The 122,561-nt window shown below is 47.8% G+C and overlaps 2 protein-coding genes across 4 annotated transcripts; both read right to left on the bottom strand.

Moving 5' to 3' along the window:
• Positions 1-5,621: 5,621 nt before the first annotated feature.
• On the bottom strand, positions 5,622-16,978 carry LOC113983488 (5-hydroxytryptamine receptor 7-like). The gene is made up of 3 exons (XM_027712643.2): positions 16,796-16,978; positions 15,293-15,822; positions 5,622-7,385 (listed from the first exon to the last, which is right to left on the bottom strand). The coding sequence occupies exons 2-3, from the start codon at positions 15,793-15,795 to the stop codon at positions 6,614-6,616; spliced, it is 1,275 nt and encodes a 424-aa protein (XP_027568444.1). The 5' UTR covers positions 15,796-15,822; positions 16,796-16,978; the 3' UTR covers positions 5,622-6,613.
• Positions 16,979-28,614: 11,636 nt separating this feature from the next.
• Positions 28,615-121,448, bottom strand: SLC4A11 (solute carrier family 4 member 11). Of its 3 annotated transcripts, XM_039388339.1 has the most exons (21): positions 120,946-121,448; positions 109,974-110,024; positions 98,893-99,045; positions 87,962-88,008; positions 82,911-83,142; positions 82,209-82,271; positions 81,579-81,660; positions 72,063-72,186; positions 68,525-68,731; positions 63,630-63,714; positions 55,767-55,892; positions 54,896-55,009; positions 53,749-53,881; positions 53,370-53,443; positions 47,698-47,947; positions 46,898-47,004; positions 45,644-45,812; positions 42,171-42,344; positions 37,357-37,552; positions 35,662-35,831; positions 28,615-32,249 (listed from the first exon to the last, which is right to left on the bottom strand). In XM_039388339.1, exons 2-21 carry the CDS (start codon positions 110,005-110,007, stop codon positions 32,186-32,188), a joined length of 2,604 nt encoding a protein of 867 aa, XP_039244273.1. In that variant the 5' UTR covers positions 110,008-110,024; positions 120,946-121,448; the 3' UTR covers positions 28,615-32,185. The 3 variants fall into 3 exon arrangements, with proteins under 3 accessions (XP_039244273.1, XP_027568488.1, XP_027568489.1); XM_027712687.2 differs by lacking the exons at positions 109,974-110,024; positions 120,946-121,448 and having other exon boundaries at positions 98,893-99,281; XM_027712688.2 differs by lacking the exons at positions 82,209-82,271; positions 109,974-110,024; positions 120,946-121,448 and having other exon boundaries at positions 98,893-99,278.
• Positions 121,449-122,561: the final 1,113 nt, after the last annotated feature.

Genomic DNA, 122,561 nt, shown 5'->3' on the forward strand with positions numbered 1-122,561 from the left:
CCTGGTGATGTTTTTCTCCGGCAGTCAGAGGACATGGAGCTCAGCTGTGTTTATGTTGTCCTCCCTTGGGTTGGATGTCAGACCCTGTCTTGGTTTAGGCTGCAGAGAGAGCTCCTCTCCCACCCAGACTGGGACACCAAGCCATGGTGCACCTCCACCTTATAGAATCACACACTGGTTTGGGTTGGAAAGGGGCCTTAAATATCATCCACTTCCAACCCCTGCCATGGGCAGGGACACCTTCCATTAGTCCATGTTGTTCCAAGCCCCGTCCAACGTGGTCTTGACCTTCTCCACATCCCCCGCCCAGGGACCCCATTCATGTCCATCATCAGCAAATCCTGCCCTGGTCCAGCTGCCACCACCTGTGAGCTTCTCCTTCCACCCCAGGGTCAACCTCTTGGGTTCACACATTCCATCACAGAGCCATAAAACCCTTCCTGGGGTTATTTTACCACAGGAGGTGCTGCCTTTCCCCCATTTTTTTTTTCAGGGAGCTGTGATACTCTTGCCACAGAAGGGCAGATATCTCAAATAAACATGTGGAAACAACCCAGATGAGAGTTTTTGTGTGTTGTAAACAGGTGCCCACCCAGACGACCAAGGGACCAAGTGCAAGGCTCACCCAGGGAGAATTATTGATGCAGCCAAAGAGAGGTAGAGAAAATTGAGTGTTTGCAAGAGAGATTCGGTTCTTCTCAGATAAAGGCATTTGTGCAACATCATCTTTCTACTCCAGCTTTCTTCTTGATTTTGTTTTGTCTGAGATTGTAGGTTCTGCATGGAAGATTCTGTCATTAAAAAAAAGTGGAATCACCAGAGCAGAGAAGTCTCCTTTCTCCCCTGTGTGCCAGTGCTGAGAAAGGCTGGAAATGGCTGGAAAAACTCCTTGAAAGTGTTCAAGGCCAGGTTGGACTGGGCTTGGAGCAACCTGGTCTGGGGGAAAGTGTCCCTGCCATGGCAGGGGGTTGAACTGGATGATCTTTAAGGTCCCTTCCAACCTAAACCATTCTGGTTTTTTATGAAATACCCACTTTTTGCCTTGACTATGGCTTAAAAATGACTTTTGAGCAGTGACCTGCCCGTTCATTTGGTGTTGTTGGGGTTTTGCTTAAGTTCTGTCCCAGAGTGATGCACGAGAGGGAGAAAAGGGATAGAAGCAGGCAACTAAAGATCCTGCACTGTGAATATGAAACGTATGCAGATTAAAATGGCAATAAAACAAACAAAGAAAACCAGTTTCTTACATAAGAACACAGGTGGAAAGTGTCGTGGGGCTGACTCTCAGTTTTATTGACATGTGACTCAGAAGGCTCAAAACAGAAAAAGCTTTTCCACATGGTAGGTAGGAGATCTGTAGATTGTCTTGCCAAAAAAAATATGGAAATAAATATTTACATATGTTTGAGTGGGAAACTACACAAATCATCCAAATCATAAAATACTGAAGTTGGAAGGGAAACCTGGAGGCTTCTGAATCTGTGTCATGCTCAGAGCAAAGACACCTCCAGGATTAGGTCAGGTTGGTCAAGGTCTGACCCAGCTGAGGTTTGAATATGGCCAAAGAAAGTGATTCCCCCACCTTTCTGCATCCATCTTCCCCAAAATTCCCCTCAGGGCACTGGTTGGCCACCATTAGCCTTCTCCTTGCCAAGCTCAGCAGTGCCCTGGGTGTCAGGTCCTGCCCCAGCCTGGGCTGTTATGTGGGGTTGCCCAATCCCAGATGGAAGATTTGGCATTTTCCCATGGGAAAACAGGGGGTTACACCGAGCCTTGCACAGAAACCATGTCTAAACAGGGAATTTCCTGAACTGAACAAGGTTGGATGCTTTGAGTGTAGTGGAGGGTGGGAAGGCAGGTGATCCAGACTGTCCTTGTCCTAATAATTTTCCCAAGGCCTATCCTACTGTTGGAAAAGGAATTGTGGGTTGAATAGATCCCTTTAATTTCAAAAGGAAGAATATGGCAAAGGTCTGCAAAATCCCAGCTGGCCTGCAGAGGGTGAATAGGGATAATCACTCCTTCTCCTTCCTAATGCAAGGATTAGCCAGGGCCTAAAGAGCTCAGCAGATGGCAGGTTTACAAGAGTGAAGGGAGACACTTCTTTACCTAAAAAATAATGAAATCCTGGAGCTTGGGGTGGCAGAGGGGGAAAAACTTAAATAGAGTGGAAGGAGAGCACCAGTTGGAGGTTATTAAACACTCCAAGGCCACTTTGGGTCTCTGAACCTTTAATTGGTGGGACAAGGAAGGATCCCACAACAGGTTTGTTGGCCTGTCTGTGTAGGAATCCACCACTGCTCTGTGTTCCAGGCAGGATCCCGGGCTGGATCATCTCCCAGTCTGACGTGGTCGATGTGACATTGAGGAGGTGGAAGAGGTGGCAGGACTCCCGTGGGCACGAAGAACACGGTGGGTTTGCTGAGCTGCCCCTGCAAATCCCCAGCACTTACCCATCAGCCAAACCTATCTGAGAAGTGCTGAGCTCAGGCAGTGGGGGGATTGAGGCTTTTTTGGGGGGAGACACCCAGGCTTCAACCCCCTTGAGCTTCTTGTTACATCTCTGCCTGAGCCCGCCTGGCTTTGCTCAACGTCGGTATCAAAAACCTACAGACCCCAGCTGGGGGGGTTTGTCAAAACTGCCTCTTCTCCCCAGATCACTCTGCCCAAATTCCTGGACGAATTTCCCTTGCACAGGGAGCGGAATAAAAAGCTGATTTGTGACCTACTCATTTTCTGCCTGAATTAGTTCAATTTTCTCCGCCCGAGGCTCCTCATTCTTCTCCACTGTGTTGCTGTTGCCCTGCTGGGACTCCCTCATTGTCCAAGAAAACTTCCTCTTCTCCTCCTAAATTGATGATTTTCTCCCTGGGCTCACATTTTTGCCTAAACAGGGACTCTTTTAGAGCTAATTTCTCTTCAACCTCACACAGTTTTGTTAGCACACGTGTACGTGCTAAAATCGGTTTCAAAATGGCTCAGATTTATTTTAAGCCAGGTTTGTTGGTTTTTTTTGTTTGTTTTTGCAGATGCCAAATGCATTGATTCCTGTCTGACTAAAATAATAAAAAAACAAACCCTACAGAGTATTTTCAGCATGATTTAGTGGCTCATCTACAAGGATCTTGACTGGCTTAACTAAATGGTTGGTGCTCACTCGTGCATGGAAAAGGCCTTGGTGTCTTTGAATGCACATTATTTTATCCAGCCTAAACACAATTTAATCTTGGGGAGATAAAAAGCAAGAGTTTAGGCTGATGTTCAAAGTTTGAGTCAATAACTACTGGGAAAAATCCTGCAAGCCATCTCATTATTTTTTGAGCAAAATGTTTGGTTTCAGTGAAGCTGTTGTGTTTAAATACTCCTGGGTGCAAACTCTTGGAATGGTTTCTTGGAAGAAAGCTTTTCTTTTAAATGTTTCTACAGCTAAAAATGAAAATATAAGGGAAAAAATTGTCAGATGAGCCCTGAGTGCAAGAAAACATTCAATTCCAAGTCAAAGAAAACATTGGGAGTTTTTAAGACAAATAAATCATTTTGCTCGATTCCTTGCTTAGAAGAATTTTGGGTTTGGAATCATCCAGAGTCATATTTTTTTCCCTTACTGTTTTTATTCTGGAAGAACCATCAAACCAGAAAAAACAGTATTTGCCTGATTTAATTTAAAAAGCTCGAACACTGTTTCATGGCTCTTTTGCAGAACAGTTTTAAGCAGCGCTAGAAATACCATCAGCATAGGGATGTTAAGTGGAATTAAACAAGATTATAATTGTTGAAGGCACTTTTAGAATTCCTAATACAGAAAATAAGTAAAATGGTGCCCCTCTGACCTCAGGCATATAAATAAATACACTGCAGCAGGACAACCAGCCTGGATGTGAAATGGGCTGGCCTGGGGCTCTCATATCCCGAGGAGACAGTTGGAATTAGCAGCTGGTTAGTTCTAATCCAGACAGCTCTGTCAAAAGGGCACTGAGGGCTCCGTGGCAGGGAAGGAGCTGCAGGAGCCGAGGGAGGAAATCGGACCCTGCGGGAGCTTCGTGTCCCTGTGGCAGGAACAGAACCAGCAACAGCAACAGCTGCTGCCAAGATGCTGTGTCAGAGGGGATGATGGCCCGCAGCGCTCTGGGGGAGGAAAGGGGTTGTTTGTGTTGAGCAGGCCCTTTGAGATGGGCAGTCAGACCATTCCCTGGAGATGGGGAGTGTGGGGGCTCGGAAGCAGAAGCGTCAGGAGAAGTTGCAACCGTGGTGAGCAGCAAGTGCACTGAGGGGAACACACAGCGCCGAGGGAAAGCAGAGAGGTGGTGCAGAACAAGCTCATGTGGAACCAGGAGGGTGTGTCGTGCCTTCTCCCATCTCGTTGTGTCTGTGGGGTCTGTGGTTTGGGGGGTGCAGGACCACAGGACATCCCAGGGGCACCACTCGGGTTTGGCTGGGCAACAACAACCGTCTTGGGCAGAGTGGTAGAGGACAGGTCCTTGCTGCTGGTGTGACTGGATGTTGTGCTGCTCCTGGACAGGGACAGCAGTCTCTGAGCAGCAGGGAAAAGGGACTGAACGTGGCTGCTGTGCCTTCAGCAAACAGCCTGGTCCAGGAAAACCCAACACTGACACATAACGATAGGTAACAAACCATGGGAGAAAGATGGGTAGAAAGCTGTGAAAAGCCTTAGCAAAATCACTCACTCTTCTTCAAAGAGCTCCTGCCTGGAATAGCAGGTGAAGCAGGGCTCCAGCTACACCCCTAGGATCACTCCTGATTATGTGCTCCTTCAAATCTCTTTGCTGTCTGGTCTTTAAGTATCTCCTGTTGGAGACCCACACAACAGCTACAACCTCCCCTGCTCCTCCCACGTGCAATTCTGACTCTCTGTGTGAGGACAGGAGTCTGGAGAATATCTGGACACATTGCAGTCCCTGTGTCCAACCTCCCTGCTGTGAATTACCAGTCTAAACTGGAGATCTTTCTAGAAAAAGCAAGTGTAAAATCAGACAGGATGGAAATGGCTGGTGAAAAGAGGAGAAGTGAGAGCACAGAAGTTAAACCAGCACTCAGCCAAGACATCCAACACTCATCTTAGATATGGATTAAGGCATCACACTTGTATTTTTGCCAGAGATAGGACTCCCACCACTCACACACTCCTGCTTGATAAAGAAAATCTGGAGGGAGGGGAGGTCTAGAAACAACTTTCCCTCAGCCTCTGAACAGTCTGGCTTTGACAAGAAAACCCAGAACAGGAGACATTCAGCAACTGGAGCACAAATCATCTCCCCTGGAAGTGTCCAAGGCCAGGTTGGACGGGGCTTGGAGCAACCTGGGATAATAGAAGGTGTCCCTGCCCATGGCAGGAGGTGGAACGAGATGGTCTTTAAGGTCCCTCCCAACCCAAACCATTCCATGATTCTACGATTCAATGATCATCTACAAACAGGCAGAGGTTTGTGGGGCTGTCAGGTTGACACAACAAGGTTGGCCATGAGCAAAGAGGATCTGCAGGAAGACAAGTCCCACCACCACATAAAAATAAAGAGGCGCTTTAAAGTCAAAGAGACCAAAGGGTCTACACCAAAATAAGGAAACCAGACTTTTTCTTTTTTTTTTTTTTTTTTTTTTTTTTTTTTAAGAAAAAGATACATCATCCAGTGTGTTTTTTTCAAGCTTGCTGGACATCATACTGAAGCACTGTAAAGCTGTCAGAGAAATTATATGGTTTTGTCTGTTGTCAACCAAAGCGTGCTTTTACGGAGTCAATTAGCCACAAATGATGAGCACACATCACTTGGCTGAGAATGAATTACAGTCCAACCCAATAAACACGAGTGTCTTTGCTCACCGGTCACTGCCCTGACGAGGAGGCCGCCGGACTTTCCTGTCCAACCATAAAGGAAACTCCGTGTCCGTTGGCGTTGGATTCTGCAGGAGTGTCTCCTTCAAATGCTGCAGTGCTACAGTGTGAGGGGAAACGGGGTCATTGGTGTTACTGCTCTGACGTGCAAACCTGGGCATGAGCTCAGAGTGTGAAATGCAATTACATCCGTGGGGAGAGTCCGTATAAGCTGGGATGGCATGAGAGCTTGGATCCACAACGGAGCTGCTGTCGTATTCCATAGAGAAGTGCAGCCAATGGCATCTTTACATAGAGTAATGTGTGCCCTCCACAGACCTTAGAGCCCTTTGTGAAGGTGGAGAGCCACAGTCTTATCAAGTTTTTAAGGTGTTTTTTATGTTTGGTTGGTTGGGAGGGTTTCTTTTCCTCGTTTTTTTTTAAATAAGAGATGGGGAAACTGAGGCACAGAGAGGTGGTTTGAGTTGCCCACAGTTGGTAGACCTTGAACCCCCCCCCGAGTCTTGCTCACAGCTTTTCAGCCCCCACCTTGGACACGGTGAGAAGGAAGGGTTGTTTCCAACGGGAGTTCCCTCCACTTGTTCCCGAGGTGAGGAGAGCCACGGCTCCTCACAGGGAGAGGGGAAGGGGTGCAGTGATGTCTGGCAGGGGGGGAACAACGGCACAAATGGTTTCTGCCAGCCCCAGGAGGGTGGGAGAAGCAAGGAAACCTGAAATGGAGAGGCAGGAGCCGGTCGGTCAGGCACTGGGAGAGAGGACGTGGCTCTACAGGATGCACTCGTGCCTCTCTGTGGCTTTCAGGGCCTCGTGCATGCTGGCGGCCGAGAGCCTCCTGTTGATGTTCCTGTACCTGCACCTCAGGAGGTTCCAGAAAGTAGTCCTCAAGTCCCTGTTGAAGAAGGCGTAGATGAGGGGGTTGATGAGGGAGTTGGTGTACCCCAGCCAGAGCAGAGTCCTCTCCAGCCGCAGCGGGATGCAGCTGCAGCGCACGCCGCAGATGAACGGCCGGGCCGTGGACATCAGGAAGAAGGGCAGCCAGCAGAACGTGAAGGCCCCCACGATAATCCCGAGGGTCCTGGCCGCCTTCTGCTCCCGCTTGAAGATGGAGATGTTCTTCCTGTCCTGCCGGAGCAGCTTGGAGAGCGTGGCGCACTCCTCCGCCGCCTTGGTCCGCCGGGAGCTGTGGTGGCCCCGGCTGGAGGCCTCCAGGCAGTAGACTCCCTCCTCCTCGTAGTGCTTGGGGAAGTTCATGAAGCGGTGCTTCTCGGCGCTCACCTTGGCCGCCTTGTAGATGCGGCTGTACATGACGAGCATCACAGCCATGGGGATGTAGAAGGCCACCCCCGTGGAGTACACGGTGTAGCCGAAGTCCTGGCTGATGAGACACACCCTCTCCACCGTGACGTTCTGGGCCCAGCCGAAGAGGGGAGGGAGGGTGATGGAGGCAGACAGCAGCCAAACGATGAAGACCATCTTGGCCATGAGCTTCCCGTTCTGCCTCACCGGGTACGTCAGCGGGCGAGTGATGCCCAGGTACCTGGACAGGAGAGGAGTTGCAAAGTGTTAGGAGGGATGCAAGGTGTGTGTGCAGTTGGGTGGTTTCATTCCTAATCAGCTGTTAATCATGGAATCAACCAGGCTGGAAAAGACCTCTGAGATCAGCGAGTCCAACCTGTGACCCAACCCCACCTTGTCACCCAGACCACGGCACTGGTGCCACGCCCAGTCTCTTCTTAAACACCTCTGGGGACGGTGACTCCACCACCTCCCTGGGCAGCCCATCCCAATGCCCAATCACTTTCTCTGTAAAGAACTTCTTCCTAATGTCTGATGAGAATTTTGGCCCTCGGAGTGTACGAGAAATTGATTCACCAAATGAAAATGTTCACTTGCCTAAACACCCCAAATGAACTGTTCCCCACCACTTCCTTGCAGCCACACCATGAGCGGAATCACGGAATCACAGGATGGTTTGGGTTGGAAGGGATGTTAAAGCCCATCCAGTTCCACCCCCTGCCATGGGCAGGGCCACCTTCCACTAGCCCAGGTTGCTCCAAGCCCCATCCAACCTGGCCTTGAGCACTTCCAGGGATGTGGAATCCATGACACGAGGTGTCATTAAACTGCTGAGCGCAGTTCAAACTCCACGTGGTTTCCTGGGGAATGTAATGCTTAAAAAAGCTTAGTTTGGGGGAATAAAAATGCTTTAAAAAGCGTATTTTCCCACCAGAACTGTTCTGTACAGAGAATATTCAACAACTTCTGGCCGTGGCATGTAACTCACTCCAAACTGGTGCCCTTCCCAGGGGCAACATCACCCACTCCAGGACTGGGGTGGGTAACGCACCAGGATAAAAACAGGAGTGACTCCAGATGAAATGAGTAGACTCATAGCAATGTTTAGTGGGAAGTGGGAAGGACAACAGCATGCTTTTGTATCTCCAGACAACTCAGGAACTCCAGAAAGAAATACAACCTGCAGCTGAGATGGCCATGAAGAGATCAAGGAGTGATCTCGCCTTTGGGAAGACTCGAGGATGTGCCTGGATGAGCACTGCAAGCAAAGCTAGAGATGGGGTGATGGACTGTTCTGGGGTCAGTTTTGGGGATCTCACAACAAGACATTGAGGGGTTGGAGCGTGACCAGGGAAGGGAACAGAGCTGGGGAAGGGTCTGGAGCACCAGGAGCAGCTGAGGGAGCTGGGGGGGCTCAGCCTGGGGAAAAGGAGCTCCTGGTTAAGCTACAGGATGTAAATTTGAACCATCCCCACTCTTGATTGAGGGGGTTTGTGTGACTGAGAAATTGTGTCCACTGTTGGTTGGTAAATTCCAGTTGTTGTCCAATAAATCAGTAGGGAGTTGGCCTCTGTCAGCCAGTGCTCCCCCTGGAAAATTATCTCCCTGCTACGAAGTTCCAATCAGTCCAGCAAAAACCTTGAGCTGGTCACATGGATTTCTTTCATGTCACAGCCTTTTTGATTTAAATCTCCTGCTGTCAGGCATTTGTAGGTATTTTTAGGCAGGGTCACATCACCTCTTAATTGTTCTTGGATAAGCAGTGTCAGTCCAGAGGGGCAGTGGGAACAGCAGCTCTATGGACACTTTTTGCTGAGAGCTGTTCAAGGGACAGAACAGGCTTTTCTCCCAAAAAAAAGAACATTTCTGTAGGGAATTTTATCTCTGTTGTATCATTTTTTTTCTGACAGTCAGTCTCATTGTAGGTGTTAGGAGATTTTCTCTTCTCTCATTATTTCCCTTTTCCAGATCCTCCCCCAAGATTAGAGGATGGAAATAAAATATATAAAAAAAAAAATCTAATTTCTCCTCCCTTCCTGACTGCTAAATCAATTCAGAACCCAAAGTATTCTCCTCTGACTCCCTGATAAAATGAATTTGAATTCATTCACTGACTGAATTATTCTTTTCCTGGTTTCCTCTGCATATTTTGGAGCCAATCTTAGTTACAAAAACCAACCAAAACTCTCCATGACCATCTGTGTTCACGGAATCACAGAATGGTTTGGGTTGGAAGGGGCCTTAAAGACCATCTCATGGAATTTGGCATCCCAAAAGCCAGGGGCAGGGACACCTTCCACTAGCCCAGGTTGCTCCAACCTGGCCTTGAACAATTCCAGGGATGGGGCAGCCACAGCTTCCCTGTGCAACCTGTTCCCTCCTGATCCGTGGAGAGGAGACTTGGATGTTCCCTAGGCTGGGAGAAAACCCTGCCCTGCTGCTGCAGTTCCAAAATCACCACCCCAAACCCACTCCTCTGAACATCCAAGCCGAGAACTTTGCAGACCGATAAGCGCTGTGCTGCGCGACATCCTTCGTTATGCTATTGCCGGGTTTCTTTGGAAGCCGATCCGCCCGGGATTTGCTGGAACTTCAAGGAATTTACACTCCAGCCGAGCAAAACGAGCGGTGACAGGATTTAAAGAGCAGGCAAAGCTGACACGTTTCATCTGCGGGCGCCTCGTGCCGGCGCTGCCGGAGGAAACGGGGCCGTTCTGAGGGCTTTGCTTTTAATTTCGATGAGAGCAGGAAAAAACCGCAAAATAGGCCGGCGTTTGCGGCAGGGAGGGAGCCGAGGTGGCTCTGACACGCAGCGAAATTCAAACTGAACTCGCTCCCTTTGAATTTCCTTCTTTTTTTTTTGGGGGGGGGGGGAGGGTAGTGTGTGTCGTGCTGCCGATCAAGTTTAGCGGTGATCGGGTAACAAAAGCCAATTCCCAGAGCAGCGATTTAGGGGATTTGCAGGAATTCCACCCCACTCTTCCCCCCCCACCCCCCCTCCTGCCGTGCTGAGCTGATTGTGCAGCCACTCACTCCGTGGGCAATAAACTTCTTCCACATCCTCGTTCCTTGGGATGCCCGGGCAGTCCGAGCCCTGGGTGTGGGGTGGGAGTTCTGCCCCCTCCTGGGCTCCACCAGCGGCTCCGTGGATGAGCCAGTTCTGTGAGTGTATTCTATGCTCAACGGGAATCATGGAATGGTTTGGGTTGGGAGGGACCTTAAAGATCATCTGATTCCATCCCCCTGCCATGGGCAGGGACACCTTCCACTAGCCCAGGTTGCTCCAAGCCCCGTCCAACCTGACCTGGGACACTTCCAGGGATCCAGGGGCAGCCACAGCTTCTCTGGGCAACCTGTGCTAGTGTATCACCACCCTCACAACCAGGAATTCCTTCCCAATATCCCATCCAACCCTGCCCTCTGGCAGTGGGAAGCCACGGTACCCCTTTCTCCAACCTGCAGCTGGTGAACTGGGAAAGGATGAGCCTCCACTCACACGGGTTGAGTGAGGACAAATGAGCCCAGAATTAGGGTTCCCTTGGCCACACTGTTTTACCACAATTCCGTAGGTCCCCTGCAGCCAAATTTAAGCTCCTTCCCTGATTTCCAGGCTGATGCCATCCCTGCCCCATCCTGCTGAAGGAGAGGAGGATGCAAACGGCAGCTGGAGGCAGCAGCTCCCTGTGGCTTCATCTGCCCCTGCCCTAAGTCAGGGTTGGTGGGAGCATCCCAGGGATCCATTCCAGACCCAGTGCAGGGATTTACTCAGCCTGGGACACATTCAGATGGAGGACATGGGAAAGGCAATCCAGCAAAACGCTGTGCAGGCTTCATCCCACTGACTTTCGGGAGGCATCCTTTATCTGAGGATGATCCCAATTTGGAGTATATAATCTGATTTTGGGTGGAAAATACTTGCCAGGGAGATGGGAGAGCCCCAGCAGGGCTGCCTGGGAAATGGATGGAGGCTCTTTTCTCCACCAGGAAAACCAGAAGTGATATGTGGGGTCTGAGGAGCTCCTTTTGTCAGCTGCTTGGCATTTTTATGGAGAGTTTTATCAAAAGCTGAGCAGCCAAAAGAGGGTGGTTTTTTGTTGTTGTTGTTTTGTTTTTGGTTTGTGACATTAAAGAATCTGTAACACTGGCAGGCTTTTACATAAGAAAAATGTAAGGGAAAGATGGATGTTTCCAGCATTTTTCTTTTTTGATTTCAAAGGAAATCAATCAAATCTCTCTCCAGACAAGATTGGTTCTCCCAGTTTCAATGAAAAGGCTTTTAGGAAGAGCTCTGCATTAATAATCAATAATAGCAGCCTACATTTTAATAGTACTCATCATCTTGGGCAAACCAAGTCTCTTTTCTCTCTAAGCTAAGCAAAATATGAGGACACTTCAGCCATCAATAAAAACACAACCTCCTCTTTGGCAGGAGCTGCCTGACAGTGCTGACCAAGTTGGCTTTCAGGGCGGAACTGGGGGAAATATTTGTATTTCCCAGAAGCACCAGTGTTCTTCTTCCTTGCAGGGAGGGAGGGACAGGGGGAGATTTAGATTAATTGAGGTAACAACCATTTAACCTTCCTTGGGTTTTCAGGGTCTCTGCAAGCTCAGCTGTCCTGGTGCTGCAGCTTTGTGGTTGTACCAGCATAGAAACAGAGATGGGTTTTTGGGGATGTTTCCACCAAGAGTTAAACCAAAAATCCTGCCCATCCCCAGTTCAGGAGAAGGTGGAGATCCAGGAATTATCCTGGATCCTCAACCCACCTCCATCCACTGCCTGTGGAAGCAGTGAGGATGTCGGGTTGATGTGGAGCAACAGGGTGTTCGAGACACTGCCTTGGGATAATTCCCACAGCTCACAGCCCATTCCTGGGGATCCTTGAGGCAGGAAGCAGCAGGACAGTGCCCCAGTCACCTCCTCCTCTTATGTGCATCAAAGCACATCCCAGTCATTCCCATTCCCTCCTGCACTTGCAGCATCCCCTTCCTCCCACGCAGGGCCGGGGTGGGCACAGCTGGGAGGACTGTCCACCCCTTCCCTCTGCCCAAATCACAATCCTTGCTGGGTTTCTCTTTCCCCAGCTGGAAATACATCTTGGATAACTGCCTTCTAACCTCTCAACTGCCCCATCAGGGGAGGATCAGGCTCTGGGAGCAAACAGGGGTGCTGTTCCTGGGCCAACACACCTGAAGTTCAAGCCTGAGCCAGAATTTTCAGGCTCTGGAGCAGCCTCTTGCGACCCAGATTTTTCCTCCCTCACCCTGCTGAGGGGTCTGAAGCCACTTGGTGCTTCCATCCTTTCCTTTGCTGCAGCTCCCTCTTCCTCTCTGACATCCCAAAAGGACTTTTCCCTTTTGGGAAAGGGAAAGGTTGGGGTGGGGTTTGCCTGGCAGAGGTGCAGCAGAGAGGAGGAGGTGTTTGAGAGCCCTGTGAGGTGGGAACAGGATCTTGTCTCCCAGTTTACAGGGATCTTCCCTGGCTGTACAGCCTGGGAGTGCAGCTTAGAGCAGTCACAGGGCTGCTCCCATTTAATCCAGGGGTTTCCTCTATGCAATTCCTGCCCATCCTACACGGAGCAGTTTCCTCCCTGCTGCCTTTCTCCAGGGCCCTCAGCACCCCCTGGGAATCGGCCTTGGCACGAGTGGTGTCCACACTCCCCAGAAACTTCCTGGCCAGTCCCAGTTTAATGGGAAGAGCCAAACTGACATCAATCCCAGGCATGGTGTCCTTGGATAGGGATCTGCTCACAGGAACAGTGACACTGGGAAGGAGAGATGTGATGGATGAGTGGAATCAACTGCGATGATTTTGGAGAAAGATCTTGGAAGAGTCTTTCTCCAAGGGATGAGGTGAGATTGGATGGGATTGGTTGGTTGGGAGAGGAGGGGAAGGGAAGGGGAAGAGGAAGGAAACGGGAAGGAAAGGAGGAGGAAAGGGAAAGGAAAGAGAAAGGAAAGGGAAGGGAAAGGGATAGGAAAGAAAGGAAAGGGAATATATGTAGTGGGATAAACCAGGGGTTTTGAGGACTTCAAATGGAATGGAGGGAGTTGTTGACATGGTTAGGCAAGGGAAAGAGGGAGGGGAAAAGGGAAAAGGAGAGAGGGGAAAAAGAAAGGGGGAAAGATGGGAAAAAGGGGAGAGGAGGAGAGAAAAAGGAAGGGAAGGTTTGGGAAGGGAAGGTTTGGGAAAGAAAGGGAAAGGGAAAGGGAAAGGGAAAGGGAAAGGGAAAGGGAAAGGGAAAGGGAAAGGGAAAGGGAAAGGGAAAGGGAAAGGGAAAGGGAAAGGGGAAGGGGAAGGGGAAGGGAAAGGGAAGGGGAAAGGAAAGGGGAAAGGAAAGGGGAAAGGGAAAGGGGAAAGGGGGAAAGGAAAGGGGAAAGGGAAAGGGAAAGGGAAAGAAAGGGGAAAGGGAAGGGAAAGGGAAAGGGAAAGGGAAAGGGAAAGGGAAAGGGAAAAGGGAAAAGGAAAGGAAAGGAAAGGAAAGGAAAGGAAAGGAAAGGAAAGGAAAGGAAAGGAAAGGAAAGGAAAGGAAAGGAAAGGAAAGGAAAGGAAAGGAAAGGAAAGGTCAAAGGAAATTTTTAAAGCAAAGCCAATGTGATGAGTGTGTAGCTGCTTCCCTGTTCCTCACCCATCAGGAGGAAGCATTAACATATTTCATTCCTGCATTTAATCCCTTCTCTCCAACACAGTCAGGCTTCTGTCAGCTCAGAATGCACCTGCTTTTTTTCCAAAAGGCCTTTTTATTAAAATAAAGCAAGTTCAGCAGTAGAGCTGGACCTTGCTGTGGCCTGGGAGGGGTTTTGCTCTGGACCAGCAGCTTGGAGCTGCTCAGAGCCGTGAGGCAGAGGGCAGCTCCCAGGGGAGCAGTGCCTGGTGTCAGGGAGGGCTCCACAGCAGGACTTGCTGTGGCCTTGCCAGGGGTGACACCGAGCAGAGCAAGCAGGGCTTGCTCTGTCCTTTCTGCTTTGTCACCCTTCCTCACACCTCGGAGGTGACCGGGGAGGTGGCACAGCTGGAGGGACATCTCGTGGCATGTGGCCCTTCCCTGAGCCGCTGTCACAAGCCAGCCCAACTCAGCAGTGCCAGATAAACCCGGGCTGACCCCCTGACAAAGCCAGCCCACGTCAGCCCCGGCCCCCCGGCAGCACCGTGTCCCTCATGACGCAGGCTGGGCTGCTAAAATTAGACCCACAAGGTGCTGACTTGCCCAAGCCTTGCCAGTTTGCCAGGCAGGCTTAGCCTTTCCCTCCCAGCCCACAGGTGTGGGAGTTGGAGACAGAAAACCCTCACGAATGCACTCACTGGGCTAAACCCAGTTTGGGATGGGGTGGGGGGAGTCGCTGACATCCTCAGCCAAGGCACGAGTCCAGGGAGCAGCAGAGCATCCCACAGAACTGGCTCCAGCAGCCCTGGAACCTGGATTTTCAAAGAGCATCTGGGGTTGGGTGTTTTTTTTTTTTGCTTTCCTGAATAGTTTTATGGTCCACAGAGAAGGTCAGGTGGGTTTATCCTACAGGTGCTGTTCCTTAAGCCAAGAAAGAACAACATGAAGCAGCTGCCTAAAGGGGGAAGACAAGGAAGTAACTTAACGAAGTTACTTAAAAAAGCACCCTGAGCCAGCTCTTCCAGAGGGACTGAGACACCAAATTCCTACAGAAAGTCACCTATGAACCCAACTCTTCCAGAGGGACTGAGGCACTGAACTCCTATAGAAAGGCATCTGGGAGCCCAGCTCTTCCAAAGAGATTGAGGCACTGAATTCCTATGGAAAGGCACCTGGGAGCCCAGCTCTTCCAGAAGGACTTAAGCACCAAATTCCCATAGAAAGGCACCTCTGAACCCAGGTCTTCCAGGAGGACTGAGGCACGGAATTCCTACAGAAACCCACCTGTGAGCCCAGCTCTTCCAAAGGGACTGAGGCACTGAATTCCTACAGAAACCCACCTGTGAGCCCAGCTCTTCCAAAGGGACTGAGGCACTGAACTCCTATGGAAAGGCATCTGTGAGCCTCAGAGGGACTGAGGCACCGAATCCCTATAGAAAACCACTTGGAAAACACATATGGAAACACCAATCCACCCAGGAACACGATCCCAGTGGCCCTCAACCTCCAGCAACCCCCTTATTTTGGAGCCCAGTGCCCCCCTTACCTGTCCACGCTGATGATGCACAGGGTCATGATGGAGGCCGTGCAGCACATGACGTCCATGGCGATGAAGACGTTGCAAAACACCTTCCCAAAGAGCCACTCTCCCCCCACCAGGTCCGTGATGGTGACGAAGGGCATGACGGCGAAGGCCACCGACAGGTCTGCGGCCGCCAGGGACACCACCAGGTAGTTGGAGGGCTGGCGGAGCTTCTTGACGATGCACACGGAGATGATGACGAGCCCGTTGCCGGCGATGGTCATGAGGATGATGATGGAGAGCACGGCCCCGATGACGACCTTCTCGGTGTCCCCATAGAGCAGGATCTCCTCGCCGCAGTCCGTGGCGTTGGTCAGGTTGGAGGGCGGCAGGTCCGGCTCGGCTGGGGGTTCCTCAGTCATGAATGGATTCGGGAGCGATTCCCGAGCCGGGGGCTGCCGCTCTGCGCTCTCCACGAAGAGAAGGTGTTGCTCCAGGAACCTCCTGGGGGTGGCCCTCAGCAGCATGCTCTGAACTCGCCCCGGCAGTGACACCTCCGGCAAGGACAAACCAGAGCATTTTGTCACAAGCGCGCTGAGAAAATAAAATATTCTCTCCCCCCCCTCCTCCTCGCCTCTCCCTCCCCTTCCACCTCCCCGGCTGCTGCCTCCCGAAGCTGCGGCTGGATCTCACGTGCTCAGCAAGGAGCCGCTTCCCAAGTCTCCTTAAAGACGCGCAGTTTCCCGGGGGAGGCTTGGAGAAAGCTCCTCTCCACTTTTAAAGGAGCACAAGCCGCCTGCAGCGTCTCCCTGGTCATCCCTGTGCTTTTCCCGAAGAGAAAAGCTGCCCGCGGATTGTGTGCCACTGCCGGGCTGTGCTGCTGGGCTTGCACTTCTCCTCTGCATCCATACATTTAATCCCAGGCAGCCACATCCACGGTCTCCTACGCGGATATCGGGGGGAATGCGACAGCACAAGTCACAGCCACGAATGTGGGCGCACACACAACCCCCCCTCCCCAACACACACCCCGCCGGCTGCATCTCCCGCGAGTGTCACACACAAACTTCAAAGCCGGGACTGCAAATCCACGCACATGGCATGGAATGGCCACACGGAACCATCCACAGGCGCGGGGGCACCGTGTGGAGCTGCGGATCGCGGCGGCAGCGGATCCATCACACGCAGCACCCCCGGGGTACCACGCACAGTCCCCATCCACGGCTCATTCCCGGAGCCAGAGCATCGCCACCACGCACAGCAGGGATACACGGAGAGCAGCTACCGCCCGGGAATCCACCCCTGGAAGTATTTTCCAGCCATCCACAAGGAAACTTTGGGGCAGGGCTCACCCCCGTGCAGGGCTGCGAGCATCGCGCACGACCTGCATCCTCGTTTTTGTTTGGTTGGTTTTGCTTCAAACCCCGTTTTCCCCCTGAAGTTTTGCTTCAATCGAAGCCGGATTGCAACCCCCTCCTCCCCTTTGCATCCCACTCCGGGCTGGGGTGATGGGGGTCCCAGAGTTACCTGTGCCGAGGGGGTGAGACATCCTCCAGGCGAGCCCCTGCGAGCTCCGGGCAGGCGAGGAAGCAAAAAGCCACCCCCGGAGCATCCTTGTCCCCTCCCCGCCTCGCCGGTCCCTCCTACCGCCCTCCCCTCTCTCTCCCGGGCAGGGACCCAGATGGTCCCTGGCTCCCTCTGAGCCCCAGGGAGGAGCAAAGAGAGGGAAGGGGGGGTCCGGGCTGGATCCCGCGGCGATGGGAGGGAGAGGGAAGGGAACGAATGAGGATCTGGAGGGAAAGGCTGGAAGTTGAGGAGATGCCTTTGAAGGCGGGAGGCAGGAGGAGCAGCCTGGATCCCAGCAAGCGGGGGGACGGGGAAAGGCTATTTCCCGAGCACCCTTCCCCAGGATTTTTTATTATTATTTTGCAGGAGAGGGTTCCTTTCCCCATTCCACGTGTCTTCCCACCCCTCCTGAGTGTAGCAGGTCCCGCATTCATTCAGCTCCTCACTGGAGAGCAGCAAACAGCCAGGGAGAGGCAGATCCCTAAAGATGAGCCTTTCCCTTATCCTAGGAACGTGGAAACAAGGACTATAAAGAAACCAGGCAACAACACGCAAAGATCCACTTCCACCTCCCTCTCCACCAAACGCTTCATGGACACTTTGGAGCAGGGATCACTCCGGTGCTTCAACCCAGGGCACCAGACAAGGCGCTGTTTGCTCCTCCCGGGGTGGAAGATGCGGAGCAGAGACACCTCCTGCACCGGCTGCTCCTAAGGGCAGTTCCCTCGGGAATATCCCGGGCGGATGGGCAGTGTGGTGCTTCTCGCCTTGCCCCACCCCGCGCCCCTCGGGATGCTGGAATTCGGACAGGGGAGGTGCAGGCAGGCGGCTTTGGAGCTGTTTGCAGGCTCGGGAAGCGATTCCCGCTGCCCTGCCCCGTGCCAAGCACTTCAGGAGCAAGACGGGAATCTCATCCCCGGTACCAGCAGCTCCCTCGCCCGTCCCATGACCCCGGCACCCTCCAGCCCTCCCGGGGACAGCGCGGAGGGCTGATGATGGGGAAAACACCTTTAAATCTCGGCGGTGCCAAGCCCCGCATCACCTCCGGTCAGAGCCGGCGCCACCCCCGAGGGATTTTTGGGGCAGATGTTCCCGGAAAAAGGTCCATGTGCGAGGAGAGCGCCGGGCAGCTAAAACGGGGCTCTTCAGGCTGCGCTAAACGCCGGGGTTTCTCCTTCGCTGCTCGAGCTTCGCAGCGTGTGTGGGAGGCTGGCGAGAACAGCTTCCTCACCAGGGCAGGACGTGCTGGAGCTCCCGGTTTTTTTTTTCTTTTTTTTTTTTTTCCTTTTTTTCTTTTTTTTTCCTTTTTCCATTACAGGTGTTTTTTTTTCCCCCAGCCCCTCAAGAGCAGTGACGTGCCAAGGTGGGATGGGACCGATGCAAACCTGCAAAACCCGGTCCCCGCACGGTCTGGGGACCGGGAGCTGCCTCCGTGGCCGGTCTGAAATCACTGATGTTTGCCAGAAAAATACATCCCGTATTTCCAAGGAGAAAAAGGGGATCTGCAGAATTCCCTGCTGCAGGAATGAAGGGTTCTGCGGTCTCAAAACCCCGACAAACTCACCCAAGAAGAAAAGCACCCCCCCAAGGACCAGCTTAGGTGGCCTGTGGCCAGATGCCTGGAGAATTTCAGGGAAACGATCTTTGCCTGAACTTCAGACTCCTGCCCTGCTTCCACCCCTGGGAGAGGGGTTGGCAGGAAGAATATGAGGTGGGAGATGGGCAGGAGGGGCTTCTCCAGCTTCCTGGAGGTTGCCTTTGGGAGAACAACACCCCAGGCAGCTCCTGTGCATTAGTAAGGAGAGACAGGGAGGGATTTTTTCCTCTCAAGGCACTGCTGGGAAGCATCTGGATTATGCACAGCAGTCGAGTCCTGGCAGGGAGGAAGGAGAGAAGGTGCTTATGGAGGTGATGAACTTCATGGGCCCTTTGCTCTGGTCTTCCAGGACCTCGTGGTAGAGCCTCAAAATCCTGCAGGAGCTTCAGGGGGGCAGCATTAACCCCCTTAGTTCTCATCCCAGCCCCACTTCTGTAGGATACAACCCACACAGCTTCTCCCTTTCAAACCTCCTGTGGGTCTGGGGACTCCAGAGGAGGGTTTTTTTCCCACCTTTCCAGGGGAACGAGTTGCTCTCATAACTCGGGGAGCAACAGAATTTCTGCAAAAACAGGCAGAAAGCCACTGCCAGCTCATGGGACTGTGCACTGAGGGCACATTCTCTGCATGGGCTGATTTTCGGGAGGACAGGAGGGAAAGTGCCGATTTTTGTGTGAAGAAAGAATTAAAATAATGGTTATTTTTCTGGCTGAAGCCCTTGGTGCAGCATTTCTCCAGCCACAGGCCATGGTGACCTTGCTAAGACACTTATTCCTGGGGCACTGGGAAGCACTAATTGCATTTAATGGCAATTAGGGGAGGAAATGGCCAGTGTGCCTCAGCTCAGCCACTAACTGGAGCTTTCTTCCTTTGGCTGAGGAGACTGGAGCACGGAATTGAGGAGCAGGGATGTTGCTGAAGCCAGAGCGACGAACCCCAAGGAAAATTGTCCTCCAAAATAAAGCTGAGGAGCAGAGGGAACAAAAAAACCCCCAAAGCTTCCCCCTCCATCTGCAGCGGGGGAGAAGTGAACAAAGTCCTCCCGCTGTTTTCCACCAGGTACATTATTCCATTTCCGTGTACAAATGACCATAAAGTGGCTATTTTATTAACAAATAATTGTTAATATTACGCCCTATTAAGCCCAACGGGCGAGGTAACAGGCACAGTTATTAATATGCAAATTTTGAGAGATCTCATTAGCTCCGAGGCCCCTCCGCCTCTCCGTGTTTTCGGGAGCAGCATCCCAAAGCAAACCCTCCCTGCACCACGGGGGTGGATCCCAAAGCAAACCCTCCCTGCACCACGGGGGTGGATCCCAAAGCAAACCCTCCCTGCACCACGGGCGTGGACATTTCCCCCTCGGAAAGGCAGAGCCTGCCCAGATGGATACAATTAATTCACTGGAGACCCACCAGCTTTCAAGGAGCATCTCTGAGGATGAGAGAAGTTTGGGATGAACTGGTTCTGGGGTATCCCAACCCCCTCAGATTTGGAAAATGGGGAAGCTTAACCCACTCCCTCACAGGAGTGTGGCCAATAACCCAAAGCTGTGGGGATACCATGGGGCTTCTCCCAGGGTTGGGATCAGGAATAAGGATGAATGAGGTGTTTCAACGACCCAAATTGCTCAAATCATCACCTTCTCTCCACGGGCACCTCCTGCTTTCCCTCTGAGGCTCCCCTGCTCCCGTCTCCTCCTGACGAGCCTCAGGGAACACCTCCCCAGGGGTCTTCACCCAGCAAACACCAGCTCAGGGAGGTGGGAATGTGGCACCCAAGACCTCGTTGGGTCTCCCAGACATCGATGCCTTGACTTGGGGTCCAGCCCACGGCGGGGGCCAGTCTCATTCCCTTGGGATGTGGGCTGGGGAATGGGGCTGGCAGAGCTCTGTGGTGACTGAATGGGAGCTTGGGGGGGGGCGGGGAACTGAGGCACTTGGAAGGCCCAGGAAAGCAGCAAAGCTCTGCCTTTCTGCTTTTCAAACCACATGTCTGTCCCTCAAAAGTCAACTTACAATTTTTAAAAGGACAAAAGGCGTTTCAAGAAGAGACCCCAAATAAGAAATTATGGCATTTAAGTGGAACGGTTTTGGCTGGACCAGAACAAGATCTCATGGAATCATTGAATGGGTTGGGTTGGAAGTGATTTTAAAGATCCTCTTGTTCCCCTGCCATGGGCAGGGACACCTTTCACTAGACCAGGCTGCTCCAAGGCCAAGCCAACCTGCCCTTGGACACTTCCCTGTCCCTATTCCCTGGTGTGAAGTCCTCAGCCCAGTTAACCATTCCTGCATCCTCCCATCCCTTTGGCTTCCCACTCCACAGTGGTGACATCAGTAGCCAAAGGATTTCAGCCAGGGGATCCAACCAGCAAAGGGCTTTCTGCCTAAAATCCCGTTTCCATGAAGGGAAAAGCCGAGCCAGAATGAATGAGTTAAAGATTTACCTGTGACTTAAAGCTCTGAGTCGGGTTTTTGGTTTTTCCGATTTTACTGCACCTCCCTAAAAATAGAAAAATAAAAATTATAAAATTAAACTTTTCAGTTATTTATAAAGGCTCCCCATACGTTTTGCCGTTTGAGCAGATGGGGAGCAATTGGAAATGTCACCGGAAAACGCCATCCAAAGGAGGCATCCTGACAGTTCATCTCCAAACGGAGGATTTGCTGACGAGCAGTGGGTTTTAACGCCGTTCCAGGCAGCCACGCTCCCTCTGCTGGAGTCTGCACAGACAACAGGCAGCTTTTGGTGCTGAAATCACAATTTTTGGTTACATGGGAGGGCTCTCAAGGAGTTTTCTCTGTGCCCCATCGCAGATAAATCCAGGGCAAGGCGTGCTGGCAGCTTCATCCCGATGTCCTGCACGGGTGGGGTGGTGCCAGGGGAGGGTGGGGATAAGCAGGAAGGACCTTTGGGGATGAGGTGGAGGGAGAGAGGCCCCTGACAGGAGACTTTTAACCTGCAGCTCCTCCCGTGGTGCCAAAAGGATTTCCAAGGGGGATGAAGAAGTCAGAGAAAAACCAAAAACCTGAAATAGGAGAGGAAAGGGTGAGGAATGAGTGATTTAGCTGAAGTTTCCCACACAAACCCTTGGGCCCTGCAGCTCTGGCTCACACCTGTAGTCACCCATCTGCCAGAGCTTTATTAATGAGCTGGTCTCATTAGTGCTCATTGTTTATTCAAAGCCAGGGATGTGCAGCATTCCCACCTCCTGCTCTCCCATCCACCTGTTCCAAGGGCTTGGGCAGAGCCTGATTTTAGGTGTAATCCAGGGACGGAGCTGCTGGTTTAGGTTTTGGGGCTCAGGTGGAGTCATGCAGTGTGGAACCAGCCCCCCCTTGGTGGCAGGGGAAAGGTTTGGAGAAAAGGAGGCTCAGGGGGGACCTTCTGGCTCTGCAACTCCCTGACAGGAGGGGGGAGCCAGGAGGAGTCGGGTTCTGCTCCCAGGGAACAAGGGACAGGAGGAGAGGGAAAGGCCTCCAGCTGTGCCAGGGGAGGTTTAGGATGGATATTGGGGCAAATTTTTTCCTGGAAAGGTTTGTCCATCCCTGGCACAGCTGCCCAGGGCAGTGGTGGAGTCCCCATCCCTGGAGGGATTTCAAAGCCCTGTGGATGTGGCCCTTGGGGACATGGGTCAGTGGTGGCCTTGGCAGAGCTGGGGAATGGTTGGACTGATGATCTCAGAGGGCTTTTCCAACCTTCATGGCTCTGTGGTTCTCTGCTTGTCCTGTTACACCTTTGGACCATCCAAATTGTTGAGGGAGACAAGTGGGTGATGCAGAGCAAGTACTTCTGGCCAAGTTTAAAAGCCAGCAGGATACATCCCTCTGCAGAGCAGCAGGACAAGGGAAGGTTCCTGCAGGACATCATGGCCAGCCTAAAGCTGGAAACATGACCTGTGCCTGCAGAGACTGAGCTCACAGTGCTCCATCCCACTTGTGATTGCAGAGCAAACCACTAGAGAAAAGCCTTCTCTGAGGATTCCTCTGGCCCTTGGCTTTGGACACAAGTGCTGCATGAAGGCAATGCCTTGGAAGTGTCCAAGGCCAGGTTGGACGGGGCTTGGAGCAACCTGGGCTAGTGGAAGGTGTCCCTGCCCATGGCAGGGGGTGGGACTGGATGGGCTTTGATGTTGTTTCCAACCCAAACCATTCCATGATTTGTGTTTCTGCTCAGGATTTGGGGCTGGCTGAGCTTGAATCGAGCCATGCACCCACTAACTCCCCATTTCGAGCCCGGGGTTCTCTGTGCTCGGTGCCAAAGCACCTGGAAGTGCAGGTGGGCCGGTGTGGTGGAGCCAACGTTGCAGGTTTGGAAGTGAAATCCCTCCTTGTCTTCTGTTGTCTGTCCCCTAGATGGCACCTGCTCTCAGCAGATTAAATCCCTGCTGAAAAAACAGCGGGTTTCGGCGCCTGGGAGGGCTCGGGGCTGCAAAGTGCTGCCCAAAAACCGAACACAAACCCCCACCCCAAACAAAAATAAATAAATAAATAATATTCAATTTTGTTATTATTTTTTTTGGCTCTGACACTAAAAACTTCAGGTATCTGACCCACTCTTGGCTGCAACATTTCTCCTGCCTTCTCTTCTGGTCCATCTCTGGGCTCCTGATCCCCCTAAAATGCAGGGCACAGGGGTTAATGGGTTCCTTCTCACCAGCTCTGCTGCAGTGGCACATCCTGGGGCTGTGACAGACCCTGTCAGACCTGGAACACTCCAGGGACGTATTCCAGTCCTATTTAGGGCTGGGAAGTGCAGGGAGGAATATCCCAAACCCCCTTTTCAGTTTAAACCAAAGCAAGATGTTGAGAAGGGAAACCTACTGACAGAGTCAGAGCAGTTTGAAGAGGCAGCCACCCTAAATAATCCCTTTTTCCATGCCTTCCACACCAAGCCACGGTACAGGGCAAACCCCCAGCTCACACCCCTGGGGCCTGGCTCCTCTTTGAACAGTTTATCCATGTAATTTTTGGCCAATGCAGGTTTCAATCCTCCTGCAAAGCTCCTGGCAGAGCTTCACATTTGTGTCCTGGTGGGGAAGGAAGGACATGGTGGGGGGAAACACATCCCCATCTGACCCTTTCCTTCTCCAGCTCCAATCTGCAGCAAATGCCACTGCCATTTAGACCAGCTATTATTAGAAATCTGCTTTGAAAGGGGGCACTTGGCACCTTGCAGGGTTATGGCCCTGCCAGGCAGATGCTCATCCACTAAAATTCCATGCAGTGACATCCAGAAGGTGACAAACACGCTCTTCCCACCTCCTTCCTGCTCCTCAGCATCCATCCTGAGGGGTTTGCTGAATTCCTGCATATTCACAGTCCTGGTGTAGCCCTGAGTCCCAGAGGTGCTGCACAGCATTCCCAGCTTTCCAAGGCTATTCCTGGGCTCCAAGCAGGGACCTGAGGGAGGGACCCTCCTGGACTGGAGGAAGGGAGATCCCACAGGGGCACCATGGACCTCCAGGTGACCCCACATCTCCCAGGAGGCTCTGTCTGATGGGGGCACAACCACTTCTTACCAACTCTTCCATCCTGGGCTCGGGGTCTCCAGCGTGTCCAGGAGGGAATAGCCTTGGATAGGACACACTTAAAGCTCTCCAGTCATCCTGAAAGAACAACAGAGAGCTGCAAAAAACAGCTCCTGAGCCTCCCCTGACCCCATTTCTTCTCTCTTCCCAATGGGATGGTACAAGGTTGGTGCAGCAAACACGGTCTGAGCACCCCTGCCCTGCACATCCCAACAATCCCCATGGCAGAGTGTGGAGCACCTCACATCCCAGAAATCTGAGGCTGCCCACGTGCCCTGCAGCCCTCCAAAGTCAGCACCACACAAACTGCCTCCCCCTTGGCCTGCTATTTCCCACATCTAGTTTATTTTATCTACATGCATTTATACGAGGGTCACCAACATTGCTCCTCCTGGTGGAGACCAGACCTGGGAGAGGAATCCCAGAGGACCTGGGGAGATGCAGTGGCTGGAGACCAGGAACAGGGCTGCAGGCTCTGGCTCTTCCCAGATGATGCTTTGAGACCCTCCCCAGCCATTCTCAGCCTTGCTCTCACCTCAACCTCAGCTTGTGTTCACACTCAAAATCTCCTCTTCCAGCAAAGGGAGCTCCTCCAGGATCCCTGAGGGAGCTGGAGGGCAACTATCCAAGCCTGGATCCTGTGGTAGGTAACTAGAGAATTTACTCCTTGCAGGAGTGGGTCATTCCCAGTCCCACATGACAATATTCACCAGGTTTGGGGCTCATCTCTGGTTTGGATGATGCCAAGGAAGTCAGAGCCAGGTCCAGATGCTCTCAGGGCACCACATCAGGTAAAAGGTGCAATTATTTCTTATCCTTCCCCAATTAAATGATGAAATAATCCAATTTTTGGCTCCCCAGCCTCCCACAAATAAGATGTGTGTTCTTACACCCACAACTGAGATGCTCAAATGCCCCAAGTGTTGGGGATGACACAAATATCACCAGAGAAATACAAACTCTGCACTAGGGGGAAAATCCAAGCCACACTGGGAGCTTTGGTTTAAATAAAAGACACTGATTAAGCACAAAGTAGGAATATATAAACAGCATATTTCTTTTTATTTTGGTTTTAAGCACAGAACTTCCTTCTACAATAAAGGAATTACCTCTCCCTCACCCCTGGCCCCAGGCAACTCTTATCCAAAGAAATCATTCCCTGGAAAATCAGCACTAGGCAGAGACATGCACTGGGAGAGGAGAATTAGGAAGTGCAGTATCCACAGGCCAGGTCTCCCTGAACAGGAACAGGGGCTTTCCCTCACCTAAAATATTCCCAGCAACCTTCTGGTCACCCAACACAGAAAGATTTATCCAGGGAAAACCCTTGGGAGACGCTGGAAAATAAACCCAACTCTGTAGAGAAAGGGGATGAAGGATTTGAGCTGAGCTCAGGAAGGTTTCTCCTCTTCAACAGAGCTCATCCTGCATTTACACTCCCTCCAAGGAAAGCAGGAGGAGAAAGTGAGGGAGTATTTAAGAAGCAGCCCCTTTCTCAGGTGGGAGCAAAGGGTTGGTTTGCATTAATACTAAATTAAACTTCGGATAAAGTTTGGGGTTTTTTTTTAGCAGCTGAACTGCTGCACTTCTGAGTAAGAGAATTTCTGTTTTCTGGGGTAACATCCCATAGAACCACTGAATGTCCTGAGGTGGAAGGGATACAGAAGGATCATCGAGTTCAACCCCTTCCTGAGTGAGAACAAGGTGTAAATTCCTATCAACAAAGAGGACTGGGAGAACTGGGGGGCCTGAACACCCTCAAAAATAACAGAGCACTGAGCCACTGTCCTTATTCAATCAGGGTGGCTCCACCAGACACCAGATCCTCCCAGGGGTCAGCAGCACAACGAGCCTCTCACTTCCCAGGGGCTGCTGTGCCTTGCAGCTGAATCCTGCTTCATCCCATGGGAAGGGATCCATTGAAACCTGCTGGGCAGTTCACAGCCCAGCTTCAGGTTGGACACGGCCAACACACATCCCAGCGGACACAGCTCCGGATTTGGGCACTTAATGCCAGGATCAGAAGTCCTGGAGATGGGAGGGAGCTGCTAATCCCTGGGGAGGCAAAGGAATCTCTGCAATGAAGGGCATGGAGTGAGGGAACAAGGGGGAGTGGCTTCAAATCAAAAGAGAGTAGGTTTAGATGGGAGATTGGGAAGGAATTCCTGGTGGGGAGGCCCTGGCAGAGGTTGCCCAGAGAAGCTGTGGCTGCCCCATCCCTGGAAGTGTCCAAGGTCAGGTTGGACAGGGCTTGAAGCAACCTGGGATAGTGGAATGTGCCCCTGGAGTGGAACTGGATAATCCTGAAGGTCCCTTCCAACCCCAACCACTCTGGGATTCTGTGATGATGTGAATGACTTAAAATCCTGTTTATGTAGGCTGGGACTTACCTGGGGCTGCAGTTTGAAATCAGTGCCATTGGTCCCAAATTTGAGAAACACGTGATGCTTCACTTAACAGAAAGGTGACCAACATAACTCCCAAAGAGGAGGGAGGGGACACGGCCTGAGCTCACTTGTGTCACTCAGATGTCCATGAGCCACCTCCTGAAAAGGGATCACCGGCAGCACTGGAGGGTTCCAGCCCAGCAGGGCCCTGTTCCCCTGCTATCACTCACAGCAATGCTGCAGAAACCACCCAAGCCATCCAATCGTGTCAAACTTACCTAAAAAAAAAAGCACATTAAGACACCAGTTGTTGCTGATGGGCAGAGGGAGAACTGCTCCCAGCCCTTCCACAAGCCTCCTGAGCACTGACACCGACCCCCCACCTGTTGAATTCAATGTGAGGATTTTCTGCAACCTTCACATCACATAAATACTTCACTGCCAGAGAGCTCCTTTTTCTTTTTTTCTTTACATGCTAAGAAATGCCAGCACAGCTCAGCTCAGCTCAAGAAGGAGAAAATTTAATTGCAAGCTGTTTTTCCAGCTCCTTGCATTTTGTTCCTCTTTTTGGGTTCCCACCTGTGGGCACAGAAGGGGCCCTGCTGGCTTTTGCAGCGGCAAGGATTTGTCCCAGGGATGAGGTGCAGCCTCCAGCCCTCCAAAGCAGCAGCTCTTTGCAGCAGGGATGCAGATGGGAAGCAGAAGGCAGCACCTCCCCCAGGACAGGCTCTTAAATATTTAATGTGACAGCAGAACAGAGCCAAGTGATTCCAAGTTCATGCAGCATTTTGTACGAGGGGAGGAAAGACAGAACCAGGGATTGTCTTGGTGTGAAAGGAAAACACACAAAAGCTGTAAGAGGAAAAGTGCTAATTTGTGTTTCTATGTGCTCCAGCAACTCCCTCCTCTGTCTGCTCTTCCACAACAATGATAGTTTGCTCTCTGCAGCCAGTCCTGCACTGGCCAGGGTTTGGCACTTAAATGCCTTCATCAGATATGAAAACAATTAGAGGAGACTATTCTCACATCCACAGGCCTCAACACAGAGAGAAAAATGGGGCAAACCCATCCCATTATGTCCATTGGAGTTGTTTTGGAAGCCTGAAAAACAGAAGCAGGACAGCCCAACTGGAACACTGGGCCACGACAGCTGAAGAGAAGCAGAGGACAGTGCAACTGTTGGAGAGTTATGAGTCCTTCAGAATTCCTTATGATGGCAAAGCAAGCCCCAAGGAGCAGCCACTGCCACACTGTTGCTCAAGTTCTCCAGAGAAAAATTCCCACTTGGCACTTTGGCAGAATTTCCACAGTGGAGATTCCAGAGCCAGCTTCCAGAGGAGGGCTGGGGAAGTGAAGAGCGGGGTCAGGAGATGACAGAAAATGGTTTTGTGCTGAGGTTTAGGGGGAACAGACACAAGAGATGAGCTTGAGCCAAGCCTGGTTCTGCCCTTTAAACTTCCAGGCAGGCAAAACACCCCAAAGGGCACGTTCAGAATGCAACAAACAATAAAAAAAAACTTTATCAAGGAGGAACACGAATGTGTGCCAGTGATGGTGTAGATGGTTGGTAGGACACAGACTGGGAAACAGGAGGTGCTTTTGGTGACACAACAGGTCTCAGACCCATTTTTGTTGCCAACCCTTTCCCTCCCACCCCGAGTGTTCTTCAGCTCTCTCCAGCTTTGGCCAACTTCATGTTTCTCCAAGGAGTGTCCACAGAACACAGCCCAGGTTCTAAAGCAGCCAGACACCACAGGCAAAAGTTGACAGAGTTTCAGTCTTTGGGTACAGCTGATGTGGATCTTTTGGGGAGAACTCTGTGAACCCCAGTACCACCCCAGAGTGACCATCTTCCAGATCTCGATTCAGAGCATCCCAGTTCTCACAGGTCATTGGGAAGAGGGGTCACGTCCCACAGTCTTTGGGGCTCACCTTGGAGCATTTCAGCAGCTCTGGAGGAAACCAGCTGAATTCCTTCACTCCATCCCCATCCTTTCACAGCAAGGCACTGATGCACATCCAAGCAGAGCCTGACATTTATTAACAGCTTCACATGTTGACTCCTGGGAGTCTGGGGGTTGTTGCTGGTGGAGTTGTCAGATTCGCTTCCTAAGCAATCCCGAAAGTGCTGCCCTGCTTGTTCAGCACTCCCTGTTTTCACCAACTTCCCTTAATTTACATGGAGAAACACATCCATTTCCATACAAAGCATGTCAAGATTATTTTTGAAGGCAACAAAATAAGTCTCAGACCAAGGAAACTATTCAGGTATAAATCCAACTTTTAATTGTCAAGCTCATTCTCGCTCCTACATTCAATGCAAGGATCAAAAACCACACGTTTGAGAGCAGAAATTTATTCTCTCCCCAGTTTCTGATCGTTTTGGCAGCTGTCAAAAAGTAACTTCCACAAATCCACTCGTTCCAGCAGCTTTTCCCTACCTTGTGGTCCCAGGTGAACACCGTGGACTCTCCCAGTAGCTCATCTCACAAACCCAGTTCTTTGGCAACAGTTACACAGAGCATTGTGCGTATATAAAGAGCTTATAATAAATCTTCTTTTACATTCTAATTGTCTCAACCTTCACAGAAGTATTAAAGTGTTCAATCAACTCTGAACAAACCCTCCTTCCCTGGTCAGCCCACTTCCTGGAAACGCCTGCACTTGAGTCAGCAAAACCAGAAGCAAACGAGAAGAGAAAAGGCATGAAAAATAAAAATAATCCTCTGCAGGATCATGACAAACCCTCAGGAGACAAGAGGCCTCCATACATCTCCCTTCTACCCATATATTGGAGAAATGGGTCCAAATATTCAACCAGTCTAAGCCAGCACAACTTTTTCTCCCCCAAATTGTGCTGATTTCCCATCAGTTGATTTTTTTTCTTTTTTTTCTCTTTGGGCCCCTGTAGAATGAAAACCCTGCAAAACAGAATCCTACTGATGCTACAAAGAAAACACAAACACTGAAGTCACACTGGTAAAGCAAAATAAAGGATATAAACAAGAGTTGTGATGGATATTTAACCCTCCCTGCTACCTGCACTTTACATTATCTCGGCAACATCTGACCCCATCTGAAATTGGTGCTTTCAAAGAGGCTTTAATGGGGGTGGTTTTGGTCCTTTAAGTGAGGAGTGGAGGGTACATCTCAAAACCATTTCCTCTGGCAAGACCTGCAGGCCAGTTCACCCCACTGTGGCTCTGTGCTGGTGGAAATCCCGCCCAGAGCCTCTGCTCTTCCTCAAAGAGGACCAAAGCCACATTCCCTTGGGCACATCCCCTCCTTCCTCCAGCTCCAGCATCCAAAACAGGATTTAAGCCACCCCACAAAGGTGACTTTTCCCTGTGGAGAGCAGAGACACCACAAATTCACCCCCAGGGCACGTGTGTTTTACAGCTTTACTCCACCACAGGATGACACTTCTGATTGCAGCTTTGGTTAAATCTTTTGACATCTGTGGGAAAAACATTTTATTTCAGCCTCATCAGGCCTTTGCACTCCCTGTCTCACAACAGGTCCTGAGCTGTTGGCTGTCACCTGCCCTCCCTTCTGCTGACTGGAGATCAGACACACTCTCACCACCTCCACAGTCCTGTTCCTACACACAGGCCTTGGTAACAGCTACCTGTGATCTCAGCCCAGAAGTGACTCAAAAGCCAGGAAATACCGAGAAAAGCGGTCAGAAACCACACACAGGTTTATTCCTGCTGTCCTGGCCCTGCTCAGACACAGCCTGAGCTCCCCCTGCTCCCTTTGAGGGGGACTGAAAGCCAAACAACCTGCTTTGATGCGCTGGGGTGGCCACCCTGACCCTGGGACTCCTCAGCAGCCCCACGAGATTAGACTGGTGCCACATGAAGGTCATGGTTTTAGGATCACACAGTGTTGTTTTGCTTGCTGAGCTCAGGGCCTTCCCCTGGGATTCCTCAGGGATACATAAACCATGGCCATGCTCTTAGGAACACTCCCAACACTGCCCTCCTCCATCAAGGATCAATACAAAAGATGAAGGGTTCGGTAAGGAAACCAAAAAATTGGTTTTTAACACACGTGCTTGAGTGCTACAAAAAGGTTAAACACCCCCTGAATTAAGTGCAAACACACCAAATCTTCAGTGGTTTGAGCCTGGCTTAGTTTCAGCACAGCTTTACACCCTCCCTCATTACAGGGCTGGTCTCCCTCATCGTGCAGAGGGTGGGGTGGGAGGACCCCCCACTGATAAAAACTCTGCACCATTTACTGGGCAAGCAACTGGTAAGAAAACACTTCTCTGTGCTGACATATTTGCATTTTGTTTTCTGTTGCTCTCCCTCCCTCATTTCTACTGCTTTGAAAGGTCATTATCAGGGCCCACCACTTTCTGAACGCTCCACCTGTGACCTCTGATGTGCAGCAAGGGGCAAAGCTCTGAACCAAAGGGCAGCTTGTTTCACAGTACTCCAAAAAAAAAAAAATAAAACCCAAACCTGACCATAGTACGAGCAAAATTAAATAAACTGAACTTATAAAAGACAGCAGAAGTTCAATTCATCCAGAAATATAATATAACACCTGGGAGTGAGGGGGGGGAAACTGGAGATCAGCTACAAAACAGAAACAGTGAAATGACCAACAAATATTGATTAGGCGAGAGAGGAAAACTTTTCATTGCATTCTGTACATGGAAATTAAAGGCAAAATTCACATGTTGGAGCATCAGGACAGAATGATGAAGGTCTCAAGCCACAGGACGAAGGAAGCAAAGGAACACCTTGAATAAAGCAACACATGAACAAAACCAGTAACTGAGCAGCTTCCAAAGGGGAAAAAAAAAAGTGACCATATCTCAAAATGAGAAAAAGCAGCACTGAAGCAGAGAACAAGTGCAATCATGGGAAACACTGACTGCACAAAACACTTTGGATATTTGGAAAGAATCAGGCCTATCTGTATATCTATGCAAAATATATACACAAATCCATATGTATATATGTACACATAGGCACTCCTGTACATATGTATATGCAACCATAACACAACTGCCCTGGGATGAGGATCTGACTCTGGGTGCAAGAAAAAAAAAATGCTGCAGTTGTGCAAAACTACAATTCTGGGTTTGATTACCGAGAAGGAATGGCAGAAAATCCAAAATAATTCCCAAATAGCTCAGACCCAGCTGTGGTTTCATCAACATCGCCATGAGAGCCCAACCTCTGGATGTTTCCAAGCTCTTTTGTAGGAATTAAATATTCATCCAAAGCTGGGGATTGTATCAGTACATGTTACAGCTGTTTCCAAATACCCACTAATCTGGAAGAGTGGCCAGAAACCTCTCCTGCCATCAGTGGTTTAGCATGAGGCCATCCCACCCTGAAAACCCATTTGGGAATACTGGATGCACGGGAAATCAAACTCAAGGGCCAGGACAAGGCTGTCATTCTGCAAAAGAAGGGTCAGTTGGTGTCCTTAGTGTTTGGGAAGAATAGGATGCGGTGCATAAAAACACAAAGAGAGAACTCCCCCCACCCTGAAAGAAGGGAACACATGACAACTCTGAATCCATGCTCCAACCGTACAGACATGCTGATCTTTGGGGTTCCCGGGTTCGGGATGTGGGAAGTAGCATTTTCCACAAAGCTTGCTCGCCTCACAGCTCCAAAGAGCATCGTCCTCCCAAGTCCAAGGCTGGTTTGGGACACTCCAGCATTCCCTTGGTCTCTGACAGGTGTGTGCTGCCACGTTAGAGCAGAGAGAAAGTGGTGAAGGAAAGAAGTGCATTAGATTGTCCTGCGCCTCGGAAAAGCCGCCTGTTCCCACTCCAAGTGGGCTGTCCTTTGGGGGGAGGACCCCCTTTAGTGCTCTGCATCCATAGCATCCAAGTACTTGGCTTCGATGATCCTTGGGAGCAGGTTATACCTAGGGTTGAAACAGAGAAATAAGGTTAGTGCTTGTTTGGAGTCACAGAGCCTTTTTTTTGTCTGCCCCAAGACTCCCCTGGTCGAGTTTGTCCATGAGATTCTCTCCCAGCTGAAGGGGAGAAATGAGGGACAGTGAAAACAACCAATCCTGTAAGCAAATACAGCATTGACAGGAACAACAGTGCAAAGTTCCTTCTGGAAGGAGCCTTCTGCTATCAGCTGAAAAGGAAAGAGAATCTCCTCAGCCTCACAGGAGAGAAGCAGCTTTCCTAAAGTGCTCTGTCACCACAAAGTCTTCAAGATGCCAAAATTGTACCACCCCACCCAAATCTACACTCCTGGTTTGTGCTGGGGCACCCAGGTAGTGCCTTCCTGCTGCCTCCAGTTCGCAAATGGATGCATTGCTTTGCCACGAATTCCCATTTATTTCCAATTTCTACTTTTTTCATCACTTGCTGGCTCAAAGAGCTGCACACAAAAGTTCTCTGAGTACCCCAAGTCTCTCCTTGCAGCTGTCACCACAATGAAGCTTTAACAGGTAAACCAGAAGCTTTGGTCTTCAGAGAAGCATCAAATGTATCAGCAAGACTCGTGACCGTGGCAAGAAAATAAGAAGAGCCATGACTTGCATTTGTCCAGCTGCTGATAAGACTTCATCCCAACCTGGAGACTGGATTCTCCATTGGATGGTGGAGACAGTGAATCCCTTACTTTTGGGCTTTTTTAAAATTTGTTTGTTTGCAAGAACATCCTCAAGGATTGACGTATTTGGGTGACAAAGGTGTGGTGCTCTAACAATATGCTCTGGAGCTGCTTTCATTAAATCCTCCTGCATATTTAGTGTGACACTTTCCCTTGTTTAACAAGGAAGGTGTTCCTCAGCTGTTAAAATAAGGCACAAAGCACCAGAAAGCCCAGTTTGGGACTTAAATAGCTGTGCAAGAGATCCCAAACATCAGCTACTGCTGAGAAGTACCAGGATCTCCTTAAATAGACCCACCATAAAATGAAATGCTTGACAGCCATGGGAGGACAAGATGAGCATCACAGAATGCTTGGAAAGAAGATGATCCTTCTCTCAGCAACCAAAAACTAGTCATCTCAAAGTTCTGGATCAAAGTCAGGAACTGGGGATACCCAGAGATCACATTTTCTTCCACTGCAATAATGGATTTCAATGGCTTCTCATTATCTCTCACATTAAGAGCACATCAGTGGTCCCTCACTGCAAATCATGTGTCTAATGCTGTTGGACAGATGGAAATGGGGCTTTGAGACATGGCTGGTGTTCTGGATGGGACACCAAGTCACGTCTCACTCATTTGTGTTTGATTCTTGACTTTGACCCCTGGCTGATGTCCCATCTCCTCTTCCTCCCTTCACTTCTTAAAAAAAATGAAAAAGGAAAATATATTTAATTTCTTCCACTCTGTCTCATCTATTTAGAGTGCCAAATCCTTGGAAAAAAGTCATTAACTACAGAGCTCATGGATCACGGTGCTGCCTTCTTGGCTGGAGGCCACAGAAACTGCACGAAAGCAGAAGAAACGAGAGGAAGGAAAGCCAAGGGCAAATTTCTGGGCTGTGCCAGGTAGCAGCATCTTCCCCTGAGCAGCAGGGCTGGTTATCCAGCTCCTAAGAAAGAACTGCTCTGGAAAGAGAAATGAGAAACACAGAGTATGAGGTGGCAGTATCTTATGTACTCAAAAGAAGACATATTTGCAGCACTGCATTATTCCACTCTTATTACAAAATCAGGTTCTTCAACAGTGAATTCTCTCCACACTAATTTAGTTTGTTATACTATGTCCAAGAATTGACTATTTAGCAAAAAGAGTGCCCCACATTTTCTTTTCTGTACTGACCTTCCTTGTATGGAAACTTCCAATTCCCACCAGAGTCAATCCCCCAGCACTGCACAGAGCTGGAGTATTTACCAGCCACTGATCCACTCACCCAAAGCAACACCAACGTGAAGGGCAGGTGAGAGATTCTACCACAGGAACAATAACTTCAGTGTTTTCCAAGACTGTTTATCTTTAAAAACCCAGCCCAAGCAGCTCTAACCTGATCCTGTTGAAAGCCATGGTAGCTTTGACATTTGCTTTTGTTTTAGGAAGAACTGGACCCACATTTACCAGCCAAGGAAAACACCACAACAGCTGCCTTTGGAGATTATCACACTGGTAGCCCTGAACTTTGAGATCAGAGAGAAGATCTCTGAGACTGCAAGCTCAAAGTCAACCAGATATCACTGGATGCCAGGCTGGCCTAAAAATAATCAAATGGACTGGAAACAGATCTGCTCCTTCCAAGATCTTATTATGGCTTCTCATTATATCCAAAGGATTGAGAGCATGAATGATTTAACTGGAGAATGACGGGCAGTCACTGCTAATGAACACTGAGGAAGAAGTTAGTTAAATTTCTCAACAATTCTCTCTCCAGACTCAAGATACTGTGGTGCCCTTCCACTTCTAAAGATCATTTTAAGACTAAATGTGGCCAGTTTGACCTGACTGATCATTGGCAGTGGCTTTCAGCAGCGCAGGAAGTCTGCAAAGTCATCCCAGCACCAAATAAGAGATAAGGATTCCTCTTAGGAGAAGTTTCCAGCTCTGCTCTGAGCACTGGCCTGAGGAAATCAAATTGCAAAGCCATGAGGAACATTATCAAATATCACTTAGAGGGAAGGCTCAGATTGAAGCTTCTCACGAAGATCAGGCATTAAAAGGAGAGTTTCTGCCTCTTGGGCAGCTGGAAGAGCAGCACCTGCCAGCCCAGAACCCTTGGAATGACTCCCAGCAGCAGTGAAACCACAGGCTCTCTGCATGATTCCTCCTCAAGCCCAAGCAGCTGGTGAGAAGGAGGTCACCACCACCCACTGCCAGGAGCTGGGTAGTCTGGGAAGTACTTCTGAACCACTCAGACTTCAGTCACAGAATAGCTGGGCTTGGAAGGGACCTCTGGAGATCATCCAGTCCAACCCTCTTGCCAAGGCAGGGTCACCTGAAGCAGGTGACACAGGGACATGTTCGGGTAGGTATGGAATGTCTCCAGAGAGGGAGATTCCACATCCTCCAAGGGCAGGTGTTCCAGTGCTCTGCCACCCTCAACATAAAGAACTTCTTCCTCACGTTGAGGTGCAACTTCTTGTGTTTTAGATCATGGCCATTGCTCCTTAATGTTCTGGGCACCACCAAAAGGGGTCTGGGACCATTCCACGACACCCCTTGGAGATATTTGTATGGATTGATGAGATCCCCTCTCAGTCTCCTCTCCAGACTAAACAGGCCCAGCTCCAACAGTTTCTCCTCTCCCTGGACTTCCAGCAGTCCAAACCTGAAGACAAAAAACATGGAAGAGACAAGAAAGGAGAAAAAAAAAAAAAAGGCAGCCAAGGTTCATACCTGATGGGGATCATCCCTATCATGATGAGTGGGAAGATCATCTTCATGTAGGGCAGCGGTGACATCCCAAACCCACAGAGGATGAGGAGCTGCAGGACCTGCAGGCCAGTGAAATAGTGGATCTTCCTCTGGGGCACTCTGCGGATGTAATGGGTCGGAGGATACGCGGTCTGGGGAGGGAAGAGCCACACATCAGACACCCAGAGACCTGGAATTGCGATGGGAGGACGTGGCATGGGATTTGGGACTCCAGGGTTTTAGGGGAGTCGCGGATTTGCACACACACTGCACAACATCAGGTCCTTGAGAGGTCCAACAGCTCAACGTGGGATTCAGAGGGTTAAACCAAGCGCCTCAAACCACAGCATTGGCAGCAGCACTCGGAGGATGACTGAGCACGGGGAACCAGGAGAGGGAAAGACACCACGCAGCCAAGAGTGCCTTTGGGAGCATCTGGAGTGCAGTGTAATATCTTGCTAAGTGCAGTAATGAGATTCCCCTGAGGAGCACTGTCAGGGCCCTGCAGCAGCATCTGAAGGGCCTGCGGGGTGTGCAGGGGGTGATGGGGAGCAGATGCACCCGGGTGCTGTCACTGCTGGATGGTTTCTCCACCTACGACCCAGCTCCTCGTGATTTTATACCCTTCATAAGGCTCCATCCTTGCCCCTGGTGCTCCCACCTCTTGGCTGAGTCCCACTAGGGGAAGACCAGGAGTTGGGATCAGGGAGGTGCAGGAAGGGGCTGTGCTCAGACTGCAGTGCTTTTCTCCACTCCTACAAGCTAATCATTTTTGAGGAATAAAGGGGGGGAAAAATGACATAAATAGGCTAAATATGGTGGTTTTCTTTTGACAGTTCCTTGCTCATGTCTGAGCAGAGGCTTTGACTCACTGTCTATACATCAATGAAGAGTATGAGCGACTGTCTGCTGGCACTGGTACAGATTCCATGGGTTTCAGATTGTGCCATGACTCATTAAAAGGCTTCCAGAGAAAGGGGAGATCTCCATATTCAAGAATACTTTTTAATTTTCCAAACCAAAGCTTGGAAAATTCCACACATAATTCGCACTAGACCCAGAAGTAATAAGTCACATACCTCAGGAGCTGTTCAACCCTCATTCAAAAATTGACATGACAAATGTAATCTTTACCCAACTTGCACAGTTTTAACCTCTGGGTTGTAATATTAGAGATCAAGATAGATTAGCAGAGATGCAGAGCCAAACGTTGGGCTTATTAAGCCCTTGACCCTTGTTACATAAGGGAAGATGAGCTGGAGACTTGCTCCAGGTACCTCCTACACTGAAAACCAACACCTTTTTAGCACCTGTAATAGAGAGGGTTTGAAAACATATCTCCCAGGTTTGTTTTCATCCCACATCAGACAGGTTTCAGTAATGCAAGTCATTTCATTTTGAGTTTAAAATCCTCTCTTGTGGCATTTCATACAAAATGAAAGTGAAAAATACAGCAAAAAAATTACCTGCCTGAAGCTTTGTGGGGGAAATCAAAAGATCACCGTTTCCTGATGTTATGCTTTAAATATTTTACATTATTTTTTTTAAATGCACATACTCTGCAGCTGACAAAACATCACAGTGGGGGTTTGAAAACTCCCAAACACCCCAAGTTTGTATGGTCGTGTGCTCAGGTTTGGAGCACAGCTTCCAGCTGTGGTGTCCCATTCCATGTACCTGTTCCTTGAGCAGCAGAGCCACCCTCTCAAAGAGCTGGTTCCCATCAATGGAGGTCAAGGCAATGTAGAGGAAGAGGCCGTAGAGGACCGGCTTTGGGATCCACTGGAGAGGAAAAGGCAGGAGCAGCAGCGACAGCCCAACCAAGAAATTTGCCACCAGGCTCGTCAGCCGGGTCTCCTTCACGCTCACGATCCTGGGAGCAAGAAAACAGGGATTAGGGGAGTAGGATAATACCCCAGAACCCTGGAAAGTTTATCCCTGCTCCATGTAGGACACGTGCCACTCGGGAAAGGGAAGCTCATCTCCACCACACTGAGATCAGCACTTCTGACACCGAGGAGGCAGAGCCCTGCTGGATCCAGGCCAGGCACTTCATCCACAGCTCAAGCAGAGCAGCTGGAAAAATGCCAAATTCACCTTCTGCAAAGCTCCACAGATCCTATCCCTGAATTAAATTGCCCTCTGAACTGATCCTGTTTAGCACAATGCAAAAAAAAAAAAAAAACAAACAAAACCAAAACCCAAACAAAACGCAAACCAAAACAAACCAGGCAAGAATCCTCTTTCTGGGCAGTAATCCTTCCCTGGGTTCACCCAGTGCATATGCAACTGGCTTCTATCCCAAAGAAAACTCACTGGCCTCTCCAGGAACTAATGAACCTCTCGTAAAAAAAAAAAAAAGAAAACAACTGCACTCTCCTGACAGCGAGTCAGCAGTTTTGATGGATTCGAGGATCTCCCTGTTTACATGGAAGGGAATGCTGAGAGCACCACACAGGGATTCAGCTCTCCTGTGGGCAACAGCAGTTGTGTTGTGCTGCAAATTGCTGATTACCATGCAAAACATGTAATTAATTAATGCAAATTTTCCAGAGCTGACAGGCCACAGATTGATTTCTTTTTTTTTTTTTCTGAGGGGAACACTGACAGGAAAGCATGGAGCAGCTTTCAGAACCTGCTCCAGGGCAGGTTGCTTTGTTTTCCTTTCACTTCAACTAAACCTGTGAGCATCTCCTGGTTTGAAAAAAATTACCAGAGACAATAGGAGGAAAGCAATGCCTCATCTGTCAAGAGCACTTGACAGAGAAAAAGAGGATTCTTAACTTTTCTTTTTCAAGAAGATAAATCCACCAATGCAGTGGATAAGCCAGTGAGTAAATCCCACTATTATCAGGAAAAAAATGGTGGTTTGGTGCCATTTAGTGACCTCATTCCCTGGATGAGACCCCTCACATTCTGAATTAACCCTGTACATAAACCTCTTTGAGGATTAACACAAAAGATGTATCAAAACACACCTCCCTCCTTCACAGAGGCACTGCTGGGACTTCACAATCCCTCCTGTCCTAAAGAAGATTGCTCCCCAGTGAATTATTTCAATATTAAGATGTTTGCTCCCCAGTGAATTATTCAAATACTAAATTTGAAAGTTTTGGTTATGAGTAAGGTCAGGTTGAACTTCAAATCTGTTCATACATTCAAGGAGCATAATGAAGCTGTGGGGATGAAGGAGCCTTTCCACACCTGTATTTGGACAGGGAGGGAAAGGGGAGCAGCCTAAAGCTTGCTCTGAGGATTTGGATAACCAGGCAGAATTAACACCATCAGTCATGAGACCTGAGGAACAACAGACACCACAAACAGTACACAGAGTCCTGAGGACAACGCTGGCATTCTTCAGTGAGTAATGGGGCAGATCATACACAATATCCAGGATTACCAAGACAGGATGCACAGAGGTGTTAACCTTTAAGTGACCTTTAAACGGGTTTAAACAGCAGGAACCACAGCTTTACTCCTTCCAAACAGACTTTGTTTGGATCCTCTTGCAGGTCTCCTGTGTCAAGGGGTCCCTGCCCCTGCCTGGAAAAGCTGAGGGAGAGTAGAACTTCACTCTTTCCAGCTCTCGTAGAACTGGGACAACACCTAAGTGGATATAGTTTGGCATCTTTCCCATTGCCTCCAGGTCTGAATCACCACAGAACAGAAGTCTTGGAGAGGATCAGAACTTAAAGTGCAACTGCAACTGCTCATTCCAAGTACTTTCAGTCTGACAAGGAGTGGTCAGACAACTTCAGAGCTACCAGAACCACTCCAGTGGCCCAGTGAAGCAGGACTTAAAGGATCCACTGAATCAGCCTCATCCAGGTAGAGCAAGAGCTTCCCAGGCTTCATCATCAGACAACCTAGAGAGGCAGGATTTCTGCTCTTTCAGGCAAAGATCTGACCCATCCAAGTGACTGCTCACAACCTGCAGGCACACACAGGTCTGCAAGTGAAGTCATGCAAATCAAAGAGCTGAGGAGCAAAACGAGCTCTGAAGGCACCACATTTCAACCAGCTGCAAGTGCAGAACTGCTCAGAGTAGCAGCCCTTTGGGAACAGATTCTTGAAGCTCAGGGAATTTTCTACAGTCCTCTCCTGGGGATGCAGCAATCACAGCACTGATCACACAGAAGATGTACTGCAACGACTCCTGCCAGCTCCTGCTAATGCCACTTATTAGTTTGGAATATTTTATAAGAACACAGTTAAAATTGCTCATAATTAACCAAACATGACATCTTTAAAGCTGATGTTCCCAGCCTTAAACTGGCCTTCTGTTAACTCTAACACTTCTCATTTCCAGGGTGAGGACATCACAGTCACATTAAGTGAACAGAAGAAAACCTGATTTCCATGTGCTCAAAGTCTGGTTTGGCCCATGAGGAAACAGCTCCAGAAAGCCTGTGCTGCAATGGAAATTAAGTAATTAATAAAGATTAAAGAGTATAATCCAGGCTCATTTCCTCAAAATTCCTTAAATATGGCTGGGATGGGATTAGCCATTCCCGAACTTCTCCATGTGAGTAACGAGTGCCTGTTTGCAGATTGACACAGGAAACTCAAATCATTCCTCTACAAGGGAGAAGAAAATTTTGCTTTCATTGTGGCTGATCTTTATTCTTGTTTGTATCATCATCCTGTGAGAGCTTTGATTTGAGTGCAGGAAAGGAGCCTGCCAAGGGAGACAGAGCTGATTTTCTAATTGAGCTTCATTTTGTTCCTCTTGCAGCAGAGCTGGCTGAGGAGGGGGGGAAGGGGAAAAAAAAGGATGACTACATTGCTTGGAGCCTCCTGTTATAGCTCAGTGCTTTGCAGAGAACAAAAAGCTTTGGCCTCAAAGGGAGTTCAAAGCACTAGGAAATCCTCATTCCCTTCTTCACTCCCAATATCCAGCTCACAGCATCGATTTGCCTCCAGCAGAGAGGAGCTTGGCTGTGAGGGAACACCCTCAGTGAGGTCAGGGCATCCCTCAGCCCTCCCAGGATAATCACAGAGCAACCTCTCTGATGCTCAGTTTTGGGTAGCTGGGTGAAGGAGGAGAGGACAAGGACAGGAATTAGTCCTTAATTCAGGCAGGGGACTTGACTTTGTCAAGGAAAAGCCAGAATGAAGAATCAAGACAGTGGAAAAACAGGGAAAAAGACACCGGGCAACAGGAGACAAGGAGGGAGGGTTGGCATGTGGCTTTCAAAGTGTAAATTCTACAGCTCTCAAAGAAATGGAGAGTAGAGGCATCCCAGAGCAGATCATGGACACAAGGAGCAAGGGCATGGACTAAAACCCTACAGAACTCAAATTTCAAAGTTGATTTTTTTTTTAAAGGGTTTACCATTTACTATATTCATGGACCCCAATCTGCTAGAGCTCCAGGAGGGTTTGGACAACACTCTCAGGGACAGGGTGGGATTGCTGGGGTGTCTATGAAGGACCAGGAGTTGGACTGGATGATCCTTGTGGGTCCCTTCCAGCTCAGGATATTCTGTGGTTCTGTGATATAGCTGTGATAGCAACACATACTAATGGGAATGCAAGCCCAAGGGACTGATCCCCCAGGAAAGATCTGTAAAAGAGTTGCAGGGAGCAGCAGGACCCAGCAGTTTCCAGATGTGGAAGGTGAAATCTGTCCATCCCTGACCCAAAAAGCAGCTGTGCCTGGTTGGGCTGGGCCAGCTGGTACCAAGAACAGCGTGAGGGCAAGGCTGGAATCAAGACAGACCCACCCCATCCCCCAAAGTAAATGACCACTTAGCCTCACTTCTGATAAGTGGCAACTCAGAAAACGAAACCAAGGCAGGATAATTAAAACTAATGGCATGTGAGTGGAAATTACCACTTCTGTGGTAAAAGCACTCAGTTGTAACACACTGAGATCAAACAGGCCAGACAATCTCTACTCTGGAGCAGGTTTCATGAGAAATAGGTTTTTAATTTATTTTTTTTATAGGTCTCTGATAAGAATCTGTTGCTCAACTCAGAACGGCAAAAAAAGTTGGTCTTAAATAGAAAGCTGTGGCCCGGGCCTGACTTCACATTTGCTTTTGCTTAAAACCAAGAGAATTTAAGCATTTTGCCTTCCCAAAATGTGGTGGAGGATGTTATGGGAGCTCTGAGATAATGGTGCATTTTTCCCACCCTTCGTAATAAGCACCAGGCAGGTCTGAGGCAGTGAATCAGCCTGGATTCTTTGTGGTGGACACATCTGGAAAGACCCGGCCTAAGCATCTCCTGAGCTTCCCACAAGGACAAAACCGAAAAAGGCCTTGGCTGACCCTTCCAGAGGAGAATTTGGACCGGAGTGGGTGGAGTTCCTGCAGGGTGCTGGCTGAGGTGACTTCTTTTGGAGCATCCTCCCTGCACTTTCACCCCTCGCGAGTCCTCAAGACGACAGCAAACTCCACAACCACACAACCCACTGCTCCCAAAGGGTCGGGAAACCACAAGTGAAACCAAAAGAGATCCAAGACGTCCCCACAGTTCCTACTTACGTCTCATAGATGTGCCCGCTCTCCACCCTCTCCTCCACGTAGGCCAGGGCCCGGACGTGCATCGGGGAGTGCGGGAAGGCCGCGTGGATCCAGGGCAGGCCAAACACGGACAGCCCCGTGTTGATCAGCGCGACGAGCAGGAGGTCCCAGTGATAAGCTGTGCCCTTCACCAGCCTGAAAGGAGGATTTTGTTGACAGTTACACCTGGGGCAAACACCACAGGCCGAGCCTGAGCTCATATGGTAACATTCAAGTCACTCAAGTGCTCTTCCACAGAGGCAGCAATCTCGCACCTCCTGAGTTATGTGAAGGCTAACAGGATAGGCTGCTCCCAAAGCAGTCGTCAGCTGGGAAGGACAACCCTGAGCAGAAAGGCAGCCTGCTAAAATAACAGCCCATGAAAATTTTATCAGCATTTTGCTCCTGCATTTATAGCAGTGAAAAATCCACGTTTATATTTGTTAGCAGAGTCCATGGAGGGAGCGGTTAAAATCCTCGGCACCGGTTAACAAACTACTGACACTGAAGTTTCTCATCTGTCTTGTTTCTAACCCTGATCTCCCTCCTTCCCCATGAGCAGGACACGTGCTTGAGATGCTGCAGTAATCCCCTAATTATGTAATTGCTACTGCATGATAAGAAAATGGGACAGGAATTCATTAAACTTCAGCTCCTCCTTGGTAGTCACAGAATCATGGAATGGATCACAGAATGGTTTGGGTTGGAAGGGACCTTAAAGATCATCCAGCTCCAAGGGCGGGGACACCTTCCACTGGACCTGGTTGCTCCAAACCCCATCCAATCCGGTCTTAAATGACTCCATCAAGGAAGGTGGCCACGTCCCCTTTGCAAGGGCTACGCTCAGAGCAGCACCAACACTGAACTCACATCTAATTTAACCTTGCCATTTTTTGCAAGGTCTGCCCCTTTTCTGAATATTCCCATCTGGTGCCAGCTGCTTAGATATTACAAGTAAAGTTCAGAGGAAAGGCTGGGGAAGGATTCAGCTCTCAGACTTTAATACCCAACTAAAAGGTCTAAGGCTGTGTTTCTGCCCAGCCATCCTCACACAACAACAGAGTTCAGCTGAATTGCTCTCTGGGCATCATCAGCTGGGAAGGTAGCACTATTTAGGTGTCTTAATGCCACCCAAACAAGCTCAGTTCAACACCTAAGCACAGACTTGGAGCCATCTAAGATACTCTACGACATGAGGTGTGTGGAGCTGGTAGATCTGACCCAGCACATGGAGATCCGAGGCCAGTATCTACCTCAAAGAGCAGCAGATGCCATTGTTTGGGCAGCAGAAATCTTGGGTGGGGTTCAGTTTTGGAACAAAAGGACTGATCTCACTGGGAGTGCTCACCTCCACTGACGGAGGAGGCCATGGGGTGACCAGGTCAGGTAGATGTCCACACTGCAGTGCCTCTGAGTGGAAGGTGCTGGCAGGAAGGGTGGGATTGTAAACACACTTCCTGCTTTGAAACCACAGCTCCTGCTCATGTGCTGCTTTCCCAGAGCAAAGGCACCCTCAGCATCCCCAGGGTTTTTGTGTCATTGTCCTGTCTGCCCTTTGCAGAGGGCTCCAAGTACAAAGGTTATACAACAACCTGTTGGAGAGAGTCCAGAGGAGGCCACCAAGATGATTAGAGAGATAGAGCACCTCTGCTGTGAGGAAAGGCTGAGAGAACTGGGAATGTTCAGCCTGGAAAAGAGAAGGCTTTGGGGTCAACCTCATTGTGGCCTTCCAGTGCCTGAAGGGAGCCGACAGGAAAGATGGAGAGAGAGTATTTACAAGGGTCTGGAGTGACAGGACAAGGGGGAATGGCTTCAACCTGACAGAGAGCAGGTTAAGATTAGATATCAGGAAGAAATTCCTTACTGTGATGGTGGCGAGCCCCTGGCACAGGTTGCCCAGAGAAACTATGACTGCCTCATCCCTGGAAGTGTTCAAGACCAGGCTGGATGGAGTTCTAAGCAACCCGGTCCAGTGGAAGGTACTGGAAGTGGAGGGTTGGAAGTAGATGATCTTTAAGGTCCCTTCCATGCCAAACCACCCTATGATGATCTTCAGGACACTGGACCCAGCACTGTGTGGGTTGTACACTTGCTCTGAGCCATGGACAGGCTTCTCTGAGCTTGTCTAGCTCAAAGATCTGGATGTCTTATCCTTGGTTATCTTCACACTGCTCAAACAGCCCAGTATTCCCTGGACTGTCCTTTACACCTGCTCTGACTGTTGTTCAGCAAAACACATCAGGTACTTTCAGGCAAATATCATCTTTTCCCTGTCTTTTTTTTTTCTACAAAAGGAAACAACTACATCTGATAAGACACCAAGAGCTCATTCTCCATTTGGCTGGTACAGACAACAATACTTTATTCTCTGATGGCACCAACAAATAGAAAGGGTCAAGTTCAAATTTTTCCATCTCTAAAAACCCACGCCCCAACACTGGATCAGCATCAGCTCAGCCCTGTAAGGAGGCATTCTGAAAAACACCCTGAACAACTCCACACAGCATTTCACATTGCTTAAGGACCCTCCAGTGGAAAATACCAAAAGTTTAGAAGAAATTCATATTAGCCAAGAGATGACCCACTTACATACAGATTTATGCAACACTTAAAGGGATATAATGGAGATAAAAAGTGGTCAAAGGGAACTAAATTAGTGTAACTGAATTGGAGCTCGTCTCCTCTCCCCTAAGATTGTGTGACTCCAGTACAACATGGAGAATGCTAATGTATATTATGCAAGGAGAGAACCCTCCCACACATTACATTAGCAAAAAACCCTTGGAGACATGGTAGTTTCCCCTGGAAAAAAACTCATACACTATCATTCTTGATATCATGTCTGACTGCAGCTGGCACAAAAAAAAAACAAACATCAGAGGGAATATTTTAATAGCAACGTCTCAAGTTCGCACATAAATTAAGGCTTATCAGACATAGGACATACTGTTTTATTCCACTTCCACCTTTTTCAGTTGGGAGCTAACAGCTCCAGACACTTCTGATGCTCAGCTCCTACGACATTTATGTAGGTCATTGACTTCTCATTTTCAACAAATTCTCTGTGCTGCAAGGGCAGTGCAAGTGTCCACACGTGTCAGACACTCCCTAAATATCCAGAGGTACATTCACAGACCTCAACCCATGCAAAATACCTACTTAACATTCACCACACTACACCTTGGCTCCCAAAACTCTTCCTGAAAAACACCTCGAGCCTTTTAGGGGGGGAGAAAAAGAATGGTGATGAGCAGAAGGTAAAGAAGAAATGGGCTGAGGTGGTGAGCTCACGGATGCTTTGAGGTTTTGGCTCACTGCCACAACACTGGGGAGGGGGAGGAGTCAAGGAGCAGAGCTACTTTCGTCTGTGGCAACAGGAGTTCTTGAAAACAGACGTTTTGGGATGCTGGGACAAGCTCTGGGTGAGCAGTGCCGGCCCCAGCCCCACGCGTTACCTGTTCTCCGGGGCGTTGGTGAGCGAGGCGACGATGTTCTGCTCGATGAAGAAGAGCATGGACAGGAGGAAGCCCAGGCCCATGGCGCTCATCACCGACCCGATGGACAGGGACTGCACAGGGGCCAGCACGAACAAGCTGTCAGCCGTGTCGTACTTAAAACTGGACACTGGAAAGAGGACGGGAATGACGTTAGGAGGCACCTTCTCGTCCAACCATCCGCGCGGACTCCGTGTTTTACCCACACCACAAACTCTTGGGAGCCGGTGCAGCCAACCAGGCGAGATGCTCTGGCATGTGGGAGCCAGAAGGCCATGGAAGACGGCTCCATCTGGCTGTTTTGGTTTATGTTTTTCCTCCATCCACTCAGAATTTGGCTGCCTTCCTGATTTGACAGATCACTGCTAGTTCTAGCGAGGCATTACATGTGGTTGAGCAAAACAAAAGAGGGAAACTTGTTTTCCACAGATGCAAAGTGGTTTTAGATTAGAAAACCTTATTTCTAACTAGCAGCTAATCAACTCAGGCATTTGAAAACTTCCTCATACCCAACAAGCCATTTTAGTATAAAATGCCCCTACTTTCCTGCCATTGGAAGCAATCCACGACGAGGGATAAATCACACATGGTCACACACCATTTTACAATCCAACTGGATGGAATGGCCATCACAGAAAAAACAAAAAGCCATTTCTTATTTGTTTCCATACATTTCCTCACATCACCCACTCACGTCACTGCAGGACAATGCAATTCCTGTCCCCATTATCGCTTCCTGATATGGAAAAGTTGATCTATCTGGCCAATGAATGGTGTCTCATTTTTAGATTTCCTTATGTAGCTTAGAACTGCCCAGATGCTCTGCACCATTTCACCTGAACTGGGAAAATCTAAACTGGAGACAGAGAGGACAGATTGGAACCATCAATTCTATGGTGGTATGACTGGCAAAAACCCTTCCCTGCCTCATAATTACTCTGCCAGAAAGTGTTGATCCTCCTTATTGTAAGATATACACACTTTAGGTTCATTGAAAAGACACATTTGGATAATTTTTCTGGAGAAAAAACTTGACTCAGCCTCTTTTGATTTGGGTTTTAAATGAAAGAAATCTCATTGTGAGGAAATCAGAGCTCTTGGAGTGGTGGGAGGTACACGCAGGGTTTGTGATATTATACTGAAGAACTTTGCTATTTTTTAGCAAAACCCCTCTAGGATTTCACTTCTCTTTTTCATAACAAAAATAGAACTTACTTTCGATTTCCTTGAAGATGCAGGAACCCACAACAGAGAAAGTCAGGACTGAAATGGGTAAGGCACAGTCGGACAGAATCTCACGGACTCTCGCGTGCAAATAGGGGCTGCAATGGAAAGACAGAAGAACTCCATCAACACCACATGGATTGACAATCCCTCAATGATTAATCCAGACAGCATTAATGCTCTAACAAGTGAAAATTCAGTCCCATCTTGCAATTTTAAAGAGACACGTGGAGTGAAGAACTGATCTAATTCAGCCTTTAGTCCTCTGGAATCTACAGCCTTCGAAGGATGAAAGCATAAGCAAAACACCAAGAAACAAAGAACTAAGCTGCAAGCTGGAAAAAATAGTCCTCCAAGCACCCATTTGTGTGTCATTTCCACTTTACTTTAATCGCTTACTGCATTTCAAATGAAAAACTTTAAGAGAATTGGAGTAAAACCCAAATCAGAGCTGGGTATTTATCTCCCAAGAGAACATTCCAATAGACCTTCCAGCACCATCAGGGATTTTCTGCCCACCAAAACAGTTCAATGCCTGTTTGGAGGGAGTTACAGGGATCCCAACGTGAATTACATGGTTCACCCAAAGGTTTTTAGAAAGTCGTTTGTGAGGCCAGTGAGTGAACACCGTGTTCTCTGGCGACACTTTCCAGGTGGTCCCCCGAGTGTCATCTCCGGCTTTGGCTTCCACCATCGTTAACAGAAGAGTTCGGGGGTTACAGGATTAAGATCTAAGCAACAGGCAACATGAAATAATCAGCAGTCTGAGCTCCAAGGCTGAAGCAACTCACCTTTTCTTAAACTGATAGAGCGTATGGCCAAGCCAAAGGGTACCCAACATCAACATGAGACTAAGGACGGCAGTTTCACGTCCATAATGCACACCATGAGTGCATGTCTGATTCTCTAGGGACATGGATCTGCTCACTGATGAATTCATCAAGAAGGTGGTATTGATGCCGAGGCTTGAAATAGCATCAGCTCCTTCTTTTCCCAAGTAATTGTCTCCTGTGCTCCCATAGTAGTAATATTTCTTAAAAACTGTACAAACAACCAACAGGCAAGCATTAGGATAGGGTTGTGACAACCAAAGCAAGTAAAATAAAGTGGTTCTTTCTTGCTTGATCATGCAGTATTAACGTTATGCTTCACCAGGTTTACAGCTCTACCTCTCAAAGCAGTGAAAAGAAACCAGAATTGCTTCTCTTACAAAGCCAGTGCTTCACAAATGGATTTTTTTTAACTTATTTTACCAGGTAAAAGTTGAATTAATCTCTACAGCAACATGTTTCAACCGTAAGGACTTCCAGTGCTAATTATTTATGTTTTGTTCCCAACTCTGGAATCACTGCTCTGAGATAAATATATTTATATACAGACACCTACTTCCAGCATCCTGCTGAGCAAATTCCATCAGAGCTCTCTGAACACACTAAGAGCAGTCAGGCTGCACTGATCCTTCAGTATATTATAAAGGGTACAGTAATTACCTTTCCTCCAAAGCTAATCCAAATTTTAAAGATAAGTGTTGATGATATGCAAAACCTGGCAGAACATTTAAATTTACACTGCAAATTGAAACAGAATTACAGAGCAACACAAAGTGAACCTGTACAAGCAAAACCCCCAGCAAAGCCCCTGGAACTGTCCATAAATGTCCAAGGTTAGCTCAGAGGCTTTTATATGAGAAATCAGCAGTTGTAAAGATACTCTTGCTCTTGAGCATTTAGTTATGTCCGTGTTTCTATGGCATTTTCCAGCTCCAAGTGTATAAAAATGGTTTTGGGATCATTTCACCTCTATGGGGAACAACAGATTGAGGAGTCACAGGAATAAAGTAAAACCAGAAGATGGGAGTTGGGCTTTGCAGCCTCAGTACTCCCAAGATATGTGTTCAGATGACAACAAACAGCACCCCCTCTCCCCATACCAGGGGAAGACAGAGGAGAATGGAAACCACCACATCAGAGCTTTGCAGTCCCTCTACCTTTGTTTTAGCCAAAATACCCCTTCAAACCTCTCATAAGGAAACTCAAAAGTTAAGGACAAAACCACCCCCTTTAGGCAATAATACAATAACCTGAAGCTTAGCCTATAATGCTCCTTCTATAACATTTTCCCCCATCTCCAAATAATAATCAAAGTTCCGAAAGCCCTAAGCACCTCAAGGTTTTCTACCTGCAGCAGCAACAGTGAAAGCAGGGAAGACAAACTGTAATTACAACATTTGAAAACGAGGAAAACAATCTTTGAACGCTCTTGCGAAGCAAGATTGGTATTTTTGCAACCACTCTGGGTCTGGCTGAAGCACAGTTTGTGTTACTGCTGGTCTGGAGCTCAGCCCAGTGTAAAATACCCCACGATGACACTTTAAATGCAGTAATAATCTTTCTTGTACCACGTTTTAAGAGTTAAAAAGGAGTCTGGGCACTCCACAAGTGGATGGGGTCAGCAGGGCACGTAGGTTATGAGGGAAAAGACCAGTTGCCTCACACTCAGTATGTCTGTATTTAAATTTAAAGATCCCAGAAGGTTTACAGTTCAAAATTTAACCACTCAGTTTGCGCCAACAGCAGCCAGAAGGGAGGAGATGACCTCTAAAGCAGGAGAAAGGACCCCTCAAGTAAGAAGCAATCTCATTCCAACCTCCACTAGAGGGGTCACACCCCAATCCTGAGGCAGGTTTGGGCCCCTCAGAAGACAATAAGGGCTGGAGCATGTTCAGGGAAGGAGCTGGGAAGGGGCTGGAGCAGCAGGAGCAGCTGAGGGAGCTGGGGGGGCTCAGCCTGGAGAAAAGGAGGCTCAGGGGGGACCTTCTGGCTCTGCAACTCCCTGACAGGAGGGAGGAGCCACGGGGTGTCGTGCTCTGCTCGCAGGGAGCAAGGGACAGGAAGAGAGGGAACGGCCTCAAGTTGTGCCGGGCAAGTTTAGATTGGATACTGGGAACATTTCTTCATGGAAAGGGTTGTCCAGCCCTGGCACAGCTGCCCAGGGCAGGGGGACAGTTCCCATCCCTGGGGGGATTTAAAAGCCCTGTGGAAGGTTTGTGTGTTCCACATCCCGTGCTACGGAAGAGGCTCTGCTCTCATTTCCTCCCCCCATCCTCACAGCTGTGTCCAGCCCTGGCAGGACACCCACCACTGCTCTGCAAACAGGTAAACTGAGGCCTCAGCACTGCCCTGACCCACACACTGGCACAGGATGGGTTGTTGGAGGATTTGTGCTTTTCAGCTCTGAGCATCAACGGATGCTGTGATTGTGGAAGTATTTCCTGGGAATTAGCAGCTGGCCAGGATGAAAAACCTGTTCACCATCACAACTGACTAAGGGTTACTGAGGCCTAGAGACACCCACAGTTACTGAGCATCTGAGAACCCAACAGCTCACACAACCCAGGAACTACACAAAGCCTATTTTTACACCTCTGTATTTAGATCTGAACTGGAACAAACAAGAAACAAGTGACTTTGGTTTGGGTCTTGTGGATCTTCTCAATCTCCCACACTATTCTATATGGCAATAATATATTTAGGGCTGATCTTTGGTGCCCTGTGTTCAGCTTGAGCACATCATTGCATGCTACCTCTGAGGATGCAATTCAGTCTGTACCCCCACCTCCAAACTAGGCAGGATTGCTCCAGTCCATCCTGGATAGAGGAAAAATCTGACCCAGGGCAGTGGTCACAGCACCAAACCTGCCAGAGTTCCAGAAGTGTTTAGACAACACTCTCAGGCACATGGTGGGGTTGTTGGGGTGTCCTGTGCAGGGCCAAGAGTTGGACTAGATGATCCTGATGGGTCCCTTCCAGCTCAGGAAATTCTATAATTCTGTGACTACGCTTTATTCTTGTATTTTAATTAAAGCCATGGGAACATGCCAAGCTGGCCAGTGAAGGCCTTCATCCTGCACCACAAACTTGCTACAAAGGATTTGATTCCTGCACATTTCTAGTTTGTTTTTATAGGAGAGCTCAGTGGACCTCGTTGCCAGCATTCAGAGAGAGCAGCGGAGCCGGTGGTGCCCTGGCTGGACCCGAGCCCTTCTCCAGCCTGGCGTGTGCTCACGCTCCCTCCAACAACATGAGCTGGCTTTGTTTTCCTCAGCTGGCTCCCCACTGTTTCCTGCAGAGTGCAGATGTCAAGATCAAACAAACACAGCTTTGGTGGCCGGCCCATGCAGCGAAAACAAGTGTCACCGGGACGGGGCGACTGCTCAGGGCTCGGTTCCTCTGTGCACTGCCACGGCCCTCCCCCTCCTTTCCTGCATATGCACCAGGACCTTCCAAAAAATCAAGGCTGGGACCAGGCTGAGGAAAACATCTGGGAAAAGGTGGCATGTCCCCTGGCACTAAGGAAGCCCCAAAGGTGATGTCAGCTGGATAGCTGCGACGTATTTAACAGCATGGAGAAGATCCCGGCTTCATCTTCCTACCTAATTGCTCAGATTTGGGTTGGAGCTCAGCCCAGTGTAAAATGCCCCATGTTCAGCCATGAGGCCATTTTAAAGGCAGTAATAAACTTTCCTGTACCATCTTTTAAGATTTCAAAAGAAGCTGGGCACTCCACAAGTGGATGAGGTCAGCGGGGCAAGTGGGTCACGAGGGAAAAGACCTCACACTGAGTATATCTGTATTTAAATTTAAAGATCACAGAAGGTTTACATTTCAAAATCTAGGATAAAACCCTAGATGCACTGCATTTAAATTGGACTTTTTATTTTGCTCAGATTTGAGCAATTAAGGTTTGAGTGGGAGGAAGAAGTGGCAGCAGCAGCAACCATCACCTCCTGCTACAAAACAGGAGGGGAAGAAGAAAGCCAAACACGGAGCTGGGAGTTGCACTGGTGTCATATCTTTAAATATGAGCTCTAAGAGGGTGAAGGATAAAGTCTGTGCCTGCCAGCACTGGTGTCATCCTGTGTCTGGGGTCCCGTCTGTGGATGCTCTGAATGCTCCCAGATGCCTGAAGCCAACAGGAGCTGGCAAATGAGCGTTGGTTTGACTTTATTACCATCATTCCTATAAACTCAGCCCTTCAAGAGTACAAGGGAGAATTCAATTAATTCACTAATTACACCAACACAGAATCACGGAATGGTTTGGTTGGAAGGGACTTTAAAGACCACCTAGTTCCACCCCCTGCCATTGGCAGGGACACCTTCCACTAGCCCAGGTTGCTCCAAGCCCCATCCAACCTGGCCTTGGACACTTCCAGAGATCCAGGGGCAGCCACAGTTTCTCTGGGCAACCTGTGCCAGGGCCTCACCACCCTCAAAGAATTTCTGCTTAATATCTGATCTAAACCTGTCTTCTGTGAGTTTAAGGTCGCTCCCCTTCATCTTCTCCTGTCCCCACTGCAATACTCTGAGGTATTACTTGCATATTCCTGACAGTCTGGCAGACAGGACCAGTGGATGCTCTGAACAAGTATCCCAAAGCAACTTCTCCCTCACCAAGCTTTATCTAAGCAGGAGATTTAAGAGATGCAGGTGCTCTGCAGAGGAAAAAAAGCCCCTCTGATTGCACAATCAAAGCACACGTAGGGCAAATTAAGGATTCCCAATGAAGCAAGGAAAGTATCTCACTTCAAATTGCTTCGCAGTGTCAAACCCACTCTTGGAAGGTGTTCTCCTTGCATGAGAGATACCAAGCCTGAGTATCTTTAAAAACAAGGAATGTGCTTAGATATATCCTGAAGGATTCAAGGGACAGCCCAAACTTAGGGCTGTTGGACAGTAGGTCATAAAAATCAAGGAATGGGATATTGGTCAACTCCTCACTGAGATGAACAGAAATGGCATTCACATGATATCTCTGCCAACACAGTTCACCTGCACAAGCACCTCCTGCCAATCCTGGTGGGGAGGAAGGGAGGAATTCGTCAAACCCCAAGGCTTTTCATGCACACTCAGAATTTAACCAAAAATGGGGACCAAGTGGCCATAAAGCAGCTTTAGGAGCTTGCTGGAAGGCACTGCCTTTAAAGGCACTGCTGTCATTAAAGAAGGGTCTCGAAGCTCATGTGAAAATGGGAAACCTCAACCCATCTTTCAACTGCCACCCCTGTAGTTTGAGTAATCCACATAGAAAAAAAACCCAGTGCACTGCATTTAAATTGGACTTTTTTGGTTTTGCCAGGACCATTCAAAAAGACACTGGTATCCAGGAGAAGACTTTCCCATCAATAACTTTATGGTTGCTCCATTTGGTGAACGTTTAGAAACTAAATCTGTCTCAACTGACTTGAAATTAGAGCTGATGGAAATTCTGCACATCCAGGTAAAAGTGCTGACAAAGGGCTGCTTCAGTCCCTCACACTGATTTTCTTTTTTTTTTTTTTCTCCTGAGGACTTTGAATGAGCACAGAACAAGCAAAACATCACACACATTTGCAGCCCTGTATTTCCCTTTGACAAGGAGGCAAAGCAAAGATCTGCACCGAAAAACAGCGTTGCAAGACTTACCTTTCGTAATGCCCTTGATGGCATCAAGCACAAATGTGATGGCTATAAAAAGTGCAATTATTTCTTCTGTTGACCTGTGGAAAAAATCCCAGGAATTAATACAGCTGCATTCGACTCTGTTCAAAGAAAAAAAAAATCAGCATATTCATCCATTTACATGAAAATACACCCATTTTAGTTGAACTCCAGTTTAGGAAAGAAAACCCAGTGAATCTTTGAGAGCTTCTTTCAAGCTGGAACAATAAGCCAAAATGATACTTGCCTCGTCTCAGAAAATACATTTTTGCAGCAAGTTTGTAATTAAGGAGCTTGTGGAATGTATAATTTTTCCATTTGCTGAATAATCTGATCAAAATAAGACCCCTTTGAAAATAGCTACCTTTTAAAGAGCTTCATCAGAAGGCTGAAATTAAAGAGGGAGTACATCACAAGGAAGAAGCTGTTCCACAGTCCAATCCAGGCATAGAAAGCATTGAAATCCAAGTGGTAGTCATCACAGATTCCTCGGATGACTGAGGGAGGGAAGCATCCATGTGTCAGATTAAACTTGTGTCATCACCACCCTGTGATTCCCATCTGCTCCACGGCACAAGGAACCAATTCCAAGCCTTTGCCCCAGTGCACACACCCCATTAAACCCTCGTTCCTGCAGTCCCAGAGGGACACTGGATCAACCCAAACTGCTCTCCTCTTCCCACTAGGAATGGGGAGAAGCACCTGGAAAAATATTCTCTCCCACTGCTTAAAACACCTTTCCTAGGGAAAGTCTCTTATCCTCAAGCTGGTTGAATGCAGCCATATGAGAAAGCCATTAATGAAACAGATTTTCTTGTGGAAGCTGAAAAAAATACTTATTTTCATGAAGCTTTTCCTATGCAAAAGGGATTTATTTAGAAAACAACTTCAACTAAACCAGGAGTTGGTCTTGATGATCCTTGTGGGTCTCTTCTTTTAGGGAGAAATTTTTTACAGAGAGAGTAATCAAGACATTGGAATGGGCTGCCCAGGGAGGGGGTGGAGTCACCATCCCTGGAGGTGTTTAAGGTGAGACTGGATGTGGCATCAGTGCCATGGGCTGGGAACCACTGTGGAGTTAGATCAAGGGTTGGTCTTTTCCAACCTGGTTGATTCTATGATTCCAACTCAGGATATTCTGTGATTTGACAAGACTTGAATCAAATTCCTTCCCTCTCCCTCAGCACCCAAATCACAGAATAGCCTGAGTTGGAAAGGACCTACAAGAACCATCCATTCCTGGCTCTGCCCAGGGCACTCCAAGAATCCCACCCTGTCCCTCAGAGCATTGTCCAAACCCTCCTTGAGCTCTGGCAGGTTGGTGCCATGGCCACCTTCCCTGGGGAGCCCGTTCAGTGCCCGGTCACCCTCTGGGAGAAGAACCTTTTCCCTTTAATATCCATTTATTAAACAAACACAACTAAAGCTCCAACAGGACTGCAGGGTTCTCATACAAAGCCCCACCCCACCAATGCCACCAGACCCCTCATTTACACCTGGAGTAGACTCACCATTGATGTAGATTGCTAAAGGAGCTGTAGTAAGGAGGACAACCAGAGGTTGCCCCGAGAAGAGGGCGTAGAGCAGCCCCCCAATGGACTGACCCACGATTGTCTTCCTCACATCTGGAAGGAGATAAACAGGGATTTTAATCAACACCCCTCAGTCAAGGAACACTCACAGGGCAGAGAAGCCAACCACTAATTAGTAGGAACAATGTGTAGAGTTTACAGAGAGGTAAGACACTGTGAAAGCAAAAAGTGACTCTTTACTTGTACCAGCAATTTAGGCTTCCAGATATTCAGCTAGAATAGGTGACTTTATATACAATAGTGTGGTTTTTGGTTTAGGCTTTTTTTTCGGTGTTTGGGTGTTTATGTATATATTTAAATATATTTATTTTATTTTAAACAGCTATAAAACCTAACCAAGTGTTTGTGGAGGCCTCCAGGACAAGATTTGGACATAGATTCCTATGAGCTGTGACAGCATCATGAAATGCTTCAGGGCCACAGCTGGGATAAAGGATGATGTTTTTGCTCTATAGGAGTGATCTGGATACTGGCAATCAAATTCAGATCAAAAGTGCAGGAACTTCTACAAGGAAAAATGAGCAGATTAATTACATAGTTCTAAAGCGAGCATAATTTTAAATACAGTAGGATATGTCCATATCAGTCTAAGTCATATGATATTATCCAAAGCAGTGTTCAATTTTCCTGGTCTTCTAAGAAAGTCATGAATTAATCAGAAAACAAACCCCTTCACTCATGGTTTTAGGTTGGTTTTTTTTTTTTTCCCCCAGTAAATAAAAACTACGAAAACTTTGTGTGTCCAGAGTTTAAACACATGGAATGAGATGCACAGAACTGATCAACTCACCAATAGCTCCTCGTGTATTTTCATCATTGAGTGACCCAAAGGCTATGGATGGAAGGAGGCAGGCAAAGTACAGAAATATCATAGTGGTGATGTATTTTCCTATAGCTTTGTTGTTTCCAATAACACCTAGTGCAAAACACACCAAAACCCACGTTAGTGCAGCCCAAAAAGCACTGAAACCCCACTCACATCAGCCATGTGTTCCATTAGTTCTTTCCATGCTGAAAAGCAGAAATTCAGTCCACACTTTACACATATAAGTAGGTTGTTAACTTCTGATTTTGCACAACCACACTCCTTTATTCACCTGGGACCAGAAGCAGAAGCACCAACGCACCACCAGACATTTTTGGCATCGTCAAAAAAAGGAAATACAAGAAGTTTTTTCCACAGTTTTACCAGTCCCAAAAGCCTGGAAGAGGATCAAGGCAGAAACTGTATGTTTAGGGTTCATAAACCCCCATCTCTGCCTTTTTAACACCAACTTTATAGGTACTCTGGACTATGTCCCTAATGAGCTTCACGATGATCACTTGTCTTCACAACTCATCATGTCTTGGGCAGGAAAACATGAAGCACTTGGGTTTTTTTTTCCCCAGGTTGTAGGTTTGAATCAATAATATGCTACTCTGAGCCAATTAATGGTAGCAGATTACAAAAAGAAGCAGCACAGGAGGGCAGGAATCGAGACACTGAGATTTGCTTTAACAAGCCCTGCTGACAGAACAGCTTCCTTCTTTTCCATCCACTCACCCCCTCTCATCTCCGTCGGAAAAAACACACCAGGCCAAAACAAAAAGCAGCCAGAAAGAGAATTAAAGTGTCAGAACATGAATTTAAGGGCCTGTGAAGTAGCTTCACTTCCCTTTCCTGTTTTCTGGCTGATGTTGCCTCCCCAGTGAGCTCATCTCACACAGGAGAGAGGGAGAGTGACAACGGCTGATACTGCTCAAGGAGAACACGAGTTTTCCCACAGAACAGATACACTGGAGAAAGTGTTTTTCCAAGAAAACCTTGCAACAGCCCTGTTTCAAGGTGGCCTGCCTGTGCCACCCTCCTTGATGGTGCTCCTGCTGCAAAACACTTGGACAAGCTTAGAGGTGCCCAATTCTCCTTTCTGGAAGGGTCCAGGACAGTGAAATCCCACACAGGCTCCTAAATTCCCATCTAAGCTTTCGCAGGATCAGTCCCTTGCTGAGAGAGGTAAAAGCCAAGGAGTTGGATCAGAGAAGGGAGGACTTGGCCTTAGAGGTTATTGGTGCAACACTGAAAATCTCTGTCCCTGGGATGAAACAAAAACAGGTCTCTCCATGACTTTGGGATCTTATCTAACATCTGCTTTCTGCACCATTTGCAGCGCAGAGATAAGGACAGACAGAGGATGCAAAACCCAAAAATCAAAGGTGACGTGTAATGAACAGGCAGCCACAGGAATGAAGGACACCTTGTGAGGTTCCTGCTTGCAGGCACAAGAGGAACAGACATAAAAAGGACCTCTGAGCATCCTTAAACTTGAGGTTGAAACTCGACAAGAGACATCTCAAGCACGTAAATATGAGCTTGACCTTCTGGGAGTCATCGGACCAGCTGTTCCCAGGCAAATTCCTTTCCATTTCTTATGAAGATTCAGAAACCACAGGTCACATTCCTGACGACTCCTGGCAACCAAAGGGCCTGAAATCTAATTCTCACAGATGAAGACTTCTCATGTGATCCCGAGCCCAACAGCTGCAGGTCCTACCTCACATTCCAAACTGCTCGAGGCCTTTGGAGACAAGGAAAGGTTTGGCAGGGATTGAGTGGTGGTTTTATAACCAGAGATGGTCCCATCCTTGTTCAGAGGACTCTGTGTCACTCCAAAATACTGGTTTTTGGACAAAGGAATCTTTCCAACAGGAAAGGTCAGAAAGCAACAATGCCTGGAAGCTTTGAAATCCTAAAGCTTTGCCTTCCTAAAAGGACAAGCAACTAGGACCAGAGAAGCAAATAAATGTTTTTTTAATAAGGTTTGGGTAGTTAAACTACAGTAAGAGAGGACAGAAGGAAAGAAGAGGCCTTGAAGAGCATCAACAAAACTCATTCATGGCTTTTGGTTTCAGTTTCAACCCTTGCAAAGCAAGCAGCAGGAATCCTTGCTGGTCACGGAGGTCCTGATGCCACATAAGGATGGGGCCTCAAGGGGAGGTTCAGGTTGGACATCAGGAGGAATTTCTTCCTGGAAGGGGTGGTCAGGCATTGGAAGGGGCTGCCCAGGGAGGTGGTGGAGTCCCCACCCCCGGAGGTGTCCAAGGAATGACTGGACGTGGCACTCGCTGCTCTGGGATGGGGGACAAGGTGAGGATCAGGCACAGGACTCAGTGGTCTGGGAGGTCTTTTCCAACCTCAACAACCCTGTGATTCATCCTGGCTGGGTCCAAGACTTCCAGTACTTTCCTTAATCCATAATCAACCAGATGAGATCCAAGGAGCAAAGAATCTCTCTGGTGGGCAGCAAAATTCACTTTGCAATGGAGACAACTACACCAGATTACATCTACCCTTTCCCAGGGATGACTGCTCACAAAAATCTACCCTTTCCCAGGGATGACTGCTCACAAAAATCTACCCTTTCCCAGGGATGACTGCTCACAAAAATCTACCCTTTCCCAGGGATGACTGCTCACAAAAATCTACCCTTTCCCAGGGATGACTGCTCACAAAAATCTACCCTTTCACAGAGATGACTGCTCACAAAAATCTACCCTTTCACAGAGATGACTGCTCACAAAAATCTACCCTTTCACAGGGATGACTGCTCACAAAAATCTACCCTTTCACAGAGATGACTGCTCACAAAAATCTACCCTTTCACAGGGATGATTGCTCCCTCTAACTTCAATTAAAGCCCTGACCAAACACTGCCTCCTTGCACAGACCCACCCATCACAAGCACTAAAATCCAGCCTTAACCACAATTTGCCTCTTGCCTTTTTAAAGTCAACATCTGGCAAAGCATTTTCAGGCTGCATTGGCAGCCCTGGACTGACATGACTCCACTCAGAAGAAGGTGAGCTGCATTGTGGTGGCATTTCATCTGTGACAGGCTCATAAAGCCACTGAAAAACGTGTCACTCCACCTGCACCATGAACATTTACTGCAGAAAAAAATCAGCTCTGGGTCCAGCTGTGAGGTTTGAGTAGCTGACTATTACAGGAGCAATCCCCTGAAATTAAGGTGTATGTCTACACATTGAAATGGGGAGCAATTATATTTTATGTTCATCAACATGACAGTTCTACTTTACTTGCCTGGATTTCTGAAATGTCACATTTTTTAGAGACAAGGGGAGGGTTTCAGAGAAAACTGCAACATTCCTGGCCTTGCTTTGCCTGGGATTTTACATCAATAAGGAAATGGAGACCCAAAGACTGCACTTAGAGCTCCTTAACTCTACTAATTTTACATTTACTAAATCAAAGTCTTGACTGATGGACATTCTATGAAATGTCCATGTCTGTGTTAATGTTCCTTGCCAATTCTCTGAAGTATCCTGTGCAAAACAAGTTTAATTACATTGACCCACAGCATAGCAAAAAGGACATGTCTATTAAAGCTCTAATTAAAAAAAAAAATCATATTTTAATGTTAAAAACACTACAAGAATATCTTTTCTTAGGTCTTCAGTCATAAAAACACAAAACTTCTAATGGCCTCAAGCTGGGTTTTCACTTATTTGATGGTTCCTGGACTTTGCCTAATGTTCTGGAGATGAATCTTCCCTGAAGTCCTGTGAAGAGTAAATCACAGCACAAGTGGGACCAGGAACTTCACTGGAAAAGGAAATCCACTCTTACTGATGTTGGAGAAGCCAAGCAAGTGCTCAGAGTAGAGAAGCAGGAAGGAATAAATCAAGGGCTCAGAGCTTTCCCTTCCTCTCTTGCACCTTTCAGCCCATTTCCCATGAAGTGCTGGTCTCTTGGAAGGAAAATCCACAGCCAACACAAGGTGCTTTTGTGCATCTTCAAAGCATTTCTGTCACCACTGAGACAGGGAGAGACTTCAAAGCAACCCAGGTCACAATGCCCCAAAGCATCCAAGAACTCAGGATGTTCACCTTCAGCCCCCAGGTGATATTTGGGGATGAAGGGATGCACGAGCTCCCTCATATCTAACTCAGGGCAGGAGAGGCGTGGAAGAGATTATCTGCAATCCCTTCACTTTTCTTCCTTCCTCAAGAATGGAATCCTGCCAGACAAGGTGGCCAGGCCAGCCAGGTGGGAGAGTCAAAGATCTGGCACATCCAAATCCACAGGCAACATTCCAGCAGGTTTAAGCTCCGAGTTCCGTTAGACAACCAGCAGGACAAGAGTTCTCTTTCAAATCCTGTTTTTCCAGTGCCTTCAAGCCTTCCATCTGAGCATGCCTGCATTACAGGGAGTGCTGAAGATCTCCCTCCTGGCAAATACCTTACCAAATTCCAAGGATTCTGCCAGCAGATATGCTGGCCTTACTCTCAAGAGCTGGTCAGGGACCCTGTGCAGGACCAAGGACAGGGAGAAATCCACATCTCCAGCTGAACTATCCACCCACCACAGCCATGTACCAAAGACACAGGTCCAGAAAAACAGGGAGAAAGGGAATAAGGCTCAGTTCTCCTCTTTCTCCTCCACTCTGCCTCCCCCCAGGGGGTGAAGGGATATGGCAGAACATGGCAAAGTTCACCAGAAACATCTCTAGCACCTCAAATTTCCCACTGGGCACACTTCAGGCACTACGCTGGTGTTTATTCCTCTGTGTTGTACCAGAAAAATAGACACTGAAGAATAAAGACAGCAACTTTTAGGAGTGTCAGAAAACTTGTATCTGAGCTTAGGTAGGTTTCCCTCCTTCAGTCAAACCAGCCTGAATATAAAAGAAATTTCAGGAAGCTCCTGTGGCTTGACTGAGATGTAAAAAGTAATAAAATTGATACGTGTTTTGAGCCTCTCTGACAAGATCAGGATGAATGATGATCAATCAAACTGGTTTTTAAGACAGCAGAATCCTGCATACAAAGGCTGCAGACATTAAGAAGAGAACATGTGCCAAATGGTGCAAATTCCAGTTTAAAGGAAAACTACAGGTGGTTTTCAGCTCAGCATGATCCAACTGTTCATCTTCACGTGCTCCTGCTGGAAGACATCTATTACAAGCACCTGTAACGCTAAAATCCTGGACCAAGAGTTTAGAAAACTCTTCCTTGATCTCTGCATGTTCAGTAAGATGCACAAGACTTCAGAAAACAAAGCTGACAGGTTCCTAATCTGGAGTAAGAGGGAAAAAGAAGAGGAAGACTATTCTTTCTTTCCTAAATCATGGTGGTTAAGGATAATTTAATGGCCAGCTTTGTGCAGTGTGTGAAGAGGACCAATCCCACAGAACTCCAACTGACCATGGATGTGCTGGTCCCACAACAGCCTCACCATTTGTCACCCCGCCCTTCATCAGTTTATCTGTTTAAACCAAACCCCAGGATGCTTCTCAGGTTGAGGATTTAGAGACTCCAACCATTCAAAAAGCAGCATCTGTGCAATTCAGAGCTCTTTGATGATGCACATGTGGCTGTCTGGAGTGCAGATACACTTGGATAGTTCAAATCCCTCATGTTATGATACTCTGCTGCTTTGAGATGGTCCAGGAATTCCACATTCCTGATCACCTTCAGTCTCGGTGGTTTATGGCAGATGCTTTATTCTCCATCTGGTTTTCATTTCAAGCAGCTCCTTAAAGAATTCATCCTAATTTCTGGCTTCAGGGAAGAAATGGCACATACTAATATACAGGGTTTTCTTTTTTAAATCCCCCTTTTCCTATATCCTATTTTGAAAGGGCACAACTGCTCCTAAGACCAGAACTTCCCATTTGAGCTGAAGTGGTTCTGGAGTTTCACTGGGCACTTTTCTGTGTCTCCACAGGTTTTGCAACAATACCCTGACCCTTTTTAACGTACAGTTTGCATTTTATACCAGTTTTATATCCACTCTGTGCATCAGTTCATGGAAAGCTTGTGGAGCTGGACTCCCCAGGGCTGAGCCAGCACACACAGGTTAATTTGGATGCATTTTGAGCCAGATCATGGACCCTCAAGTGGGTTTCTGTGGCAGGAAGAATGTAGTAAGGAATTCTTACTACATTCTTCCTGCCACAGGTTTCCAAATCTGCTGACAGCCAAAAGTTGGCTGCAGGAGCATTACAGGCCAAAAGTTGGCTGCAGAAGCATTACAGGATTTTGTGGCTGTGAACCTGCTGTGCTCAGGACACAGCCCTGTCTTGAGGTGAACATGGGTCCCCACAAGGTGTTTCTGCAGCAGTTCCCTTCTCAAGTGCCTCAGTATCCCTTTGCAATGAAAAATGAGGCTCTGACAATGCTACAAAGCAGCAGCCACAGAGATGAAGTGTCCAGCTTAGGAGCTGAAGTCCCCAACCAGACCTGATGTCAGCAATGCACAGGCCAAGAAATATCTGTTCTGTTTGACCAAAGTCCTTGCTGCTGCCCTGAAAATCATGTCACGTCCCCCTTTCTCCTCAACATACCTCAAATCCCCAGAGAAATCAGCATTAGCTTGACTCCAAATGGAGCCTGCCTATGGCCCTAAAACTCCTGGGAAGAGTTTCATCCAAAGCAGCTGGAGAAAGCATCCAGCTCTCAACCCCTGTGCCAAGCCAGCAGCTCATCCTGTTTTATTCTCTGAGTGGATACCAGTAACTGCTCAACACATTGTGGGGAATGAAGCATTCCTAGCTGAAAAACCTGGATCTCTGTGGGAAGCAACTCCCCAGACGCAGCATCTCCTTCAGCTGAGCATCAACCATTCCTCTGCTGGTGGTGACCATCCTTGTGGGAAGGACACACATCCACAGCCTGGCCACTCTTCTCTCAGGCTTAAGCTGCTGTGAAAGGTGGCTTTGCACTAAAATAGTTCGGAATTGGGGCTTGGGTGTGCACCTTGTTTTCATGCCTAAGCCAAGGGAGATTGCCCTCAGCTGTGGCTTGAGCTGAGGAGAATTTAACAGCAGGAAGGTGTCTGATAAACCCCCAAGGTTCTCCCTGCCTACACTCCACTTCTTCACTTTATGCAAACTTTCTATTTTTGATACGTGAATACACTAACCAGCTCCCCTGTAAGCCCAAAAAACATGTTTTGATGGCAGGCTGGGGCTCTGTAATCAAGGTTTGCCCCAAGGACTTCTCCCAGCCTTCAAGGATCCCTGAAAGTTCGAAAGATAAATGGGAAAAAGCGACTCTTAAACCCCACAAGGCCACCGTGGAGCTGCATAAAGCCCAAAACCTGAGGCTCAGTGTAAACAGCGTGTTGCTGCTGCTGTGATCTGGTGAGAGCAGACAAGCTATATCCTGTTTTTCACAACGCCAAGCTGTGAAGTTACTGCAGCCCTCACATTTTGCTTAAGCATTTTCAACTCCCACAGCATCACTAGAAATACTGTTGATGCTGGACTGCAAAGACGGAAGAAAGGGTTTATTAGGCCAGTGCTGACTAATTAGGTTGCGATGAGTTGATCTGAGTCTCCACGTGGCAATAATCGATGCATTTAATGGCCTCGTTGCTTCATAAAAATTAAAATCCTCATCTACACCCAGTCAGCACCTTAATTAAGGAAACACCGCAAGCTCCTCATCTCCAAGTGCACCGGGCTGCCCATTCACGGCCTTTTGTCCGAATATTCTTATTTAAATCAGGAATAAGAGGGCTATTACACATATCAAAGCACACATTCAATGCACACTGTAAACAGGACATCACATCACCCACCAAAAAAAAAAAAAAAAAAAAAGAATAAATCCCAAGCCAGGCCAAGGCTTTCATAAACATTGGCCAACGTACCATCGGTGAAGTCCAACGCGTACACTGGAAACCTTCGTGCAATGTCATCAGAAATCCCCTTGCCAACATTGAGAAACTCGTGCAGCTAAAGAAAGGAAGGAAGTGCTGTGTCAGAGCAAAGGCTCACGCATTGTTAAAGAGATTAACCTCCTCATTCAGCCCGGAGAGGGGCAGAGCTGCTCGTTTTCAATAGGGCATTCAACTCCCATCTTGTCGTGATAATAAAAATAAACTCGTCGGGCCTCGATTTATATCCTCAGTAGCATTGTAAATGAGAAAATATCCCCCCCCCCCCCAGACCACCCTGTTTTCCTCCCTTCCTTCCCTTTTTTCCCCTCCCATTCCTATCTGTATCCCTGGTTTTGCAGGTGAGGGAGCTGATGATCCCCTGGGATGGTTGGACCTTGGGTACCCTGGGGTTAAACATCACGTCAGAGATGCCAACTTTCTTCTTTAGATTCCAGCACAAAAAACTCTTCCCCCAAATCCACATGAAGGGGATGCCCAGTAAGTGCTCCATCCTTTGGCATTTCCATGGGAAAAGAGACCTCAGAGAGCTGTAGTAAGGGAATTAAGGCTTTCTGCACCTCAAACTCCACAACCAAAAGAAAATAACCTTGAATAACTTCACATAAATCCAAACCATAATTCTTCCCGTTAAAAGGCAGTAAGAACATTGTGAAAGGGTTCCAAATATCCAACATATTCCCTTTTATTTCTGGTCTGGGGGCCTGCAAGGTGCAGAGTGATTGGTGATATGATCTGATGCTCACCACAGGCAACAAGGAGCTTGTCAGGAAAAGGTGACAGCTGCTATTGACTCTCAGCCTCCCAATTCTCACAACTCCATCCTTATGGAAAGCACATGGAAAGAGTCAGAGTAGGCAACACTTGCAAATGAGGCACCTGTCAGATTTTTTCCCCTGTTATTCTCAGAGCACACACACTACTCTGAAAATCCAATGCACCTTTCTGGAGTGATAACAACCCCAGCTGGTTCATTTAAAACTTTTCATATATTTGGTGCAGAATTAGACACAAAAGACTTATAACCTCTGCTAGAGGGTGTAAGGGGGGGAAATAAAAAAATAACAGATCCAAAATTTACACGGAGAGATGATCTCAGAACAGCAGGGAGCTCTTGCTTTGGTTGGTTTATGTGGAAACTGATAAAAATTAATGCTTTAGAAAGGACTTGATGCTACAGTGCTCATTTAATAGACTACACACAGCTTTACCCTCTCTGCTGGGACTCACCTGTTTGCAGCACCTGGAAGATCGGATAAATAAAACACAGAAAGGCAACTTTTCCTTCAGGAGGAGTGCACTGGGCACAACAAACTCGAGGGTTTGGGGTGTAAAAGACACCTCAGAGGACCAGCTCCTTTATCAGGATCTGTTATCTCATATTTCATTCTTATTTCTGTTGCAATTTGCCAACATCCCTGTAGAATTTTAGGACAGTTTAAAGCCTAATCTGAAGAGTGGGGATGAAAAGACAGATGTGACGCTGGCAGACACCAGCAAAACATCTGCATTTTAAGGATTTCTGAAAAAGCCAAGATCCTCAACCACATTCAGTGGCGGGGTTGGACATCAAAGCCATATGCACTCAAAAAGCAATTTAATTTTTTCCCCCCAGAAAGAGATTCCTGAAGGCATGAGTCAGCCAGAGAATCACAATGGCTTTAATGACAAGGATGTTTACTTATCATGCTGCACTGAGCACGGGGAAAATGATGCTCAGGGTGTCTCATCTTCCGGGGCAGAGGCACAGGGCAGCTCCTGGGGCAGGCAGGGAAAGGGCACCTGGGCACAAAGCCTGTTTGTAGGGAGCTGTGAGTGGCACTTCCAGGGATCCAGGGGCAGCCACAGCTTCTCTGCCCAACCTGTGCCAGGGCCTCACCACACTCACAAGGAACAATTTCCTCCCAATATCCAACATAAATCTACCCTCCTCTAGCCTAACACCCTTCCCTCTTGTCCTGTCACTCCATGTCCCTGCAGAATTCCCCCTCCAGCCCTCCTGCAGTCCCCTTTAGGCACTGGAAGGCTGCTAAAACACCAAGTTATAAAAGATAAAAAAATATAAAACATAAAAGACCAAGTTTACTGACCTCTGAAGTTGTAGCCCTTTTTGGATTTTGCTTTTACCCCCCAACCTATCCCACCACACACCCTTCCTGTCCAACTCCACTCCATGTTTCAGTCTGGCTTTTGCCTCCTGCCACCTTCTGAGTCTTCCAAAACCTTGGTAAGGACAGTGCTGACACTTCACTCTTGTCCTTTTTAATCTCCTTTGTACACTCCAGTGTTGGGAATTTCTTGGACTGCTATTCCCTGCTTCTTTCTCCCTCAGAGTGTTAAGTTTGGTTGGTCCATTGGCTTCCCACTTCCATTCATAATATCACATCTCTCAAGGCTTTGCCACCACTTTTGATTTAACATTCTGACCCCAGGTAGCCTTATCCAGGAGACCAGAGCTTTATCCCTCAGGAACACAAAGCTCAAGGCTTATTAGCTTTAGGAACTGCAGCTCAGGAGCACCAAATCCTCCTTCAGGCTCCTTCTTCTCCTCTTTGCAAGTCTATCCAGGGCTTTTCCCCTACTGCTCTTAATACACAAAACAGGAAAGAGCAGCAAAGGAGGACACCAAAAAAACCCCCAAACTAGAAGGTCATGAATTATCCACTTTCCATTCTAGGAATCCCTAGAATGTCTTGCTTTAGGTCTCTTGCCTTAGGTGACCACTACTTGGGTTGTTGGGAGAGTCTGAGCCAGCACTTAACAGCAGCTAGAAAGTCAATCAGAAAATATGAGCTCCAACAACTCTGACCCCTTCTCAGCCCTCCCCAAAAGTACTGGAGGGCTGAATGAGTGTTTTACACACCAGAGACTCACACTATATCCTCTCTCCTGCTGATGCACAGCCCCCCCCCCCCCAGCAAATCCACACAGGGCACAAAAATCACAGCCAGGAAACATCACAGCTGTTCAGGGCTCCTCCATGAACGAAATCACAATTAGATGCCTCAGTAACCAAGAGGATTTCAGGCTGACTTAATTATGATTGAGTACGTAGCCTTGCCTAAATAATCCTCTGAGATGAGCCAAAGCAGAGTGACAGTGCTGTAGGCACAGCATGGAATGTGACTGGCACATCCCCCTCAGTGTTTTAGCAGAGGTGAAAACAAGCACTTGCAAAAATCCCACTCATACACAGAATTTAAGGCCCTTTTCTCCCCCCTCACTGCAGGACCGAGGGAAGAAGGGAGGCAGGAGGCAGATTTTCATGTCACCACAAGACTTCACACCCTCCTGAGAGCTCACTGTAAGAATACAGCAGCTCCAGGGTTTTTATTTCACTGGGGGTAGTTCACAGGTTGAAATTACACCCCTGGTCTCATGTGAGGTTGTGCTGATGTGAAATGCTTCCTCTCCAGGTTACTGCACAGGGGGAGGGGATGCTGCTGGAGGTGGCTCTCAGGAAAAGACACCTCCATCCTGGCTCTCAAGATCTGTGCTGGCAAGGCAGGGTGGGGAAGAGCTTCTTCCAAGGGACATGAGAGAGCAGAGTTGGCACTAACCCAAGCTGCACCTCCCAAGGGCTGAAGGATAAAAGGGTTTAAAAACAACAGTTTACCAACTCCAGACAACTGTCAATGCCAAAAGCAAGAGCTGAAGAAACAAGTGTCACTGTCTACAGCTCTGGCTCAGAGGCATCAAAGGCCTTCCTGGCCAAGGCTGCTTTTCCAACAAGGCTGGTAGGAATCACCAGTGCCAGGGCCAACACAAGCTCAGCCCTCCTGCTCACCAAACCAGAAACTCACCCTAGACACCTTTAAAAATGGCCAGTTTTAGCACAAGACAGAGCCAGACACTTCAACTACTCTAATAAACATCCTCTGAAAGGCCAAGTATAAAGGGTTAAACCTACTTTACCCAAATCACTGCTCCAAACATCCCTGCCCTGCACGACCTGGGTTTAAAGAGGGTTTCAAAACTTGTCCTGCAAACTTAAGAGCAGGTATGGGGTCCAGCAAAGTTCAAAGCACTACCTATAAGCAAGGGGATTCTGCAGGGAAAAACATGAGCTTTGCTCATTTCCAGATGTGCAGATCAAACCCCTTAAATCTATCCCAGGAAAAAAAAAAAAAGAGAGAGAGAAGTGATAAGTTAAGCAGCTCCTGCACTGTAGGCAACCCAAAGCTTTCAGGTTATTTGTAATTCAGGGACAGGAGCAGCATGCTGGAGATGGCCCAGTTTGTTTTTCCAGGTATGCTGTCTGCTTAAAGAATGGATTTCTGAAGGGAAAAACAAAGCAATGACCAACACACAGGAAATTCCAGAAAAGAAAGCCGAGTTACAGCATTTCCCCCGAACTTTAAAGCACAGAGCAAGTAATGCTTTACAGAGCCACAGATCAAACAGGGAGAAGCCAGGCCAAATACTGACAGGCAAGTTTTTAAGTGAAATTACCGTGCAGAGATGGCCAAGAAGCCTTTTGGCTGAGGGAAAGACAAGCAGCAGCTTCCTTAGGAGCCTTCTGATTGTAAGGATTAAGTACCTTGGACCGACAACACACAGTGATCCATTAATCCCACCCTTGATTAAGCATCTGGAATCAAAGTCCTGTAACCATTTCACCCCCCTACTGCTCTGCATCCCTTCAGCACCTGCCTCTTTGAAGTGTGTTTTTTTGGTTTTGTTTTTTTTAATTTACAGCAGGAGTGAGGAAGGTGGATGGACACCCAGCAGGCGTTCGGGGAAGCCTCGGTGCTTCCTCAGAGAGCTTCTTGCATCCCCTGGACTCAAGTGCTTCACCTCCTCACCCCAAATCCCCCAGGATTTATGCACCTGGACACAAGTGAAGCAGAGGTGCTGGCCAGCCTTACCTTGAGTGGTTTATGACCGTGTGACTTGTGCCCATCGCTCCTCCCTGAGGGCCTCTGGTTCACCACCGTCAGCAAGTGCCGTTGGTGGACTAAGGCCTCCTTGAACTCCTCCTCAGTTTTGGTCTCCAGGAGCTTCTGCCGAAAGGTGATGTCGGAAAACATCGTGGCAAAGGTCCTGCCCACTTCTGTGGCCGTTTTGGTGCTTTTCTGAGCAGAAAAAAAAAAAATAAATAAAAATAAGAGACAGAAAAAGCACTTGTAAAACGATGCTCCTGAAAGATAAACCCACTGGGTTTCCATCTGAAGAGGAAGCTGCCTGGCTTCCAGGATCCCAGAGACACCCGAGGGAGAAGGTGAGGAACATGTGGAAGATGTTGCAGGTGAAATCACCAACCACAGCAGAACCTTGTGAAGCACCACCACGCAGGTCCTGCCCAGAAGCACTGACCACTTTGACTTGATCAACTTCTCAGGACTCGATACAAAGCTGAATCATGCTGAGCATGCATTTTATCCCTGGTTTCTCTTCAGGGCTGCTAAGAATAGACAAATCCAAGTCTTTGCTATCTCACGGCACCTCAGCATTACTGCTGCTGGGGTGGAAAGGTGCTGTAAGTCAAGGTTCCAGCACAGAGAAGTGTCCTGATATCTTATCTGAAAGACTGAGATTATTGTGCTCACCTGCTTCATCAGATCTCTATTTTCTGGGGATTAAAACTCAGCTCACTTGGTCACCCTGGGGTAATTCGGGCAGCAGAAGTGGAGATTTAGAGCTCACAGCTAAAGCATGTACTGGCACAGAGGGAAGGATGGGAAAGAAGCAGCTGAGCACACACACGAGCAGCATTTGTCCATCTTCACTGAGTATTTGGAAGGGACAGGAAATTTTCAAAACACCTGAGGAAAACGTGCCTTTTGTGGGCTTGAACATTTCTGTGAGCCAGAGGCCTCATGTTTCAGGGTACAACTTCAAGCAGAATCCAAACCTGCTTTCTTATTGCTTCAAGCACCTTGGATATTGGATACAAAGGGAACAGCAGAGGAGACTGAGCTCCCCATCCCTGCACAAACCCACCAAACCCAAGCTCTACAAACCCTGATCTGCTCAACTGCTCACACCACTGTGGTCAGGCCACAGATAAGACACCTACCAAGGCAAAGTTACACAGAACCAGAGCTCATTAAAAGCTCCCTTTGAGGCAAAGTTTTAACCCACCCACCTTTGCTACTCTTCACACTCATCACGCGGCAGCTACTAAAGACACCCAAACAAACTCCCTTCCTTTGGGCAGCCTCCAAGCTCCTCACACTGCTGTGAAAAGCAGTAGGGAGCATATGTGATTGATCTGAACTGCTTCCCATGATTCATAACACAACAGATGAACGATTTCTTCATGAACACAACCAAATAATTCAGTGTGGCTCAGTGCAGAGGCACAGACACGTGGGTGGCACCGAGCTGGTCCCAAAATCATCACTGACGTTGTGCTTCTTCCATCACTCACATCACCCTCTCCTCCATTTGCCCAGAGAAGCTGTGGCTGCCCCATCCCTGGAAGTGTCCAAGGCCAGGTTGGAGAAGGCTTGGAGCAACCTGGGCTAGTGGAAGGTGTCCCTGCCCATGGCAAGGGGTGGAATGAGATGGGTCTTTAGGGTCCCCTCCAACCCAAACCATTCTAGGATTCCAACATCATCCCCTCCATCATCAGTGAAGTCCCTGTAGACATATCTGCCAGGACACGTTCCATTTAAGTTTCTAGGGAAAGGTTTGGATTTAAGGGAAGGATTTGCTCTGGGACTTGTTTTTAGAGTTTGCAAGCCTGGTCCTTTCAGACTGAACCAGTCAGGATTTGCCATCACAGAGGAGGCTCCACCTTTCACCTCTGAGCAGCAGCGACTCTCGGGCAGGAGGCCTCAAGGATTGCTTCAAGATTCCCAACGCTGTCCCTGTTCTTTGCTTTCCCAGGGAGATGACTGAACCATTTAGAGGAAGAGCACAGATATCTGCAAGAAAACTCGAGATTTTTCCATCCTCCATATTAAAGAGGCCGAGGACCTGGGCTGTCAGCACAACAGATGCCCGTTTTCTGGGCCTTTTTTCCCCCCCCTCCCCGTTTAATCGGTCGCTGTCAGCAGGTTAATTATTTTAACTGCTGCACCAGAAATGCGCACTTGGAGCTGGCTGCATCACCTCGTTTCAAATAAAAAGCATATTGGCAGCTGCAGCCCTGGCTTGGCCTCCGCTCCCTTTCCTTAATTTGAGGCTGTCCATTGGAATTGCAAAGGTTCAGGCTCCGAGCGGATGCGGAGCCGTTTGCCGGGTGCTTTGCGCGGAGATAACGAGGCCACACAATGAGGGACGGATCCCCGCCATCCCACACGGGCCCAGCTGTTTTGCCTCCTGCTTTTCCCAAGGAAAGGCAATATGTTTTCAGCCTGTTGGGCTTGGAGGTCTAATGCCAAAAGCATTGAGTTGGGAAGGATCGGCCAGAAATCCTGGGGAAGAAGGAAACACCAGTATTTCCATTTAAACAAGGGCGGGAGGAGACAGACAGGCCAGACCAGCAGGTCCCAAGGTCACACCGATAGCATTGGAGAGCAGGAAGTTGAATCAGGACATATCCTGTCCCAGAAAAGGTCTCCAGCCTCTCCAGCACCTCCCAGAAGCACAGACTCAGTAGCCCCAGGGTGTAAAGAGCCAGATTAAGTGTGAAAAGGTCTTGAGCTTTGAACCATTTGGCCATCAGCTGCAAGAACACCCCATCTTGGTCAAGCCAGTGCTTTCTAGGAAGACAGGATGGTGATCCCCAATTAACCTTGATGATATTGAAGTTGGATGATTCTTGTGGGTCCCTTCCAACGCAGGATATTCCATGAGTGGAGTAAATGTGTTCACTGAGCCATTTGTTGGCCTTGTCTACACCAAAGAACCAGTAAGGACACCTGAGCAAGCTTCAATCTTGATGTTTCAAGTGCCAAAAGCTATGAAAACAGATCCCAAAGGACCTCAGGGACACCTTACAAGCACCCCAGCTCCCAAACAGTCTCACTCCTACAGCAGTAGAGCCCAAAATTCCATCATCTTCCTCTTGGTTACATCACCTGGAGCTGCTGCAGGGGGGTAACTGTGAGCCCCGCCAAGGGAGTTGGTTGGGAAGTAACCCAGAGGAGCACCAGCTGTAGAATCACAAGAGCCTTTCACAAGCAGGACTTTAACCAGGAACAGCATTTCTCAGCTCTAAAAATAGCAGCTCAAGTGGTAAAGCAGGAGGGGGGGAAGCTGTGGAGTAACAGAGGCACCACAGGTGTGTATGGAGACTGCAGACACATTGGACCTGTGTCCTCCTCCCCACCAGGCTACAAAGCCATGAGACGAGGACACAGCTGACAAATCCACCCCTTGGGAGAGTATGAATCATCTTGACAACTGCTGAGGAGGTCTCAGGCCTTTTCACATCCCCTCGTGTTTTAAAAGCAGTAGTTATTAACCCCAGGAGGAGACCAAGGAAAAACCACCTTGGGAGAACCCGACACTCACCATTTTAGGAGGAGCCAGGACCAGTATCACAAATCTCACTTCACAGGAGTTTTCACCCCAATTCTGAGGCCTCTCCAGGCGGCTGATGCAAACGTGACGTCGTTGAAGGGACTTTATAGTGCAACTGTGGGGGAAGAGGGAATTGTTAACACTTGGCATCAAAACCCAAGGCCTGCCCTCTCCTGGTGCAGGAGGTTTACAAACACACATTTCAACCCTGAGAAACACAAGATGCTGTTGGTTGTAAAAGAGTCCCTTCTGAAGTCTTAAGAAGTGATTTTAAGTTACTATTACCCAATTCTGCTGGTTTTTTTTTCTGTAGAACTTGACATCCCTGTTTCTATGGGACATAACCATCACGATCTGAAGGTTTATTCTCTCCCTCTTCCACCACCTGCTTTTTAACAGCCACGACACCAAATGACAGAGTACAACACACGTAGTATTTGCAGAGCTACAGAAGCTTCTACAAGAAAAGCCTCTTATTAAAAAACATTACTGGAAAGCAGATTACACTTCATTTCACCTGATTTCCCAAAGTGCTTCTGGAAACATCAAGGCAAGGTGCCAAACCAATATATTTCCACTTTTGCCTTGGGTGGATCTCTGTTGTAATGGCTTTCCCCATTTGCTCCCAGCTGTTATTTTTCCCCTTTCTGGTGCACACATGTTACACAAACCAAGCTGACCTCCTTGCTCAAGATCCACAGAGGCTGCAGAAAGCAGCATTCCTGCTCCCAGGGAAATCCATGGCTGCAATCCAGCCCCGCTGGGCACGGGGTGGCTGTTTGACTCCCCAGACAAAGACTAGCAACAAGCTGTTTGAAATAAACACAGGGATCACCTCTGGAGGCCATGGAAGACCAGGTCTGTCCCCACCCTGGGATGTTTAAACAGAGCTGGGACCTGGTTAGTTGTCATTTTTCCTGCTGGGAAACTGTGGGGCTTGGTGCAGTTGCAGGTGGTGGATAGTTCCAGCCTGGACTGCAGCTCCTCTGCCTTTAAAGCCTCTACTCCTTTCTCAACCCTCCTGAAAAGCACTGGTGAAATATGTACACAGGGTTTGCCTCTTAACACTGGAAAAGATATGGAAGTGTTTTCCTACCTCACAGTGATTTTTTTTCCCCCCCCTCCTCTTTTTTTTTCCTGGCTCAAAGTTATTTCAACTGCTTGCTCCCTTTTATTCATCCAGAAAGCACCTATTGTGGTTCTACGATAGGATTTATTTCTCCTTTAACTTCTCATCCATAATTCCAGTCCACTTCATTCCTTTTAACATGTATTCCCACAGCCATGCACCCTGGAGGCTCTTCCATGAACAGCTCCTGAAGACCTTTGGCTGGAAACGCACTAGTCAGGGGAACATTGTATTTTCTATCACATTCTTCATAATTTGCATTCAAAAATAATCACACCACTGAGTATTTTCTGACTGAGTTTGACTTCCTGATCACAGATTGGAAGCAGCCGACTCATATAAATTAATCTGACAAAGGGACTTGTCTGAGAGAAACCAAACAGCTTAATTAGAACAATACAGGTCATGAGAAAGATGACACTGTTTCATTTATTTCCTCCACCACAGCCCCTTGTGTCCTTTTTCTACTCAAATCAGCTTTGGAAGAGACAAATCTCCAGGCAGGTCCAAAGGTGAGGAATAAATACCTTCTAAAAGTAATTGAAAATAGAGTGCAAGTTTTCTCCTGGACTAAACCAACAGTCTGGATCTGCAACAATCCCTGTCCTTCCTCCCAGGGGATCAAAGGAACACAGACAACACTTGTTTTCACAACTGAATCAAAGCCCTTGGTTGCAATCCAGCTGTGGCTGGAGAGCAGACAATTCTCCTTGTGTTACAGTTCGACAAGCCAAGGGGGAAGGCACAAACTCTGGGATTCAGACCAACTGGAGAACCTTCAAGCGGGTCTGACACCTTCAGTCCTCCCACCTTCACCCAACCTGGTCTCCAACAGCAAATGGCTAATGCACCAGCAGCAAAAATGACCCTTATTTTGAGCTCTCCTCTCAGCGTTTTCAAACCTCAGCTGCTGAGCTCATTGATTTGTTTTGAAAAGGAAGGTTCTTCTGGGCATTTTGAACATCAGTTCTACCCCAGAGATGGCCAAAGCAGGGATAACCTGCCTGTGGCTCACAGAGCTGTGCTAACACTTCCCAGACATCATCTCTTCCCTACCATGCCCACCAGGCAGGACCTGACCTAGCAAGAAACTACTGAACTACAAAGTTATTTGGAAAAACCTATCATAAAGTGCAATAATTAAGCAAGCCACACGTTCTCCTGTAGTAAAGCTTTCTCCCTGAAGTGACAGGGTTATGTTCCAGCTCCAGGAACTTGTCTCCAGGGCCATGATTTCCAGAGACAAGAATCTTGCCAACAGTGCCACTCTACAGGGTTACAAACCCCTTCAGCTCAAGAGCTTCTTGAGTATGGAGGGGAAAACTTGACTAAAAGGCTGTTCTTTGTTACTGAATGGTTTTCAAATACAGGCTAATTCTCCTGGTTGGCACACCAAAACCTGGTGTTTCCTTAACTTGAGGGACTGGGAAAGTGTGGAAGCAGCAGCAGCTCTGGAAGATTTAGCAACGCTGAGCACATTTACAAGACACCAAGGAAAACACTGTCATTATTAACCATTTTTATCTGAAACGATTCTATCCACAGTGCTGGAGTTTGAGGCTTCTCACACCTATAAGAGTTTCTCCCAACTTTTCTCTGAAGAGCTCTTTTGACACTGACACTGCACCTAAATCCCAGTACCACACCTGTAAAGCTGCGTGTGGGTCCCTGAAGAATTTCCAGCCCAGTAGGGTCAATGTACACACAATTCAGGTCAATAATACCTTCATAAATCAAGCTGGAGTTAATTTAGTGAGGGCAAACCAGATTAAAACCAGTTTTAAGCAGGTGTCACAGAGAAGGTGGGATGTCCCTGAGCCTTTCTGCCTTTGTGCAGAATGCACTCGGTCTGGGCTCCCTTTTACATCCATTTATTTGGGGGGAAAGAAGTGCTGTCTCAGCACTTTCAGTGCAAGGCCAAGTCACTTCTGCATCATTCTCAAGCTTTTCTTCAAATTTAAGCCATTTTTTAGCTGACTCAAATCCTATTCCTTGGTCTAGCACTTACAGCTCCCACTTTTGATTCCACAATCCAGATGCAAATATAATACAAATCAAAACTGCAGTACCTACTAGACTTGTGCAAATATTTGTAAAGGATTAAAAAAAAAAAGTCATTTGGTTCACATGGAGAAAACTCAGCATAGCTCAGGCCAAGAGGAAAGTCACTTCCAAAATGAAACAACTTTTTTCAAGTAGCACTTAAATAAATTCCCACCAAGAGGAAAAAAATCTGAAGGGCAAACAGCCAAAGCCCCTCAAAGAAAGCTGAGAACTAGCAAGACATTTTCAGCTGACTCTAAATCAAGTCTGGTTTGGCCAAAGCCTCCAGGTTCCTTTTGGGTTTGAGTTGAGCTACATTTGATTCTCCTTTGCTTTGGCCAAAAAAAAAATCTATTTTCACCCAGGATTAGTCACACAAGGAAATGCTGGACTGTGATTTAATGAGATGCCAGGTTGAGTTCTCAGCAATTTTATCTTGATCCTCCAATAATTGAACTCAAAAAAAAGGGCATTTAAATTATAGCACCAATTCTGCTTTGCTCTCCTCCTCTCTACATCCAGCTGAGTGTGGCTCTGGGATGGTGAGAACTGGCAACGCTCCCCCAAAAGCCCAGATCCACCGAGTCCCACGTGCCTCAGGTCTGCCCCACACCCAAGATTTTATCAGAGTAATAACACATTTCTCAACCAAATCATACAAAGGGTCAAACTATGGAGACCCAAGAGAAACAGAAACCCTCTTTAAACAGGGCAAGAAAGGAAGTTAATTCAGAAACAAATTATCCCTTGCAGTAAGAAAAAGTGCCCAGCAGAGGTAATCAGCCAGCCAGGCTTTTCCTGTCCCCACACAGAACAACAATGACACTTCTTGTTCTTGTCCCGTGCAAATAAATCTTCCTCCATGGAGCAGCTCCAGGCACAAGCCTTCAGAATCCAGACTCTGAAAGTGAGGAATGGAGCTGTGCCCAGCCAGCTCACCCACAGCTTGGCACGGCCTTGTTTCAGCCACAAGTTGGATGAGGTTTTGGACTGGTAAAAATCCACATTTTGCTGGGCTCCAGGAAGACTCATCCCCTCCGGGATTGATCCCTCCAGGGGAAAGTATTTCCTACAGGTCAGTGTGTTTTGGGAATTACTTTTCATCACACAGCACCTGCAAGAGCTTCAGCTCTCCTGCCCAACCACGGTGGAGAGGCCCTTAAAACAACATTAATTGATTCTCTGAACTCAAAGAACCCTTGGCAGGTGATGGATGTGGCACTTGGGGACACAGTTTAGTGGTGACCACCGCGGTGTTGGTCAGACCTGATGATCTTACAGGTCTTTACTAACCCTAATGATTCTCTAAGGAGACATCTCCTCCCTGTGAACACCCTGCAGGCACTAAAACAATCCATCTTTCTCCTTCAGGACCCACATTCCTAATGCAGGGTTTGAATTTGGACTTGATGATCCTACAGGTCTTTTCCAACCCTAATGATTCCCTAAGGAGACATCTCCTCCCTGTGAACACCCTGCAGGCACTGGAACATCCATCTTTCTCCTTCAGGACCCAACATTCCTAATGGGCAAGATTTGAATTTGAGACTTCATACAACAGCACCTGCAAGAGCTTCAGCTCTCCAGCATAATCTGGGAAAACCCAACCAGGGTAGAGAGGCCCTTAGAACAAATTATTGGTTCTCTCAACTCAAAGAACACTTGGCAGGTGATGGATGTGGCACTTGGGGACATGGTTTAGTGGTGAACACCATGGTGTTGGTCAGACCTGATGATCCTACAGGTCTTTTCCAACCCTAATGATTCTCTAAGGTGACATCTCCTCCCTGTGAACACCCTACAGGCACTAAAACAATCCATCTTTCTCCTTCAGGACCCACATTCCTAATGCAGGGTTTGAATTTGAGACTTTCTTTTCATACAACTGCACCTGCAAAAGCTTCATCTCTCCAGTATAATCTGGGAAAACTCAACCAGGGTGGAAAGGCCCTTAAAAGAAAAATATGCAGTTCTCTGAGCCTAAAGAACACTTGAGAGAAGAAGCTTGTAAATTCTGGAGAAGAGGCTCTTGTTTACAGGACTCCAAAGTTTGTAATCATTCCTCTAAAGGAAAATATTTGTTTTAAAGAATTGAACTGTTTAATTTCCCATTTTGCCCTTTAAAAGAAGGGGATAATGTGAGGAATACACAGTAACTGAAGCATCTCTATTGGAAATCTATTCAACAGCTAAATCAGAAACAACATGACTTTTCTATAGACACACAGACCTCTGGAAAAATCCTTAAACACACAAAATAGGCTTTGCATTACCTCTGTTGAGAGAGACACTGGAAACACCTTTCACACAAACATCAGTTATACATTAAATCTGGAATTTACTACACAAATTTGACTCTTTTTGAACAGCTTGTTATCCCACATAATCTCACAATACCCATTTTTGAAAGGCTACCTGGGTTTTTCCGAGTTCAGCTCCTCCACAGGAATCACTGCCATGACACCACAACATCAGGGTAAGAAATTCTATAGCAACACAGAGCACACAAACCACTAAACCACTCTCTGCTTGCAGAGAGGCTCTTTTCCCCCTCTGCTCTGCCTGTTAAAACAACTTTAGCAAACCAGTTTAATGCACTGAAAATAAGTCCTTCACCAATCCATGTGCCTTATCCATCCAGCCAAAGGAAATGGTGCTCCAACTGCTCAATCCAGACTCTGAAATAGCTTGCTTGCACGTTTTCCTAAAGATTCAGCTTTGAAAATAAGCAATTATACTTATCTCCTGGCAAGGAGAATATAGCCTGGAAGCTGTGATGCCTGGGAGTTCCAACTCAGCTCAGAGAGCATTTGCACCATGACCCACACAGCTGGATTTCTCCTTGGAGGACACCAGGGACAGAGATCCACCAGCACCCAGTCAAGAGTTCCTTTAACATCAGGGATCCTTCACTCCAAGGGAAAACAGGAAAATTTAGGCCTTTTCACCTCCATATTTCAGCAGTGGAAGAAGGAATTGGCTTGTGATAAGAGTCACTTGTTCATATTCCCTCCCCTGGATAAGGGAGGATTTCCTTGGGCTTTTTGAGCCACAGAACTGTGGAACACCAAAATCAGTGGCTCTCACAGGAGTTTCTTCCCCACCCTTCCCAAGCCAGACATGCAAAGCATCCAAGTTTACCCCTGCACGCTCTGGATCATGGCATTGCTGGGTGGTTCATGGGGAATTCTGAGCTCCTTCCTGGCAGTGCCTCTACCTGGTTCAGTCACTTCATGGAGGGGCATCAAAGTATCTCCCAGAGGTCCCACCAGCAGCTGAGCTTCCTCATGGATAAATAACCAATGAAAACAGTTCACCATCCCTCATTCTGGGACAGGACCTCATCCCAGGTTCTCTAATGAAACAACAACCAGCAGCTTCACAGTGAAGCAGAAAGATCTCCATCCCAGTCTGTGTCTTCCTGTTCTGGCAAATGTTATGAATAGGAGGGACAAGAAGAGTTGTGCCCATGGTTTCTGAGGTATGAGAGCACTTCCTGGACTGAGGAAGCTCATCTGTAACCCTAAATATTTGCTTTCTAGTAAGAAAGTCACCACAGACACAAATATGTGGTGATTCTTCAACCTTCATTCTCCCCGAGCTGAACCCTGCTGATCCCTGGGGCGATGAAGGGCTCTGCTACTCCCAGCTCTCATTTTAATGGAAGGATCTCAAGGTTTCCATAAGTTTTATGTATCCTGGGATGGCTTCAGCAAGATCAGGTTTGGGGCATTCTGGACCAAACCACCCCTAAAGCCAATTATGAATCAGAAGATGCTTTTCCTGGACTTGAGTGGAACATTCAAACCTCGAGATCTTCAATTCCCTAAGGGTTTGTTCTGCCATGAGGATAAAGCCCAGATCCATGTGGTAAACCCAGCCTTGCTGGAGCCTCACTAGACCTGAAACCATCAGGAAAGCACCAATTCCAACAGAAGCAGAACAGCTATTTCAACCCCACATTTTCCCCACTGCTCTTCCCACTGAGGAAAGTCAGGAGAGAAAGAAGAGCCTTCCTTTCCAGCACAGAAGAGAGGGAAACCCGTTTTTATTTCCATTAGGAATGTTCTTCTGCAGCCAGGCTCTGCACAACTCAGCAAAAATCCTACACAAGTTCTTTCTCTCTGACTCCAAGCTCACTTCAGCTGTAATTTCCCCTCATAATCAGTGCAGAAGCAACACCACCAAAACCACCTCTCCGAGCTGCTCTTCCTCATTAATAAAATGCCATCATGATACTCTATTTATCTCATCCACTAGGAATAAAATGTTGGTTAAGGTGCACAAACCCAGCAGGGCTGATTTAAAATTTAGCAAAGAGTACAGACTAAATGCAAGGATAAAGAACAGCAAGATATCTTAAAGGTCCTTCCCACTCATACGGAAATTTTTTTTTTTTTCAATCAACAAATTCCTTTTACTTCAGAGGTTGGGAAGTTGTTTTGCAATCTGACTTCAAGAAAAATCTAAGACCTAAAAATATGGCTCACAATCTGTTGCACAATAGCTCCAGCAGAAATACAGTGCAATAATTAGATAATTATAGTTAATAACTCATCACTGCTTTCCCACCACTTTCTTCTGCCTCTTCAGAGCAACAAAAGGAAGAAACAAGGAAAGTTTTGCACAAGACACCTTCGGGCTGTGAGCTTATTTTTCAAATCATCTCTTGTCTTGGAAGCCAGGATTACTCACATGGATGCATTTAAAGCTTTGGCTCCCTTTCCACAAGAGGCTGAACCCACCCTTTCCAGTCTCATGTGTGTAACCACAGCCTTTGTATCGAGACCTCTAGAATGCTTTGTCATTAAGTCAACACTCTCCAAACCCCTCCATACAGAGCTGTGTCACATCCCACAGTAGAAAATTCCACCCTCTACATCAGCAGGATGTTCATATCCTTATGGTTGCTCCTCACAGCACCCAAAGTGGAGAAAACTGCTCCAAAGTCCTCCTGGTTGAGGGCATTTTACTGTATAAACTCATTTTCTTTGTGCAAGCTGCTCTGTACATGCCTGGTGTAAAAGTAGAGCACATGGAGCACAGAGATCATCCAGTTCATCACTTATTTCACAAGACACAGCCCTGATATGGAACTGTTTCTTTTTTCACATTGAGATCACATCTTTCTCTTTCATAAGAGATTAAAAACAAGGGTAAGGGGTTTTTTTCTTATTTGTTGGTGTTATTTTGTTTGGGGCTCTTTCGCCTTGTTTTTTTAAATCATCTATTTCCAAGGCAAAATCCTCCCCATTTTTCCCAGCCATAAGCAAAGGGCAGGGGAAGAACTGCCAGTGGAAGGAAAGCTATTGTGACAGTTGTCCCAGCAAACTGGCTGTGAAGGCTCAAACATGTGCCTGCCTTTAGGCACCTCTCCAACATATCCTAGTAATTTCTCTGGGAATTAACATATTTCTTGACAACTTGACTTGGATTCTGCATATGCTTAAAGCAAGAGACAGAGCAAAAATGGCACTGCTTGGGTTGGCTCAGTGAGCCAGGTCCTGGCCTGTCCTTTGTGCAGGGCCAGTCTGGCTCACCCCACATGCCTGACTTTGAAACAATGACTTCAAAACCCAGCTTTGGTCAAGTGGAAGAAGCTGGGGAGAAGCCACCACGCCTCATAAATCCCAGGTGACAGGGCCCTCACTGTCTTAAGGGCCCGCTCCAATGTTTAACAGTGTTGACAATTAATCAGCGTCTGAATTAATTGTCAGACAAAGTAATCAGTGTCTAAAGAGCGTGGAATGTCTGACTTCAATTTTCAGTCAAAAGTTTAGATGTTTCCATCAAAGGACCTCAGAAATCTTTCGGTACAAGCTCCCAGACTTTGGCAGGGAAAGCATTCCATGAACCAGTTTGCCTGTCCCTTTGAGAAGCTCCTTTATTAGCGTTTCTCAGTAATTACCACTTTCTGTCTCATTTTTCAGCATTCTTAGCTTGTTAACACCGGATTTCTACAGCATCCAAGAGCTTAATGCCCTGGAGAGACTGTGGTCACCTCTGCCCAGGTTGATTTGCAAAGAGGAGCAGCCTAAAGTTGAGACTGGGATCCCACTGTAAACTATATTGCTTTCTGTAAGATAACTTAAACACCTTGACGTTTTTTCTGATTCACATCTCATTTAATATTAACTTTATTATTACTACTTTTTTCCCCTGCAGAAAGACACTGTAAGACATGTGCCACCATTCAACCCCTGGATGGATGGAAAAGGCATCACCACCTTAACACAAAAAGGTACATTCTGAACCTCTTATTCTCCCCAAAAGCAGACAAAATTTACAAGTTTTGGGCAGCCAGTGGATTTTGTTCATCCAGTCCAGGTACTTACATGATACAGAGCCAGGACTGCTGATACTGCACCCCTGTGACTGTCGCTGTGACCCCTTGGATCGTATCTGATAAGAGGTGAACTAGGAAAAGAAGAGAGGGAAGTGTTACAGGCTGTCCAGGCTTGGTTTGCGACTGTAAATAACATCTCCTTTTCAAATGGAAGGACTAATCCCAAGCATTCCTATCTGCACAGTGGATTTAGGCAGGGGTGGGGGGTGGGGGGGCTGACAGAGAAAAGATGGAAACATTTGTCCTGCTGCTTTTGAATTCTGTCCCTAAACTATTCACGGTTTGGAAAGGAAGCTGCTTTCTCCTCCCAGCATCACCCTACTGCAGTATTAGGTTATTAGATTAGCATTATCCAACACACACACAGAGACAGGACTGGAAGAGGCATGGCCTTCCCAATCCCCTGCCCTCTCTCCCCCTCTTCCCAACTACTGCTCTCACACTATTTCATGGCACTACTTACATTTTTCTCTTTATTGGCAGAAAGCCTAAATTAAAAGATTCTAAATGCGAAGCTCTAGGACAGGTAGCAAGAAGTAACCAAAGCATGAACATGCTTACTACATGCTCAGGACTCGACATATCTGTTAAACAAATTCACTCAGGCTGTGACAGTTACATTTGTGGTGCGATGTACATGTTTGTTTATTCATTCCTGTTGACTCTGAAACATCATGGGTGCCTACAGAGAAACAATGCTCAGTTAAGCTTCTTCACATCTTGGGCTAAAAGGCAGCTATGTTTTAGACTACACTACGACATTTGCTGACAGTTTAAGGTGACACAGGAGCCAACAACCTTGGCCGGGGATGCCCTGAGTGAGTTTCTGGAGGAAAACAAAGTCTTTTGTCTCCTCCAGTGGGCTGGGAGCAACACAAAGGCTCAACCCTCCCCAGAGGCTCATCCAGAGCAGGCCAAATTCCCCAGCCTGTGTGAATTCAGGTGGAGAATCACAAGGCAAAGGAGCCATTTCAGAAGAGACACCAGCAAGAGTCTCTTGGCTGAAGAGCAGACACTTGTCTGAGGACAAGCACACCCAAAGGGTCCACACAGACAAGACACTGGTACTGTGGACTTCTCACCCCAGAGAACACCACAATGTGTCATCTTAATGAAACAGGGGGCAGGACTCCACCAAAACACAAAAACCCTGGAGATGTGAGACCCTTCAGTCTGAGTGACATGGAGCAATCAACCCACAGTGTCACATGCAGCATGCAAGCCTGGGGACCACGCAGGGAGGGTTCAACACACCACCACAATGGAAAGGATGGCAAACCAACAGCAGCCCACCAGCAGAAGGAAATCAAGGGCTCATTACCGTTGCCTTCCCGTGGGGTCCCTGAATCTGTGAATAAAGTGCTCATGATTTTTTCAAAGTTGCAGCTCGGCTCCATGTTTTCGGGATCCTCCGCAAAGTGTCTCAGCATCTCCCGAAGAACATCGTCCAAGGACGTGGCTGTTTCATCCAGGATGATGCTGGCTCTGGCCAGGAACCCATCCAGGTCTCGCTGGGCTCTGACTTCCTCCTCAAAATTCTTTAATTTCAGGTACTGTGTTAAGGAAAGATCAGAGATCAGACATTGTCCTTCACGAGCAGTTCACGTTACACAAGTAAAATGAGTTTTATGCATTAATGCACTGAAGGTTTGCATTTTCAAGGCTTGTCTTAACAGAGTGCCCATAAGTGAATGCCCAGCTGCCATTTATACCCAGACATAAAAAGTAGAATTTAAAAAAAAAAAAAATAGGGTTTTTCTTCTGCCTAGTATAAAGCACATAAGTTTGCCAAAAAGCAGAAATGCTTGAGGTAGCATTTGAAATCCTCTGTAGGTTTAAATAATTCAAGAATTTTCAAGAAACATGGGACAGATATTTGGGAGAAATGGACTCCAAGCTCAGCAGCATGAAAAATAACCAGTATGAATCTCAAACTGGGAACCATCTGCTCCCAGTTAGGGAGCCTGAAGTGGGAGGTGGGGAATACCATCCAGTCCATCATCTTTTTTCTAACACTTCCTAAACTCTTACTGTTCCCATAACCAAGGAAGTTTTCTTCCTCTGTGCATAACATTTCACTTTGAATCAACATAAATACAATAAAAATATGGCTGAAACTCAGCTCTCTACTGGTTCCTTCTGCTGTCTCAGACTTGTTGGCCTGGAGATGGGAGACACAAACATGGTGTATTCCAGAACCTCAACTCCTTTCTGTATTTGTCAGCTGTGAAGTCAATTAATGGAGTGATCAAATTATAGATGTGTCTTTCCCATTGCACATCCTTGGAATTCCACACACACAGCACTGGTCAGGAGGGAGTGTCAGTCCTGTCCTCTCCTTCAACGGCTTAAGATCGAGCGAGGAAATGGGAACTGCACTTTGTTATACAGATCTTCCTTCTGATGGGAAAGCAGCCAGGCTTGACTCCATGATGCTGGGAACCAGATTGTCAGGATACATTTAAACCCTCGGTTCTCTTTAAGCTCAGCAAGAATCAAGCTCTGAATTGCCATCACAAATCTGACACCAAGCTGCCTCCCCAGCCAGGACCATGGCACATTGTCCCCCAAGGTACAGGGCCATCCCAGAGCCTGACTCGTGGATCCCCTCCTTCCATGCACACTCTCCCTACCTTTTCCATTTATAGCCTAGACACAGGGAAAAAAAAATGCTGCCATCTCCCTAATTACTGTAATTATCACAGCAACTATCAAGTTGTCAGTACACATCCATCGCAATTAGCACTGTTTTACTTTGCATCAATCACTCCTTACACAGCATTTGAGAGGGAGGATGCTCTGAAGGATTTCAGCTCCCACTCCCCCCAAGGCTTTGTAACCATCTGCTCGTCGGAGAGGAGACAGTGACACAGTTACAACTCCACCTAAGAGGTGCAAGCAGTTGGGTCTGTCTCGAATTATCACGGCAAGAGAGCAGATTAAAACACCCATCACCACCTCTGTGACACAGGGTGTTCATGGGGGCACCACAGGACCAGCAACCACCTCCCAAAACCAACTTGTTTCAGCCTCTCTGACAGAGGCCAACCCAGGAGGCAATTCCTGGGCCAAATGACCCAGACAGGATTTCACAGGGTGGATGGAAGGGGTGTGAGGAAGGTTGAGGGCATCAGGAGTGAAGCTGAAGAGTGGAAGGAGGAAGTTGAGGGGCAGCTGAGGGACAGGAAGAATTAGTCAAAGGCATTCACGTGGCTTATCTGCCCACATCATCTCAATCAACACTGATCCTGCAGCGAGTTGTGCGTGACAGCACCATCAGCAGCTTACTGCAAGTCAGAAGGATTCAGCTCCAGCTCTGCCACAGGCTTCAGGCAATGCCTTGGCAAAGTAATTTTCCATGCCTCAGCCCTGTTTGATTCCCCTGCTCCTGGTCATTACAGGAAATAGGGGCACTATCCCTCCTTATTATCGCTCCCATAACATTAGGGAAGATATCATGGAAGCACAGAATGCTTTGGATTGAAAGGGTTCTTAAAGATCATCTTGTTCCAACCCCCTGCCATGGGCAGGGACAACATCCACTAGTCCAGGTCGCTCCAAGCCCTGTCCAGCCTGGCCTTGGATACTTCCAGGGATTCAGGGGCAGCCACAGCTTCTCTGGGGAACCAGTACCAGGGCCTCAACCCCTCAGCCAAGAACCCCTTCCTAACATCCAACCTAAACCTTCCATCTGTCAGCTTGAAAAGGGTTTTGCACATTAAACATCACAAGGCAAGTAGCCAGTGTGAAAGGACAGAAATCCATCACTCCCTGAGACACCCTAAAATCAAATTAGAGGAAGCAGTGGCACAGCAAAGCCTCTGCAACAGCTCAGACAGAACTGTTCCAGTCAGGACACCCGCTGGTTTCAGGAGAGATTAATGATTGCTCCTTCACTAATATTTTTAGCCAGATAGTCAAGTCACACCAGGATATTTGATGCTGGAAACTCGATGCTGGAAACTGCTCAGCAAGAAACCTAAGCCAGCTACCCAATCTCCAGTTTAATATCATCAGGTAGCCTTGATTGCAAAGCTGCACCGTGGCAGGAACATAGGCTCTCGTTCCAAGAAAAAAAAAAAGGGGGGGGGAGAAGAAACAGCCTCCCCTGACTTCAGGCAGGTCTCCTGGCCTATGTTGCACACTCTAACTTCATCAACAAGGGCCAAAATGCAAGAACTCTCCTGGCTGTCTGCTCTGGAGAACACCTCCACTTACAGCCACTGCAATAACCTCACAAGGGCTGTCCAAAAAGCATGTTCTCCTGAGCAAACACTGACTGCTGCCATGGTCCCTTGGGCCAATTCCCTCAAAACCACACCATGACAGTGATTAAATAGTTCAAACCATGTCAAGGAGCTTCTCATTTATGCCAAGTTGTCCAGATAGCGACTTGCCCAAGGTCCAGACTGACCTTCCAGCACTTCTCAAGCGACCCAAAAACCACAGGAACCCACCAGAGACAGGGACATCACACAGGGAAGCACCTCCACATAAAACTTCTGTCCCAACCACTTCTCTGCTGGTGATTCCCCCTTCCCAGACACTTGGAGGCATCTCCTTCATGAGTCAGGTCTCAATTTCCTTTGCATTTGAAGCACAAAATTTCCACTCATCCTCCCTGGAGGCAAAATCTGGCAGTAGTATCTTTTCTCAAGCCCTGCTAAAGCCCTCTGGTATTTGTGGCTCAACGGCAAGTTAAAGTGCTCAAGCATGAACCACAGGCCAGAAAAAGCAGGAATTCTACAGCTCTGAAAAGGAAAAACAAAACAGGAGAGACACTTATGTGTTGGCAGTTCCCAACTATTTCTTATCAGAGGCAGATCCTGCATTTGGGCTTAGAATTTGCACTTTAAGTGATTAAGTTCTTAGGTTACTCTCAGTCAAGTGGATACAACTGAGAACCCTGGCACCAGTTTTAGACAAGACAAATTATTGATCAAGACATTTCCATTCCTGAGCATGGAATAGCTTAGTTTAACTTCTGTGATTCTGTATCAAACAATGTTTAATTTTTTTTGGTAGTGGTGGGGGTTTTTTGGGTAGTGTTTTCTTTGGTTTCTATTTGCTTTGGGTATTTTTAACTTGAGAGAAAGGTTTCTAAAGCTATTACACATTTTCCTCCCACTACCCAATTCAGCCTCCCGGAATATCTTTTCAGAATTTGAGCTATCTTAGAGGCCTAAAGCAAAGCAGAATTACAGGGCTCTCTGGGATTCCCCAAAAAGCCCCCAAGGCTTTGGTGCACAGATTAAAACCTCACGTGCAACCCATGATCTCAGGCATTGGAAGAGGCTGCCCAGGGCTGTGTGGAGTCACCAAGCCATGGAGGGATTTAAAAGCCAAGTGGCACTTGGGGACATGATTTAGGTGGTGGGTTTGGCAGTGGGGTTGGACTTGGTAATTTTGGAGGGCTTTTCCAACATAAATGATTCTATGATTTACCAGGATCAGTGATCCAAGTTTCCATGAACACAGTCAGTCCCTCCAAACAGCAGAGTCAAGATAACTTAAAGCACCATGAGCCTCACAACCCTAAAGACCAAACTTTGGGTGGTGTTAAATACAGAATCATAGAATGGTTTGGGTTGGAAGGGACTTAAACATCCTCCACTTCTACACCTTGCCATGGGCAGTGACACATTCCACTAGCCCAGGTTGGTCCAAGCCTTTTCCAACCTGGCCTTGGACACTTCCAGGGATCCAGGGGCAGCCACAGCTTCTCTGGGTAACCTGTTCCAGGGCCTCACCACCCTCACAAGGGAGATACCAAAATATCAACCTAATTCCTCCCCGTGCTCTCCCCTAGCAGGAGGTTTGCAGTAACAGCCCATATGAGGGGTTTCTGCACTTCCACCTTATTGAGTTACGGCCTCAAGACCAGTGTAAACTAAGTGTAGTTCCCTAATCATCCTCCCCAGCCTGCTTGTTTCCAGGTATTTCACTTCTGCTGAAGCTCCTGAAGGCAGAGCTGATTAGCTGGAATAAACAGGAAACCAAATCCCAGCAATGTCTATTGGGTGTCTCTGCTTTCAGCTCCAGAGGAGCTCAGCAGCCTGAACCTCGTCCTCTTGGATCCCTGTGCAGGCACTGTAGGAGGAAAAGTGATAAATTAACATGTCAAGGAATTGTCTGGGACAAAAAGCAGCAGAAATATCAGAATTAAGGGGAAATTGTTCGGAGAACAATCAGCACGTGGTTTTTCAGGTTTTAAGAGGCAGAGGAATTAAAGGAAAGAAGAAGTCAGGAAAGGAATTATTTATGTCTTGCTCAGGCCAGCGACAAACAGCCCCACAGGGTGTTTCAAGATCCTTTTCTGTACTTCTAGATAATGAAAAACCAACAATTTGAACAGACAGCGTTCCTACTTACCTTCCTTGATGTGTGCAGTAACACGCAGCCAGCACTTTCACTTTCAGCTGGAAAGAGGGAAAAAAAAAAAAAACAATCAGAAAAGTGTTACTGTCACAGGTACCTGAGAGGCAGCAGGAGCTGAGCAGAAGGCTCAGGACGAGGTGAAGCAGCACTCTCTTGGCAGAGGATGATCTCTATAGAAAAGCAGAGATTCAATTTCTACAACATCTCCCATTTTGGAAGCGTGAACAGAGCCCAGAACTGGCATTATCTGATCAGCTGGGGATTGTGTCTTGCAGCTTTTTTTGGCTGTGTTTATGCCCCCCCCCTTTTTTTTTTTAAATTCAGATTCCCTATGTATTTTTACTCTTTTCTCCTCTCCTACCTCCCCAAAAATCTAACTCCTAATCTTTTTAAGTAATCATTTAATCCAGTGCATCGTCGTTTGATAGATTGAGGCTAAGATTGCATGAGTCACCCTCGTTTGGAAACCCTTCTTGTCCTCGTTAAAGAGTCAACAATGACACCCAGGCACTTCCAAGGGAGGGGGCTGAGGGATCACACTCACTCCAAGACGAGCACATTAACGTCCTGTCAACTCATCACGCTGCCTCCATAAATCTAAGGGTAAAGAAACAGCCCTTGGGAAAGAAAACTGCTCTTTACAGACTATAAATGTCACTTAATACGCAGCCGAGATCCAGGGATGGGGGAAACCCGGGAAATTCTTCCCGGTTCCAACTTCCAAGCGCCAACACTAACGTTTTCTTAGAGTATCCATGGAGCATTTTTTGGGGGTATAAGCCACAGAACCAAACGAAACCCAGTTGTATTTGCCACGAGCCCATTCCGAACTCTTTGCCTCCAAAGCAGCTTCTCTGTAGCATCACTTGTACCACAGGCACTGCCCGTGCAAACGATCATGGAATTGTTTGTGTTGGAAGGGACCTTAAAGACCATCTCGTTGACCTTCCACTGGACCAGGTTGCTCCAATCCCCATCCAACCTGGCCTTGAACTCTTCCAGCCTGGTATCCTTCTTAAATTCTCATTTTCACACTCTCCAAAAAATCCCTGAGACTGAGCTGCTACCAAAATTACTCATGAAACACATGAACAGTTTTAATTCAAATGAGCAGCAGAGGCAGCATGGAAAAATCCCACTGAAGACCAAAACTTTTCCAGAGGTCAAGCTGTGGAAAAGTACAGAGATATAACACAATTACAACTCTTCAGATGACACTTTTGCTTCCTTTCCAGACTTGGACTTCCAAATCCTGTAAGAACTGCTGCAATCCCATGTCACAGACTGACCACATGCCTTCAAGCCCAGCCCAGCTACTCCACAAAAATTAAGCTGAGGATGCAACTCCCATGAAAACACCAGAACTCCAAAAAAAAAAAAAAAAAAGCAATTATTTTTTGCACACAAAAAGTTGCTTTAACCAAAATCCTCCTTGATCAAACAGAAATTCAAGCCTGATGGGGTTAAAAGGCCCAACTCAAAACCAGGAACAGAGCTGACCACAGCAGAAAAGAAAAAGGATTGCCTTCATCTCGCCCTAAACAAACTAGGATGGTTCAGGGGCTTTGGTTACATCACCCAACTTCTCCCAAAGTTCACTTGGATGCTGTACATGTGATTAAAAGCATCCCTTAACTAGATAAGTCTGCTGGTGCAACAGTCCCAGTTATTACTGCCTTTTGACACGTCTTTTTGGAAAACACAAGCTGTTTCATCTAAAAAAGTGCAATTCATTATTAAAAAGCAAGCACCCAAATAAACCAGAAACATCAAGCCTTTTCCCCAGGCTCTTACATTTGTAGTTCTCCAACGCTCACTTACTCAACTTGCAGCCTAATTACGAAGGCACAAGTATGCAGGGAGATTTGGGGGCCATAAATATTCATCGAGGAGAAAACATGTTTTGGTTTATCTGCTTTTGCAAAGAAATAGTTCTGGAGAGACAAGAAACCACCCACAACCCCAAACAACGGCAAGCACATGGTAAAGCAAGGTCTGCAGCCCGTCCTCGTTGGATGTATGGAAGTGCTGCAGAAATTCATGTTGTCCTTTTATCAGGCAGCTCCTGGTTCCTCTTATCAGCTTCAAGGTGTATTTACAAGGATTGTAAATCAATCTTTGCTGACAGCTCTCTCAGGTGCTCGGCCGGAATGAGCACCAAGCGCTGCCTTATCGACACGAGCCAAAACATCTAATTACATCTGTTGGACCAGGAACTTTCCAACTTCTCAAAAAAAAGCTGCTCTGGGTAGGGAAGTGACACTTTGGAAGGCCCAGAGCCTCATCCATCATTCATCCAAGCGACACTTCGGCTCAGATTTAATCCAGGATGAGAGATGGATGGATATGACCATCCCAGTTCTGGGCTGGTATCAAAAATGGTCACTGGAGTGCTGAAATAGCACTCAGGGATAGCAGCAAATCCACTGGAACGTGAAAAACGGGGGGGGGAATGCACAGAGACTTCTCAAGTGCTCTTCTGCCTTGCTTATATTAAATATCCATTTATTTACTGCAGGGCAATGTGGGATCAACACCCCCGTGAGGTTGCCCAAGTCATATTCATCGAGAGACAGCTTGGCCAAAGCTCAAGACCAACCACCATCACCTTTCCACCCATTTTCTCCTCCTCTGGCACTATCACTAAGGGGGGTGAAAAGATTCCACACCCTTGACCCTTGCACCTCCCCAGAGAAGCCCTTCATGGAGACAAAATGGATACAGAAAACTAGGGATTCACCCTAGAATTTACCCATCAACCACAGCAGTTATGTCTCACTGACAGGAGTGATAAGTAGGTTTCACACCTGGATGTCAGGATTAAACATATTTAAATAGAAACAGGAGCTCAGGGCCACGTAAAATCTTCTCTTCTATTTTTGTGGCCCTCCTTGCTCGACAAAAACAGGCTGCAAAAGCCTATTTTAGGCAAGCAAGCGAGCGAGCCACGGGCATTGTCCTCTGTCCTCACACACAGTTAAAGCAGAGCTGCCAGGGGTGGCCGACCTTATCTGTTGGGCTCCGCTCCAGGTCCTGCCCAGGGGAAAACCAAAAAGTCATCTCCGACATCCCCTGGCAGCCACATCAAGGCGACGCATATCCCGAATTTCTGGGAGGCGTGCACACAGGCACGCAGCACTGGCCCAAACTTCTAGGATGCAGGCACGCAGCACTATCCCCAACTCCTGGGATGCAGGCACGCAGCACTGTCCTCAGTTCCTAGGATGCAGGCATGCACAGCACTATCTCCAACTCCCAGGATGCAGGCACACAGCACTCTCCCCAGTTCCTAGGATGCAGGCACACAGCACTATCCCCAATTCCTAGGATGCAGGCACACAGCACTATCCCCAGCTCCCAGGATACAGGCACACAGCACTATCCCCAATTCCTAGGATGCAGGCACGCAGCACTATCCCCAACTCCCAGGATGCAGCCACACAGCACGTTCCTAGGATACACACAGCACTGGATGCAGGCACGCAGCACTATCCCCAACTCCCAGGATGCAGGCACGCAGCACCACTGAGCATACAAGTGACTCCCTAGGAGGCCACTTCACTTTGGACAACCCCAAGGAACTGCCAACACCAGACTCTTCCCGTGGCCCCACGCTGGCACATCCAGGGTGCTGTGGAGGCCCCCTGGGTTTTTATTTCCCTCCGTTTTCAGAACAGGACCCATCCAACTTCAACATGGATGAGGAGATTTAATACTCAGAAGTTTATTTGCTGTTCTCCAGGGCAGTTTCATCCCAGCTGCCCTAATGACATCCCTGAGAAACAAAATCCCCTCTCCTTGCTTCCCTCTCTGCCCCCTGCTTAGCTAATGACACGTGCCCTGCAAAGACAGCCCTGAAAACAACCCCTGAAAAGTCAGATACCAAAGGTTAAGGCTTTTTACCTCCTGCCTTAGAGATTTCCTTTCACTTGGGATCCCCTTTCCCTCATACAGGTCCCCAGTGCTGCCCTTAACACCTGAGAAGACCCAAAAGCCTTTGGAGCGAAGCCACCACTGGAAGCCTGCAGCATCTTAGGACAATATTTTCCTTTGAGATAAAAGGAGTGGAAATTGGAGAGCAGGAACTTTTTTGGCTGTGCACATTTCTTTAGATCTACATACACTCCCCAGTGCATTTGCATGTTTTATATATATATATGTATATATATATATGGCACAGTAAAATAAATCAGAGCAGAATACTATATGAGCATTCCATGATTTTCTCTGAAAAATATCAAGGATCTGGTGTAGGTAAAAGTATTTAAAGTTTGGGGGGGGGGGGCTTATCATTAAAGAAAAGCTATTTTATCTTTGGTTTTTTATCAGGGGCCTGTGCAAATCCAAGCCTCGACCGCTTGTGTTGAACCACACTGCGAGCAGCAAAAACTGTTCTGCTTTTAGAACCTGCCTTCAAAACATATAAATAAAACCACATCAGCACATGGCATGACAGGAGCTTGTTAGGAGCAGAGGAGATACCTCAAACTCATCACTGGTAGTGAAGGATTGCACAAGCAACATCTCAAAGGGATTCTTTGCTTTGCTGTCCTGTCATAGCTGTGCCAAGTCTGGGCTAATCCCCACCAGATTTCAGTAATTTTGGTTAAATACTGTTAGATAAATAATTGTGCCTTAATTACCTCACATTCCCATGACAGGGTGATGGGTTGAGCTGCAGCAGAAAGCCTGAAGTCAGTGGGTTCATCCCTCAAACCGACACCCAGGTTAAAGGCAGGTGGGAATAAACAAGCAGCTGCAGGACTGTGGAGCAGCAACAACACCTGGGCAGGTGAAGGGCCAGTCCCTCACACTTCCCTGTGGAGGAACTGGAAAGAGAGGGGACTCCAGGGAATGACTAGGGCTCTTGTACAGAGCCAGGGGAAGAAGAGGGACAGGCACTGATCTCTCCTTTGTGGGGCCAAGTGACAGGACCCAGGGAATGGCCTGAAGTTGTGTCAGGGGAGGTTTAGGTGGATCTCAGGGAAAGGTGCTTCCCTCAGAGGGTGGTTGGGAACTGAACAGGCTCCCCAGGGCAGTGGGCACAGCACCAAGGCTGCCAGAGCTCCAGGAGGGTTTGAATGATCCTCTGGGGTACAGGGTGTAACTCTTGGGGATGGGCCTGTGCAGAGCTAAGGGTTGGACTGGATGATCCTTGTGGGTCCCTTCCAACTCTGCATATTCTGGGATTCTGGGAAGGTAAGACTGCCAAGCACGGTGCCACCTGTGGCACCTACACACTACAAAAGCAAAATGTTTTATGAAAAAAACCCGCAGTGGGTTTTGTCACTAAATTTAGGGGGGAAAAGGTGCCTTTTCCATGCCAATTAGAAGGACAGGGCACTCCAAATCCCACGGAGAGCTGCTCTGAACAGCAAGGTGAAGTGCACACAAGGGACAGCGCTGCCTCCGTGCAGCACCACCCCAACCCCCCCCCACACACACCTCCCTCGGCTTCCTAAGCAGCGCTTTGAAAACACCCTCCTCAGGAAACTCGGAGGGAGGCCGTCCCTCCCCCGCCACACAATCGGTATATCCACTTTCCATTAGAGTATAGGAAGCTTTCGGGAGCCCAACATCCCAGTCTGACATCAAACTGCTAAAACAGGAGTTATCAGATGGAACGCGTGGGTCAGCATTGTGCCTCGGGACATAAAAAGGACCTTGGTATTAATGTGAGGAAATGTGACTATTGTGTGCAGAGTGATACCCATTCAGGTCCAGACCACTTGTCTCGGGACGCTACTCTCCCTGGAATATCCTTGGCGCCAGCATCCAGCTTTTCTCCTCGTCCCCTTAAAAGAAAAAAAAGTCATCTGGGCAGGGGCTGGGCCGGGGCTTGGATGCCGTGTTTTTTTTCGGGAGCAGCAGCAGCGCCGGGCGTGCACGTGTGTGCCTTTGGAGCAGATTACAGGAAACTGGTGATTCTCTGTATCTAGGGATGATCAATTGTGCACAGGGTGGAACAGGCTTTAATTTCTCCTGAAGCATAAATTGTGTTCCGTTCCTTCCCCCCCTCCGCACACACACCCCGACAAAGCCACATCCTGCTTCCCAATTGGCTTTTCCCTGCCTTATTCTCCCCAAAAACTGCTTCAGGCACCTCTAAACCCACCAGTCTGAGCACCAGCCGTAAGTGGGAAAAGTTGAGCAGCTGCAGCTCCACAAATCCTTGATAAATTGTGCTTGAGTTGAGGGGGAAAAAAAAATCCTGTGCAAACCCCTCTGCTGCAATTTGGGGAAGGAGAAGATGAATTGTTTTAGAGCCCCAACCTGCAAAAACAAAGTCGCAATGATGAAAATACATGCCTGGTTGATTTAAGGGAGCTGCCAAGAAGGTAAGGACGCTTGACTGATGGCAAGGATGTGTCCCCACACACTTCCCAGGCTCACTTGCATCACCTGCCCACAGATTTAAGGTTCAGCCTAAATCAAACTGCTGTATTTATTTGCAGAGATTCAATTCCAGGTGTGCTGCAGATAAAGCAGCAAGTGGTTGAATCCCCTAGTTTCTGTTATCTCAACAAGGAACGTAGGTGTGTAGACCTGTAGCCAGGCTCCCAAGGGATTTATGGAAAAATCCATATATAAAACACACCAAAAAAAACCCAAAATGCCCTCTGGATGTGAGTTTGACTAAGACTGAAGTGTTACTGCACTTCTAGCTGGGTGAGAGAATAGGAAATGCATGGGCCTGCAAGCCACCAGACAGCAAATCCGGGAGCTGTGCAATAAGCAGATCCATGGATCTGGAGAGGGAAGAAGTTCTTCCCCACTGCACACCACTCTCACTGATGCTCTTCATCATCTCTGGAATAAATTACCAGGGAACAAAGCATCAAGTTTTCCACCTGCAGCACAGGAAAGGTAACAGCCCTGCTCCTGTTGTGTTCAGCCAGGAAAGATAAGGCTCCAGGGAGACCTTGGGGCCCCTTCCAGTGCCTAAGGGGCTCCAAGAGAGCTGGAGAGGGACTTTGGACAAGGGATGGAGTGACAGGACAAGTAGGGATGCCTTCAAATCAAAAGAGGATTGATAGAGATTAGATCTGAGGAAGTTCTTTTACAATGAGGGTGGTGAGATCCTGGCACAGGTTGCCCACAGAAGCTGTGGTTGCCTCATCCCTGGAAGTGTCTAAGGCCAGGTTGGACGGGGCTTGGAGCAACCTGGGCTACTGGAAGACATTCCTGCTCACTGCAGAGGGGTTGGACTACATGACCTTTAAAAGGTCCCTTCCCATCCAAACCATTCTGTGATTTTACTTGCACACATTTACTGTGACTTCAGAACAAGTCACAGCCTAAAAACCATCCTGATCTTCCTCCAAAAAATGCAGATCCCAGGTCCAAAAGCCTCCAACTTCAGATAAAGCCCTACATTCACGTTAGACCTGCTAACATTTGCTGAAAACAAATCTTACCACCAAAGCCTAAGTTGTAAGGATGAAAAGCAGAACAGAATAATAACAATAAAAAAGCCTTTTTTCAGGTACCAAAAGGAAGCACTAAAACACCCAGGAGAAGGGACCCAAAAGTCACTACTGGGCAGCATTTTAGTGCTTTGACATCTGCACTGGTTTGGGCTCAATATTCTATGCCAGGGCAGCCAGTATTAACTAAAAGTGAGACAGGCCATACCTTAAACCCCAGATTTCTTCAAGCCATCCTTTTCCATACACATCCGTGTGCACAGCCCAGCATTTCATGCCAATGGTTAATTGTTGGAGTTTTACGAGGCTGTGCCATGTTTTGTTGGCTCAAACCTTAATCCCACACAGGGATCTTTTTAAAACAGAATTACAGTGAAGTGCATCCAATTATGCTCGTGGAGAGCTGCACATACATCACACAGAGACCAACAGGATGATGCAGAGCTGTCACTGCATCTGTAATTCCACTTAGTTGCCTGCCAGCACCTGGAACCTGGGGTCCAGCTCATCCCCAGATGGGAATTTTGGATGTTTTAGCCCCATACAAAGGTGGGCAGCAACCTCACAGCAGCTCACCCGAAAAAGTCTCCAGCAGGAGAGAATCTGGACACCATGTTCAGCCAAGAGACCAATCTGTGACGACCAGAACATGTTCTGAGGCTCACAGACATCACAGCAGGGCTGTTTATCTTGTTCCAAGTCACCTCAGAGGTTTTTCCTGCTAGAAATTAGGCAAGTGTATTTTCTCATCATTTGGGTTGGAAGGGACCTTCAAGATCATCCAGTTCCAACCCCCTGCCACTGGCAGGGACACCTTCCACTAGCCCAGGTTGCTCCAAGCCCCGTCCAACCTGGCCTTGGACACTTCCAGGGATCCAGGGGCAGCCACAGCTTCTCTGGGCAACCTGGGACAGGGCCTCCCCACCCTCACAGGGAAGAATTTCTTCCTAATATCCCTCATTTTATGCAGCAAAGTGCACCTGACACCAGGGAGCAACCGGACCCAGGCAGTCCTGGAGAACCCTTTTAGTGCAAGATGGCCCTTGGTCAGTCCCTCTTGACCCCAGCAGTGCTGCCAAGAGAGCACAGTTAATCCCTCTGGCAAAAGGAATCATTTCAGCCCAACAAAGGTCTCACCCAGCCTGGGGAAAGCAAGAAAATAAGATTAGGATGCAGAGATGTCATTCCCACACTTGGTTTTCCTCTGTATTCACAGAGCACCAGAGGATCTTGTATGATCCTGGTGCACTGGGCTCCCTTGGGGTTGGGAATGAGGTGTTTGGGACATTTGACATTGCCTAGAGAACCCCTGCTTTTTTCCCCCCACATCAGCTTCTCTTGCTGGAGACAATTCCTGCAAGTGCTCAACTGCAGTTTTGTACTAGGAAATCAAAGCTTGAGCACCAAAAAAAACCCAAAACACCCCACAAAAAACCCCCTACAAACAAATAAAAACAAACATCACCCCCCAAACCCCTAAAAACAAACAAAAAAACACACCAAAAACCCAAACTCTAAAACCAAACAAACACCAAACAACAAAAAATACAAAAACCCAAAACAAAGACACCCCCCCCCAAAAAAACCCCCACCCAAACAAATTCCCAAAACACCACCACAAAACTTCCAAAGAGTGGCAGGAATGAAAGGGAATTTCTGAAGAGTTGCCTTGCAGAGTGGACCAGGGAACAGCTCAGTCCCAGACATACCTTGGCCACAGCATAATTAAACCTCATTTTGGGATTAGGGTATTCTTTTTTCAGCAGTTCAGGCTCTTTTTCTTAGGAGAGGTTAAGGGGTTCATCTCAGCCACCTTCAAGCACCCAAGGAGTCAGCCCTCCAGGAGGATCAGCCATGCCCTCTGCAGCCACAGATATGGGTTTTATGGATAAAACCCACCCTGGAAGATGCTTCTGAGAAAGAGCTGATAGCCCAGATGACTCCAACAGCTGGAGTCTGAGCAATCCTATGCCTGATAGAGAAAAACTTGGATTTTGGCTCCCTGGACCACTTTGATTTTGCCATGGGGGAAAAAAAAATAAAAATCTCCCTTCACACCTGCCCTTAAAGTCTGGACTTTTCTTCAGCCTAAAGCCCATTTTTCAAACCTCCATCCTTGAATTTGAAATGTGACCCAGCACATCAGAAGTCCAGTTTTCCTTAAAAATCCTGAACATCTCAGCTAAAAAAAAAAAAAGATACAACTAATACCACCATCACAAACATCATTGCTTCAGGGAAATAAGGAAGCCTTTTTTGTTCTGTTTTGAATTGAAGGGAAAACACTTATAAAAAGCCCAGGAGGACACACAAGGAAAGGGAACTTCAGATGCAGAAGAATCCACAGCACTTGCATTCCTCATCCCCAAACAATGCACCCCACGGCATTAAGCCCAGACTTGTCATAGCAAAGCACAGTTCCCTTAAATCTTTCAATTAAGATGGCATTTGTAAAATTGCAGGCTTGGAAATTGCTAGATATTATTCCTAAATTAAAGTCATTGCTCAGAGTCAAAAAGCAGAACTTTGATTATCTTGAACAGGGGTCCAGGCCATAAATGTTCTGCATCACCATTCCCAATAATTGCTCCCTGCAGATCGACTGGGATTTGCATGTAATCTAAAAATAACTTAGAACAAACTTAAAGGACTCTCCGATACTGTGACACCAAGGATAATCCAGAGCCTGTGCATTTAATCCCCAAAATAGTCAGTGCCCATACAGGCAGGCTCCAGGATGCCTCCAGCTCCTGGGGACAAAGTGCAGGCTGCTGCCATGTCCAAGAGCTGCTTTTCCTCAGCATATCCCATGAAAGCCAGTTTTGCCAGCCCTCATCCCGCCCCATTTAGCACATTCAGTACAGAGGATATTAAAACAATGTCCCAGAGGCAAAAATTCGTGGCCTGGTTGGACGGAGCCCGGAGCAACCTGGTCTAGTGAAAAGTGCCCAAGCACAGATCCCACCAAAGCACATTTGGGTGGAATTTGGCCCTTGGGCCCTCACCTGGAACAGGCAGCTTGTATTCACAAACAGAGCATACACACAACCCCGCTTCTCAATACTGTGGGCTGTGAGGGCCTGACCCCCATCAGAGGTGTCCAACAGGCTGATTTTTTCCTCATTTTTACTCTCTGCCTCCACACACAGCAGGTACAGGGATTGCTTGCCCCCAGCCAGGATGATTAACCCCAAAGAGGCACGCGTCTCCAACTCCAGAAGTCCCTCTACACTCTTTCATTTTACAATGAGGGTGGTAAAACACCGGAGCAGTTGCCCAGAAAAGCTGTGGCTGCCTCGTCCCTGGAAATCTTCAAAGGCCTGGATGGACAGGGCTTGGAGTAACCTTGTCTAGCGGAAGCCCTGCCCTCAGCAGGGGGTGGAACGAGACGGCCTTTAAGTTCCCTCCCCACCCAAAGCACCACGATTCCATAAAATTTCACCGACAACCACATCCCACGGCCCCAGCTGTGTTTTTTGGAAGGTGGTTGTCACTCACCAGTGGCCCGGGGAGCTCCCTCGAGGTTGACGTTGACAAAGAAGCGGATGCTGTCGGCGGAGACGATGGTGGAGTTCACGGTGTCGTAGAGCTCCTCGCTGGCCGTCTCCTCCTTCGCCTCGGGGCCATCGTCGGTGTGGCACTTGAGGTACCCTGAGGGAGAGACAAAAAAGTGGCGAGGGGGTTTCAGGGTGTCCTGGGACCGCAGGGTGTCCTGGGACTCCAAGGTGTCCTGGGACTGCAGGGTGTCCTGGGGGTCCGGGGCGGGGGGAGAGCCATCGGCCATGGCTGTGGGGCCTCCGCAGCACCGGGGCCTCTGAGGGGCTTCTCCACCGCCCGCGGCCGGTGAGGGCTGGGAGGGTAAGGACAGGACTCCCGCGTGTTTGGGGCGAGATCACCGGCCCCACACACTGCCCAGCAGCAAACCCAGCGACAGCACCGTGCTCCTCTCAGGTTAAAAAAAAAAAAAAATACAGGGTGAAAACCGACTGGAAACCATAAAAACACCGAGCCCGCGGCAAGAGCTGCGTCACGGCCCACCCCAAACCCAGCGCCTTCGCCGGCCACCTTGCGAAGCCAGCGCCCTTCGTTGACAATCCAGCAATTTGAAACTACGGGGCAAAAATTAAGAAGTTAAAAATTAAAAGATATCAGGAGACACCTGATATTGAGAGAGACCCACAGGTCCCCACAGGGCAGAGGGAGCAGGTCACTGGAGGTGGCAGCACCCAGAAAGCGAGACAAGTTTCTTAATTACAGCAGACAACTCCTTAGCCTTTAGCAAGGCTTTAATTAGAGTTTAACCTGGCCCCATCCAACAGAAAGCTGGTCTCTGCAACATCTCATTACCAAGCAGCTGGAGAGCTCTTGTAGCACACTCATGTATCATGTTTAATTAGCAGAATTAGGGACATTATAGAATGTCGATTTTTACATTACCAGGATTATTCAGCAGCTTCTCCTCATCTTCTGACAACTCTTTTATGCCTAATTTGAAGCAGGAGGGATATATTTCATTAGCTGGCTTTAGGCACTACACTGGAATGAAAAGGGGGAGCTTCAAGGCGGAGGCTTGAATGGAAACTAAAATATTGATGGCTTTTAAAGCCTCGTATAAGCAAATGTAGAGGCGGCAGCTGAAAGCAGCACACATGCTGTCTCTGAGGGATCCAGCCAACAGTTCTCCACCACAAAACCCAAACCAGGGGAGTGAGGCCACAAACAGGAACTCAGTGACACAGGACAGGGTCTGCAGCGCTTCCTGCCACGAGCTGATGGAGCTCAGAGGGTGCAAGGGGCTTCAAACCTTTAGGTGACTTCCAAACTACTTATCCAAGGCATGGGAAACCTGACAAACTCCCTCAGATTAATCCCTCTCTCCTTCCCCTGCCTGCTTGACAGGAATAAATGTGAATTGGTCCTTTCAGAACTGCTCTGAAGGCTTCAAAAAGCATCCAAGGTGCTGCTGTTCCCATCCAGCAAAGCACACTCAGGATTCCATATTCCATCCTCTGCTGCTGGTGAAGCTCAGGCTGTTTGCAACTCTGTATGATGGAAACTTGTCCGAGAAAGGGAGGTGAGGAGAGTACAGGAAACACCTGAACCCAGGTTTGACGGCACTGTGGGCACCACCAGGTATGAAACACTGCCAGGACATATGGCAGGGTTGAGGGGCAGCCTGTGTCCTGAAGGGATGGGCAACAGCCAGAGAGGGTGACTGCTGGCACCAGAAGCATTACACAGTCCTGTGCAAGCATCTCAATCCCAAATTAAGTGCCGAACTTGAAGTCTGGTTCCTCTAAATGCAGGAGGGACACCATAATCTCTCCTCAAAGCTGAGGACCCACCACAGCTGACCTTCCTCCCAGTGCCAGTAGAGTTTGGGTAGCTCTACAAAGACACAACCAGCCTGAGGGAGGCTCAAATCCACGATCCTGGCTTTTCCAGCTCACCCAGATCCAGGATTGCAGCCTCAGGGAAGTTGTCACAAGAGGTTCTTCTCCATCCTTCCCCGACGGTGGGTCAGATGGGAGGTACCTGAGGGCAAGATGGTCTGAGCACCCATCTCTGAGAACAGAGGTGAGCTTTTCCTCACTGTCCTAATACAATCAGAGACACAGATGGGTAAACAGGGAAAACCCAGCAGGAAAAACTATTTATTCCCCTCATGAGCCCACTGAAACTAGTCTGATAAGAGTGGGGCAGCAGTGGCTCCTGAAAATGGAGAGGGCTGGAGACAGGAGAAGCAGCCCAGGAGCTGGAAGAAGGGCAAGGGTGGAGTAGGATCAGAGGGTTGGGCAGAGGTCAGCAAGGACTCTGGCAAGGGAAGCATCCTCTGTTCCTCCCTCTTTAGGGGAGGAAAGAGCAGAACAAAAGGCAGCCGAGCCTCACGTCCCTTGGGCAAGGGACGGACAAAACACTCAGCTTGCAAATAACCCCAAACCTGGGCTGGACAGGAACTGCACCCCTGGGCAGGTGTCTGCTTTGTCACTAAACCACCTCAGGGTTTCAAACCATTCCTGTTTGGGATCCTTCAGCCCATTAGTCTGCCAGGAGTTTTAACCCAGGAGCAGCTCACGCCTGTCAAAGGCAGGGTCACCTGGAGGTGAGACGGGCTCTGTGCGTGGCAGATGCACCTTCCCCCTGAGCAGAGCTCAGTTACTGCCTCCAGCCCTGGCAGCTGCTTCCCACCCCATTCCACAATGCTCCCTAAGTGCCACCCCCGCTGGCTGAAGGGCAGAGGATGCCACAAGGGACAGCTCTTCCTTCAGAAGTCTGATGGGTGTTCTGCAGAAGTTCAGAGCAGGATCTGATGGGGGTGTTGCAGAGTTTGTGTAAATATCAGTCACGTTTCCATATGGAACCACAGTCCCGGTAACATTTGACAGCCTGTTCTGTGAGAAGTTGCTTCAGTGAGGCAGAGGGCAGAGTTAAATACCTTTTCATTGCCATCAGACAGACTGGAGAGGAGTTTAAGACCTCCAGATTGGTGCCTCCCCATCTCCATCACTGCAGATTGCCACCTTCAGATGATGGCAGCATTTGCTGAAGTGGTACGAGCTACACAACAGGGCAACTCAGAGCTCTGAGCAGAGCAAGTGACACTTCAGCCCAAAACATGGTCTAAAAGCACTGGAGCAAAGAGGTTTGGCTGAGTAAGAGGCCAGAGCTGAGAACTGAGTTAAGGCTGGTTGAGATCAGTGCAGCCTCCTGCACCACGAAGAACATGTGGTCAGGACAATCCTGACCCTGTAGGACCCATCTCATGGCAAAGGGGAATGGAAAAGCATGGAAAGAGCCAGAGACCAAAGAGTGCAAGCACCATCCTTTGGTGCTGCAGGAACAAGCCCCACTCCTCACCCTCTGCAGCCAGAGGCAGCAGATACCTTTACTCTAAGTCTTCCTTTACCTCAGCTCAGCCTGTGCAACATGAAAATAAGCCATTCCCCCATTTTATGGAGGTGTTGGGAAGAAAAGAAAAAGAATAAATATGATTGCTCTAGCCATTCCCCTCCAAAGCATCACCCCTTCCCCTGCAACTCATGCCTGGCCCTGCTCTAATATCCCAATATCCATCCAAGGCCAGGTTGGATGGGGCTCTGAGCATCCTGGTCCAGTGGAAGGCGTCCCTGCCCAGACAGGGTTGAAAATAAATGATCTTTAAGGTCCCTTCCAACCCAAATCATTTTGTGATTCTAAGATTCCAACCACAGCTTCCTCTCTTTCCTCTCATTGCCTCCTCAAATCCACTTCCTCTCCAGGCTCCTGCTGCCATCAGCCCTCTCCCAGCTCTGACAAGGTGCCTGCCCTGCAGCTCTTTCACTTTTGAGCTGGGTTTTAAGAGCCCAGCAGTGACTTGAGCTGCAGCAGAGCTGGCATTGCCTCTCCCACAGCAGCTCTAGTGGCACCTGGCAGCTGCAACCTGGGGTAATAACAGCAGCAGAGCGGGAGTTTGCAGGAAGCAGAGCTTCAGCCACATCAGATATGTTCCCTAGAAAAGCTTAATTGCTCCGTGGGAGCAGCGCTCACAGCCCAGGGGCTGCAGATTTCTCCAAAAAAGCAAAGAAAACAAAAAAAAAAAATCTTAATCAGGCTCAATTTCCTGGGATAAAAGTAGCAATATTACTAAAAACATCACCTCACACCCCGGGTGAAGAGACTTATTCCAGCCACAGCCCCTGCACATCCTCTCATTGTGTCTCAGAGGTGACAAAGCCCATTGTGGTGTTTTAACCAACACCCCCAGGCAGGAGCCACTGACTCAAAGCAGTTTTTCTGGAAACACCTGATTTTCACCCTGGGCTTCCAAGGCAGTGCCCCCTCCAAGCCTGAAAAAATTATTCTCACTTATAGCACCTGTTGGCACAGCAGTGCCTATTCCCTCAGCCAAAAACCCAAGCCCCAGCTTCTGGAATCATGGAATAGCATCTCCTCTTCTTCACACAAGTGGTAGTTGCCCCCTCTTCCCAAGAAAGTCTCTTCAAAAAGCCAGGAAGCTAAAAGCTGCATTAAAAGAGTTTTTTTGAGCTGTGACTGGCACTCCAACACTCTCAGCTAGTCGTGTTAAAAGCCATTTCGGATTTCTGAAGTGAGTTTTTAGGCAGAGGAGGCAGCAAATTGTTTTGGAAGAACTATTTTTGCATCCATTTTCTCAGAAGAATTACAGGCCTAGTACAGAAGGACAATAAAATTAATAATAATAACATAAAACTTTTAAAAGTAAAGGAGCATCAACAGGGACATGGGTATCCCCAGTGCTCAGCTGTAACATGTTAAACTCAAGAGAGATTTAAGCCCTGTATCAACCTAAAAACTAGTCATGATAGTGGCATTAAGCTCAAAAAAAGTCAGTTCATCTAATTTTTCCATTCAAGGATTTTTCAACTTGCTCTGGCCAACAGCACACACTAATTCTCAAGCAGGGCATGAAGTTTTAATCAAGCTGAGCTGAAGTGATCAGCCTGAGCTTTAAGCCATCAGAGGGGGGGTTTGCTTTGTTCCCTGAGTGTTGCAGGTTCTCAGATTTGCTGCATCACTCGGAAAACACCCAAATCCCCAACTTTGGGTGCAAAAGGAAACAATTAATAATGAAGCCTCCACCTCCATTCTGACCTTTACACTCTGCACAGAAACACAGATTCCTGTTGCCTCCATAGGTTAGGTAACCTTAGAGTTAGTTAATATTAGCAGGGATAAAGCAATTGAAGGATTCAGGAGAGACTTGGAAGAACTTTAAGGGTTATCAGAACATCATTCTAGAAAAAAAAGGGGGTTAAACAGTACTCTACTCACACACGAACCAAAGCAAGTTTTTGGCCACACATCATATGCTGATTCCAGCACAATCATCATTTGCCCAAATAAGTCTCTATTATTTTTCAGATAAAATGAGAGCAATTGTATTGATAAACAGCATTTTTCAGGTAAATATTTGCCTAAATTTTACACATTCCTGCTGAGGTTCAACGTTTGGGGGCTACTTATCGCTTTGCATCACAAGAGTCGTGAAAAAATCCCTTCCTTCCTGACAAATTGCTCCACTTCACAGGCAAGAAGGACTGCAGGGCTGCAGCCACCCAGCAACACCCTCCCCAGGGCTGCTTCTCCAGTCACATCCCGCAAAGCTGTCTCCCTCCAAATTAAAAATTTAAGCCACGCTGATTAAATAAAGCAGTTCTGCATACAGCTGGATGCTCCCTAGAATTTTAAGCTCTCCCTTTGGTTCACAGCTCAGAGAGTCCCTTGGCAGAGCTCACTGGTTTTGTCCTAAGGAGATTTGCCCGTCGTGTGGCAGCCACGTGGACACGGGTGGTGCCAGCCCAGGAGACCACTGGGGGGGCTGGGGGTGTCCACAGACCTTGTTGCTGACAACTAATTGGGAAGGGCCCAGAGCTTATCCTGCTTTGTTTAGAAGAACTCCTTTATCAAGTTGCCCAGAGAAGCTGTGGCTGCCCCTGGATCCCTGGAAGTGTCCAAGGTTGGGTTGGATGGGGCTTGGAGCAACCTGGGCCAGTGGAAGGTGTCCCTGCCCATGGCAGGGGGTGGAATGAGATGAGCTTTGAGGGTCCTTCCAACTCAAGCCACACCAAATCATTTGGGGTGGCACAAGTAGATCACCTAGATAGGATTTAGAGGAGTGTCCTCCAATCCCAGCCCCTCCACGGGTCCCTGAAGGGGCAGAAGAGCCAGGGAAGTGTTGGGTGGTGGTTCCTGTCCCTTCATCAGTCACTGGGAGCCCATCAAAGATGGGTGTGCAGCCTTTTGGAGCAATGACCACCTACTGTGATAATGCCAATCCATTACCTAAACCCTCAGAGGGCTTCAAAAGCACAGATTCAACGCCACCCTCCTCATGTAAAGAAAAATAAGAATCCAAAGCAGAAGTAGAAAGCGTAGAGCAGGTGAGTCACCAGGACCAGACCTGTATCCTCCAACATCCCTCCACTCCTGGTTGACCATAACCTCACAACCCCACTTTGAATCAGTCTTTTGTCATGAAGAGCCAGAGGAGAACATCAAGTTTCCACTGCCACTTCAGTGATAATTCATAACAGAACTGAAAAGAACTGATCTGCTACAAAAAAAAAAAAGAAAAATAAAAATAAACAACACCCAGGCACTTTTGAATTAATTCCAGTATTGTATTTTGCAGCCAGATTTCTAGGAAATGTTGTGAATAATCCAAGTAATTCAGTGGAGTGTTTTTATTTTTTTTTGTTGTTGTTGTTTTTACAAAACACAGCAGCACGTGGAGTTTCAGCTCTGCAGCAGAACCCTCAGAAATCAGGAGGGTTCATTTTATTACAGGCCTCCTGATAGTTTTCAGAAATGAAAACCTGCAGGAGACCTGGGAGCCACCCCTCTTGGGCTCTCAGGTTGCAGCATCTCCTGCTGGAAAACTGGACATCTCGTGGGGGAAAACCCATTGCAAAAGGATTCATTTCACAAAGACATTGAGATTAATCTCCTAGTTAAGCAAACAATTCCAAGACAGATAAAGTCAAATATAAAAAAAAAAAAAAAAAAAAAAAAAAAAAGGAAAAAACCCCCACAGCACACATACCAGGCTGAACTGCAAACTGAAAAACAAAAACAAGCAGCTAAAATATATCCAAACATCCCAAGTCAGACTGGGGCCTTGGGGCCCTTCAACACAACTGCAATTTACTGTGCCAGCAAAACCAATTAATAAGTCAAAGGAGACCAAGCACTGAGGGATTTGCTCTGGAAGACAAAAAAAAAAAGGAAAAAAAAAAAAAAGATGCTGCAGGATTTGTTGAGCCAGCTCTAAAACAATGCTCCAGTTCAGAGATCCCCAGCATGATACTGGGACTCCTTCCTGTGGGTTTTGCAAGAGGAACTAGAAAACCTCTGGGTTTACATCTTATCAGGAAAAGTTCTCGGCTTAATTAAAAACCTCATCATATATTGGCTGAATTTAATCACTTACAGGCAATACCTGTGACTTTGGAGCTAATCCACCTGCAGCAGGCACTGGATATTCCTCCACCTCCACGGAGGGGGCAGGATTTTTGGCAGCCAAGATAAAACGTGGGGCTCGATCTGAGTTATTGTGAGCCCTGACTGCTGAGCTGCCTTTCATCAGGACTCCAGTTATCCTCAGGTTTGGATTGGGCCTCCACAGTCAGCTCATTGCTCCCTTAAATTTGCCAGGAAGAAAACTCATCTGTCAGAACGACCTTCGGGGAAAATTTAGGTGAGTTAAAAACCGCACATGGGGCGGGGACACCAATTATCACCAGGGCCTGCCAGCTTTGCTGGTGCAAGAGGCTTGTTCCACAGACCAAAAAAAAAAAAGAGTAAAACAGGGATTTTCCTCAGCAAGGTGACAGAGGACAGCTATAAAAACTGACAATGCACATGGGTTGAAAACAGACCGTGGCCAACAGCTCCCATCCCTCTCTCCATCAGAAACCTCCAGCTGGGCAGGAATAAATTTATTTCCTTATTTTTCCTCTTGATATTGCCTCTATAGAGCAAGCTACTAACCTGACTTTCCATCCCCACCACCCAGTTACATTGCGAGAATTTACTTTCTGCAAGGCACTAAAAGCCACAGAAGTGGCTCTCAGGCAAGTTTTTCCACTACCAGAGAAAAATCAGAGTATGCTGCAAATTGGAACTTGTAGCTGAAGGCACGGGCTCCTTTGAAAACTTCTTAACTGGCTAAAAGTTTGGGAAGTTCATCAAATAAGCTGGTACATGGCTGAGACCACAACAACCCTCTGAACTTCCCAAACACTCACGTATTAGTTCACTAGAAAATCCTTCCGGGTTTTTCCTCAGCTCCTGAGTAATCAACAGAGCTACAAATTATTAAAAACTTGAAGTTTTTACGAACAGCAAATATCCAGGAGGTTCTTATGAAGCTCTGCTATGGTGCTGCAGCCAAGATCCTCCTCACTGCAACACTTTAAACTAAAACTGAAGCCTCAGTTTTTATGTTTTAACAGTGCTGCAGCTGCTTTGAGAACACAAGAATAAAGACAAAAACAACAAAAAAAAAGTTACCTCTGGCAAAAGACAGACCCGGGCTCTGAACAGAGCCTCAGATATTCTCAGAAACAAAAACATCCTAATTACTAAGGATACAGAAAGCCATATGTATATGCAAGATCTCAGAAGGAGATAAGGGAAGAGCTCCACTCTGCACAGGGCAAGAGTATCAAAAGATGTTTCTCTACTGAGAAAGGGGGAAAAAAGCACCACAAAAAAAATAAAAAAGAATCAAACAAGATGTTAATTTTTCTTTGCCCTTCCCATCACAGAGCTCAGGGGACTGCTTTTTCTGTTTTAAAGGCGGGGCAAGAGCATCTCTTGGTGCCCACAGCAAACTGGAAGATCCCAACAAGTGGTGCCAAGAAGCAGCTTAAGGATTACAGAGCTAAACTTCAAAATGGCTCGTTTTAAAACTGTGTGGAAAGGTAACTTCTTTATCTGTGGTTTCCTCTGGCCCTGATGAAGTTTTGGGTAAGACTTAGGGAATCTGAGCATATGGAACTCAGGGAGCACCAAAGCAGTGGGAATATTCCCCCTCGGCACCCTGCGAGATGTGCTGCTCATCTGCTCCGAGCGAGCGGGAGCACAAACCCTCCGTCAAATCAGCACGAGGTGACTCATCACCCAACTGCAACTGAACCCTTGGAAAAGGTCAGTTTGTGATGAGGAACAAGAGCAGCAGCAGATCCGAGCGTGACATAACCAAGAAATCCGCTGTATTTCCAATGGCTGGTAACACAGCGCTCCGTGCTGCTTGTGGGATGAGCAGGAACTTGCAACATCCCCTCTTTCCCCTAAACCACCCAAGAACGGAACAGGAAAGCATCACACACATGGGCATGAAGCCCTCACTGGCAGCTCTGAGGTGCTGCCTCCTTAAGACAAAGGAGGAAGCTGAGTAATAACACAAACAGAGGGTAGAAATGCCAATTACCACGGCACCAAAAAAAAAAAAAAAAAGAGTTGAACAAGGGATGCCACAACTACAAACATGTGCTCTAAAAACATTCAGAGATCTGCTTTTGGATTGTTTTTTTTTTAATTTGGATAGTTCAAGGAAGATAAGACTGAGTCCTGGAAGGGGACATGTAGGGCTCCATAAAATGCCAGGACAGAGAGCTGTGCTTGTGTTCCCTGGGGCAGGAAGGGTTGGGATGAACTGAGTTGCTGCAGAAGACACACAGCTTTGTCCTGCACCTCCAAACCCAGCAGTGTTTCTCACCAAATCCTTACAATGCTTTCAGCCAGAAGCTGGAGGCTTAGCCACCTCTCCAGGTCCCAACCTGGATCACCCCCTTACATTCCCAGTCCTCAAGAAAGCCCTAATCACATCCCAAGGGGCGACGAGCGAGGTGGAAGGAAGGAGCAGGGCTACCAAGACCTCCTGCCCCACATACCCTCAGAAAACCTCCCCGAGGTCAGGCATTAATTTCTGCCCTTCTGCAGCTCAGAAAATATCTCCCGCTAGATATGAAAGGACTTGCTTCCAGTTTCATCCTTTGAGTCCCAAAAGTTGACTCCATATAACGCTTTCAGAGAAAACAAGTGAGCCAGTGCCAAAGGAATCGCTGCCGCCAGCAGTGCTGGATTCTCTGCAGGTGACACCTGGCAGACATTCAGCTTCTCCTTCCAGATCTTAACTCAAGGCTTGGCCCCCTGGAACAAGAAGGATGAGCCCTGTGACAGCTACAAGCATCTCCAGGCCTAAATAACTGGAGAGTTTTAGTCTTTTCCTCTCACCATTTGGAAGTCCTGGACACTCCAAGCACTTCCAAGGGCAAGAAGCCTCAGGCCCTGAGGGACTGCATTCCTAAAGGGGCTGGTGTGGAGTGGAACTCTCAAGAAGATCTCTCCCTAATACCCTACACGTGCTATTTTTGGAGAAACACATGGCAGGGGGTTGGAACTAAATGATCTTTAAGGTCTCTTCCACCCAAAATTATCCCCCAAAATCAGAAGTTGGGGCTTCACTGCACTTCAAGTTTGATTACAGGACACTTTGTCTCTTTATTAGTTGAGCATCTCCAAGCTCTCAGTCACCTTTGTTGAGGCAGATGATACAAGTTTTGAAATTCCACCACTGAATCTTGCTTCAAAGAACAACAACAAAAAATAAATCTTTGTGCTAAAAGCTGCATCTGCCAGAGCCATCCAACATTTACCACCAACATGCTCCGTGGCAGGACGTCCCCAAGGGGATCCAACACCTACACACGATCCCCACTCCAGAAAAGGAGATGAGCCAATACACCTGCCAGGCTGTATGACAGGAAAACATCATGAAAGGACTTGAAAAACAAGGAGCCACCCAGAATAGTCACTGATGACAATGTGGAGATGATTATTTACTGCTTGACTATCTCAAACATCTGCAGGATTTGAAAACACAGAGTCTGCTCCCAGTATGAGATGACACAACCACCACACGAGACTGTTTTCACACCACACTCAAAAGCTAAGTGGATTCTGTTTCCCCCAGTTCAAGTTCTCAGCTCCCCCTGTAGTGCAGCTCTCCCTCCAACAAGGTGGAATTGTGGACAAAAAAGTCAAATAATACTTGCCACTCTCTTCAAAGAAGTATCCATTTCTTGACATCGCTGCTGGTGGGGACTCTGGAAAAAAAAAAAAAGGCAGAAAAAAAGGAAACATAAGAATCATCAAAATTCTGGATGTTTTCACCTTCCTGCTAAACTCACTGTAAACCTGGATTACAGCAGAAAGTCACTCCCAAAATACTGCAGACATCAGAATGTCCCAACTTTAACCTTTTAATAAACTAAGTTGATTGGCTTTAGTATTTACCAGAACTTTCCGATACAGCCACAGGCAGCACTTGAAAAAAGTTAAGTCTCAGATATCTTGGACTGGGACCACAAAACATAAGAAAAAATTTCAGGATAAGCCTGATCATCTCAGTATCTATCAAACCTGAATAAATATGGCAAAAAAAATACAAGCTAATAATCTAAAAAGTTTTTATTAAAAAAAATACAAACCATAACAAAGTCCAGGTTGTACCTTACAATCTAATAAAATAAACAAGTTTAATGTGGAAAAAAAAAAAAGTCAATTTAGATGAGAATGGGACTTCACATCCTATTCTGCTGCTCCTAATCAATAGGATATCCCCAAAACAGTGCTTGGCACTTGGAGATAAGCCCCAGAACACTTCAGCCTTCCTTGGCCACTTCCTGACTGGGGTCCTGCAGCAACACCATCTGCACCAAGAGGGTCTCACAAGGAAGCCAAACTGGGAAATGACACTGACCAAGAGCAAACCCACAAACACAAGAGCACCAGGAACGAATCCCCACAGTTTAATGTGGAACATGCTTTTTGTCAGCGAGCCAGTCCTGCAGGACACTGCTGGCCAGGTGGGTATTGAACATCTCTGGGTGATAAAACAGCACAGGAGCATCTGCTTTTGGGTGTGATCAAAGCCTGGTACCCAAACCCAGCCTGGCTGCTTCGAACACTGACAGCCTGGCACAGCTCAGCCTGCGTGGGCAGAAGCACCAGGTTTCCCTTACAGGTGCGTGGCCCATTTTCCAGGGAGAGAACAGAGCTCTGGACTCCAAGCCTTGAGCGAGAGTCACCCAGGCGGTCCCTCTGCTCAATGCTGCCTCTTTACACGCTTCTTCCCAGCCAAAACGCAATCAGACAGAGGAATAGGCTTGCTCTGTCTTTCCCCACTTCATCAGGCTAATCAAACATTACCTACGCAAGCCTGGGATGAATTTGGGCCAACAAGGAAAGAGGCTTTGCCTGCCTTATTGTTCTGCAGATTAGGCTTCCTGCTTTCCCTTTGAGGTACAAGGCTTGTTTCCCAAAGCCCCTTCTTTCTCTACCCCCTAACTTTTGGCTGATAGATAGCAGGCTTTTTTACTCCCTTTTACAGTGGTGCCCCCTTCGGAAGCATCACAATTCATCCCGGTCCCCCGGGAGCCTTTGTGCACCAGGCGGATACAAGTCACGCCACTGACTGACGGCAGCACCTTCCAGCCCTTGTGACACTTGTCACCACTGACAGCACTTGGCTGGGCAGGTTCCTGAAGGGACACCCTGATGACCATTAAAGAGAGGGCCAGCACATAAACCAGAGGGCAATTCAAGTGTCTGGTCCACGGGAGAAACACAGTGTTCCAAAGTTCATCCCAGAACAATGGGGGCCGGAGGAACAAAGGCACCGAAACTGTGGCCAAGGGGCACCCATTACACGAGTCAATTGTTTCCCTCCACCTGGAAGGGAAGGAGAAGATCCATCCAGACTGATTAGCATGCTAATGATCAAAGGAAAGTTCTTTAAAGAGGCTCTTATTGTGTAATGATTGCATTTACGTATTTCAGGGAAACAAACAAATGGATTACCCAAGGAACCGACATTCCCACCAGGATGGTATATCCATTTCTCCCTCCTGTTATGGCTTCTGAGGGAGCCTGGAGTAACATGTTCATCCTTCACTGGGCAAAATGAGACACCTGGCTTTTCCTTTAACTGAACACAGCTATTCCTACAGGTTGATGATGTCTAATGATCAGGAATTGCTCGGTTTATTCCTTGGAAATTTCTTCCACATTGCAGCATTGCCTGGGGTTGACATGGCTGATAAAGCAAAACACTTCAGCCTTTGAGCAAGAAGTCACCACAAAAACCACCATAACCACCTTTACTTTGGTGGCTGCTTGGACTGGGCATGAAAAGGGCAAGGCTGGGGTGTTAGAGCAGGCAGTGCCATTTCATTAGGTGGCACTCGTCCCTCTGAGTCACTAATGAGCAACAGTCCCCCAGGCAACACGCTCGGGCAATTATGTTGGAGGTGCTGTTTTTTCAGATGAGTCATAAAACAGAGGTCTTAACCTTGTAATTAAAGATGCAATGGCACGTTTGGGAAAGGAAAAAAAAGAGAGAGAGTCAGGCGTTCACCCTACTATGTCCTGGCAGAAATCCAGTCCTGGTAATTTGTCTTCTCCCAACAAATGCTGTCCCACAGCACCAACCCAACTCAGACTTCCAAAACAGCCTCGTTGGCGCCTTTGGAAAAGCTGTTACACCCCCCCTCCACGGAAGGGGCTACGCACATGAACAGCAGGGACCTGCCCAGGAGGGAAAAGGTGATGGGGTGTTTACACAAGCCCAGACACAGGCAGGGAGGGATGGGACTGGTTGAAAGGTCAAGGGATTAAGCAGGAGAGTGGGAGGTAGGACGGGTAAACTGGGGGCTACATCGTCTGCTCCTTCCCTGAGAATATAGAGAACACAACACCCACCCAAGTCTTTCACAGAATAATTCGGGTTGGAAGGGATCTCTAAAGGTTATCAAGTCCAACTCCCCTGCCAGGGGCAGGGACGTGTTCAACTCTATCAGGCTGCTCAGTGCTCTGTCCAATCTGATCTAGAATATTTCCAGGGATGGGGCATCCACCACCTCTCTGAGCAATCTGTGTCAGTGCCTCACCACCCTCACTGTACGAAATTTTCTTATCTGTAATCTACATTGACCCTCTTTTAATTTAAAACCATCACCCCTTGTCTTATCACAACAAGCCCCTCTAAAAACTCTTGCCTCCATCCTTCTTCTAGGCTCCCTTTAAGCATTAAAATCTCAGAGTAAGGTCTCCCCAGAGCCTTCTCTTCTCTCCAGGCTGAACAACCCCAAGTTTTTAACCAAGCAGAACGACAGAGACAGATCTCAGGGGGGATTTCAATGAATATCTTCTTTCCTCCTTTCACATCAATCCCTTTCTCCCCATATTTCCCAGAGTTCAGCAGAAGTAAGCATTCCTTATGCTAATGGATGCTACCTAAGGCCAAGGCCAGCTAGGTTGTGCTTAAGTGCAGGCTCAGTAGCAGCCAGCAGGACAAACACATCAGCAGCTCCATCTGCCTCCTCTCTCACGAGGCTTATGGGATTTAATATCCAAGGTCTTGACTCCTTAGCCATGTTTTGCTGGAGACAGGAGCAATGGGTTTGAGTTGTGCAGAGCCCTCTTTTCTCCAGCAATCAGGTCCATACCCACCTGACCACACACCAACCTGCGTTTCCTCTCCCCACCTCACCTCCCCTTTGGAAATTAGAAGAGTTCGACCACGGGGCAGTTATAAAACACCACAGTCATGGATGCGAGTGTTCGGCTTTGGGAAGCTTGGGCAGGAACACAAATCTCCCAGTTCATCAGGGATCAACATGATAACGGCTCCAGGGTTTGCCTGAAGCTCCAGGAGCGTTTCCATGAAGAATAAATCTTCCTCCAGCCCGCAAAGGCTGAGGAGTTCCCCCTCTCCACCTTCACACCGCGTCCCTCAGACCCACCAAAGCCACCCTGTTGGTTCCTTCAGCCAGGTTTTCTTTCAGAGATTTCAACAATCAAAAAAAGAAAAAAATCCAAGCAAAGCAATTCCAGCAAGGTCAAGCTTCTAGAGACAAAGCTAGAAAGCATTACCCCAAGGAACTGAGATGTACAGCACTCTCATTCCTGTGCCCTCAGCATCTCTCACCATGTCCTCATTCTCCAGACTCTCACTCAACACCAACAAGGACAACCAGACTCTCCACCTGCTCTCCCTCCAAAAGCAGAACAAGATGTCACCTTCCACTATCTGCCAAAAAGCACAATTTTAAGCTCTTTTGACAATTTAAGCCGTGCTTTTCATTTTCAAGAGTTAATTTACTCCAGCAAATAAAGTTTCTACTGCCACCCCACTTTATTCCCTGCAGGGATGTCTATTAAATGAGACTAAATTGGAAAGGCACAGTGTCACTACTTAGTTTCTTCTTCAAAAGGAAAATTTCTGAGCTTTCTGAGCACTGAACTCAAAGGTAGAAGTGACGACCTGAAGCGCTGCAGAAGAGAAAACAAAGCTTATTTCTTCAGACTCAAGGATTCAGCTTAAGATTTCCTGAGTAAGCAACTCCCCTTGGAGCTGAAGCAGTGGCAGTGACCCCAAGAGCCACCAGGGCAGAGGTATTTCAGAATCACAGAATGGTCTGGGCTGGAAGGGAGCTAAAAGACCATCTCATTCCAACCCCCTGCCATGGGCAGGGACACCTCCCGCCAGACCTACATATGAAGTTTACTTTTCAACTGGTAGCACAGTTGAGTTTGCTGTTTGTTTAAGGTGCTTTGTCGTAGGTCTGGGACAACACCAGATGATCCACCGTGGGAAGCAGCAGACAAGAAGAGGGTATATTTCCTGATTTCTGACATTCTTATCATTTTTACATTTACATTGAACAACAAAGCCCCAACCCTGCCATCCTCCATTATTAAATTCCTGTGGGCACCGTGTCTCGGATCTAATAACCCATTTCAACTCTCTTGTTTTAAAGTTAGTAATAAGTTCTTCTCCTGAGCCTTGCAATATTAGTTGGATTATGAATAAAAACACATTCTCTGGATACTTGGGTAACTCAATTACAATGTTCTGCTGCTGGCATCTTCCAAGTAAACAGCCCTCTGCAGCACAAGCCTTATATTGAAGTAAAACACAGCTCTGCAACAGGCTTTCTATCAGTAGTACCACAGCCTTTGGCTTTTAGGATTTCTCTACAGTAAATCTCTCACAGTTTTGGTGGCTTGATATTTAATTGGAGTTTACTTCGAGACAACACCAGTTCGAGAGGGTTATTGGAAAGGTACTTTTTTGTTCGCAGACTCTTTAATACTGGCAGCTCTCAGGCTGTACATCTGGAGAATTTGGTTACCCCACAAGTACTGATCAGAAAACATCAGGTACCTTCATCACCTCTTACTCAGGGTGAGCTCCAATATCCCAATTTCACAGAATTTGCATCAGAAGGGACCTTAAAGCCCATCCAGTTCCACCCCCTGCCATGGGCAGGGACACCTTCCACTACCCCAGGTTGCTCCAAACCCCATCCAACCCGGCCTTGGACACTTCCAGGGATGGGGCAGCCACTACTTTTCCCACAAATTCAATTTCCACATCTTCAAAATTGTTTTACTGGAGCTCTCAGGAAGTTCATCAAAAACTCATCAGCACGTGCAATGTCCTGCCTTAAAGCTGATAAGGCAAAACATTTCAGTGTCCAAGAGAGAAGTCACCACAACAAAAAAAAAAAATCTCTTATTCAGCTGAAAAAGCCTTTAGACTTTCCCCATTTCCTCCCAGGAAGAATTACCAATTCTCACTGTGACAGAATGAAGCTGGATGGGTAACTGGAAAGAAATCTACTTCCCAGAAGACATTCAGGGCTTTAGCTTTCAAGCAAAGTTTTGGCTACTACAAGTTGATTTCCAGGAGTTTGTCAGTCAGTGTCCATCAGACAGTGGGGCACCCAACTGCACAGTGGGCAGTGTTGCAGTTTTGCATCCCCTCAAACAGATCCAGGCCAAATTCCAGGTTGGACAAATGTATTGTCTCATCCAAGGCTTTGATCCCAGTGGGAAATGATGCAGTTTCCCCTGTGCAAGGCTCCACCAGACCTGGTGTTCAATATTAAACTCTGAGATCACTTCTTATTCTTTGTTCTCTCCACCCCAGCATGAATTAACATCCCAGGACAAGGCACCAGGCAGCTGCACTCAGGTTCCTGCAGTTTGGGGCAGGGGGGAGAGCCCCAATTTATGTGCTTTAAATACCCAGTAACTAAAGGATGCTGCTCCCCTCCACCTTCCCAAGTCAGCACAAGCACAGACAGACTTGAGAGAAAAATCACACACATGAGAAATAATATCCCAGGGGAAACCTGCAAGAGAGGAGGACTTTTTTTTTTTAATTATGTGGAGCAGTGACTGAAAGGAGCCTGCAACTGAGCTTAAAAATCTCTGTGTGCAGCAAGAGCTCAACTGGAGGAGGATGAGGAAGCCTCAAACTCCTTTAATAACACAACTGTATCACAGCAGAACAGGACAAGAGCTTGACAAGCAGCAAATCTGATAACACTGACGAGATGATCAGCTCCAAATATATCAAAACTACGGTGTTTTTTCCCCACAGAGCCTCTCTTGTGCTCTTAAAACATGAGATTCTGGGAGTTTTCAGGGAAGAACCAAGCAGTGTGGTCTCTTGGTGGAGACATTCCCTGCAAATTATTTAAAACCAGTCAAGTCAGCAAGAAAGAATGGACAGCAGCACATGAAAAGCTATTCTGCCTCAAGTTGCCACTTGTCATTTCTATCTACACCTTCAGCAGCTGAGTCCTCCCCACAAGCCCTGGATATTTCAGCTGGAGAACACTGGTGAAAGCACAGCTCATGCTGGCACAGAGATAAGAATATGCCCCTGTGCTGCTGTTCTGGGCAATCACAACCGACAGACAGGGCAAGAGCTGGAGATTTGACTTGTTTTTTCTCTACACCCTGAGAGGTGTGACAAAAACAAACAAAACAAAACAACCCCACCAAAAACAAAGAAAAGTAACCACAGAAATCAGGGTTTCAAAACTGATCGCTGCAATTCAAGGAAGTGTAAGATGAGTAAGGGATGACTGTTAATACTCAGGCAGGAAAATGCCTGGTAAATAGTGGATGATGTTGCCTGTGGCAAGCCCAAACACTGCCCTCTCCCCAGAACATATTGATAATGGCAAAGGAAAACAGAACAGAAATGACTCAAGAGGGGTAAAAAGACCTTTTGTAAGTGATTAAATGGGAAATATCAGCACTGGGAGTTCCAGGGAGTTTTTTTCCTCGAAGGGCTGAGTCAAAAATCAACTCAGGGACAGCTCTTCACTGCAGAGTTGCCCCTTTCTCAGTGCAGACACACATCCAGCCCCAGCAGAGCCTGATGGGGGATAAACCCCTTCCTTCCCAAGGCACAGCAGAGCCCTGTCCCTCCTCCATTTATCCTTTCTCCCCCTCGGTGGCAGGGCTGCAGGGAAGGGCTCTGGAAGGACAGGCTGCCCAGCTCCACAGAGCACCAGCTGTGGTCCCTCCTCCCCCCTGCTACATCCACGTCCCCACCACAGATGCCTCAATATCTCCCCAAGACCGTTTTTTACAGCACCAGTAGAGGAGCAGAGAGTCAGTGATGTATCAGTCAGCAAGTTAAAAGCCCGAGGGCACATTCCAGCTGGTCCCCACTGGAAGGACAGGCTCCCCTCTGCCCACACCTGCTGCTCCCCACTTCCCTCAGCTCATCCTCCTCCTCGTGCAGCTGCCAAGCCACTGCCAGGCACGTCCCCTGAAGGAAGGATGGACAGCCTGCCTGGAGATTTAGCACAGGCAGCAGGATGGGGCACCAGCAGGTGCTGGCACTGCTCAGCAATAAAACTGGTGCTGGCACGGCTTGGCAATAAAAAAGGGATATTTACTGGAGACTTTTACCTAAATGGGTCCATTAAAACATCGTCTGCATGCAAATACCTACGAGAAATCAACTTCTAAACTGCCTTCAAGAGGCTCAGAGGATGGTCACACCCCAGGAAGATTTAAAGCTACCCCAAACCCCTTCACCTCAGTAAGCTTATAGAAGACAGTGTTGCTCAGAGCAGACACAGAAGAGGAAGGTGTTTTTAAGCAGCCCAGTCCAATGGCAAATTGGTGCTTTATCCAAGAGACTCAGACCTGTAGGGACACAGGCTTTGCCCTCCTTATGTACAAACATGTCCTCTAGCAAACCTTTGACAGAAACATCCTCTCCTGAAAGGCAGTTGTAAAGAATTATTCATGTTTAACACACTCCTCTTGCCACAGAATTGCACAGATGCTATGCAAAGTCAATACCTTCTTCCCCCTGCATTCCAACTCAAAACATCCCTAAAAGATTATCACTCTTTCTTTGCTTCCCACGAGGGCTTCATTGCCCAAAAATACACATTTTTAAGGCTAAGAGGTCTGGATTATCAAAACTAAACACCACACCCCCTGGAAGCGTCCCATTTCTCTGAATTTTGGAGAACACAGCACCAGTTCTCTTGTCATTCCCAGGGTTATCCCAAGGTGCACAAGTCACCTGGATATAAAGTTTTGCTCCATGGATGTATCTAAACAGTGTCCCCCATCACAGTGTGACCTCCCCAACACCCCAGCCCTGATCCAGGCAGAAAACACAACTTTTTATAGCTCTGAGGCTCAGCAGGCACTAAAGGAACCAAATCACGGATTGTGTGCAAGGAGCTGGATATTCCCCTGAGGAAGGGAAATGGTGTGAGGAGGTCTTAAGTTATGCCAGGGCCACTCCAGCAGATGAAACCCCAGAACTCATTTTCACAGTGGCTGCCTGTGAAAATAAAGCATCATATTGGAAGGATAAAGCAGGAAGCATCCTCCTGCCTTGCTCCCTCCCAGGCAAACACACACCCACACACAGGCTCAGGGATCACAAATGCCTGCTCTCAAAACCTTTTCCTCGCTGCACCGAACGATTCCCCCCCTCATCCCCCCTCCCAGGCTCCCTCCAGAACAGCCAGTGCAATAAAACCACGGAATAAAAAGTCACTGGGTGCAGCAGTGACAGAACCACCCCATCCACACTCGGGTTTGGATTTTCCAGGAGCAGCCGGCTGCCCAGGTTGACTCATCAAAATTTAGCCCACCCAAACAATTAATATCCAAGGGTGCCTCCCAGAGGTGAGCTGCAAGAGGAAGCCACCCTGTAAATCCAGAGTCGTGAAGCTGCTTTCCTAACAGGATCTCTAATCCCCATCCAGTGGATTTCTTGGCCAGCAGGACAATTTGAGCAGCAAGGGAACAACAACCCTTTGGGATTCGGCTGGCAGACTACTGAGCTGTTCTCCCCTTTTTTCTTTTTTGAGGTTGAAGAGGTTTTGTTTCGTTGGACCCTCTAAAAAAAGTGATTTAAGGCTCGCAAGGATTTTTTGCCTCGGTGCTACATGGAGAGGAGTGAAAGCCAATACCTCCAGAGATCCCACAAGCTGGCAAAGGCCCAAGAACAGACCAGTTGAGGCTCCTCAGCAGACTTTTCCTGAAACATTTAAATAATTTAGAAAGCATTAACTCTTACTGACAGCTCCTTCCCTTGCAGGGCTGTATCAGAAACCTCATCACTTTTAATCCAAAAGGATAGACACTGCAATAGCCCCAAATCTTGGTCAGGGTTGAATATGGCTTTCAAAAGGTGCCTGGGGTATTTTTTTCTTCGCTGAAACGCCTTCCTTGCACAGGCAGGTCTTTCAGAGACCACCACCTGCCACTTATCTGCAGTGGCACTGTGTAAAACATGCAAAAATGGTTAAGAGACAGTCTGTCAACATTTCCCTTGCTTGGGGCTATTCAGAGGAAGGGAGCTGTTCCCTGGAGTGGTTCGACTGTATAAATACTGTAAAAATTAAGCAGCACTGAGGTGTAAACTAGTAGCTCTAAGCCCTTCTTTGGGGTCAAGTAGAAGAGATGCTGCAGCACCACCAGTCTCACACCATAGCATCTTCCCCCCAGGGTGCCAGGGTCATGTTTTGGAACAAAGTGCATTTTCATAAAGTTTTTTTCCCCCTCTATCTTATCACCAATAGAGATAAAAACGGCTGCTAAAGATGCAGCAGTGGCTGGGCCAAGCTCTTCCAGTAAAGTTATTTCTGTGCCCCTTCCCACCACCACTCCTCAAAAGGCAGCTGGATGGAACAGGGGACCAGCTCTAACCCCCACAAAACCAGAAGTTAGGCCAAACCCAAGATCTCTACTAGAAATGGAAGCGGAGCACTGAGCCCAAGGCACCTGATCAACAAACACATTTTCAGTTTTGGTTCCAATCAAGACACAGAAAGAAAGAAAAACCTCCTCCTGCCATGGAAAACGAGAACAGCCCAAAGGAGACCAAACAGCAACACAGCTTCACTCCACAGCCCCAACCATCCCCTCAAAACCAAGGCTTGCAATTCCCAGCAGGTTCAGCAGGATAACACCAATCACCCCACACAGTTTTCCATGTTTAGCAGCCATGAAACAACAGCAGTGACCACAGGAACACAGGTGGGGGCAGAGGCAGCAGCACCAGATCCCATTTTGCCGTCCATCATCAATCCAAAGCAAAAAAAATGCCCCAGTCCAGTGATGAAATAATTGCAGATTGGCACTCCAGGAGATAATGCCACTCATTAGGACATTGTTTATGGTTCATCTACGTGGCTCCCATGGCTACAGCAACAGGGATGATGTTTGTGAGCATTTAAGAGACATTATAAACATGCATTTTTGTCTTCACTCAGTTTTCCCCAAGTGAAACATCACCATGTAAAGCCTCACAGACAGGGATGTGTCAGCATTAATTAAGAGGAAAAAAAGCAGAAACAGGTAAGCAGCTCTCCTGTGCTCACCTCGAAACTGAATTCCAACCCTGAAATCCAGCACTCTGGTGAATGTAAATGGAATTCAGGAGGTATCCTCCATCCTTAAACACAGCAGACACCCAGCACAGGCAACACATATCATCACTAAGCAGCAAAGCCCATTGAAAACGCATCAAGCCCTGCCTTACTTTAGCGAATTAAATAATTCAACAGCTGGAAGGGCTGGTTTGTTGGTTTTTTTTTTTAAGATTTCCTGTCCAAACGCATCGCCCAGCAACAGAGTAGAGTGCTTCAGTTTGAGGAGGTTTTCTGTAAGACCACAACTTACCTGCACTACTCCTTTAACAGAGATGCTGCTCCAGTCCCCTCCCGGCCGCTCCCCCCCCGGGATCCACCACACTTGTTCCCAAATCCCACTCGCTCAGGTGGCCGAGGCAGCGGCGGCGGCTCGTGCTTTTTCTATGGCTCCAACGTTAATCCATCCAGGGCATCTTTCCCCCTCACTTCCAATTGGTGAGCGGCGGATGGGTGGAGTGAGAGCGCGACCCATTAGCTCCCAGATGGGCTCCTCAATCCCGGCTCTCTCCAAGCCGGGAGCCGCTAATTCCACACACCTGCACGGCAACCTCTGCACATGCCACCAACCGCCCCGAGAGCCGGGATTTGGGATTTCTCCTCCAGCCACCCAGATCCCGCCGCCTCTCGGAGCTCTTCGCCTCTGCCAGCGAGGAGGAAAAGCAGGATAATTAAAGTGACCCAGCGGTTGGGAGCCGCAGAGTTTTGCTGGATGCTGTAGGGAGAAAGCTCCTGTTCCTCCTTAAAAAAAACGCCAGCTTTGTGGCAGCCAGGCTCAACTGAAGTGAGAAGATGCTGTACCTTACAGAGAGAAGTACAGGGAAAGCCAGAGGATGTGAAGATGCACGAAGAAAGGGGGGGAAAACCTGCTGCTCAAAGGTAGATACAGCAAATTTCTTAAAGATACAGCTGCCTGCCCGACTGCTGGGCTCTGGTGGTTTATCCAGGCAGCAGTGCAAGGGTTACTGCATGAATTCAATGAGCAGCCTGCATATGGGAATGAGAAACAGGGCAGTAAGTCTGTGCTCTAACTCCTAGAAAATAAAGCTGAAAGACCTCACCTCATCCGAGGAGACTTGTATCCAAAACTCTCAGCCCAGCGCTGGACCTAAAAAGCTTTGGAGGGAAGATGCCACATCCTCTCCCCCCTGCTCCAGCCTATTCTACTGCTTCACTTTCCTTACAATTCAAGATTTTCATCACAATAAGCCAAGGCTCCCCCAGCTGAATATTTAAAACCCGGAGGAACGGTCTATGCCGGCCAAAAAAAAAAACAACAACCAACCAGAAGGAAAAAACCCCCAAACTCCCCAAAGCAACGTCAATTCAGCCTTAGAAAAGGCAGAACCCTAAAAGAATAAGACAGAAATAAATTGGTGCATTATCCAAATGTTGGCAAGGCTGGCTCGCTCCCCTACAGTAACTCTGACAATTACTGTGACTTCAGTAAAAAAAAAAAAAAAATTCCCAGAGATATTTACCAGGAGGCAGCAAACGTTTCCCGGAGCAAAGCAAGGAGAGGCAGGACCCGGCTCGGGAAGGGGCATCACTTCCAGCAGAGGGATTCAGTCAGAGCCTCATACCCCCATCTCCAGTCCCTGCCACAGACTTGTTTCCGCTGCACGAAACCACAGGCAATGCATGTTTTTAAACACCTCCCACGCATTTTCCCTGCCGAGACTGCTCATCCAGTCTCCTCCATTTTTTTTTTTGCATGCCACCTGACGAGCTTTTCCAGGTGAGACCCATCACATTCCTACTGGTAATACGATGCAAAGGAAGCACAGCGTGGTTCATGAAGTGTTGAGGCTGGAAGAGACCCTGGGAGGTCTCTATTCCCAATCCCTGCTCCAGGAAAAACCACCTTTA

This window comes from Pipra filicauda, unplaced genomic scaffold (assembly GCF_003945595.2).
Source record: "Pipra filicauda isolate LSUMZ 115617 unplaced genomic scaffold, ASM394559v2 scaffold635_size200075_pilon, whole genome shotgun sequence".
Taxonomy (NCBI): Eukaryota; Metazoa; Chordata; class Aves; order Passeriformes; family Pipridae; genus Pipra; species Pipra filicauda.

Bases quoted from the DNA above. Each gene is read 5' to 3' on its own strand.
- LOC113983488 (XM_027712643.2), bottom strand. From the start codon at position 15,795: ATGCTGCTGAGGGCCACCCCCAGGAGGTTCCTGGAGCAACACCTTCTC. The intron at 7,386-15,292 runs GTAAGGGGGGCA...TCTCCTGTCCAG, and splicing joins TGCATCATCAGCGTGGACAG to GTACCTGGGCATCACTCGCC.
- SLC4A11 (XM_027712687.2), bottom strand. From the start codon at position 99,178: ATGGCCGATGGCTCTCCCCCCGCCCCGGACCCCCAGGACACCCTGCAG. The intron at 72,187-81,578 runs GTAAGTACCTGG...CTTCCCCCACAG, and splicing joins CAGTCCTGGCTCTGTATCAT to TTGCACTATAAAGTCCCTTC. The intron at 37,553-42,170 runs GTAAGTAGGAAC...TCTTGCTCCCAG, and splicing joins AGCGGGCACATCTATGAGAC to GATCGTGAGCGTGAAGGAGA.